General features: G+C 41.0%; 6 protein-coding genes and 1 long non-coding RNA gene across 11 annotated transcripts; 3 read left to right on the forward strand and 4 right to left on the reverse strand.

Annotated features, from left to right (window-relative positions):
- Positions 1–54,759: 54,759 nt before the first annotated feature.
- Positions 54,760–72,359, reverse strand: samd4b (sterile alpha motif domain containing 4B). Of its 3 annotated transcripts, XM_071927310.2 has the most exons (13): positions 71,751–72,359; positions 70,056–70,578; positions 69,432–69,908; positions 68,938–69,180; positions 68,664–68,773; positions 68,254–68,340; positions 67,562–67,832; positions 66,911–66,996; positions 66,479–66,594; positions 65,987–66,185; positions 65,018–65,144; positions 62,612–62,695; positions 59,423–61,587 (listed from the first exon to the last, which is right to left on the reverse strand). In XM_071927310.2, the coding sequence occupies exons 2-13, from the start codon at positions 70,249–70,251 to the stop codon at positions 61,559–61,561; spliced, it is 2,025 nt and encodes a 674-aa protein (XP_071783411.1). In that variant the 5' UTR covers positions 70,252–70,578; positions 71,751–72,359; the 3' UTR covers positions 59,423–61,558. The 3 variants fall into 3 exon arrangements, with proteins under 3 accessions (XP_071783413.1, XP_071783412.1, XP_071783411.1); XM_071927311.2 differs by lacking the exons at positions 59,423–61,587; positions 62,612–62,695 and adding an exon at positions 56,697–56,878; XM_071927312.1 differs by lacking the exons at positions 59,423–61,587; positions 62,612–62,695; positions 65,018–65,144; ... (8 more) ...; positions 70,056–70,578; positions 71,751–72,359 and adding exons at positions 54,760–56,878; positions 57,991–58,067.
- Positions 72,360–72,891: 532 nt separating this feature from the next.
- gmfg (glia maturation factor, gamma) lies at positions 72,892–75,118 on the forward strand. The gene is made up of 7 exons (XM_071927316.2): positions 72,892–73,012; positions 73,423–73,519; positions 73,698–73,747; positions 73,827–73,876; positions 74,030–74,112; positions 74,376–74,449; positions 74,916–75,118. The coding sequence occupies exons 1-7, from the start codon at positions 73,010–73,012 to the stop codon at positions 74,985–74,987; spliced, it is 429 nt and encodes a 142-aa protein (XP_071783417.1). The 5' UTR covers positions 72,892–73,009; the 3' UTR covers positions 74,988–75,118.
- A 41-nt stretch (positions 75,119–75,159) lies between these two features.
- paf1 (PAF1 homolog, Paf1/RNA polymerase II complex component) lies at positions 75,160–81,781 on the reverse strand. Its single transcript, XM_071927313.2, has 14 exons — positions 81,570–81,781; positions 80,461–80,493; positions 80,246–80,338; positions 80,024–80,145; positions 79,854–79,920; positions 79,660–79,761; positions 79,443–79,548; positions 78,600–78,668; positions 78,102–78,205; positions 77,883–77,999; positions 77,606–77,734; positions 77,244–77,349; positions 76,455–76,539; positions 75,160–76,289 (listed from the first exon to the last, which is right to left on the reverse strand). The coding sequence occupies exons 1-14, from the start codon at positions 81,614–81,616 to the stop codon at positions 75,844–75,846; spliced, it is 1,626 nt and encodes a 541-aa protein (XP_071783414.1). The 5' UTR covers positions 81,617–81,781; the 3' UTR covers positions 75,160–75,843.
- A 141-nt stretch (positions 81,782–81,922) lies between these two features.
- Positions 81,923–84,707, reverse strand: LOC139933253 (uncharacterized). Its single transcript, XR_011785585.2, has 4 exons — positions 84,626–84,707; positions 83,932–84,068; positions 83,181–83,225; positions 81,923–83,032 (listed from the first exon to the last, which is right to left on the reverse strand). It is a non-coding gene; the product is annotated as an uncharacterized LOC139933253 (long non-coding RNA).
- A 974-nt stretch (positions 84,708–85,681) lies between these two features.
- On the reverse strand, positions 85,682–103,620 carry taok1a (TAO kinase 1a). Of its 2 annotated transcripts, none has more exons than XM_078284056.1 (20): positions 103,350–103,620; positions 100,123–100,367; positions 98,521–98,592; positions 98,300–98,401; positions 98,131–98,176; positions 97,897–97,993; positions 97,677–97,790; positions 97,473–97,564; positions 97,144–97,237; positions 96,965–97,046; positions 96,656–96,823; positions 96,307–96,507; positions 95,950–96,078; positions 95,158–95,394; positions 94,933–95,061; positions 94,601–94,804; positions 91,760–91,999; positions 90,745–90,957; positions 90,398–90,580; positions 85,682–89,120 (listed from the first exon to the last, which is right to left on the reverse strand). In XM_078284056.1, the coding sequence occupies exons 2-20, from the start codon at positions 100,252–100,254 to the stop codon at positions 88,584–88,586; spliced, it is 3,072 nt and encodes a 1,023-aa protein (XP_078140182.1). In that variant the 5' UTR covers positions 100,255–100,367; positions 103,350–103,620; the 3' UTR covers positions 85,682–88,583. The 2 variants fall into 2 exon arrangements, with proteins under 2 accessions (XP_078140182.1, XP_071783409.1); XM_071927308.2 differs by having other exon boundaries at positions 103,159–103,620.
- Positions 103,621–106,036: 2,416 nt separating this feature from the next.
- On the forward strand, positions 106,037–115,568 carry tsr1 (TSR1 ribosome maturation factor). Its single transcript, XM_071927317.2, has 15 exons — positions 106,037–106,187; positions 107,866–107,969; positions 108,065–108,293; positions 108,855–108,989; positions 109,164–109,618; positions 110,066–110,210; positions 110,804–110,985; positions 113,049–113,269; positions 113,423–113,582; positions 113,752–113,862; positions 113,997–114,129; positions 114,463–114,579; positions 114,766–114,906; positions 115,030–115,104; positions 115,223–115,568. Exons 1-15 carry the CDS (start codon positions 106,061–106,063, stop codon positions 115,399–115,401), a joined length of 2,514 nt encoding a protein of 837 aa, XP_071783418.1. The 5' UTR covers positions 106,037–106,060; the 3' UTR covers positions 115,402–115,568.
- Positions 115,569–125,048: 9,480 nt separating this feature from the next.
- Positions 125,049–135,236, forward strand: hic1 (hypermethylated in cancer 1). Of its 2 annotated transcripts, none has more exons than XM_071897148.2 (2): positions 125,049–125,106; positions 132,303–135,236. In XM_071897148.2, the coding sequence occupies exon 2, from the start codon at positions 132,320–132,322 to the stop codon at positions 134,537–134,539; it is 2,220 nt and encodes a 739-aa protein (XP_071753249.1). In that variant the 5' UTR covers positions 125,049–125,106; positions 132,303–132,319; the 3' UTR covers positions 134,540–135,236. The 2 variants fall into 2 exon arrangements, with proteins under 2 accessions (XP_071753249.1, XP_071753248.1); XM_071897147.2 differs by lacking the exon at positions 125,049–125,106 and adding an exon at positions 126,870–127,017.
- The last annotated feature ends 8,943 nt before the right edge of the window (positions 135,237–144,179 follow it).

The raw sequence follows: 144,179 nt of genomic DNA on the forward strand, positions 1-144,179 counted from the left end.
GTAGTTTTCTAATGTTGCTCTCTCCTACGGTAAATTCGTTGACTTCAGGCTCTACACTCATATCTCTGCCTGTGTCCTCTTGTTTGACCTCAGCTGAGAAATAAAATTGTAAATACAAAGTGGCTTTCTTCCACCTGGCACTTAGAGTTGATCTGGGACTTGCGATAATTGAGACTATGCAGGATTCCATTAGTACAGCTGTCCAACAGGGAGGCAGCCTGTTCTAGCCTTCTCTGCCCCGTTCCTGCGATGGAAACTGTATTCTCCATTAAGGAATGCCCTCAACATGAGAATCTTTGTCTAATATGTAGAATTAGAATTATTCTGGGTTTGAAAATCTCTCTATTTTCTCAGAGGGCTTCTCTAATGTTTTAGATCTTGCAAGTTATGCAAAGTACCAGTCTGAGCAGCTGCTCAGGTTCCAAACTTGTCATTTCACATTGGAGTAGTGCATTCAGCGCGTTCACAGACTGACTGCAACAGCCCTCTCACTGTGCTGCATTGACAGTCCTTTATTCATAAATCCCCCAGTTGGACAATAGTGCTTCAGGTCAAACAGCTGTTGTTGCTCTTTCCACAGAGCCGTCAAGTGTGTACACAGGAAGAGAGAGAGGCGGAGTCAACCCTTGGGCACCTGCAGCTCGGCAACTTCAATAGATGACACAAAGTATGCTCAGCATTTTGGCCCATGGTCCCTGTTTCTTTTCCGCCACTGCCATTTTAACCAGAGCTGTGATAGAGCCCCTCTGCTGTGCTGCCCCATTAATTTCCCCAGGCGCCCATCATTCAATATTCAATAGCTACTGTTATGCAGCACCAACTTTGGATCAAGCTATTGAGGTTGCTTTCCCCAACCAATATCATCAATGTTCAAAACAATCTCTGCACAGGGCTCACGAGACTCAGATTGAGACATGAAAAATAACCATGTTCTGAAAAAAAAGCAATGATTCTTCTATCTTCAAGCTGTCAGTTGGCTGTATGATTTAGGTTCTGTTACACCCAAAATGTGTTCTGTCTATTTTAATATACAGGGAGATGATCCAAAATTATTGCATTACCGAGTAAAACATCGAGGGGTTATAATAAATATTTAATTGTGTTGATTTTTCTGTATGGATATGCTTAGCTAAGAGATATCTTAATGATGTACTAAATGTTCTTTTGAACTGATCAGCATGCCATGGGAAATATGAGCAGACATTAATAAACCTATCACTTTAAATACCTTGTCCAAGTTGTTCATCCTCTGAAATTTAGTCGTCATAAAAGTGGTTTAGCTGTCAACATCTGAGACTTAGAGGGAATATCCACAGCTAACACTCCTCATCTATTTTTATTAAGACGCAGCAGTAACTTGTGTTTCAGCCCTGATTGGGCTCTGTTCAGAAAGCACATTAGCCAAACTCTGCAATGCTTTATAAGAGATTGGAAGTTGTGGTAAGGACTCACCTCTGTTAGTGCTTTTACAGTGTAAATTCATTGGTAAGGGATGTCAGTGTACGGCATGAGGAGGAGGATCTATTTGTGTTTAATCCTGTTTGGGTTGAGGGTGACTGCATAGGGGCTCTTTTTAGCAATTAAGTTTGACAATTATGATTGAGACAGTGTGAAATCTCTTCACACGCCATGACAGTGTTGAAACTGGCGTCATATGGCTAGAAACACATTCAGATGAAATCAAATGGAAGCGATACGTGATTTGATAGCCCATAACATTCCAATGACTTCTTGAAGGGAGGGAGGCATGTAGGAGCGAGACACAACAGCAAGATAAAAGTCTTCATAGTTTATTCTGATTGTTTCAAGCATATACAGTAAGTGGCCCTGTAGTAATCTGCAAGTTAAACACATTGAAATCTTGTCACAATGCTGTATGTGCTCAAAGGGCTTTGAATGTACTTAACACCATTTATTTATAGATTGCCTCAAATGTCATTTTTTTTTAGGAAACTAATGGAATATAGTGCGGCTTACATCACAGCGCAGTTACACAATGTCACACTTTGTTCTCTTTATGCTACGATTCAATTGATGTTCCTCCCAGTCCGCAGATCTGCAGGGGAGAGCTTCATATATTGCAAAATTACTGGCTGAAGGTCTGGCTCATGCTGCGAGATCATCAATTCCACATCTTATCTTGAAGAACTATAGGATTCTTTCTGAACCCTTACAATGGGTGGAATATTGCAGACACAAAAGGTGTTTACTTTGAGCAACAAAAGAGAGCTCATACTCTGAGATGGGAAAATCATAAGGAGGCCACTGGAGGTATGCGGCACACTGTCAAATATGCCTGTTGTGTGTCTGTGTGAGAGAGAGAGTGAGAGAGAGAGAGAGAGAGAGAGATGAAGAGAGAGAGAGTTTTACCACTCACAGGCTGACCTCATATATACTATAAATAAAAAAAGAAATTTGCACTACCTTGGAGTTTTGAGATTAAGCTTAATTTTCTTGACAATGTTCTTGTCACATCAAGGTGAAAAACTTTCCGCAATGGTACTGCAGTTGAGTGCAAAACAGCTTGTTATCATTATTAGCGTTCCTCAATCAAACTAATTGGCAGCACTAACTGCTAGTTAATTCTTTTTTAAGTGGAGTTACGTTTGCCCACTCTATGCACAAAGCTATAAGCTAAAACACTGACATTTTATCAAGAATTAATGAATAGATGGTAATGCAGCTAATTTTCTTTTGTAGGTTAGTGGAAAAACTACACATGTATGTGTGTCTTCAGTCAAACAATAGAATGCTTCAATGGAATTGGATTGTTGGAGTTTATTATATCAAAATATCTCAGATATACTGTATGTATTTATGCTTATGGTATCAATATTAGGTGCTGAAATGAATGTTTTAAATCAACAAATTACAATATCAGAGCTCATGACATGTTGCTCTGATGAAAAGGGAAAATGGGTGGGAGTTGTGCCACACAGTGTGTGCATTGTGCTGGTGAAAATGTTAGCCTAATGTGCACTGGCAGCAACTGTTTACACGGTATTTGAGGAGGTGGCAATAAAAAGATATACAGGCAGTGGTGAAATATGACTAAAAATGTCATTTTTCACTTAATGGACCTTTAAGTGCAAAATTCGACTCATTCTGTTTCTTGCAACTGTCATAGAATGAATACAAATTTGGACACTGGAAGCAGCAATGCTTCCAGAGACAATGCTGACTGAAGAAAAGCAAGAGGCAAGAGAAACATGAGTTAGTAGGCTATAGTGCTGTATGACTACAAACAATGTAAGAGTTACTTGGACGGGTTTTTCGTCTGCTTTGACAGCCAATTGTTCAGTTCAAGCAATTCAGTTGGTATGGGCGGCCTGAGTGAAACAGTGTTCGATCTGATTCTGCAACAATTGCTAACTCATTCACTCACAAACCAATTTGTTCAGACAGTCATAGAAACGCGGAAGTCTCCTGGCAGGTTGAAGCACTTTGAGTGTTCGACACCGAACAAGTTGGAGAATTTCTGAGTTAGTGAATGATTAGGACCAGTTGCTGGAAAGCAGCCAGGATCAGAGTCATTGGCAAGGCAGGTAGGGTGCAAATTGTCTTTGTCTGGAAGTTCGATTCAGACTACTCATCATTCTCTACCCTCCTAGTTAAGTGATTTTTCGATTCGTTCGGTGCAGTGATTCAGTAGTTATGGGCAGCTTGAATGAAACAATGTCAGATCCAATACAGCAGTTGAACTGCTATCTCATTTACTCACTGACCAGTCTGTACTCAGAGATTGGAGTGCTTTGAGTATTCAAAAATGAACAAGTATGAGAACTTGAGAGTGATTAGGACCAGTTGCTGCAGAGGGAGTAGCATGGGCATTTGTGTCTGACGCTGCTGTTAGACACAAATGTCTGTGATCATGCTTATGAATCAATTAAATTACTCACTTTGCCAAATCACAATGGCAAGGCATATACGTTTTGTTTTGTGTTTTTATAACTGGGCCAGTGGTTTCCAAGATATCACATATGACTAACCCATGGAAAGAGCCAGTCCTTAGGCCCAGGACTTTGTCAACATGGCAGGCAGTGAGACTCATTAAAACAAAGTACCTTAATAGCCTGAAATCCAAATGGAAAAAAACCTTTTAATTAAGGCTTGTAGACAGGAGGAGTAGACAATCCTGGAAAGTGCATGTGAGACAAGAATGATTCAAGGCTTCTTCCAGAGATCTCATCACTACATTAAAACTCTTTATTGAAAACAGTTTATCTCAAAAACCGATGTGGCCTACATGCTTACCAGTTACAATCAAAATGGGTTTGAGGTATGCAGCGTGAGAATCAGAGAGAGGATGCACAGCTGAGCCTGTTTCAGTTGGTAGGAAACAGCTGTTGTTGTGACTACTTGTCCTTGCAAACCGATATTTTGCTGCAGGATAGAATTGTTTTTAAACTGTCTGTGAGGCCACTGGAGAGGGGCTTCAAGGTAGTCAAACAAATCAAGGGATAAAGTATGGAAATGTATAATAACGTACAAGAAGATAGCTTAACATGACTCAATGACCTAAAAGTAGGGTAAAGTGATCAAATATGTATTCCCCATGACTCCTTGATATGTAAAGATGACAAATTTTTAACCAAAAGGAAATCATTTTTAAACCAAGAAACCAAAAAATCAGCTTAATCCAGTCTTGCGATGAGGGTGAGCAAACAATATTGTGAAATTTGTAAATTAAACCAAAATTGTTTAGGCTGTAAAACAAATAAGTCAAGACAGTTGGAATTGACTGTGTGCAAATGAACAAAATGAGGCTGTGAACCTACAAGCTGGGTAGGATGATGGGAAATTCATTCTAGGTGCGGCTTCTCCGCGAGACCAAATCCCAAAGTAAATGAAAGCCATTAAAATAAAATCGAATGTCAAATGTGAGTGAAAATAACTGCTCAATCAATGTTAACATATTTGTGAGGGAAACCAAACAATTTTCAGCAAAGGAAATTACACTAAGCTGCAAAACACAAAAAGCAAAAATAAAACTTTCTGAAAGACTAGTAGGCTCCTCAGAAAGATGTTGACAAATAAATAAAATATGAACATGTGTGATCTATGTTCAGTTCCTCTTTTCCCTTAACACCTAATTTGGGATTTTGTTTTATGCATATATATATATGGATCAATTCTTGAAAGGTAGGCTTGCATATAGAAAATAAGGTTTTCTCATCCTTCAGATCACACATCTTAACTCAAAAAACCAGACTTGTATGCATGAAGCCTCTGGGAGTACTGACCATATGAATGTCAATTTCAAGCTTAAAAGTCAAACTCGGCTCAACACCTCTATAGAACAGAATGTGTGATGAAAATATCATTATTCTGTTTTTACCTCACATTTAGCTGGCATATAATTCAAAAATCAGTTCCCATATCTGCTCTGCACATCACTTTAAGGATGAACAAGCGATTGTTTTGGTTTGGCTACTCGTTTATAGATATAGATAAATTATAGATTGGAATTTAAAGGGTAACTTCGGTATTTTTCAACCTGGACCCTATTTTCCCATCTTTTTGTGTCAAACAGGCTCAGATTGTTATTATAAGTGTGTGACAACATTATGGAAAGGACCCTACAGAGAAACGAAATGTTTTTCTTTACCTTTCACTTGATCCGGTCTGTGTGTAACTTCCTGCAACAACTCAACTCTCGCGAGACTTGGTTACACACAGACCGGATCAAGTGAAAGGTAAAGAAAAACGTTTCATTTCTCTGTAGGGTCCTTTCCATAATGTTGTCAGACATTTATAATAACAATCTGAGCCTGTCAGTGGCAAAAACAAGCACTTTTAGTGGACGTACATTGACGGTGCGATTTGCCCCGTCGGATTACATTGCAGCCCGTTTCGCAGCTGCCGGCTGAAGCGATCTCGCTCAATACTAGACCAATTTCAAAAATTGTTGTCCCCTTCAGTCACTTAGACACAAAAACATGGGAAAATAGGGTCCAGGTTGAAAAATACCGAAGTTACCCTTTAAGTTAAGAATTATTCTGAGGTATGACAATACTGTCTCAGAAATTCACAAAATCATTAAAAACATGCAGAGAAATGCGCTGTTTAATTATCTTATTCAATGAACCATAGTAGCACCAAGTCTACCAATAATATGACTCTATTAAGTATAAGAACATCTATTGGTTCCAGTCTCCTGTGCAGTTAAAAAAGTTAAAAAGCTTATTTTTGATAATCCCAGCTATGTTCAAATCCAATTCTGAGCAACTGCAATTCAGTCAAGGTCAGTAATTAAAATGGTGGATTTTCATTCTGTGGTGCAAAGAGGTAAACTCATTTTGTTGTGCACAGATTGTTCTGCAATGGCACTGCCAAGATCCTTTGGAATCTGGCTCTATATCACTCCTAAAAGGATTCCCATAGAGGGACAAGCCCAAAAACCTTAGAGGTACAAAGGTTTTTCTGTTTTTTAATTTATTTATATTTTTGTATTTACAGTTTAACCTTAGCTATTTATCTGTAGCACAGCAGAAAGAGATCAGGATGCATCTCTCATTAAAGGTATCCAGTGGGTAAGATGTTATGATTTTTTTTTTGGCCAAAAATATATATTGGAACAGTGCTCGACATCTAATGAGATAATTATATGAAAAGGAATGAAAAGAAATTACTTACTGCATTACTGTCTTACGATGTTATTCAAACATTTTAGCTTTTGAGTGGCTTCGGAGAGGTTATTCTGTGGCAAGTGGAGCATAATTACTTCCAATTTGCAGCTTATAATTTTATGAACTGAGCATGATTCAGATGAGTACACAGTGAGCTCACACACTGCTGTGCGCCTCTGTCAGTTTTCATACCTCAGGATAAAACGCTCCCTAAAAAAAATGTTTGTTAATGTCAGTGCAGCTCAGTGACAGTGATGGTATGTCCATTAACCATGATTATTATAACTTCTTTCATTTTTGTTCAATTTCACGATATCTCTCTTCATTAGAAAAACGACATAATAAATGCATCGTTAATTTTTCTTGCAATAATTAATGCTACACCAAATGGAGAAGGAATACATATCGGTACATTTATTTAACACGCTAAAAACTGTTCTGTGAGTCGTGTGTTGAAATGTTCTTTTTAGAGTCATCTAGTGATTATACATGTGATTTTAATTGTCGCTCTGCAGTGTAAATCTCTCTGCATCTGCAGCTCATTACCCGAATTAAATTAGTTTCACTGCAACAAAGAGACAAAAGTTCTAACTCGGATGAAACTGCCAAAGAGCAAACTAAAGCCCAAGGGACGGTCTGCTTTCTACCCCTGAATACCATCACCACATGGACCAATTTACCTACAGCAGAATACACTCATAGAAAAGGCTTGGGATCGCATTAAGACTTTTCAAATCAAACATGAAATCTTAATTTGTTTGGAGGGAAATTATGTGTATGTGATTCAGATCATCATGAGTTCATCCTTTGGAATCATCTCATCAGTGAATGTACAGACAGATTTAGATTCTAGGCTTAGTCTAGACTTGATTTAGACTTAGTTTTTAGGTGTGACAGCTGGTCTTCAGTATTTTCCAGCCAGCATAATGACAGTTTATACATAGTTTTACATGAAATTTGATTACAGAGAAACAATAGCTGGTGGGATCCTTATTTGCCAAACAATGAATTTGGGATACCTGGGACACAGCATTTAGAGCAACACTGTTTATTTCAGATTTTTATATGGGTTTGATTAGATTCAACCTATTGATACAAATAATCAGTTTTTAATGGACCAGTAGTCCTCTCTGAGAGCTTGTACCTAAATATTTCTTGGCCAGATGAACATCTACCGCTGCTGGATGTTCGAGTTCCTACTTGAAAGAAGTGGCCTTAAGTTGGGTATGTTACATGAACAGAAAAGGCTTGTATATGCAAATTTAAAAGCTTTCCCCTCAAACTGTGGAGCAGACGGAGCAAAGGAGTGAAAAACATGTCAAGTTAAAGATTTTCGATTCAACTGCCTATCCAGTTGAAGAAGTCTTCGGAGAATGGCATGCTGACATTTGTTAGCTGTCTCTCTGTGAAACTGGCACTGCTCTGCACATGACCTTCAAAGCATTATTTTTGTCAGGCAATGGCAAAAAACTTCTGTGCTCGTCGCGTTTAGATCCAGGCCTTTGGACAACAACAGCAGCGTGGCGCAGGACTGAGTGAATCCGACCAGCATCCATGGAGTAGCTGATGGATTGTCAGGTTTCCCACATTCTTGTGAGAGGAGGTGGAGGTGCCGCCCTATCAGAGTGTGCTTCAGCGCCTCCAGCTCCCTCTTGATGGCCTGGCATTCTTTATCAAGTCAAGTATTTCTGTTCCCTTGGCAACAGTTTCCTGCTGATACAAAGAATCAGGTATCACCTTGAAAGTTTAAGAGTGTGGCTGGCAGCCTCACTGTTTTCATTTGCGTGCAGCTGCACCATCATTTTCAGCAGGTAACTGGGGTTCGGTTGTCAGGATTGAGCCTATATTTTAGTCCCCGCCCTGCACCGGCCTACATTCAGGTCATGACATTCTTCTGTTCACGCCTGTTTACTACCTTTAGTTGGTCATTGCTACGATGCGACACAATTTCTACACAGGTATTTCTATACAGGTATTTTTAGCTGTTTTTATGATAGCAGATTAAGGTCTCTGCATGCTTCACTCCAAAGCATCAATTACGCTCAAAGTTCATGGAGGGGAAATAATCCAACTGTAATTGAATTTATATAGTATATGAATTAGGCTACAGAGGAATTAGGACCCTCCAAAGGTGTCTGGGTGTAAGATTTTTGCATCACTTTTTGTTCCCTTTCTGAACTGTGGGGAATGTGCTGGGCTTCTCAAAATTGAATTCAAATCATGTTATTAATTACCAGACTGGTACTGACATGCATTACCCTGTAATTAAACAAAACAATGTTGTATCCACCTGGGCTGCACATCAGCACAGTGCTAGCATACCAACCTTCACGCAACACTTCATTTCACTTATATTTTCTCTGGAGCTGGAGAACACCGGGTCTCCTGTTAGGAAAGGCATATTTTATGTACATTGTCAGAGTCTTTATTCATAACAGAAAGGGCTTCTACTAACTAGAATAATGAGATTATCTTGCAACCACAGGTAGCGTTTTCTCCCAAAAACTCAAAATACTGTTTGCAGCTATTTAAGTTACATTTTTAATTGACTACAGTGAAAAGCTATCTCATTACTTAATGTCAACTCACTGTTGTGAAATGTCACCTCAGTTAAAAACTGCAATTTGACACATTTAGACATTAGTTTGGCTTTTCTGCATAATTACACAGTACATAATTATACAACAAAAGTCCAGCTTGTATCAGGCTTCCTCTTGTTGCACATAGCCAATAAACAGTGAGGCTAAATTGGCTGTTCTCGCCATTATACTTGTAATCTGTTTTAAGTCTCTCACCATCTTTTTCACCAGAGCGGCCGGCAGACATTCCAGTTGAGCTTATTTAAAAATACATGCAGCATGTGCACCCAGCTCTCTCAGCAGCATTATGGAGTCGGGAGAATGGGTTAAACACTCCTGTGGTAGAAATTACTGGCTATTTCTGGAATGTGCTTTTGCTAGCCTATTAGCTTTATTGGTAGAATGGTAACATGAATTCTTCTATATGTTTTTTCTTTCTTCTTTGCTGAAGTTATATTTTTAGCTGAATGAAATGTCAGAGCAGAGGGCATCCCGCTGTGCTGTATTTGACAGTGCTTGGGGAATAAGGGAGCTAGGTGAATGACTGATTTTGCCCTCAATGCCTCAGAGTTCCTGCATGTATCCTATGCTTCCAGCTGGCATCTGAGTTATTCGCGTGTCAAAGGTTAGCATGTGTCAAATATTATCTGGGGAGGCGGCCTCACTATCGGCCAGAGAAGATTTGAACCTCGGAGGTGGCTCACAGAGCTGGCTGATCATCTGGGTCAAAAGCTTTATAGCATGCACTTAAACACAGCTATGTTCGTCCGCACTTCAGCTGCACTCATGTGCACAGAGTCAGCGGTGAGATGAGCATTTTATGTTAAGTCTCTAAGAACTGTCATAATTTAGGAAATGCGTGGAGACATTTGGACATATTTTTAAAGTCTCTAAGCTCGTGAAATGGCTTAGGCTAAATGTGGATGTTTATGTTCATTTGTAAAAATATCCAAAAGAAAATGGGAAGGGGAAGATTTCTGTTCTTTGTCCACTGGTTTGCAAATAATTCCCCCCAAAGGCAGTGGCTTCCTCATGACTAAACATGAGCTATTCTAAATGACTGTAGTTGACTCAACTATAACCCCAAACTTGCACTATTGTTTTCCAGGAGCCCCTCACTGGCATATTGGTGTTTTTCTGATCAGTGTTAGTCTACAAATTCTATGAAATAAATGTTGTTGATATATACATTTGGATTGCTGTGGAGTGGAAAATAGTTAAAATATCACATAATTCACATTTTAACTTGGATATATTATTGTATATTGGAATTGCAAGTTTGTTTTTTCATAAAACACACAAGTCGAAAGATATGTCATTGTTCCACCTCACTTTTACTTGTTAAATCAAATTTTGAATTTTTCTATTTTCATTATCTTTAGGATTTCACTATGCACTGCTTATTTGAATGGGAAAATTACACGACACATATTTATATTGAGGACAGAAAAGACAATGAGTCAGAGTTGAGAGTTTAAACTCTATTGCCATCTGTCATCATTTAATAGATGAAGGCTATAATATAACATGCACCATGTCATAGCAATAATCTACACAACCATGGCGGAACATTTAAAAATGTTTGTGAATAATGCTTGGCTATTCATATCCAATGCTAAATTTTACCTTAATATTAGAAGTATATTATGGGCGATTAGTAAAATGCACCACAGATGGAGTAGAGAATGGAGATGCATGAAGTCCCATGCAGTCAGTCTTTGAATACAGAGTGGATTGTGTTTGTCATGTGATGTGTTGGGGTTGTGGATGTGAATAAAGCTCCTGGGCTGCCGGAGCCGGGTCACTCTGAGGGCCAGGGTGAGCAAATGCCCTTCAACCACTTTAAAATATGATTCCCACTCCTGGAGAGATTTGTCAAGGCAACATTGATCGGGGCTGCGGTGGGAAGGCTGACATGCAAAACATGCTGAAACAAGCATCTTCACAGCCCAGAGCAGCAATGCCAATATTTCATCCTGATCTCTTTCCAATAGGTAGTCACAACCACAAACATGGACACACCTGATTTACTGCCGCTTAAAAATGTAATTATAAGTCTCGACAAATAAAATCTCTCATCTGATCCTTTGGTCCAGCCAGTGTGTTGTGTGTGAAGATCTCTCTTATAAATTTTTCATTTTCATGTTTTTTTGTTTCAGGATGTTACACGGATTATTGTGAATCAGTAATCTTGGTGGTGTGTTTTGTAAAGGCAAACATAAACGCTTGGCTGCAACAGCGTCTTAATATTGTTTCTGCATGTTATTGACAAAAGAAATCCTCATGATGGCGATCCCAAAAACAAAACAAGTCCGCGCGTATGAATTTTCTCATGCGGTTTAGTTTATCAAATGATGTAATTGCGGTATTATCACAGCTACAGCCCCAGTGGATCCTAGAAATAAACCACTGTTCCTAGCCAAGTGTTTCCCCAACAAACTGTTCTATTTCTTGTGCGGTCGCAGGAATAGAGAGGCATTCCCAGTCACAAATGAACAATCGCATATGAAAATCATGAATATGACAGGTTAGCTTTTAAACTTCAGTTTACACTGGACAGGGAGAGGGATACAAATAAGGGGTGTGAAGTATTATTTAAAGCAGGAGGTATATTTTCCTGGAATGGTAAATGCCAATAAATACAAATCCATTCTGAGAGATCGTCTTTCATCCTGTGGTGAAGAATCTCTATCCCGATCGGAGCGGTCACTCACAGGATGGAAATGTCCCTATCCACATGGGACACACAAAATGGTTAAATTTCTTGTGGGAGAATGGTGTCGTATTCTGACAATACATCTCAAAACCTGCAAAATGTATGTCCAGATGCACTGGCAGACGATTATTTCAGTACTTTACATAGTTACCAGGACCTTCTTTTTGCTATATGCAGACAATCATGCATTAGGTTCACAAAGAGTTAATGCAAGAACAGCTTCATTTCAATTAAGTTTTCCTGTGACTGAGCGAAAAATCTTTCCCACATGACAACCCGGTGCAAACAAATATTTTTGTACAGCGGAAGAGTAATTCAGCTTTCTAAAGTGACAGTTATTATGGAAAATGTAATGCAGTGTCATCACCATCAATTTGCACAAGGCTCAAGTGACATTCACAGTTAGTATACATATTCACTTCCTTAGACCCCCATGGACTGATATGCATGAGGAGGGCAATTAAATCGGAATACGTGGACAATTAAATTAAATGGCACTAATTGCTTCAATTATCAATCCTCCTTTCATTTTTTACACAGCACCATAGCTATGAATTTATTGCTCTGTTCCGTTTAAGGGCCAATGGCAGCATGAAAATTCCATTAGCAGTGTCTCTGAGCTACGAAATCAGCATTTTCAATGCTGACTGTTTGACTATTTGTTTTTCTTTTCTTGCACAGACTCTTTTCCAATGTCTGCTAAATGTGAAGTTCATCTTCATGCCATGCTCTCACCCCCCCACCCCCACCCCCCGCCTGAGCCCTGTCTCTTTTACTGCTACAAAAACTAATAAACCACTTGAGGAGGATGGACTGCCCACTCCATGTATAAAATGTAGCTATCCTGTGGCAATAATGTTATAATGTAAATGATGTAGTGAATTTGCTGTAACATTACATAAATATGCTAAATTCTTTAGGTGTTAAATGGAACTTATTTGCTTGCGGTCTAATTCTGAAGTCACACAGCTGAAATGTGAGTGAGGTGAGTAAACTCTGCTGCCAGCAAGGCAGGTATTTCCTCTTCAAACTCCAGTGAATCAGCCAGGCAGTGGAGAACTTCAGCACTCTGGACAGCGACCAGGACACAAATAGCCGGCTCGCTGCGGCTGAGGATGACAACCTAAGGAAACCCACCAGGCGCCGATGAAGGCAGCCTGAACCCCTGCTTGATGAATCAAGTGTCTCAGCTCTTGCAGAGAGGATCAGGTTAGTACACCATGTTGGATGCACTCACATTATTTTTACTTGCTGTGGCAGAAAATACATTGCAACACCTTTATGGTCGAAAACCTACTCGGTCAGCATTTAAAATTATGTTGAATGTTTTTATTCATCTCCTTTTCATTTATCATTTATTTGATTCAGTTATTTCCTCTTTTTTATTTCCTTATATATAAATGAAATACTTGGCAAGGGCGTCATGCTCCAGTAGTCCTGTGGATTTCAGCTCTAAGTCCAATGGCACATCCTGTCTGTTATCACAGCAGACATTAATCCCCTGAATTTCAGGGTCTCAAACCTCGCCTTGGACAAATGAAAGAATGGATGATAAGGATGTCCTGGGAGAATCCTGCTTATTTTGAGTCCTGCTTCACTCAGTGCCATTTTAACTCCACTAAATCAAATGTTGGCCTCAACCGTCGGGGAAAATATGGTTATGTGTGTCACCTAACTGTAGGTGGGTCTCTTTCCTGAGGTACCACTGAACTGCCTGTCTCAGTCAACTTTAGCCTGGAGACTTCTCTTTTCCAGCACTAATGTGTGACTGCAGTTAGAGAAATGGGCTTCCCAACCACGGACCGCTAGCTTTTGTCTCCATATGATGTCCTTCAGTCGTGACGTGGGTTTCAAAACATTTCAGCAGCCACTGCTAGCGCTGACTTCTTCTTTTACAGTCGGTGATCGAAATTGCCGTGTGCATATCAAGATCTATCACAGCTGATAACAGCAAAGGCACATGCGCTGTGGTGCAGCAGGCAGACCTGTGTGCAGCTCTAGTGACAGCAGAGTTCTCCCTTAAGTGTTCTGCTCTGTTCTCTATCCGAGCAAAAGAAGATTCTGGAAATGCTATAAGCTCCCCGCTGGAAAATAGGTTAAAGCTGCACTAGGAAACTTCACACATTGGCGGCTCCAAACGACAGAGAGAAGTCACTGTTTGAAAACTGTTTGAATTTCAGCACCCAGAACTCATCTGATGTGACAGCGAATCGCACACCGCACACTCATGTTTACCAACCCGGCCAGAAAGAGTGGAAGTAACTAATTACAATTATTCTTGTTACTCTAATTGAGTAGCTTTTTTTTTTGACAATCAGTCATTTTACTTTCACTTAAGTATGTTTTGACTGAAGTATTGTAGCCTACTCTGCTACATTTTAAATGACATCCATTACAGAGTACAAATTTTGTAAGCTCTCCATAAGAATTGCATCAGATCTTAAAATGTGGAGCCATTCACACTGGACAGTCAGTCTGACTTTTCTAAAGGTTTTTTTTTTTTTTTTTCAATAAAAAGTATCTAGTTTGAACTCAGTCCTCTTGGCCTTTTTGAATTGCATGAAAAATATCATGTTCTCTTTACTCCAAGTGCATTTTAAATGATGAACTTTTAACTTTTACTTCAGTAGATTTTTACACCAGTAATTGACTTACTGTAAGTAAAATTTCAGCAAAGTAATACTTCAACAATGCTTCTACTTGAGTAGGAGATTTTGGTACTTTACTTTTTCCATCCCTGCCGGTCGGTCTGGGATGGCTTTATACCCAAGGATACCAAAGGGATGAGAGAGGCAAAATATCTAATGTTGGCGAGCACTCTTAAAGGGGAATTAAGTAATGTAGGGCTATTATCGACCTCTATCAGCGACCAAGGAACTGCAACAACACTGACAGGTTTCTGGCACAGCTTACAGTGGTCTGTAATTGACATAAATAATAAAGTTGCATTAGCACAATAGAGACAAGTAAGCCAGATAATTAGAGCAGAGATCCATCAGAAACGTCTAGTGAAGAGGTAATATGTCATGATGCAAAACACTAATAATGTTGTTTTGTCATTTGCCTTTTTGGCTTGAGAGCGAAATTGTAGAACTGTCCTCCATCATTGAGCAGTCGAAAATGCAAGTAGGTTTGTGTGTGTGTGTGTGTGTGTGTGTTTCTGTGAATTTTTGTTCCCAAAAGAGTACAGAACAGAAAGCGAGTTTTGAAAGCCAGAAATCTCAGCATCTGGCAAAGTAATCGTTGAGTCATTGGTATTGATCCACTAACCTATTAAATCCCAGCAGATATATTATGGTCATTTTGTGCTATATGGGACAGTAAAAATCTTATTTATTGCACCTATAAGTTTTGATTCGTCTCCTCCTGTTGGGGGAGAAGTTTTCCTGCCAGTGTCCATAACACCAGAATTTCATTTGGGCAAAGAGGGCGAATCTACAGCGTCTCAATTAGGGGGGCGGGGCGCTCTTCTCTGTTGCAGCCCACCTTTGTGATTTAGGCTGATAGGAGAGGTGTATTTTTAAATAAAAATCTTAGTGCAGCGTTAATGGTCAGGTTAAAACAAATGTACAAACTGCACTGCAATCCCCAACCTGGCATTATGTTTGCATTTATCGTTTAGCTTCCTATTCAAACTTGAGCTCTTGATTGTTTTTAATATTTGACTTCAAGCTTTGGAACTTTATTGAGAAAGTAGTGAATATACATTATGTTACTATTTCATGTGTCATTGTGCAAAAAGCATTTGTTTACAAGATAATCACTGAAATTGGATCAGCTTTTTTATAATTTACTTAAATATTACAGATGTAATATTTGATGTTACTCTGTTTAAAAATTGAACAATCTTATAGAGCTTCAGTTGTTACAATAGCTTTGTATCAACACCTCTCTAATTCACAATTTAAAAAATGCCATAAATACCATATAATGGAGTTCACTTGTGCGTTTACCCTTTTTACATTTGGATTATATATTGGGATTTAAAATATATATTACTTGTTAGGCAGCATAATAATCATAATGTGACACTTGATTTTTGAAGTTCTCTTTTTGCTTGCTCCCCTCTGATAACAGGATCAGTAGGATTTTATTTTCTTGCTCAAGGACACTTCAGCATGGCAGATGCTCGCCAACACGGGGCTTAAACTGCATTCTCCAACTGAAGGACGGGCTGCCTTTCTCACTACACCACCCTGCTGCCCATGAGGCAAATGTGTCATACGCTGGGTGTACTGGCTGTAATTACTGTACGCGCACATGATCTCAATTGTGAGTTTTCCCTGATTCGCAATGAGCTGTCATAGTCAATTACCGTACTGCCGTGTATCAGTTAAATGTTGGCTCCCCAGACCTCATATTCCCTGGCAGCGCTCTGATGTCAATTTGTGAAAAAAAAAAATTTGGCAGGTCTAGAAGAGTTCCTTGACTCACAACGATCCTAATCCTGGGCCTGGGGGGAGGAAGGGCAGAAATGAAGCAGAGAGAGGGGACACTGAATGGATGTTAAAGTGGACTTCAGTGTGGGGTCACAAAAACTGTTAACAGTCCAGGCACTTGGTTCACTGCAGCATGTCATAGCTCTGTACCCACCACTGCATTTTTATTTCCCAGTGGCCTCAATTTGTCAAAAGGGATTCTGTGCGTGTCAGGACTTCCCCTCATAACTAAGGACAGTCTAGTTGTGAGAGAGAAGCCCGGATAAACAGCTGCAATGAAACTGTTCTAATGCTTACCCCTCTACTTAAGGGGGAATAATCACTGTCAAACAACTGCGTTCCCCCTGCCCCCTCCCTCACCCACTCTAAGTTGCTTCGGGGGGTTGGTGTGTCATGCCCAGCATAAATAGAAAACAGCATTTCCATCTGTCTGGTAAACAAGCTGGCTAAGCTGTCACCTCAGTTCACCCGCATTGGATTTTTCCCATGGATGAGGTTATTCAGATGCTGTATTATGCTATGCACACACATTCATCACATCAAGTTGTATCTTTAATTTAATCGAAACAAAATTACAATATTTAAATATATTTAAAAAACGGAGTGCCGTGGAGTGCCAGGTTTCATTAAAGCACAGAGAGTATTAATTCTACTTAAATTGAAATGGGAATCATTCATGTTTGAGAGAAATAAAAATTCAGAGGCAATATCAATAGTGTACCTCAACACTCAGAACTAGAAAAATAACTTTTAGGTGCTGGTTGTTTATCCTAAAAAGTCTTTGAAGGATTTTGCTTTGATGCACAAAGTGCTGATGTACAAATGAAGTGGTAGTGGCAACAGTCTAATCTGATAAATGGCACTGAATTAATTAATGCAATTAATTTGAAATGAGAAATATCCCGATAGAGCTTACAAAATTAATACTTGATATTAATGATATGCTATGACCATGAAACTCAACTTAGCTTGCTTGTCATCACTCTATTAAGCGAGATACACATGTATCTCTGCATGTCTACATCAGTTTAGGAAACTTCTGTTTTCAATTTATGTTTGATAGCCTAAACCTTATGAACACAAGATACTGGCACTATAAAGTTTTACACACCTACTCTAAGCCTGTCTGCCTACACGCTTAGAATGAACAATAGATATTTGTCAGAAAAACTGAAAACCTAAAACGTCCTGGTGTAAACTTTGTGATAAACAATAGGGATGTGAACCTGTGATCCAGTGACCAGTGAGGACTCATACATAATTCTGCACGCTGCTTGCACACACACACACACACACACAGAGAGAGAGAGAGTGAGAGAGAGAGAAAGAAAGAGAGAGAGAGAGAGAGAGAAAGAGATGCATATTTTACCTCCTGTCAGATCAGTTTACAGCTTCATAGCAAAGGTGCAAATAAGCAGTGATACCAGCAACAAGAGCTGTAAAAGAGACAGCAATGCCGATATATCCATCAGAAGGGATAGAGATGACTGCAATGCAGATATGACAGGCTTCTCTTTACAGAACTTATTAGCCAAAGTAATCACCCACCCCTGCTGCAGGTAATCAATGCAGACAGGATCATATGGCCACCCATTTCATTTTTCTGTTGGGGTATGACCTGCATCGCAAAACTACCACCACCAGTGCTTCACATATTCCTTCCACACAGCGCAGTATAACACAACACAACATAACACAACTGTTTGCTTTTGGGATAGCAAACGTGTAGTGACAACAAGGAATTGATTTAATTTTGTTTGTCGGGAAAAAGTGGCAAGTTAGGCATGCATTTCCTCTCAACAACAGAGAGGTAATTCTTGCCTTGTGGAATCAAATCTATTTCTCATTACAGAGGCAGTGTTTGAAAGGAGCATTGTTGCATATCCATGGGACAATGTCGGTGGAGTGTTTTGAATAAGTCATTGATTGATATTTGTTGTCTAAAATAAACTCACTTTATCATATTGGATCCCATGCTGTATGTGAAGGCCTTAGCCCATATTCCTTGCATTGCATCATTACAAAACTATAAAAACTATAACTGTAAAATGATTTTAAAAAAAATACAAAAACACTATAAAAATTAGAAAACTATAAAAAACTATATATATATATGTATATGTATAACAATAGAGTCTTAGATATGTAAGTTATGAAATGTGTTTGTATGGTATCTTAGTTTAAACTGAAATGCAATGGGCTTCAATCCTAGAATGCAAAAATAACATCAATCTGCCATAATATACTTCCATGTAATCAGCTTGATGACTTTGAGGATCTCTCAGAAATTCTCCCCCAGTGGAACTGATTCATGGCGAAATTAATTCAGGATTTAAATGGGTCAGAGGAATATTGGTATCCTGTCTTTTTTTTGATCAAAGACATTATATCCAGTCCAGACAGGAAAAGCACACTCCGATGCCCTGTGCTGGATAGGGAGGGAGGAAACCTGTGCAGAGAGAGCCCTCCACTCCTCCCGAAATAGAAGATTTGTGGTTACTCCAGAGAAGTTGTCACCCACTGAAAACAAAGCACTCAATTTTGTCTGCATGCTGGCCCTGAATCTTGTGAGAGAAACAATTTAGAGCCACTTCTGTTAACATCACATTTATTTATCCATTGACCTTTCTTAAGGCAAGGATAACTTCTCGATTGTAGCTTGTTGTTCCACTTCCAAATGCTCCCAGATGCTGCGCTGTATTAGCCATTAACAGCATCCAGGTAGTCAAGCCAAATAAACACCTTAGATCAGCCCCCCCACACCCAACACCCACTCCCCCACCCCAACCCCCAACCCCTCCCACCCCAAAACCTGAAATGAACCCTATGGCCTTGTCTCATATGCTGACTCCAACGTTAAATTGAAGACACAGATACATCTGTTTGCAGCCCCCCCCCCCCCCTTTATTTTAAACAATTCCAAAAAGAAAATAGCTTTTAGGTCATCTCTCTGTGAATGCAGAATGAGGTGACAGAATTTTATGAAGCCATGTGCTTTGATCTTGGTATGTTGTCCTCATTTTACAGAAAACACCTGCCTGAAACACATTTGGGGAGATTAGGAGTGAGCTTGTTATCTTTCCTCTCCACGTTTGCGTCTTTTACAGGACTGGAATTTCAATGCAGGACCAGACACTGTGAAACTGTTTCCACTGCTAGCAGAACACAGATGTCGTTCATTTGTTGCTGAAACGTTGTTCATCCACATCAAGGACCCCCTTAACGCTGACACAGGAGCGAGCAGAAATTCTTTAGTTCTGCTGCTGTGATGAGGTGAAGTGGCGCCGATTCTTGGCACTCCAAAAGTGGTCAGCAGAAATTAAAATGCAATTAAAAACAATTACAATTGCAGTAATCTAATTTCAGTAAACGGTATTAAGAGGGATTTTTAAATAAGGTAATTGATTAGCATTATGTGATATAATTTTTTTAATTACACTATTAGGAGTAATGTTTTTGCCGATGTTAGGGTTAGAATCTCATGTTTCACCTAAAATCCTCAAAAAATAAAAAGCGTGTATCATCAGAGATCAGATTCCTTGAAAGCCCAAGGTATCAAGAAAAAAGAGCATTTCTCCCTCACCGCCGTAAAGTTGGCGCTGAATAAATATTTCAAGTTTGCAACGTTGTGTTATTGATGTAGAGAACATACACGGGTAGGCGGCAAATCCCAAGCCAAACTTGAGCGAGACGGAATGTGATCTCATCATCAAGAAAAGGCGATGGCTGGTTGGATGGATTGTGCTGCATCTTCCACAAAAGAATTAATTCTCTTGGCATCCCACATTGTGGATTTCTCAATGGAAAACCAGTGTTTGCTTTGGAAATAATACATGTGCGGCTGTGTACATATGATGTAGGCTGGTGTGTGTCAACCAACACAATGAATCTTTAAGTATATGGTGATGTTATGTTTTGACAGTGATCCTAATGTGGTTAGACTTGTTGCCCTATAAAGGTACACTGCTTGTTTATTCGTTGGGCAATTACTTCCCATTCGGAAAAAAATACACACACCCTGCTATTGTTACCGTGCTGGATTTACGCTGGTTAAAAAAAGACAGAATAAAAGGCCGAGTAACAGAAGGACATAAACAATCAGCTATCTCGTTTCCGCAGCCTATCTGCCAGTCTTATCTGTCTCTTCCCACTACACTGATGTTAATGATATCTCACTGGCCCCTGCCAATAGTTACAGCACATCAGCCGAACTGAGCCCATGCTTTGTAGATCTCATTTGATTTTCACTGCTGATAGTGGATGCGGCAATTTATGCCAGTGCTCATTCAAGTAGTTGGAGATCAAAGAAGCTTGTCCAACCCCTCCTTTCCCCCCCATCTCTGGTTTCATCAGATCTGCAACAGGACTCCTTAAAGAGCCTTTCTGATTCACCAAGTGAATCACGAGGGTCAAACTCCATTCCTGCAGAGCACAGTGTGCTACAAATTTTAACTTCAACAGCTGCACATGAGAAATTAGCATTTCTGTGTACATGTTTATCAAGCATAGTAAAAAATGTTTCCTTCCAAACGCACCTGAACAGATCAGATTTTACTGATAGAAGAATGCAGTCCTACAGGTCAAGAGAGGAGTCGTTATCAGTATCAACTAGACCTGAGCCGTGTGAATGGCTGCATCGCATGATAGTTTATGGAGACATCAATCGCTATCCACAGAGTAACTGTGGACAGGGTTATTGAGACCAAAACCTCAGTTTTATTAAACACTCAATGCAACACGAAGCACCAAGGGAAGAAAAAGCTCTCAAACACTGTTTAATTGTTTTTACATTTCATTTATGATTTGCTGCTACCTGTAATGCATTGAGCACTAATTGGTATCCCCGATAAAACATCAGCCAATTTGTTTTGCATCATCCCCGACAGTCTTTTCATTAGTGAGGTTTTTTTTTTCTATACAGCTACACTATAAGAAAATTAGAACATTGGCACAAACAGGTTTTCACTAATTAGGAACAAGACTACTCCAGCCAAATAAAGTGACACACATCTAGTTTATTTTAACTTTGGTCTATTACTTTTGACTGTAAACTAATCTTTTTGTAATAAACAGTAATGCAACATTAGCGCTGTGCTAATTTTTGGAGTTTGGACTGAACGGAGTTCAGAGTTTTGTTTCGTTTTTTTGTCTCAGAAGCTATCTTTGACCATGTTTTTTGGCCAAAATTTTGGCTTGTGGCCATTTTGATGCTTAATTAGTTCAAGAAATCATGTAGTGTGCATGAAACTCTCAGGAGATGAAACCACCTGCAGAAATATTATATCACTTCTATGTACAAAATGTTGCATGTCCTACACCAGCTATCCTTATCAACTGTTGCAATTTCAGTCATGTCAATAAATGATTGATGGATGATGTAGAACTTAAATTTTGGCCTATATGCAGTAGGCCAGAAAACTAGATTGTTGCTCTGAGTCTAGCAAGCTAGCAATCTGTCATTCTAACAGGAGCTCATTACAACTTCACAATGATAACACTTGTTCCCTGAAGAAAAAGGAAATAAGGTACAATAAAAAGCAATGAGGAACTGTTCCCATGAGACCTTGTGCTAAAAACCTTGCAGTCCTCCCTAGCTGTGTTGTGCCGGGAGTACCAGCTGAAAAAGTCCACTGGAGATGTTAAACTACATTAGATAAATTGTTTTTTCGTGAATAGTTTTTACAGTGCAGCAGATAAAAAATGAGACCTCTTTGTATCTGTTTGTATAAAAGTAGCATTGAGAGATGAAGAGTAATGTCCTTGCACTGGCACGATGTTGATTTTATGCAACCAAGGAACAAAACAAATGGTTGACTATGACAACAAATTTTCGTAGACGTATCATTAAATCTAAGCCACATTCAGTTTAACAAAAACAAGGGCAAAGAAGCAGAGAAAGGATTGTTCAACATTAGCCTAATTACTGAAAATAACACTTATGGTGACTGTTGGGGTAATTTATTAATAACAGTGTAAAAATATGCAAATGAATATTCATTAATGCCTTTGTGATGAAGCACTAATAACATCTGTGGAGAAATTTCCAATCAGGCTGTGTTCTTCTTAGAGCAGATGCCCCAGTACTTTTGTCAACAAAACACACCTCAGACAAGAAAAAACAAATGTGTCCAAGGCTTTAATATCTGATATTCACTCTGAGTGCTTATAACACAGATGATGCAGTGATGACACTTGACAATGTGCAGCCAGAGAGTCTTATCCGACAATGGAAAAGCTGTTCTCAAACTACCATGCTTTGAGGTAATTCACAGTGCAGTGAGGAAGACAAGGCACCGTGATTTAGCTTCCCATTAGCACACATTCACCCCCACCCACCCACATAGGCACACACACACTCACACTGACACACACAGCCATTTTTCAGGATAACTCTGTTGGAGAAATTGCACCCCAAGAAGAAGTCAGATGATAGGAGGTCCTTATTAAGCAGATGGTGCAAAATGTGCACTTTTCGATCTCTGTAAATACGATCATTATGAGAGGTAATAGTGGTGTTATTTGATTCTTTGCCAACGCTAAATGGAGCAACTATCAAAAATTCCTTGATTTATAAAAAACACAATGCACTCATATCAGACGAAATAAAATTGGTATGAGCAATATCAACAGTAAACTGATAACCTTACCTGTAATAACTGAATAGTGTAGGAAGAGAGCTACTCTGTTGTTTTCCCCATTTTCGTCAATGCCTCAGACTTCATTTTTTACCAGACACGAGCCTTTACATCTTGCAACAATTCCAACCACAAGCGCATCAGAATGAAGATAGGAGAGAAAATTTGCTTTAAGCTGTCTGAAATGATGGGAACAACACAAAAACAATGAAGAGGGGCGCGGGGGGGGGTTATATTTTTTGGGACTGTGCAAAAAAGCCTGTCTTTGACTTTCAGGTCTTACTTTCTTTTTCTCGACTTGTTCTAAGGTGTCATATACAGCTCAACCTTTTCAAATGTCAGGTGGATCCTGCAGGCCACTGTAAAATAAGAAGTCAGTGGCGGTGCTGTTGTACTCATACACGATGAGCATTTTCCCTCCATTTGGCTCATCCTGAATAAACCACAGGTTCTCATGATTAAAATTACACACAACATTTATTACAAGCCCATTTTTTACTCTTAGATGTTGATGTGTATTTTCAGTAGCTATTCAACAACGGTACATATTAATTGGCTTGTCTCTTCATGGTAAGGTCTGGGTTAATTGTGGGATAAAACATAAGACTAAGACAACAATACACAATGCTAAGACAAAAACATATTTTTATTTGATTTTGATTTACAAGGTCAGTTCGCTTTTTGACATTTGACACTATTTTCTGTTGTTATTTTTATGTTTCTGACTGGAAACACTGATGCTATAATGTTAAATGATGCTAGCGTACAAGAGTACATAAAACAGGAAACAACTGTAAACAACTGTAACAAAGGTATCGATCCATTTCAATACAAAACATCCCTCCTTTGATAGCACTTTCGCCCCCAAAACCTCATCACTCACGATTTTGCACTGGTGCAGTACTCTGTCCTAAGGTATCAAGCGTTTCATAGTTAGTCACAAACAGAAAGCAGTTCGCTTTTGAGCTTGAGCCCACGGCTGAACTTGTTAGACCCCTTTACACAACCCCTCGTCATGTAGTCAACAAACTACTGGTTGAGGTCTTTGAAACTCCTGTATTTCACTGTCCTATCATCACACATAGCCGAGGGCATGCCGCAGCATCTGAACCGATGATTGCTTGCCACATTTTGAAGCAGGAAACAAAGCAGCTGGAGGAGCGGGGATGGAGGGGGGAGGGGTTTGCGGTTCCACCGTCAGGGTGTGATGGCCCGCAGAACATGTATCATAACTGACTTTATTTATCCCTCTTGGCCATCCTTTCCTGAATTGTGTAAATGATCTATGGGCCAGAGCTTATCCAGACTCACATCTAGGAACAGGTCACTGCAACAGGGCTTATGGAGATAGTCAAGTGTCTCGATTCACTAACTCTAGCGACCAGAGGCTTATCAGACTCTGCAGATGCTGCTGCGAACAGCTATCATTCTTCCTTTTGGTACTCTATCCATAGAAGATTTTGAGGATGATGTGCTATTGAAAAAACACACAGAAATGGTTCATTTCACAGCCCAGGTTAAGCTGGTATTTACCAGACAGGTACGCAGAATAATACTAACCTCAGTGAATTTCAATACACTAGATAAGTAAACAGGAGTGTGTGTGTTGGTATAAAATACTGCATCGGGATGTCTATTATGAAACAAACAAAATGGTAAAGACATTATAGAGATTACACATTCTATCCACAATAACATATTGTACAGGTATATTTACATGCAGTGTCCCAGACAGATAATTGATTATATTACAGCATGTCCAATTAACTGTATCTGATATGGTCAAAACCCTATGCTAAAGGCAGAATTCTTAATGAGTATACAGTATATACATTTATCTAAATCTCTCTGTCAGTTTGTTTCCACATGGGATTTAGAGCATGTGAATAGTTAATGGATAATTATAATTTCATTTATTTCATTCATTGATGACATTGTTAATAATTTACCAGCGATTATAATGAAATGGATTCATGCGTAAAAAAAATGTGCTGTCGACATGCACGGTAATGAGCCTATTGCATTTATGTAGAATAATTGATAATAGTTGCTTTTGCAAATGTTCAGAGGCAACAGTACAAAGACATTATAAGTGATTACGGCATGGCATGATTCAAATAACAAACTTGTTACTTCGAATCTTTTTTTTGCCAAATGCAAAAGCCAAAGGCTATTCTTTACAATGAATGCAATTATGGTCCATTAGTGTCCCGTCAGGCACTACTTTCTTGTTCTTTGGCCATCAAGTTGATGTAAATAGTGTGATTATTTCCATAAAAGTTTGCTGTGAAGCTTCACAGAGGGAACAAGACATTGAATTAGGGCATCAAAGTGCTACCTGTAGGACAGATTATGAGGTAGCTACCTCCTGTTTTGAAGTGATTGCCATCAAAGCAGAGACATGCAGCATGTTGACAGGCAGTTGAGTGGTACTTGAGATCCTTGAGATTGGTGATTTCTGGTTTTTGAACTCTGTAATCCCTTAAGGATTTGAAGAAAAGGGGTATGCCTCTCTGCTATTTCTAGTGACATCGATCCTGCATATGCATGGTTGCTGCTCAGGAATACGACCAGGTTCAAGTGTTGGAAAATAAATGTGCTTTCTGTGATGTCAGTCTCTGAACTGCAAAAATCTGTTTAATTAGTTCCTGAGCTAATTAAAACGCCAGTTGCAAAAGGGGACCCAAACACTAAATGTTATAAATCATGAATAATGTTGGCTTAAACTTCATTTCAGGCATCGCTGGTGAAAGCACACAATAAATGGGAGAACAATATTCCCCAGGGAGAGAAATAGATTCTTCTGCCAAGTTAAATCACACACTTGCAACATCACACAGGGCAAAGAAGAGATTGAGGCCAAAACTACTGTTACTGTAGCCTCCTAAAAGTCTCCAAAGTAGCGATTATAAAGATCATATTACAGAGTTTCTCTGTGTCTCAGAACTTCCCTGTTGACTTGACTGGTCCCAAATCAGAACACAGCATTTGATCTTCCAGCCGAAGACAAGCCTTGAGCATTAGCAGTAGGTTGTGCAGTGAAATGAAGACAGAATACAGAAGGAAGCAGCGGAAGCACACCGCAGAGCCCTGCATGCAGTATTGTTTTACTATTTAAGCACCACTCGAGCATTAAAAATGGTTTATTCTATTTCAGGATGGTGGTGTCCTGATGAAAAGAAATATCTCCCAAGTTGGAGATTTATCTTTATCACCCCACAGGTCAACGTCACTCAGTTAATTCCTTCAGGGCACAAAGTTAAATTTGCTACAACAATGACAAGAGTTTTAAAAAGGGGTCTGAGTGTAATCACTTTAATGAAAGTATTAAATGGGAGTGACAAGAGGTCTAAGACTGGAGGCTCTGTTGCCTCTGACTCACCGATGCAGACCGGGGCTCGGACTCCCTGCAGCTGTTTTGGTTCTCTAGGAGAACAAAGTTTGAGGATCAAACACTGGTTGACTCTTTAAAATTCCAAATCTTCCAAGCATCTCACATGCATTAAAAATAATAGGTTTGACTTGTTTCAGTAAAATCTTTGCAGAAATGTACCATTTCATTGAAACTCAGAAAATAAAGGGCTACATTAGAAGTTTGAATAAAAGTACTTTGTCGCTGAAGTTACTGTGTAATACACTACCAGTCAAAAGTTTGGACACTCCTGATTGAATGCACTATGTTTTTCATTATCCTAAAGCCATTTTGATCTAAAGGATTATGCTTAAATGCTTGAAATTTGTTTCTTAGACAAATATAAATAGTGACGTTTATGCCTATGTATGAATTTCTTTCCAAAGTCTTTGCCTTTCCATCAAGGCAAAGGGCGGCTACTTTACAGAATCTAAAATATAAGCTAGTTTTAATTTTTTTGGTCACTGCACAATTCCATTTGTGTTATATCTTCCTTTTTGATGTCTTTACTATTATTCTAAAATGTGGAAAATAGTAAAAAATAAATAAAAATGCATGTGTCCAAACTTTTGACTGGTACTGTATATTAACTCTATTTGGTGCTTCATTTATACAGGCTACAGTGGACCTGCGTGTTTAAAACCAAATAACAGAATCTGTCACTGCAACCTTATTAAAGAGCAACATGTTAAAGAGCAACAAGTATGCTGATTTTCAGGAAGAGAACACATTATTTCACTTAAATGGCATCTGAGGAATCTCTGTCACATCCTGACATTATTGTGCAAGTAATATTAAAGGTCTGACACAGAAATTCCTCATATAGCTCATAATTGACTCCACTAAAGAAGCAGTGGGATATTTAGTCAAGTGATAATTAATCCTGCAGTCAGCAGGTGACATTTGCACAGGACTGAAATAAAGAAACATGAAAAGTCCTCTTATGCAGAAGGCTTCTGGTGGCTCTGCACTGGTGTGAGGTGCTTTTTGAGCCTGGCACAGTTATGAATTTAAATCACTTCAAGAGATTCACTCACTGGGGCGTCCTGGTGGCTTAGTGGTCTAAGGCGTGTGCCATGTAAACGGGACATCTTGCATTCAAATCCAACCTTTGTCATCTTTCCTGTCTCTCTCTATTTTGAACTGTATCATTAATGCAAAGATGCCAAAAAAAAAAGGGGGAGTAATCACTACAAATGCTCTGATTCTGAGGGATCACCAGCATTCCTTCAAGTGCTATTTCCCATGCCAGCAATGTCTATGATTGAAATAACAAGAATACAAAGTCATCTTACTCAGAAAGAGTCTGGTGGCTCTGCACCGGTGTGGTGTGCCTTTTTGAACCTGTCGTAGAATGAATTAAAATCCTATGAATATTCACTTCCAGAAATAATCACTACAAACACGCTCATTCTGAGCAATCAACAGCATTCCTATTATTTCCCCCTGGTGACACTGTCTTCCAGGATGACAATGCCCCTATTCACAAGGCACAAGTTCACACAGTGGACAGCATGATAAAAATGGTAATTATGCAAATGACTTGTCTATAACCAGTTGTGATCCCAACTGGAATGTAAAGTCTGAAATGCCTTCTAGATGTTTTCATCCACACAAATGATCTAACAGAATCAATACGCTAACGGAGATAACGATTGACCTTCCAGGAGATGACTAGACCAAATTCATTCTAGTCAAAAAGTCACACTGGGGAAACCTTCATATAAGTCTGTCCAATATTCTACTATACCTACTATACCTACTCTACTATACCTACTATACCTTGTAGATAGGCAATATGCAACCTAGTTTTAGAGTTTAGTTTTTGTCTGAGCGGCCCTCAGATTTCTGTGATTTCATCTCTGCTCTCTGCAGAACACAATGGAAATGCTGAGACAAGGATGAATGACCTAATCTCATTTTATTTTAAAAGGTTAGCCTTTTTCCTATCTCTTGGGCCCCTGGCCAGCTCTGGACCACCAGGTGTCCCATCTCCCCTTTCAAAGCCCGGCACTGTGCCCTATTTTACAAGACATTTAGAAATGTCACAGTCATTAACAGTCAAAAATTCAACCTATCTTCTATTTAAAAAAAGGAAAGTGTAGCGCACGTGGTATTATAGATTTTACATTATTTAACATTCTCTTAATCCGGAATCTCCTAATTCATTTATAATAGCCATTATTAGCCATCTTTACACAACTAAGCCATATCAAATCCAGCTTGGATGCCATTGTAATTTCGTCCAAGCACAATTTACTTAGTGTTTTGGCAGAGAGCCAGCTTAAACCTGTTTTTGCTGAAGAATTCAATTTGGCATTTTGCCATATGTGAACAAAGCCTTTGATTCGCTATGTCCTTCCCTTAGGCTTATGCATGAACACCATCATTTATACCTGCAAATGGCTTGTTGGTGGTATATTTAAATCTGACCATGAAATTGCACCCTGATGCTGATTGTTTAATTCTGGGCTATTGTCAGGGAAGCAAAAAGGGCTAACCACCATTCACTCTCCTGCTGGTGCAATCAACCATCAGAGTCCCTGCCATTTCCTGATTCCCCTCACCATGACAATGCCATGCTGAAACTTCTAAAGGACAAATTAATACCTTGCTTAGGGTTGGATGGGAATATCGTTTCATGCTAGAGTATACCGGACTAATGTGTGGTGTGACACTTGTAGGTATTCCAGTCCCAGCCAAGACAAACATGGAAAGAAGTGACAACAGATCCATTAAGTCTGCGTGAGGGGAGGAAGTGACCTTTTGAAACTCATTGTGCTCTTGCACACTTGACAGATTAGAATAGGAAGCATGGATTCCCTCTCTTATCACTCAAATGTCCTCTGCATTAGTGAGGTCTCACTCACCTGAGTAATGGGACCAGAGGATTAATGCTACATTGCAACAGCAATAAAATCCATGTAGGTTTTAACAAACGTTATGACTCAAACCTGAACGGCCTAATATCTAAGTGATTGATTCTAAAACCCATCTTCATAAGCCTCAAATAACGGATCTGACAGCTAATCATTTCCAAATTCAGAGGGCCATGCAGTTGTCTAAATCATATTCTATGTGTATTGGGGTTACTATCGAGAGCTATGCTGAGGCCAGATAGATATAGACTTAATTTGCATGCCAAAATGAATAAAACTGAATGAAAGTGAAATAGTGAAATTCCTGCATGAGGCTGCAATTTAGATTTGCTATCTCAAAAGAATGAAATGCCCTGCCCTAAGTGCAGAGTTAATCATTTTTATTTGCAATAGCCTTCCAAGATTCACTATTTAACTGAAATATACTTATAGATAAATGAGGTCCCTGGTCAACAGGTTGCATTGCACACATGGGAATGGGAATCCCAAGAATGATATTTTGAGCGTGAACTTGGTGGATTTTTCACCATCAATTACAGAAAATCAGCCGATGTAGGGATTGTGCTGCATTTAATCAGCTGACTTGAAGGGCTGGTTGTTTTGAGTCTCAGTGGCAAGGCCAAGAGGTAATTTGACTAGACACACATAGGGCATGCTAATGACTATCCCCGCTTCATTACCCCAGTCTGGTATAGCACTGATGAAAGAGTATTATTGAACACTACCTTTTTTTTCCTGACTTAAGCTCCCTCCTAGATCAACCTTATCTTGAGCTCGATGCATTATATTGTTTGTGCATCTGAAGTCATGCAAATTTGATTCCCAATTCAACTCTGAGATTGCTATTGCAGTGTGAATACTGCCTTCCTACTTCCTTTACCAAGCCCTGACTCGACAGTGACATGTTGGAATGAAAGTCCCTGCTGCTGAAGAGATGGAGATAACAGGATGATTCATAGTCTTTCAAAAGAGGTCACAGCTTCCTGTGCTTTTACGACAGGAATTTGGGATTCCCTCTGTGCATGCAGTGAAGGGCAGTAAGCCAAGCGTCCCAGTTGGCATGCAGAATTAGCTGTGGATGAGGAGCAAACACCTCACATCTCATAATCCTGATCTCCAATTGCAATTTCCCCTTTTTGTCACAAGTGCATTATTTTTGATAAGCATAAGGGAATAAATCTTATTTCAGAAATAAATCTTACACTCCCAAATCCCAACCTGTAAATGTTTTTTCCCATATTGTCTAAAGAACATGGACAAAAGAATTAAAAACTAGCTTGCTTTCAAGACTCAAGGGATCTTGGTGCAATAACAGCAAGTACTGTACATTAGCACTGAAATGCCAAATCAAGTGGCAATATGCCTGTGTCCTGTGCTCCTCTCTCACTAACTATACAGTATGCAGAGTGTTAAGAAATACAATTATTGTCACAGCACAAAAAAATGACAAAACAAATTATGACAGCAAACACATCGCCATATACATAATGGAGAGGACCTTGACCGCACAGGGAAAATGCATTAAGCAAGATATTAACATTAACATCACATTGTGCAGGATTACCCAAATAGGACGTGGAGATTCAGTGCTAATAAAACAAGGGGACGTGAAGGTTAAATACAAGCTCTTCCCTCCATCTTCCCTGTTTCTAATTACTGGGCAAGAGCGTGAGAGAGCAGTGCTCCTGATTGCAGCTGCCTGGTGACTGCAGCAGAAACCAAATCTTCTCTGTTGTCTATTATAATGAAAGTGACCAGACCCTCAGGCACTCTGTCAGTATTTCTGTGGGGGAATTGGGCTCTGCGGCAGATTCTAAGTTTAACCTTCCCTTTCTTGATGAATTAAACAGCTGATTCCTACATCGTGGCACCAGATAGCCATCAGGGTGTATTGTCATGATGACAATGTGTGAATGTGCAGGGGCTACACACATGCACATCATGACACTTGTAATATATAGACAAGATCATTAATTAAAGTTCCGTTTTAATGAGACTGTCAATGCCTCCTGGCTAACAGCCTATGCAATGATGGACTGCAGAGTGGATACATATCATCAGCATTGGGAACTGTTGACCAATAAAACATCATGTTTTTCTTCAGTCACAGCGGAGTGTTGGTGTCTCATTCGAAAATACTGCAGTTACTTTTTACTCCACTGTTTTCGGTATTGATAGACAATTGGTATCGGCCGACTTGGGCTTTGAAAAGCACATTGGAATCAGTCTGTTTTTACAGCAGATTGTTGGAACCAATTGTTTATAGGCGGCCTGGAAGTGCCGCTTGTGTGTGTGTGTGTGTGTGTGTGTGTGTGTGTGTGTGTGTGTGTTTGTGTGTATGTGTGGAAATTCTGCTTGATTCACTGAGCCAATTACTTCCAAGTGGGGGCGGCCTTTTATCTAGCCTGGGGGAGTGTGTTGAATTTGCGCAAAAGCCTAGAAAATGGCTATGGTGTGGGATTTCTACAAACTACAGACAAAAAAACAACTAATTTAATTTCACCTTTAATTTACACGGTTGAGCCATTACTTGTTACGGGAGTGTTACTTCCAACATTAATGAGAACACTTGATTATTTGATGATAGGTATGTCTGAAAAGCTTAACCTGTTTTGTACATGTAGCTATTTGTATTAAATCCTTACAACAAGCAGTACTGGTATCAGACAGTCTGAGTGGGGACATCAGATATTGTTATCGGTCTCAAAAAAACATTACAGACGCTTTTGTCCAAAGCGACTTACAATAAGTGCATTTTGTCAACATATTGGTGCATCCCTAGATTTCACATCTTCTAACACAATAACAGCTGTCCACTGGCAGCAGTAAATAGACTGGTTTTTGGCTTGATATGAGAAATATGAGTCTCTATCTTGGTATTTTCTAAAATACCAAAAACAGTTCACCAACACGGCAATGTATTTTCAAATGTTATTATAGCAGTTGTAGTATTAGTTGTTTCCTTGTCCTGAATACAGCCTATACGGACAAGGCAAAAGTGTTATTCAAGGATGGATTTCAAAGGCATATGCAAAGCAAAGGCCTGCAGATACACAAATTATAACTCTGCATTAAAATTTCATCTTATCAGTCAAATTGAGTATTGGGGCGATGCTTCACAAAGTTTTTCAATTCATGTAATCAGTTTGTTGCTATCCTCTTAGAACTTTGACAATATCACTCAACCACACTTGACCTCACATGGGGGAATTGGGGGACATTGCCCCGCCAACGGACCACACACACATGAAAAAGTAAGATGTATAAAAAAATAATCATGTAAAACATTTTAAATGTATTTTTGGGGCCACAATGGGTAAAGTGTAATCCTTTCTGAATGCATTTGGATGAGAAAGGGGATTGGTTTAAACAGTGTTGGTTCTGAGCATAGGTGATGAATTCACCTGATTCCTGTATACTGTGGTGCCTCGCATGAAAATACTTACCTTTGAACTATTAATAAAATACAGTATTTCTCTTGTCAAAGCTCCCTACCTAAAGAAAACATGTGCCCATAGTGTACTGAAGTGGCTATTTATAACAAACATTACATATACCACCTACTGTTTCACTGATTGACTTCACTTTAAAGAAAAATAATTTGCACTTTCACCAAGGTGAAAGCTCCGAAAGGTGCACTGTGTAAGATTTTTTACTGGGGGTTATAGGGTTGTTGACAAAGTAGTATTAGTTTGCATCGTGATATATTACCTTCTCACTAGATGTTCCTGTCAGATCTCTGCGCTAATTAGCTCGCTTACTTGTTTTATTGTGAAAATGCCACTTTTATATTTCTGTCCATTACAGCTTACCATAAGCTGTGCCTGAGACCTGTTGATGTTGTTGCAATTCTTTGATCACTGATAGAGGTTGATAAAAGTCTTAAATTACTTAATGCCCCTTTAGCTCAAAGACCCTTTCAACAGTTAACAGATTCCAGCATCAGCCAACAGTGTTCCTTGGCACAGTTTGCACAGCAATGAAAAAGTAACAATAGCAATCCTAGCATCTTGGTTAATCCCACAGTGAGGGGTCATTTCTTATATGTACATTTACTTATTATTACATAGTGCTGTAGGTTATAGTACAGTTCTGTAGTGTTTTTCATGTAGGCTAGTGCACTCATATGATGGGTTGTGAGTTCACCTGTTATCCTAACTAACTATTCACACTATAGTAGTTTACGTGTGTATCATATAATGAAATCAAAACATTTAGATAGGAGATAACATATCTGACTGGAGCGGGGTCATTGTGATGAGCTCACCTTCATGGTGAGTGAATGCATTGAGAGCAAAGCACAAACACACGTCTCACAATCCTTGTTGTTACAAAACCTCTCACTTGAGAAATACGCCTTCTTTGAAGGTGCTGCAGCATTGCAGATTGCCTTTGCACCCAGGCGTAATTGGTGCTCATTGTGAAAAGAATTATGGCACCGAATAAACAAAAACAGAATTGGGAATGCCAAGCACCAGCTTTCTTACAAGCACAAGTGACAAAAAGTGACAATTGATGGCGTTATGCAAATGCACTGTGGTTTGGAAGAGTTTTCATGTGTGTGAAAGCAAACCTAAAAGGGTGGAGAAACACCCCCAAAACGATCAAATAATCGACCAATCCACCTGATTACCGTGTCTTTGGACTGTGGGAGGAAATCCACACAAACACATTGGGGAGAACATGCAAATCCCACACAGAGAGGGCTGGGGCCAGGGATCAAACTAGAGTCCGTCTTGCTCTGAGGCAACAGTGCTACCACTGAGTCACCATGCTGCTATCCCACAAGTGTTACCTTTTAATCTGAAACAATGCACTCCCTAAGCGCTTGTAAATTGGAGCCTAACATTGGTGTACATAACCTGCATCGCATCCACTGTCAGCAAACAAAACTCAATTGGACAGGTAAGGATTCCATTGCTAGTGCTAGCCCAGTTAGCTAATAAGCTAACCAAATGCAGTTGTTTTACTCATGGGCACAAACCTGCCGTCCACAGCGTCTGTGGTTCAGGACAGACATCATTGAAGAACTTAGCCTACTAATGATTCTTGATAAAAATTGATAAAAACTCACAAATGCCAGATAGATGCACTAACAAAAACTGCAAAAACTCAGTCTCTGTTTTTTCTCTCTCTCCCACATTCGCGCACTCCAGTCACCACACTGGGCCTCTTTTCACTCTATTTGATTGAGACATCTCAGGCCAACCTCATGGTCTCATAAAATTTTGTGAAATGAGCACAAAGTCTGAAACGCAGACTACGCAGACTTGTTGAGGTCACAAATTATGATGTTTCTACACCACAAATTGAATTATGTGACAATAGCATTTCACCATTTTCACCTGTTCGTCACATGAAAAGGTTATGTTTAGTCAAAACAACTTTGGAGATTTAATACTACTCTCAAAAGAGGAATTTACAGCTTATATTACTGTAACACTAATTTAGAAACCTTTATTGCGGCACACCAAAATAGCTCAGGATGCCCGTTGATAACATTGGACACACTTAAGGCCTGTATTAGAGAATGTGTAATAGCTTTTTCCTCATCTTTGAAAAAGAAAACAAAGAATGAGCTGAAATGTATTGAACAAGACATAATTAGCCTGGAGAGACAACATTGTTTATCTAATGACCCTCATATTTTATTGCAGATGGATGATCTTAAGATGAAATATAACTATTAATACGTATGCTAGTGAACTTGCACTGATAAAATCAAAACTATCTTACGTAGAACAAGGTGAAATGGCAAATTATTAGCCTGGCAGATAAAAAAGGAATCAGAAGACAGAACAATTCTTAAGGTTAAAAAGAAAGATGGATGCATCCTCTTCAAATTAATGATGCATTTAAATCTTATTACATTGAACTCTATACATTTACTTTACAATATGAGCTGGATAGGTGTAAATCTCTTTCAGAAAACATTTCATTACCAACTTTAACACAAGAGAATAAAGTACATTTAGAACAAGATGTATCTTCAGAAGAACTCCTGTCTGCTATGGCTACGCTTCAAAATGGTAAAGCTCGAGTCGAGTTCTATAGACACTCATTTACTTTTTAATTTTGGAACTCTGGAATAAATATGAAAACAGGTATATAGATCTTGCCTTTTGGCAGCTAGGAAGTCCATAGCTTTAACTTTGAAATGATCCAAACCCCATATCCCATTGGTGGAATGAACTCTCAAGCTACCTTACATTGGATAAAATGTGTTACAAGAGTAAAGGCAGATCTTCAGACTTTTTAAAAATATCTCATACAGAATTTGACTGAACCACTTACACCAATGTCAGTGACAATGACGACAGCCGGATCTGAGTGCAATAGTTTTTTGTTTGTTTGTTTGTTTGTTTATAACTTGAGGATGTGATATGTGGGAGTGGGCAGTGTGTGCTCGACCCCCATTACTCCATTGGCTAGCCCTTTACTGTTCCTCCCATGTGGTCACATGATTGTTGTATTTCATCAGGTTATGCTTTCTTGTTTTGTTTGGTTTGTTTTTGTGAGGGGTGGATTGGAGATATGGGGAATGGGTTATGTATACTCCTTGTGCTGTTTTCAAAAAGATAAAAAAAATTAAAAAAATACTTTGGTTAAGGTTAAGATTTGGGTTAAAGGAATAGTTCACCCATAAATGAAAATTCAGTCATTATCTACTCACCCCCATGCCAGTAGAAAATTGGGTAAAGTTTCTTAGTCCCACAGTCACAGTCCCGGAGATCCCTGGAAGAAGCACAATGCAGCTTTCTCCAAAACAACTGCAGTTAACAGAGACCTGTCTTCAGACCATGCTTCAGACTTTGGCCGCTTAGCCTTCAAAATAAAAGCGCATAGGTAGAAATAGCCTACTGTTTTAAACCAATTACTTTGTATTTAATTGTCAAACTCAATAAGTCAACATCTATATTAATGTTTGATGTCATAATAATAATGAAAAATCCCATAAAATGTGCTATTTTTAACTATAAACTCTGCATGTATTACACTGTGCAGAATACATACAGAACGGAGACTAAAGTGGACATCAAACATTAATATGGGTGCTGACTTATTGAATTTGACGATCAAATACAAAGTAATTGGCTTAAAACAGTATTTCTACCTATTTTAAAATCTCACGCTTTTATTTTGAAGGCTAAACGGCCAAACTGGAAGTCTTGTTTCTGCTAATTCGAGCTAGTCTTACCTATCGAGGCTGGGGTGCGCGCACATGTGACGTATTTGTAAATAATAGCTAGAGTGACGATTTCAGCTAGATAATGGTGTAAATGTGGTCTTTTCAAGTCAATTTGGGATCTGCTGGCTTCAAGAGACTTGGATTATTTTGGGAGAGATTTTTCATTATTATTATGACATCAAACATTAATATGGGTGTTGACTTATTGAGTTTGACAATTAAATACAAAGTAATTGGTTTAAAACAGTAGGCTATTTCTACCTATGCGCTTTTATTTTGAAGGCTAAGCGGCCAAAGTCTGAAGCATGGTCTGAAGACATGTCTCCAGCAACTGCAGTTGTTTTGGAGAAAGAAACAAAGGCATTTCCCCTTGATTTTTACAACCAGAACAGAAAGTTAACCCTGGTAAGAGTTTTAGAATACTGGCACAATTGTCACAGAAATGTTGAGGCTTACAACACCATGTATGATACCAAACAACAGGTTCTAGCTTTAGGGAACAAATGTGGTTATACTAAGGGAGGCAACATCTTTTTGGGCTTGCATTTCATCTTGCCTAGGCTCTCTCTCTTATTGGATTGTGGTAGTGGTCTCCTTAGTGGTAGTGGTCTCATTACCAGAATTATCCTTTGAAGGGACTTCTTCAACAGGGCTATTTAATGTCTGGCCATCAAATGAAGTCTTTCAAGGGATCATGTCAGTGTTCTCATTATTCTACAGGCATATGCATGACTATCCCCTTTAGAATAACAACTTTGATTCAGTTCCAATGAAGCTTTTAACTCCCATTGTGAACATGGAACTGGCTCCCACTCTGTGGTCCCTGCATGTGGCATGCACTCAGTGCTTCCCAGTTCATTGTTCAGGGACATCAGTCTGTCCACATAAAATTCACTGTCTGAAATTTGAGTCTAATTTTTATCCTGTTGTGTTGAGGTGAAGACAAAGAGTATCAGATCTGAGTTTGGGGCTTTGTTCTCCCCTTTCACTTGCCATGGTCGCTATTCTGGTGCATGGCAGAGGAGGCATTGCCATTTCAGACTCAAGGCTCACTTGTTGATCCAGAGGAAGGACATGATCTTTGGTTCTCCCCATCAACTGAGCGCTGGCAATAAGCCAGCAAAGCCAATAGGCTACTTGTTTTTGCACTATGTAAGGAGTGGTACCTCATCTGTTGGTGAGCTTGTGTTTGCCTAGCCCCGTTGGGACTGACACAGCACGGCGTGGGGTGTCAGTCCCGGGTCCCTGCATTAAAAACCTAGCATGTAGATGTAACAGAACATTTCAGGCGTACCGGGCAAGGTTTACAAATCGAATTTTGCCAATCTGACAAGCTTTCTGGATTCCTTGAACCCTTATCTGTTAAGCGGGTGGATCATATTGTGTGAAAGTATTTGCAATAAAGTATAAAATCTCACCTTTGTGTGGCTTGTCCTAGTTGTTTTCAAATGGATATCTTAAAAATGGCTGCCACTTTTCTTCTACGCCTCTTCCCTGTGCGGAGAGCTGGAAGACGTCCTTTGCTGCCCCCTCTGGCTGCTGAAAAAAAAACACCCGTTGCATCCTGTTTCATCAGAGCTAACCTGTTGTTTAGGGGCCAGAGGGGGCAGCAATGAGCACGTTTTCCAGCTCCCCGCACATCCACAGGTCTATAGTCTACAGTACACAGATGGTCGAAACAGCTGGGAAAATGAACACCTGTGCATCTTAATTGATCGCATGTGCAACATCAAGCACATAGTCCATCTCAAACCGTAAGGAAACGTCTCTGTATTGAGAGACGTATTAAGTATTAAGTATTGACTTGGCATGGTTTTGATAATCATCCCTTGTTCCCTTGGTTTTGGCAGTTGTGGTTTATATTTGTTGATAGGTAGTTTGTAACTCTTCCTTTGCGAGAGATACTTAAGATAAAAGGTGGTAGATGTCCCGTCCCCCAATATAGTGTTGATATCAAGCGGCCAAAACCACAGGTGAATTTTGAAGCCAATAAGGAAGTGGCGGCAGGCGCCAATTCCTCTAACGTCCGCTAGAGGCTGGCTCCAAAAAGACTCCAAACCGGCCCCACTCCATGCAAGTCAATGGGACCACAACCCAACTTCTTGCTCAAAATATAAAGTCAGTCAATTTTTTCGTGAAGAGGTTATGGTCTCAGTAGCTAATTTCACTCCTTCTAATGGGTGTCCTTATGGCGATTCTCAAAATAATTGTGTCATTAACAGGATATAACGGATATAAAACAGGGTTGTTTTCTTGGTGATTGGCAGGTCGGCTGTCGAGTGATCAACAGGTTGCCAATTATGGGCCAATTGTAAGCGGCGCTGCAGCTCTGCAGACAACCCGCGGCCTCGCTTTAGCTGTGCATGGCTCCAACAAATGTCAGCATGGCGGCAATTGTAAACCCAATCTTTAGGCTTCAAAACGGCCCTTCAGAAACCTATGGGTGACGTGACGTCACACTCAGTACGTCCATCTTTTTTAACAGTCTATGGTTGATATACCAAAATACAAGTCTACCAGGTAAGATATGTGTTGACTGACTCAACTTTTATTTCTGTCTGGTGTAGGGCGCCCAACATGTACAGCAGTGTGCAATTAAATGTTTCAGGTTCGGGGTCTCCCTGTGGTTGATAGAAAAAAAAAAAAAAAAAAAAAAAATCACATCCTTGGTCAGTATAAATTCTCAGAGGTAGACTGTAGACCCGTCTTCTCTCAACATGGCACAGAACTAGAGGACGCCAATTGCAATAGCTCCTGCACTCTTTTCCACTAATCTTCCGTTTTTCTTAGCACCAAAACTGTGCTTAAATGCACTATCACTTTCTCATTCTCTCTTTTTTCTTCTTCAGTACTTTTAGTTGTTTTAATTACATTTTTTTTCACTTTTTTGACCCCAAAACAACACTGGTAAGCAGGATGTCCTACGTTAGGGCACAGCTGATCGCCTAAAGGAAAAAAACGTCTGCAACATTTCTGTTGCTTTTAGAAAGAAAGGCACATCAACATGCAAAATACAATGGCAATGATGAAGTCATACACTCCAAAATATAACTATCCACAAAACAATCAGTTTTCATAAAATATATATATCCCTCTGGTTTGCACATGCTGGTATGACAGGGCCCCACTCCAAATTGTGCGTCCTCTCCTTTTTGTAATGTGTTTAAAACAATTTGACTTTACCTATTTACCTATTTTATTTTTTTAGATAAAAGATGAAATCACATGCTACTCAACAAATACATGTTCTACATAGTTCCACACGCTAAAATGTTCATGTAGAACAACAGAACATCGACAAACCCTTTGAACCAGAGTTCAAAAGATTTCTGCAGCCGTGCATTTGCCAGCTCTGGCTCAGGTTAGTTTACGAATGCCATGAGGTGCAGGACCTAAATGCTAACTAGCATTGGCTGGAGTTTGCTCATCAACCAGATGCTGGGCTGCCACCACATTGTTGTTTTCTGCATGCTTTAGCAACTCTCGCTGTCTTGCAACTCAGTCTCGCCACCTGGAAAGATCTTGAACACATACAGAAACCAACAGCACTTTTGCAGTGGCTCCTGCTGCTACGCTAACAACTTGTCCATATGTTATCTACACTGATGTAGCTACACCCAATATTCCCACTGCTAATAATGGCTAAATGGCTAATAGAATTTTTTTTTTACCTGGCCCTTAAAAATGAAGCCATCTGCTGTTCTGATGTCTTGCCACTCCGGTCTTTCCATTAAGTAAAGACCATGCTGATATTTATTCTTGCAGACTTTCCAAAGATCCAATTCTTTTTTCTGGATGGCTGAAGGTGGAGGCACGGTGAGGCCAATCCTTGTGGAGCTGCATGTGCCATGCTACACTGCACCCAAAAAAGCCCATTGGAAACAGCACAGTTCTCTTCTTTGATCACTTCCTGTGTGGCCGGAACATTTCCCGCCACTGGTAAAATCAATTAAAGAAAGAAGACGTGTAGCGTACGATGGGGACCAGGCGCGAACCAGACGTCATGTTCCCCAAGCATCGAAGCGGTATTCACAATATAGGCTGGTTCATTACTTAAAATGTAATTTCCCCTGATATGTTGGTTGTTCACAACACATTGATTTACTTTGACAGTATATACACTATAGGGACACATTCAAGCCATAAGACCAAGATCAAGCGCAATGACCTTGCACCAGCGAAGTGGCAATTTTGTTAGGTGTAATTGAATTTTTTCCTATCTGCGTCTGTTCAATAATTTTGTGACTGGCCATGACATTGCTTGTTCCGAAATTAGTGGGGAAGCGCACTAGAGGGGAGTGTCAATATAAATTGGGTGGTACAGTACAATTTTTATATCAGAAATTATGCTTGCACCTCTGCCTACTTAAACTACGTCTTAACACAAGTGCTGGCATTCTGTGCTATTTTTATGGCCTTAGTTGGCAAAGACTTACTGAATGCAACATGCAACAAATTAATAGAATGTGGTTATTGTGTGAATCATTTTCTTCCGACATAAAACAGTTGACAGGGATTTCGATATCTCCAGGAATGTGATGTGGGACATCATCTACCCATGGCAGCATATTTGGTGTGTCATATATCCACACCTTGCGACTCTGCACCTGAAGGACAAGGACATAGTTGGCTTTTGGGAAGCCAAGGTGGGGATGCCAGCCCCGACCACATCCACTAATAATTTATTCCTCCTAATACAACCCCTTTTACCTCATGTGTCGCAGGTGCACCACCACTGCTCTAGCACCTCTGGTCACAAAATTACCAAAAATATGTCGGTCACGCTCAAGTGCACTAGCACCATGAACTTGCACCTGCGCCTGCACAGTGATTCGTGAAAATAGAGCCTAGAGTGTGATTCACTTAAAATTTGATGCATGCTAGATCACCGTGAAAACCCAAACCCTAATGGGAGCAAGCAGAGTTGTGCAATCAAGTGAGTGATATAGATTTTTATGCTGATAACTTTAACGCATTGTATTCTGTCCTAACCATCACGCAAAAATTATCTATTATTTTGATTTATTAACCTCTCTGGAAAGACTTTGCTAGATTTTGCTTTGGGGCATTTGCTGTAGGGCATCTTTGCCCCACAACTGGGTCTGTGGCATGTGCTCATAAGCATCATAACCTTTAGTGCTGCCAGTGATGCCTTCTGATACTGTTAACCACCAGAATCTCCTGAATATATTTCAGGATAATGTTGGCCTCTGTGCCTCAGCATTTGCCCGTTTTAGATCATACCTATCCAATAGATTTTACATTTTACATTTACATTTTAGGCATTTAGCTGACAGTCGGAACCAGAGTAACTTACAATGACTTCATTTTGTCCAACTAAATGATGGTTACTCAGAATACTCAAGTCAAGTACAGAGTCCCTCAGTTCACTGCTTGAGTCACTTTTATTCATACTGCACATGCACCCACTTGGCAAAATTTGTAATTACAATGTAGGTTTTCACTGTTATGCAGATGATACTCTGTTATCATACCTGTGAATCCCAAAGACACATCACAACTCTCCTGCCCTTTAAAGCATGTGCTTAAGACATAAAGCTTTACATGACAAATAATTTGTTCTTCTTGAATGCCAGTAAGAGTGAAGTCATGATTTTAGGACCCAAGCATAGAAACACCATGGCTTCATTACTGTTCTAAGTAGCTAAGGTAAAAGCCTTTCTGATTCTGACCTGTCTCTCAGTACAGGTTGAGCTAGTGTTCTGGCACAACTTCACCCACTAGCAAGGTGCATGGAAAGGGCAGGAAAACTGAGAATCAAAGGATTCCAGTCAAACTTTCAGCACTGAGAAGAACAATTTATTCATAAAACCGACGCCCTGACGAAAGCCATGTGCTGAAACGTGTCAGTTTTAAGAATAAATTGTTTTCTCAGTACTGCAAGTGTGACTGGAATCCTTTGATTCTCAGTTTTCCTGTCTCAGTACACACATCAAAAGAATTTCCAAAACTGCGTCTTTTCACCTTAGAAATATAGCAAACTCAGGAACTTTCCCCCATTCCACAATTCTGAAAAGTCGATACATTCCATTACTACATTAATACTTTATTGCTGTACTCTACTTTTTGCTGTCAATGAATACTCAAAAATGTGCAATTGGTTGAAAATATGGCTGCCAGACTCCTGACTAGAACAAAGAAATGTAATCATATACTATAAATTAAATCCTATCATCTCTCTACACTGGTTTCCTGTTAAATATCACACAGACTACAAAGTACATCCCCTAACCTATAAATCACAGCATGGCCTTGCACAGGCATATATATGACATGCTACACCCCTACCAGCCTGCTTGTACTCTAAGGTCACATAATACTGACCTATTAGTCATTCCAAGATAAAAAGAAAAAAAAAAGAAAAGAAAGAAAGCTGGTGCCAGGGCTTTTTCCCCACACAGCTCCTCTTTAAACTCCCCTATTCAGCACAAAACCATCTCCTCTCCAAATATCCTGTTTCTCTCCTGTATGTTATGCTGCAGTCCTGATGTCCCCAAACTGTCTCACAGTCTTTTTCTTGTTGGTCCCCTACACACACACACACACACACACACACGCACGCACGCACGCACACACACACACACACACACACACACACACACACTTCCACTATACTGTTGTCATGTTTTGTCTGGATGCTGTGTTGTGATTGTGATACTGCTGGTATATACTGCTTTTAACTTGCACTTGTGTAAAATGCTCCCCCTGATAAGCTTCAGTTTGTATAGAGGCAAATGTACAGTAGTCTACTTAATGAGAAAGAAAAAAGAAACAAGTGAAATTGTTCTGATCAGTTTTTGAGAAGTGCTATTACTGCATGGTAATGTGCTTTTGAGTTTGGGGATACAACAAAATCCCATAAGTGGTTTTTATATCAAGTGACAAATCAGTAACATAATTGGGATCTAAGTTCCCAAGACAAATAGTGCAAACAGGTTAATGATGTTGTGTGTTTGTCAAGTATTCTCAATTCAAAATGAAGGAACTCAACCATAACAGAATACTGTCAATACAAAACATGATTAGAGCTGGTTGAATGCAAGACACGCCATTAAAAACTGTGTATAATGTCTTAGTGTATGTATGTGTGTATATATACAAAAATATCCCTATAAAGCCTACAGAACATAAAAGCTAAAGCACTAATTAGTGAATGGGTGAGATCTGGGTTAAGATGGAGTGATTAGAATAGAAGCAGAGACAGGGGCAGTTCCAGTGCTGGAGGAAAGCCTGCCCTCCATGAAGTGCAGCTGAGATGATGATGAAAGCTTTGCAACCAAGTAGGGAAGTAACAGCAGAGAGAGGTCACATAGGCAAGGTGCCAGCACAAAGCACTGCCAGCTAACACAACATCGGCTACCTAACTGTTAACGTGAGGAACACTCTGCAACAATTTCCCAGCCACAGTGCTGGGTGTTGGTTGACAAAGTAGAGCTGCAGCTACTGCTTATGCCATTTGCTGTAAATGCAAATGGAGTAGATTTAGGTAAATTGAATTTGTACGAGATTAAACCTGCAATAAGCAATATCAGACCGTATAACCAATCCTGAAACTAACGTGTGCTATGTGGACATTTCATTGCGACATAATGATATAAAACAATATTCACACACATGGGCCAGCTGTGTTGCTGTTTTCACCTCTTTTCGAAAGCTTGCTGTCAAATTCTGGTCCAGAACGAAGCTCCTCCTGGTCCATTCAGTAGCTTTCCAAGTTTTTTTAAAAACTATTGGCACCTCCCTCGCTGTCTAAAAGCAGCCCTCACCCCCTACCATTCCTGAAAAATTTGTCATAATGGCAGAAATGATGAAGCGAGCTAGTAAACTTAGCAAACTTGCTACCTACCTCTTCACTTGTCATTGTGGGATATGTAACCTTCAGCAGGAGAAAGATCTGTCAAAGCACGACTAGTAACCACCGAGACTTCTACGCAGGTACCTTTAGCTTAGCTGTTAGCCTTTATGCACGGTGCTTTCCAATGTTTGTCCTTCGTAGGCCACTGTAGTGCAGCGGCTTTGCTGTGGGTTATTTACAAATGTTTTGCGGTTTCTGTCATCCTTTAGTGGTCAGAAAATGTTACTTATTGCAGCTTTGTTGTCAAATTTACAGGTCAGAAATTTGCTCATCCAATTAGCCCAACATAATCTCATAAAATGTTGTGAAATGAGCACAAAGTCTGAAATGCAGAGTACATGCTATGGACACAAATTATGTGAAGATTACGTTCAGTATGTAATCCGAAATTCCCATGGAAAATATGAATGGATTTGCAAGAAACGCCAAAAACAAAGTCTGTGCTTTATCTCATGGATATCCATTCAACACGGCCCTTATTTTTTGCATTTTTCAAAAACCAATTTATGTATTCCATAGGGATTTTGGACTGAGAAGCTAATGGCATACGAAATGACTATAGGGAGGTTAATTTGGCACAGGTGTGCCTTGGCCAGCTGGGCCACTCCTGGCTGTCTCCGCCTCCCGACTGGTGTTTGATCCCTGCCACGCTTGCCACAATGTTATGCCCTTTCCCAATTGGTTCCTTTCCGCCTACCACTTCATCACTTCAGTGTCACTTCAAATGAAGTCACACTTGCAGCTGTGAAGGGCTGTCTTTATTAAGGGGTAGGGTGTAAATGAACTGGTAACCTCAGCGACACTATCCAATGAAACCAGTAAAGCATCCGTCACTATGGCTACCGATGGATGGATGCCTTACTTGCCCAGCTGTTGTTATCAATTGCCTTGTCTTGTTAACTGTCCCTGCAAATGCATGATATCAACAAAATAACCAAAGGTTGTAAAATGATAAGTGTTCTTTCAACTGATGCCTGCCGCTGTCCCATGAGAACCTTGTATCTCCAAAATGTTAACTTATCAGAACTAAGAAAAAGAAAAACAGCCTCGTTTTCAGCTTGACCACCAAGCATTTTTGAGTTTATCCAGTTAAAACACCAAAATCACCAAGATTGGAGTTACAAGACAATATATACAGTATATATATATATGGGCATAAGTCATTACTTAAGGGTCACATTGCTTCCTTTAGACACTTCTAACTTGAAAATTGTGATGATGATGATGATGATGATGATGATGATGATGATGGTCAACCACACATTCTGTGATTTTGTTTAAAGTCACTTTAAGTATGAGAAAAAGGCTACGAAGTCTGGTTACCTATGTGCAATAAAAAGGTAATACTTGGTAAAATCACAGTCAACAGCGAACTTACATTTGTAAGATGTTTCCTCCATGTTTCTTCGGTGTTGTTCTTCTGTCGGCGTAGTGGTAGTGGCGTGTCACAAGTCAGCATCGATGCACACTGTTGGACGGTTACAGTCCACTTCCCCTCCCCGCTAATTGGTTTGGGATGCTCTTCAACATGGCACATGCTTCACAGGAACATGCAAATGGAGGTGTAGTGGATGGGGTGAGGGCGTAGGGAATGGACTAAGATGGAGCTTTAGTGTGTGTCTGACCATAAGACCAATGTTTTTAATTTCCTTTTGCCCTACCCTTCTCCCAGTCCCCGTGAACCTGTCTGCTCCTGCATTTTTAACTCTGTTTCTGCCAGAAAATTCTCAGAGGCCTTTTGACAACGTCTTCCAACATTATTCCAGTGCCTCTGCTCAATACCAAGGAGCTTTTTGATCATTTTAACAGTACTTGAGTATGATTGATGCCATTGCTCCTTTTAAGAACTTAACATCAAGAACAAGACTTGTGCCACGGCTACACGAAATCACTTGGGCCATTATGAGAGAATGTAGAAAAGCCAAACGCAAATAGAAGGCTGATAAGCTGCAAGTTCTACAATATTATGAAGGACTTCATGCTGAAATGGCAGAAAGTGGTTAAGGATTCAAGAGTGGCTTATTTCTCTGACCTTATTTCGAAGAAACGTCATAAATACGGTCATTTTTAGTGTTATTGATTGTTGGTAACCCCTGTTCTAGTTGTGTATTGCCCTGAAAAGTGTGAAGATTTTTTAATAAAGGTAAATATAAGACTCCAGATCTCTCCCTCTGATAGGGACCTACCTGTCACTGTTGATAATTCTGCTGTGATGAGCTGCTTTGAAGCCATTTCTCCTCTGGCCCTGGAGAAGACATGATGTCCTCTACATGTCTCACAAGAAGTCCTCTACCTGTTCCCTTAAGGATTTCCCTAATACGTTTCTTAAAAAAGTGTTTGATGCAGTCAGTGCGGACATTTTGCCTATAGCTCTCTGCCCACTGGTATTTTCCTTCTAGTTTTAAACAGACAATGGTTGATCCTTTCCTTAAGAAACATGGTTTTGACCCCTTGTCTCCTGCTAACTACAGACCCATCTACTGCCCTTTTTATCAAAGGTTTTAAGCAGTTGTTTCAACCCAACTGGTATCTTTTATGACTCAAAATAAAATCTTTGAAAGATTCCAATCTGGTTTTAGAGGACTTTGTAGCACAGAGACCACTCTCCTCAGAGTGATCAATGACCTTCTTTGAGTGGTAGATGCCAGGGAATGTTACATTTTTATTATTTTAGATCTATGTGCAGCCTTTCATACCACAGACCATCCTATTTTATTAGATCACTTGAGAAACTGGGCTGATGGGCTCAGGGATGTTGATCCTCATTAGTTCCACTCCTACTTTTCTTGTAGAACATTTTCAGCCACCACAGGCAACTCATCCTCCTTCTAAACAGATCCTTCGTATGGGTTTCCACAGGATTCAGGTTTGGGTCCCATCTTATTCCTCATTTATATGCTCCCATTGGATATGTTATCAAGCAAGCGAGCATGACTTTGGTATGCCAATGACACACAGCTGTATCTGCCAGTGTTGTAGGTGAGTCACCAAATCTTTGTGAAATAAATTGTCATGGCCCAGTCTTCATGTAGGCCTATATTGTTAACCAACCAGATAGTGAAGTACAAATTTAGGGTAACGCTGAAAAGGCATGTAGCCTATGTCTAAGGTGATCAAGTCCCAAGTTTATGTTCAAGCACAAGTCCGAGTCAAAGTTCGACTCATTAATATTCAAGTCCGAGTCGAGTCATGAGTCATCAAAATTGGGACTCGAGTTGGACTTCAGTCCGAGTCCAGGACTTGAGTACTACAATACTGGTATTTTATGGCTGTTATATAGGCAACTACATTAATAGTCTAGCCACTGTTATGAATGCCAATAATGGTTTACTCTGGATTCATTTTCTACAACTTAATGAATCCAAATACGAAATAGACCTTTTTGGCTCACCCAACTCCATTACATTGATTCATCATGAATTAGGTACTCTGTCTGCCAGTGCAAAGCCAGTAGCACGGTTGCCACGCCAACATGTGTTTTTCACTGCAAAGAAATTTCCCTATGGGGGCAATAAAGTCAGTTAGTAAGTAAGAAACATAATTGTAATTTTTGATTCAAATTTAAGATTTGATGAACGGGTTAAAAAAAAGACTTCTTGGAACTAAGGAATAGTTCCAAAATTAAGTAATTTTTATCCTTCAGTGATCTGGAAAACGTCCTCAAGCTTTTATCTGCTATAGCAAAAAAGTCAAGATCGAATCACCCCAATTTTAGCATCTTGACAATGGTTACCTTTTAGTTTCAGAATTGATTTTCAGATAAGATATTACTATATCACACATCTTTTAACCCCAGCCAGATTGCAGTCCGAGGTCCAATTGGGTTTTCCAGTGTCTAGATTAAAACAAGAGGTGATTGGGTCTTTGTCATCAGGGCTCCTAGAGTTGGAACGACCTGCCGGAAGAGGCTGGCTAAATCAATATCATGTTTTGTATCACCCATTAAAACTCACATTTATAGACTTGCTTTTATGTAATGATCTTTTCTTAATTGTCTTTGACCTCCATTTCATTTAGTTTTATGTTCTTGCCTTGCGTTTATATTTCTCTTGCTTTCCTTGTTTTAGCTTTCGATTTGATGTTTTTTTAATGCTATTCCTTTGTGGAGCGCATTGTAAGTGCAATATAAATAAAGATTATTATTATTACAAGAATTATTATTGTTATTATTATTATATACTTATTGTTTATTATGTGAACTATATAAGAAAATGCACAGGGTGCACTTTCTCCTGTCCAACTTCCCCATAGGCTTCCATGGTAAAAGTAGCAAAGTACAATGCCACTAAAATGCACTACTAGGTTTATATGTGTTTCCACAGGGTGCTTTTCTCTTTGAAACCTCAACAAGTGGATTCCAGAGTCATAATGAAGTTGACCACACATTACACACTATGCTCATGTTTTTTACAGTTCATCCATCCTAAAATTCGATGTATTAAAGGGACCAGCTATGTTCGCAAAAATAGCAGATTAAGAACAATTCAATGGAAAATACTGTTCAGAACCCATCACTCCAAGCTAAGGTTGGAATAACATGACAATGTCACAATGTTAGCTCAAATGAAACACAAGGTGTTTTTATACAATAGATTTTTCTTTAATTTGAATTTTATACACACAAATTTCTAGAATTTTTCATACTTACTGCGGATCTCACATGAAAATCCAAAAACTTCTTGCACATTACTGTACATTTAAAGCTCCAATATGCAACTTTTAACATTAAAATAACAACTGTATTACATTATCAGTATGCATGTGCATGTCTAAATCCCCCCGGTTGCTTTACAGTGATGTTCGGGGTGTTTTGGGGCATAAACCTTTTGCTGTGGATGTGGCCTGTGGTGAGCTGCGTTGTGGCTATTAAGTGCAGCGAAGTCATAGCAACAACAACAATGGTGGAAAGCAGTCAGAAACTAAAGTACAGTGAAGCTAAATGCAGCAGACAAGACCGGTTCAAAAATATGAACATAAGAACATAAGCATTGCTTCTTTTTATTACAGTTACAGATTGCCTGTGTTCACCATCTTGTTCTTCAACGCCTGTGGCGGCTTTACAGATGCCGGTTATCTCAGCCTCAGCCTAGATTCCATTAGACAGCTCATCGAGATGAGTGACAGGTGTTGGGGCGTGAACTTGACCAACTGAGGGGGAGGAGGGTGGGACTGACAACGCACTTCCTGCCTCAAGGCGAAAAGTTTCATACTGCGGCTTTAACCACATTGCAGCCCAACCACTGACAAGTCTCGCATATGAAATTGTTGTTTTTCTGTGATTGATTAATTTTTGCATCGCTCATGTCACACAGCTTTATGGATAGTTTTTTACTCCTCTATTTTCCAGTTCATGTAATTCAGAAGTCTACTCAATCAAACCCAGAAAACAGTATAACATCTGGCATGTTCAGTATACTGATGTTGGAGACAAATTTGCCAACCAAACTACTTTCAAATTCAGTAAACTGAAAAACTCTTCTGATGTACAGGCACAATACGGTTCAGTAGACTTTTCAGATGGACAACAGATGGCTTCATCATCGCCCGGCTTGGAACTTTCTTTTTTTTTTTCTTGACTTCTTAAACCCTTTTTATACTGAAATTGCTCCAGTACGCTTACACAGCCAATGGAGATGTTCTCTATTTCAACAAATATTGAAACAACAAAAAATATAAACACAGCAAAATGGGTTAGCCTACCCAAACAGATTTCCTCTGTCAATACGACGACATGGATGTGTGGAGAAGATTTATTCCATTTAAAAGCCGATTTTGCAAATGTGTACACTAGATTTGAAGCCTCGGGCATCTTTGAGTTTATTTAAGGTTCCTCTTCCCTTTTTAGTTTTATTTCATGGATAGCCAATAGACTTTGATGAGGACAGAGAAAAATGTTTGTAATGACTAGCTGGCTAGGTCTACACATTCTTTTTTCATTTCTATACCTTGGCTGTAACAAATTTGAATGAATTATTTTGCAACAGCATAATTAGTCACAGGGAGTCTGAGTTATGCAATTAAATTAATAATTTGTGCATTCATAAAAGTCCTTTTTGCTGACCTTTTTTTTCTACCTAATGCATGCTATTTTAGCAGTAAATGATGTGAAAGCGCAGTCACTAATCATCCCTCTCCAAACAAACAAAGCTAATCTAAAATCACATCTGTATTATCTGTAGCTCCATTACTGAGTCTGCCTGTCGAAATACATTATGATACAGTTTGCCACTACATTTTCAAGTCAAATAAATGCCATGTGAATTTGCAAAGCTCTGTATACAAACAGACAACATCATCCTTCCAAATCCCCTTGCTGATAAATATATTTCCAGGCCATTGGTTAATAACTGTATGGGTTATGCACATACAGTAGGCATATTGGGCTGTGTGTCACTTACACAGCGGTTCCATCAATCTGTACACTATCCATTGGCTTGGTGGTTGCATGCCCAACACCCCATTATTCCATCAACAACCTGTCACTGCAGAGGAGAGTGAGAAGCATAGTGGCAGGAAGCTCTAGCGTGAAGATATGGTGCAGAAAGAAACCGGGATAAAACAAGCAGCTGAGAATAAAGCACTGTCGCTTTTCTGTAGCAAAGGTCTTATGTGAGTTCCTACATGCCTGAGAGAATGGGATTGCATTTGGATTTTAAATAGGAGGCAAAGGAAATACTGTGTTGTCAAAGGCTTGCTTCCAGGGAAACAAACATCAAACGTAAATGTGTCACTGTGTGACAATGTAGCTCCTAGGGGGGAATTGCGGGACTTTTAAGAACTGAAACTTTAATAACTCAGGAATGACTTATTTGTTTTTGAGAAGAAGTACTTTGTTTGAAAAGGTATGACTCAAGATACACAAGAATGTTTCCATTCATGTTCAAGGTTGAAATTCAGCGGGATTCATTTACTGACCAAAAATAACTCAATCTCAGCTGCAGTGTCTCCTCCGCCGGAGAAATGTATTCCTCCTCTCTGGGTGGATAAGAAGAATCATGTCTAGCCATATGCATCCGGCAAGAATTTGAAATCAGTTTGATACACCCTCCCCTGAATTAATGGCCTAGATACAGAGTGCATCTGATAGTACTTGAGCTCAGGAAGCTATATAGGTCTACATACAGAAGCAGAAATCACAGCACCACAAAGAGACCCACTCGCTGTACACTTTTTCACTCTCAAATGAGCAGAGTCTGTGCCAAAGACGAGCGCTTTCGGGGCATTTGTTCGATTATGACCGACAGATTATTTGGGAAACTATTGTCCCCAGGTGTTATGAACATTTTCAAGCTTATTCTCCACCCCCATGATGTTCCATTCTAGAGATTAGGCTCAGAGGAAAATCTCTTCCCTCAATGGGAGGAAGGGAAAAAAGAGGACCAAACAGGCACAAACACTCTAAGTATGTGTAGCCAATCAGCTTTCTGCTTTGCTTGAGCATGATGTCCCTCCGGGCCTGTTGATCCAGGCAAGGAAAAGTCCTCCTTTTTCCCCCAGCGCCTGTAATACCTGCATGATGAGTGCCACGGCGCAGCCAGCTGCAGCAGCCGCACTCAATCCAGCCACCTCAACCCACCACACACAGAGCACACAGGCCTGCATAGGCAGCAGGCTGAAACACTGAAGCTCTTTACAGCCACCTACTGTGCTCCACGCAATATAGCATTCTGTGCTCTGACTTGAGCACTCAGAGTATTGAGAAAATTACTTTACTAGTATTATTCTTATGCTTTTAAAAATGTATGGTTTTCTGAATATACACTACCAGTCAAAAGTGTGGACACACCTGATTGAATGCACCATGTTTTTCATTCTCTTAAAGCCATTTTGATCTAAAGGCTAAAGCTTAAATGTTTGAAATGTGTTTCTTAGACAAATATAAATAGTGAAGTTGATGCCTATGTGTGAATTTCTTTCCAAAGCCTTTGCCTTTCCATCAAGGCAAAGGGCGGCTACTTTAAAGAATCTAAAATAAAAGATAGTTTTGATTTGTTTAACACTTTTTTGGTCACTGCATAATTCCATTTGTGTTATTTCACAGTTTTGATGTCTTTACTATTATTCTAACTTGTATCACACTGTTCTGCATTATTATGGGACTTACAAGGCAAAAGCGTAATGTTGTCAAGAGCCTAAAATCCTTTGTGTAAAGGGTTTAAAGTGTAACTTAACCCCACACTCAATCTCACAGTTGTGTATGAATGATTGGTCAAATGTCTTCCATCACAGAAAATCTGGTTTTGTTTTATTTTATTTTTTATTTTTTTACAGTGACTTAATGAAGAACAGGCAGGTCAAAGTACCTGCCACTGCATGTGGAATGCAGACTTTACTGCCGTCATGGAAAGGCTCTTAAATAATAGTGGCTTCATTAGTGAATGAGTGCTTGCCATGTGTGATTTGCATACTGCATATCAAATCGCCCATCTCAAGGAGAAAACATACTGTAGCATCGCAATGATTCAAAAGATGATCACAAATCCATTCTCCATGCTCCCTCATTAAAACTGGGATGGTTGTCTTCTGTGATTATTACTTAGTGCATACAACAATTAGTACTGTGGTCTCTCTTTGTGTGTTTTCATTAATACAAAATGCTGTTCACACACAGCAGTAAATCACTTCACCGCATAGGTAAATTATGCAATTAATCTTTGAATAAGTCCCAGATAACCAGTTAAATGGAAGTCCTTCTAGCATGAAATGCTTTTTGCTCTCTTTGTCTTGTTTTGGAAAGTTTATGCCATATTCATTCATTTTATTTACTATGAGACAAAATTTCTATTTGAATATGCAAATGTCTCTCATTTAAGAGGATCACTTTTCAGACTTGCTCCAGATGCAGTGCCAAGACAAAGTATATTATTCTACAAGTCTGTTGATTTTGGTTTAGATTTTTTAATCTGAATATAAGGCACATTTGATCATTTCTACACAAAAGATAAAGAATGACTCAAGAAATGATACGGAAAGTGAAACTGTTTCATTATCTACTGTCTATGAAAACTTTAAGCATTGGATACATTTTGAAGAGAAAGTGAACTCTACAGACTTAACAAATGTAAAGATAATTTTTGGTAATTCTAGAAATCTACTATCTTTGAGTGTTGGTTTGTGTTGTACAATTCCCTGTGGGTATACTGGACTGAAAGCATTTCAACTATGACTTTAATTCATGTACAGTTCACATCAGCTCTCTACAATGCATCTCAATTTAGCTGAGGACCGATTCTTCTTTTCAGAACTTTTCAGAGCTTATCGATTTTTGACTCTGTGATTGACTTTATGTCAAGACCCTGAGAAAGCTCAAAACGATTTTCCTACTCCCACCATTCTTCATGTTAATTATGAGTGATTCATCAGTGCTAATTCGCTATGCTAATTATGTCATTGAACTCTGCAGGAAGATTAGTGTGTAGACATCCCCCCACAAAGAAATGCACAGCAGGCAGCGCAGGGGAAAGATGATAGCTAATTTCCTTGCTCAGGTTCTGGACATCAAATCAGTTGATGGGCAAAACAAAAACAAAAAAGCCAGACAACACCTAACTTCTTTGCTAAAAAGCTCAAAGGTGTAGCTGTTTTACCTGTGACTGATTTAGCCTTTCACTTACTGTCTTCACAAAGGCTACATGTTTGCCCATTTTCTAATTATGAATCAATGCATCTTTCCGTATTTTCGTATCACATCATCCTTTACCTTTATTAGCACTCACATAATTAATTGATAATTAAAAAAATAATAAAATACACCAATTACAGGCATTTTTTCTTGCCATTATAGTAAATATTAACCTCATCAGAGAAACCAAGAGTGCATGGTGTGTCTTAGGATGAAAACATCAAGAGGCCGATGTAAATATAACATTAACAAAGTATTACTGATGGCGGGAAATGGAAAGCAATGCAGATAATGAATGATACAGAATTTCAGCACAAAAGCCATCTGTTTGCTTGACAATTGTGCATCAGCATTCCTTATCTGTTAATTGGTGTCTGTGCCTCACTTTATCTCAGAGCACTGAAAACGAATGCCAACATTTAATCACCACTTCGTCACATGATGGAAATCTATTTCTATATCCTTTTTTAATAAGAACAGGTAGCATATGCACCTAACTCTCTTTCCCTTTTATTCAACCCTAGGCTCAACGCTAGGATCTGATGATTAATACACCAAAAGAGCTACACTTCAGCACCTCGGTAACAAACTGAAACCCTTGTCAGTGTGTGTTCCACCTTCTCAGCACCTGACTGATGAGCACCTCTATTATAATCATCTCCACTCGCACTAGGAAACCTTTCCCAATCGTCAGACAATTAAGCTGATTTTGTCACACTTGAAAACACAGAGGATGTGATGACAAATCTCTGAACACCACAGGTCTACTGTTAAAATGAGTTTGTTTAATGTGAGCATAAAGAATTTTTGAGTGTGCAAGGTAACTGAATTAACATACTGTATTATCCATATAGTTTAATACAATTGTAAAACATATACAGCAGAAAAAAATAAATAAGTACAGTGCAGTGTAGATTAATATAGCCAAATGGAGTGAGGAACAAGCCAACTCATTGTTCAGTAGGGCGGGGATTTGCATCAAAAATGTGTTTTAGTAGTTTCTTTTAGTCAATACTTTTCATCAGCGATTGTTCATTCCCACCAGGTATCCATTCTCCGTACGCGCACTCTCTGCTTATAGTGGTATTCTTTCAGGTGCTTTTTCAAAGCATTTGGAATGGGAAGCATGTTGATACCGTCGTAGGTGGTGCGGCTGCTGATGACCGCTCGGCAGATGTGCTGCAGGCTGAAGGGCTGTGTGCGGTGGATCGGGTTCGACAGCAGGGGCTCGAAGAACATGCAGGAGTTGGGGTCCTTGTAATGTTCCAGCAAGCCCGTGACCGTGGGAGCGTGGAACACACTGGGGTCGTGCACGTCGAAGCTGAAATTGTGGTTCCACTGTTCAATGCGAGCATGTAGCGAGCGGCCGTAGCGCCGGAAGCTGACGGAGAAGAGGTAGTCTTCCTGGGCAGAGTCGCGGAGGAGGAAGGTTCCTTCGGGCTTTCCCTCCAACAGCGTCTCCGCCTCGTAGCGGTCCATTACACCCCAGTAACAGGGGAGGTTAGTGATCTGCAGCAGGTCTGGAACTAAACAGTGAATGTAATCAATCTGAGTGTGAATGCGGTAGCCGTCGTGAGGTTTGTGATGCTCAGTCTGAGGGGCTATGGCTCTAGAGGGGGGCACGTTGGTCACTATAACCTCTGGGTCGACCACAGGGTCAGGGAGTGGATCGCAGGTGGGGACAGAGGCGGTGGAGGTGGAGGAGGAGGAGGCGGAGGCTGAAGCTGAAGCCGAGGCCGAGGCAGAGGCAGAAGCCACCACCTCATCCAGAGTGTCCAGACAGCTCTGCAGCAGGAGCTGGTGCTGCTGCTGCCTTTGGAGAAGCAGCTGTTGTTGCTGATGAATAGTGGCTCTATCATCGCCTGCCAACTCATTCATACCATGAGCCAGTTTTGGGCCCAGCTTGTAGAGAGGGTTAATTTGGGCCGTCACCTCAAACGTGTGGATCTCTGCGTTAGGCGGCGGCTCAACACCTTGCTCGATGCTTATACGCCTGCGTTCTCGCAACCGGTCGTCTACGTCCTCCACCACGGTAGCCATGGTTGAAGTCGAGGCGCTGCTCACTACCATGGTATCCAGCAGGGGAGGCTGGGTAATGGGGGCTGTGTGCTGCTTGATGAGGTACCACTTCTGAGCCAACTCCGAGCCTACAGGGAAAGGGCAGTCATCCAGCATCAGCTCACTCAGATGGATTTTGCGCCTTGAGGAGGCACAGGCAGTCGATGACGCCAGAGCCTGTGGAGTCGGTGGTGGAGCCACACTGTGTGTCTTTATGGGGAAACACTGCCCCATGGCATCTTGGATTTTCTGTCGGAGAGTGCGGCTGCCACTTGACCCTCTGCCCTCAACATCACTGGTTGGAGGTAACTCCCCTGTGGCAGAGCTGCTAACTGTTCCCTGTCCTGGCCGAGCTGCCCGTTCTTGCCCTATTAACGAGGCAGCAACTTCCACACCCTGCCATCTCCTGTTTTCCTTTAGAGGAGAGGAGGAGGAACACTGGTCCCTGGACTCTAAATCACTTAACAGCTCACCATACTCAAAGCCATCACTGACAGGCCGCTCAGCAGCTGCTTCATGGGAGGTAAGGCCTTTCTTCTTCCCCTTTCCACCTTTACGTCCGCCGCCTGTGTCTCTTCTCTCCTCCGACCGGCTCTGCCTCACCTTGGGACGAGCTCCCCGCTCTCTATCTTTCCCTCGATTCCCTGACTCCTTTGGTAATGACATGACAGTTGAATTATGTGGTGAAATAGTAACAGTTGCACGAGATGACTCCACTCCAGGGAGATGCCAACAGATGACTTGTGACTGCAGTTAGCTTTCAGCAGCAAGTCTCCAATCCAGATCCCTTGCTTGAGACGTCATTATCATGGTCCATGCATCGCTGTCACAGACTTCAGGCAATCTGCAAAACAAAATGACAGCTCCTGTTAAAGGCAGCAATTAAGGTGTTGGGATGATTCTGGCTAACGTGCTGTCATATTACATGGTAAGAAATTGTCTTTTTTAAAGTGATAATGAGCGTCTGTAAGATTAAGTGTGATCATGCATAGGCATAGTTTAAATTCAAGGCATATTATACCAGTGACCGACAGAAAGCAGCCGGCACAGGCAGCCACAGACCTACAGTTTGATGAAATCAAACATTAGTCTTGGTTCTGTGGCCTCTAGATCTGGGAGAAAGCTGTCCGTGTTGCCAAGTTATCCTGGCTAGCATGTTAGCTTAGCTTGCAATAGCATCTTTGACGAGCTCTAGCCATCTACTTGGCTTGGTATAACTTATTTATTACAAACACAACTGACAACCGGCCAGCAGTAGCACAAGACTAATGAGCCAGCCAGTTCCTAAGATGAGAAACAATAGCTGTGATGCCTTTCGCTCTGATTGCTTGAGTCCTGGATCTGAAGCGTCTAATTAATGGACCGTCCGTGGCAAACTTGAAAAGACTTGACAGGTACCTAACGTTAGCAGTAGCAGTTAGAACTGGGATCTAAAAAAGTACGGTATAACTTCAGGTCCTAACAGCTGCAGCTATTAGCTTTCCTGTAATTCAGCTGTTGATGTCTCAACCTTTCATCCTCCGTACTTTGCAAAGTAACGTTACACACTAATCTTCGTGAACACTTAATATCAGTGATCAGACCCCGACTCTCTGCTCTCTCCCATCAGACAAAACTCCAAAAATTGACAAACAGTGGATGGGTTACACTAGGCAGCAAGAACTTGAATGTGGTAACTTTTCCAGTGCAACTTGAACTTAATAGTTGCAAGATTTCAGATGCTTCAAGGTAAATCCGTGCCACCTAACAGAAACACATCAAGTAGTACCAAGAGGCTAACGTCTTTAGCAAGGCAGCTGTTTTTGTTCAGTAGGCTAGCTGGCTAGCTAACTTGCTAGACACTTTTCACTCTGAAAGGAAAGGTCTAACGTTATATATATTTATATATCTGGATCGTTGGTTTTATCATATATGACACGCATTCCCAACATACCTAAGTAGTTAATATCAAATTACCTGCTGAATGAGCTTCTTTTTACTCTCTTTAGCTAAACTAATAACGTTAAGATAAAGGCGGCTAGCTAACGTTAGCTTGATAAATGAACTCCTGAAACCATGCAACCCGGAAGTGAAAAAATAATAAATAAATAAATAATATTTTTATTCAGGCTAAATGGTCTAGAGGTCTACATGCAATTATATATTTACATAAATATATAGTTGCACGTAGACCTCTAGACCACTTAGCCTGAATAAAAATATTTTTTATTTATTTATTATTTTTTCACTTCCGGGTCATATATATATGAGCTAAATTCCAATAACCTGGTTAAAAGAAGAAAAAAAAAGTAAAAATAAGTAAGTAAGTTTGACTCGGGCTTGTACAGATGTTAGGATTGTGTGTGTGTGGAGGGGGGACTTGATGAATCTATATTCTGCATTGTGGAATGGACTTTCTTTACAACTGTGAAAATGCATACCACTAACTTTTGTCTGCAAGTAAAAGGCGTGATTTATGCATAGACCGTAAAAAATGAGTAAGTAAACAGACAGAATGACAAGCCATGAGTCAAGTAGCAAAAGAACTGAACTCCTTTATTTGGACTGTCAATCCGATGAATGCTGCAGTTCAGACCATTCAAACATACGAGTGACAGTAAAAAAGTAGAGTGTGTAAGCATGGGATGCAAAATGTTCATTCATAAAATATTAGAAAATGTCTGGGGAGTCATTAGAATTAAATATAAATTGTACAAGACAAAGATGCAATATAGCCTACAACTGACTGCTTTATTCATTAAGCCAGGCAGGGACATTGACAATATCTGACGGACCACTTGGTAGGAGTCTTCATATGACATAGGTTTTGTACCTCATAGTGGCTGCTTGGTGTGTGAAAATATACCCAAGGCTGAACTTATGAAGTGCATTTTCTAACCCATTTCGCGCATCACTGGAATGTAAACATGGAGTAAACATATTCCTTGGCCTGTTATTAGTGTTCAGTTATACACATAATCACATCAGTTATGGCTCAGATAAGCATTGTCATCCCCTACTGCATCTCCATTATGCACATGCATCTGCAGAAATCTGCTGCATCATGCGCCATGTCACTTTCTATCTGCACTAGTATGTGTAGGAGGTCTCAAACTTCACAGAGAGGTTATGAAAAGGATAATCTGAGCCATATAACATAAGAGTATCAATATACAGTATAGTTAATAGTTTAAAATAAGATAACTGAATCTTAAAGTTGTCAACATCATTAACCCATTGAACTCTTTGTGGGCATGAATCTGATGCATTCACTAAGTCAGATCTATCCAAGAGCCTGCTCTGAAAAAATCCATGACTACAATACTATTCAGGACCATTATCCAAATCAACAGATAGAGGAAGCTGGAGCTGTGCGTTTCAGGCACCACATGAACAGTTTATCAGCACGTGACAACTAACAGTTTAATCACAAGGCCAGGAAAACTATTCTCTCTTGTCACTCCACAACCAGAAAGGCAGGCGGTACATGCCTCACACAAGTATCACTTGAGATATCTACCGAGACTCGCACAGAGTCGATGGGTAAGGGGGTAGAAGGCATCTGTTGTCAAGCTCTACCCAGCCAGCTCATTTGCGAGAAGGCTTCAGTACTTTAATGTGTTACATAGTGAGACAATGGAATATTCATGACATCACATAACATGAAATGGGCATTATCCCAGAGAGATGTAAACAGTGACATTTAGGCGGTATCAACATAGAACATTAGTTGCAACATTTCTGCTCTCTAGCTTTTGGTGACACTGGGCACCATCAACCACCATGACTATTCTGTCCTCTATCTACAACAGTGCTGAATTAGTGTGGCAAAACATGCAATTATAGAAAAAAAGCATAAGTTATCCATATCAAGGGAGAGTAAAAAATACAATTGGAAAAGATATCTGTAAATAACCATGTTTACTAGACAGACCTCCTATGGCTCTGCAGAAATAAAATGTGAATGGTTATCCCTGCCTTATGATGCAACCAAAGGTGATCCAAAAGTTAAGACCATATTACACATACATGCACCTCCGCTCTGCCACATTCAAAGACAGAGGCTGTATAAGACAGTTTTTGATTCAACACTGATACCACATGATAATGTTAGGGGTTTTTTTTGAGACTGAAACATGTTGAGACACAAATGGAAAAAATGGACATCTTCAAGCACCTTGAAAAGTATGATTCATCAAATCACCACACTGGCCATTTTGAGGAGAGGGCAGTGCGAGGGTGAGGAGGTGGGTACTGGAGCATTCATTACAAGATCGAGCTTCATTTTCCAGAGCCAATCATAAGGGGGCCAGAGGGTTGAGATGGGTTTCATTAAGTTTCCTCACCCAGCATTAAAGTGTAAATTGAAAACACTCTACCCTCCCCGCTTATATCAATTCGATATCAAATCAGCTCTTAGACAGTACAAACCTCACCAGCCCTTATTCAACCCTGTGGGGATTCCTCGGCGCAAAATGAGATTCATCATCATTTATGTACTAGGGCATAAAATATCAACAGAGACAAATTGCAGCTGGCATAAATTCTTCAAACTGCTATTGTTTAAAAAAAAAAAAAAAAAAATTATACCATTCTGTTGCATCTCTCTACAAATATCTTTCTCAAATTAACAATCACACAGCCCTTCTCTTTGGCTTTGTAGAAGTTTGAGAGTCGGACAGTCATTTCTAATGTGACTATGTGTTTGAGGGAAAATAACCAAGACAAAGGGTATGCCTGTGGTTGAATTACAAGCTGCTCCTCAATACTTTTGGTCCTCGTTTCCTGCCACTGTCACCAAAAAAAAAAAAGAAGACATTCTCTTCTAATGCGTTTGGGAGTGTGGCAGAAAGAGAGGACATGAAGAACTAAGGAAAGACTTCTAAGCTTCAACCAACACAAGCCCTCATTAGCACTGGTTACAGAACAAGGGGTGTGGCTAGGGAAGTGCGGTTGTGTTTGTGGATCAAGCCCCGGCTACAAGCTGAGCCTCTGAGTGAGTGTATCGGTGTGTCAATTACAGCTTAGTGCCCAATTTCAAAGATTATTTATGCATGTGTGTGGAGGGTAAAAGTGCCTTACTCCTGGTTGGGAAACTTTTGAATCTACACGTTATATGGGGCAGGAGCTGTGGCTGTCAGTGTGTTCTGGAAAGAAGCCTTGCTCCAAGGCAGGAGGAAAAGAAGAGAAACTCATAGGGCAGAACCCCTTTAAGACAGCACCAATCAACCAGTTTCCTCTCACACCGCGGCAAACTGAGCCTCTGCACATCATGTCACAGTCCTGCAGACGACATGGAGCAGTTTGCACAATTAACCTTTTCTCTCTCCTGCAATATAATAATCATCTGTATTCCATTTATAATAAACTTAGTTGTATATAATAAAGTACAAAAATATCAGAGAACATATACACAGTTTTTGTCATTTTGTAGTGACCGCTTTGCCTGGTTTTCTTAAGCATATATCTTTGTGCTGGGCGATGAGGAACTGAACAGGCCTCAACTGAAGTGAAGTGTGTTTGTCTTGCTTCTTTCCACTGCTTTTCATATTGTTGATGTTCGGTCTATTCCATCTGAGGGGGGAGATTGGAGAGAAATATGTTTCAGCGCATTTATAATCATCACATGTACTGCACCATCCACATTTCACCCTCCGGTGCTCTGTTCATCAAAAATGCATGGAACAGCGACGCCATTCTAAGAGAATACTAGGAAAGGCCAGGCACACTAAGATGGCACAGAGCAACTGAGGCCCCAGATTCACTTGACACTTTGATGCAAATTTTGTCATCCAATTACACTAGGATACAAGTGACAGGTGTAGACGCACAGAAGTGGCTTCAATTGGTTTTCTATGCCCTCACCTTGTAGAGAAGAAATTCTACATTGGATTGACTAACCAATTGTGTCTAATCCCTTTTCTCTCTCGGTCTCTCTTTCTGTCTGTAAGGGGAACCTGAGTGTGACCAGACTAATAATACTGTATTATTAATAGATTATATATTATTAATAACTATTACTAGTAGAATATGACAAATTCAAATATGAATTAAAAATAAATCAATGGACTCTCTTGTCTTTATATCTCTCTGTTCGGATGGGGAACTTGTGTATGGCAAATAATTTTGTATTGTTTTACTTGTCAGTGGTTGTGTTGCGCATTGTTCATTAAAAATGCAGTGACTTTCTCTCATTGTCTAGGTGCAATACAGCCACAATAGGAACATAAACACTGTGGGGCAAAAGTAATGAAGACACAATTTTAAATAAATATAGCCTCAAGATACATAAAACAGACATTTTCAGGCCAAGTATGGACACAGAGCAATGTCTTTACATAATCTTAGATCATTAAAGATCACCACAGCTCAAAAAAAATGCTCATTCTCAAAAATCATGCTCATTAGACACTTAGAGGTTTATAATTCTTTAACCAAGCTTATGTAGAAGTGTTACAGTGACTTCAAATCTGTTTATTACACCAACACATTACACACAGAATAAATCTGAACATGTGTTGTTGTGCAGTCTGTAGTTCTGTGAGGTTTGCCTGCGGGGCGTTAGCCTATTTAGTGTTGGGCTGCTGAGGACACTCACCCCCTAAGGCATGCTCTGTCATACTGAGGCACAGTGACTCCAGCGTGGGGTTGATCTCCAGGTCGGCACCTGGAACTTGGCATTCTAAGGGAAAGAGGAAAAAACAAAGTACTCAGTCCACAGAAGGAGGAAGGATTATATTACCATTGTGATTGCCCTGAAGTCATTTTTACTTGCACCACTAAAGGTTTCCAAAAGCAATTCAGTATTTTGTTTTTTACAATAGATTATGTCCAAAATTGAGGAACTCACCAATTTTCCTCTTAAATGAACAGTTTTGCTTATTAATTATACTTTATTTTAGGGAAAAATACCCAGCCTTATGTACCTTCAAGGATAACTTATTATTTTAATGTGAAGTTCAGATGGTTCTTTGCCCTAAGAGTAGTCTAACAACCAGGTGATTGATACTGTGTGGATTGGTTCTGTTCTAGTAGCCACACAAACATCAGCAAAAATTAACCACCCCCAACATTAAATGAATAGGAGTCACAGGGGCAACCATGACATGTTACATTCTTGGTCAAATCACCATAAATCATCTTAAAGCAACATGTTATTTTATGTTAAATGATGATGATTTAGCCCAAAATTTGCTGATGTTTGTGTAGGTACTACCAGAGAACCAAACCTTGCATACCGGTTTCACTTGGTTTTTAGACTAATATCAGGCCAACCATCTGAACATCACATGAAAATAACAGGAATTATCCTTTAAGTGCAAAGTAAATTAACTTGGAAACTATGCAAGATATAGAAATTATGTTCGGCATTATTTGGCATCACACTACTTTTCATCATGAAATCTTAGCCTACAAAATTTACCAACGCTGTTTACTATGTCACTCAAAATAAATTAAGTGTCAGAAACACTTCAGTTGGATTTGCATCTTTAGAGGCCTTGGCCCTAAACTACTGCTGAAACATTATGTCAGCTAATTAACCACCTGACAATCTATTTGACTAAACACAAGCAAAAGGAAACAAAATCAGATATAAATCTGTTTTATCAAAGGTAATATTATTTACAAATTCCAAACCCAGTAGGCCTATTTATTTATTAAGGAATTGTAGGCCATAGAGAGGGTTTAACAGTTTGCATGCACTATGTGATAGTGTGTGTGTGTGTGTGTTAGAGAGAGAGAGAGAGAGAGAGAGAGAGAGAGAGAGAGAGAGAGAGAGAGAGAGAGAGAGAGAGAGAGAGAGAGAGAGAGAGAGAGAGAGAGAGAGAGAGGGAGAGAGAGAGAGTGTGAGTGAGTGAGTAGGGGAGACAGAGACGGAGAGCGACAGAGACAGATAGCTAGAAAGTGAAACTATGTAGGCCACTAATGGGCAATCGGGGGCTTAATTCGACCCATGTCACCTTTAGATTCAGCTCCAGGATTGGCTTTATGTGCAGTGATTGGCAAGGAAGCCTAAACTGATTTTAATTGTGATCCTTTTTGAATATCCATGAGAATGAATTCTAAAAATAAATCTATTGACACTTAATGCATCTTTGTTGAATAGAGAGGTTGCTGAAGCTCTTCCAAGTACATATGGTATGTTTGTTGGTGCCAGGCATGTCGGTTCTAGCCACTGAAACATGGTTTACTGAGAATGATGCAATAAACAAAACAACATCCTGTCACAGGCAGCCCTGTTGGTGAAAACACACCCCACCATTATTTGGCATTGCATTGACGAGAAAGGTCTAAGGAGCATGGCAAGAATTGTACAAGCTAACAGGCAGACTGTCAGGGCAAGTAACAGTGCAGTGGCATGCAGCTCAGCTGTCCTTGTCACAGATGACATGTAGCAGCACACCGGCCACAGAGTGTAATCACCTGACACATAATGATTGAGTGAACATTGTCCACAGTCCTCTGAAGGTCTTAAGGATTCATTTTGAGAACGAACAATTGCATTTACAGTATTTATGCTGTTTTTCCTTCTAGTCTATATAAAATCCCACATTTTGTACATCTTTTGGAATCAAATTGGTGCATGTTGTCCCAGCAGTATGAAGTAGCAAATACTCTGTTTATTGCAGGTTTCTTACACCATGTGCATTGATATCATCATATTTGTTTTTGCATCCTCATACACAGGTCTTCAGGCTTCAGAATTTTCTGGCCTCCATCGCCATCAAAGTTGCCCATCTCTGATTTAGGTTAGAAAATATTGACAGTAATTTTAGGCTTAAAATGAAAGGACTTCTAGATAAGGAACATGTAGATAACAATATGAAAACGTACACAGGAGGTCGAGGGAGGTGTGAATGATGGCTGTAGCTACATGTGGGTAGAATATATATATATGAACATGTAAATGGGGACAGTGGTGGACAGTGGATGTGATGTTTGAGGAGGGCTGTGTATATCCATGTTAATGAGGGATTAAAGAGGCTTTGACATCATACAGTACCTTGCTGCTGGAACAGGAGCATGGTTTGCGGGGAAGTGTGGACAGGGAGTGAGTGGGTCCGCTGCACAGAGCTGCGACTCTGACTTGGCATGCTGTTACTGCCCCCAGGGTTGGCAAACCATAGGTTCTACAAGGAAAACACAAGTACTCATTACACAAATGCCACTCATCCTAGGGGGTTGATAATTTTTTGCTTATCTTTTCAGCCAAGTGATTAAATAGAAACCCTTCAAGCTATGATAATGAATCAATTCATATCAACGTGTGATGCCTAACCCCTTGTATTGCCTCATGTACATTGATAAACTGCCACGACCTCCTGTTATTTGACTTGTTTTCCTTTCAGAACAAATGTTCACTAATGAGGATCATCACTCCTTGGGCATATCATCATGTAGGTCAACACCTTAAGACACTGAACGGAGATAGCGAAGAGAAACTCTTTGCAATGAGTATGAACCCAGGGGCAATTATATTAAATGTCTACTTCAAGCCGTCTAGTGAGTGTTTGGCAAAGAACATGAATACCTTTGATATTTCAAAAATCACCACAAAGAAAAAAACAAGAACTTCCACATTTGACTCTAATTATCTCTCTGAACTCGTGATGTAAAATATTTTGTAAAAAAACTGATCCATTTTGTCTAAGAGTCTCCCTCCACTTTTGATGCTGGATTACTGTATTACTATGCAATGTTTCAGAGAAAAAGTGACATTGCTGTGCTTGGTGTGTGATTTTAATCATATGTGGTGATTCTTGTAGATTTTCAAGCTGTTTGTGTAACACTACATCAAGAAGTAAACTAGAAGCTTATGGTAGAGTTAAAACAGCACAAAATGGCCACCAAATATCTCAATAATGGAAAAACAGTAATCTGGGATTTTTAGCTGCTGTCAAGGCAAGATTAGCATGCCACAAACTGGTGGTATTGTCCATTAAAATGTCTATCCAACAACAGGACTACTCACTTGTCTACCCTGGCCCGCCAGCGCAGGATTAGTGAGGGTGTGGCGTGGAGATGCTCCGCCGATCCCGCCTGGACTGAGAAGACCCATGCGCCCGGCTGGGAGTCCCCGAGGAGCCATCTGGAACTGCCTTTGGCCCCGCCGCCCTAGTCCTCCACTCACAGAGCCTGCTGTGGGGAGGGAGTTGGACCCATACGCCCAGCTAGAGTAAGAACAGAAGGAAAAGAGAAGTACATCAGACTTATAAAGAGCAGTCAATGAGAAGGGCTAAAGAGAACTGGATGTTCAACTAGTACAGTTACTTCATATAAAATGAGGTTCATTATCTGAGTGAGGAAGAGAGAGTGAGAGAGAAAAGGGAAGGGAAAGAGAACAGAAGCAGGAAAAGTCAGACAGCAGGGATAAGTGGAGGGAGAGTGTTACATTCAGCCGGTGTGACATCTCCCCTGCTAAAAGAGGGAGATCAAAGGTAAGAGGGAGCCAACAGTGTCTCACCCTTTCTGTCGGTACACAGGCATGTCCAGCATAGCTTTCCGAGGGAACAGGCGGAGCAGTTTGAGGACCTGCTGCTTCCAGGAGACCAGCCTTTTCCTGTGAGTTTCTGAGAAAGCCTGACACAGAGGGAAAGACAGCGGCACAGAAAGGCATCAGCATTTCAAACAGCACTGCAGGCTTTCGACGGACGCTTCTGGAATTTGTGAATTTCTTTGACAAGTTTTATTTTTCATTCTAAGAAAAAACTTTAAATCCTATCCTATCGGTACAATATTTTCCATGAATAAACATTCAATACATTTTCCTATAAGGCTTCTTATGTTGTACTGTACTACTGACATTAGGTGCAGTTACAACAATACACAAACGCACGCACACAAATCACTTAAATATGTGAGTTAGTGAATGAAAAACTTGGACTCAGATTCTCACCTCATGTGTCAGACACTTCTCAATGAGCTGAAGGTAACAGCTGATATTCTCCTCATCTGGCCTTGACACCAGCAGCTGGGTGCATACTGAAACACAGAATGGGGTTTACATAATGGACATAGAGTAAATCACACTTTTTCCATACCAAGTACAGTAGCCCATCCAATCAAGGTGTGGAATTACACTATACTGTATGTCAATATGTGGTTAGGTGGATATGGATGTGTGAAATATCTTTCTGTGCTGTGTTTCTATGTGTTGTATATGTGGGAGGACATAGAATTTCTATCGCTTGCTCTGCCAAATGTGGATTTGTATGGGCAGAGCAAGGAAGAGGAGGGTAAATGTAGCGTGTTTTTGTGTTGTTTTTTTCCCCCATCAGCTTTGCTGTGTCGTGTTTGTAGTGTTTTGTTATGTTGTGTATTGTGTCTCAAGTGTGTGCTACTGCAATTGACACAAGAGAATTTCCCACCGGGACAAATCAATTATCTATCTACGCATCTCTACCTGCCTTACAGGGACCCAAGGGGAAATCTCACGTGTAAATCTCACGTGTAAATCTCACATGTAGAGTGCAGGATCTACGTGTATTCAGTTTCAATCTAGAAAAAAAGAACAAAACAAAACAACAAAACACCTTCTCAGTCTCACCTTTACCCATGACACGGGTGAACTGTCCAGCAATGTCGCCGTCTGAAATGGGTGTGGCTGAGGACTCTCCATCACAGGGGGGCGGGTTGTGGGACTGGAAGCCCTCTGAGGCCAGCTCTTTATCTGCCCCTGTCTTGGGGGCTTCTGAAGGGGAGGCGGGGTCCGAGGCTGTCTGCACTGCGCTGGGTGGGCTGTAGGCCTTGATGGGTGTGATGATGATCTGTTGCAGCTCCTGGAGGGCGTTACGCAGGTTCCCCCCTTCCAAAATGTCCTGCCAAAAGATGACTACATTAGTACCATATACAAGCTCTTCTCAGATAAGCCACTTTTGGGCAGCAGGGTGATGTTTTGAGCACAGAGGCAGACGTTCAACCACAGGACCTGGATTCAAGCCACAGTGTCAGCAAGCATCTGCCCTACTGAAATGTCCTAAAGCAAGACACTGAATCCCTGCCAGCTCCTGAGGCGCTGCTCTGTGGCTGACCCTGCTCCCTAACCTCCTTGTGGAGGAGGGAAAGCAAAATGATTATTTCCCTATGGGGATCAATAAAGTGTCACATTGCTATTGTTATTCAGTAAATAAAAGCATGAATGAGTAAATATTGAAGGACATTTTTGATCAGCATGACTAAATATTCAACACAACACACATTTTCAGTATGAGAAAAACATCTTGATTCCATCTGAATTACCTTCTCTAAAGACTTGAGCACACTCTGCCTCTCTCGCAGTTTCTGGATACTCAAGGCAATCTTATGCCGCGCCCCCTTAGTGACATTCTAGAAGGAGACAGATAGAAAATAACAAGAGGGCATGAAAAGCAGGCGAGTCATTTCTCGTGGGAACACTGGCCAATTTATACAGTTACTAAATAACAAACCTAATCACCATCTGTTTCATTAAAGCCAAGGGGCAAAGGCAAAATCGCACCATTTATATGTGTGAGTGGCTCTATATAACTGTAGGGTGCATTACTTAATTTCATGCCTCATTGAGAGTTGATGTATCATCAGGTTTGAGGACAGTAATGTTCACAATTGATGGGGAGGGGTGAAATAATCACAGCCCGGCCCCAGTGTATGTGAAGGGAAGGCGTATAAACCTGTGACTCCAGGTGCTGCTCTGTGAGAATCATCATCTCCTCATAGGTCATCTGGGAGAAAAGTGATGCATATTTATGAAGACGGAGACTCTTCAACCATGTGGGGACATCTTGAGCAAACACACAAACACAAACACACCAAGGGACAAAAAAAAAAACCATACAGTTACATTTCGGCTTATATCACCACAGCTGTTGGCAGTGCGTGGCTTTTACCAAAGTAAAATACCATCTATGTGACCGCCTTTGGCTTGTGCAGGTGATGAACTCTGACCTTTCATTCCACTGCCATCCTCCTGGAAGGTGTTGCGTGTGGAACCTTGTTCTTCTGTCTGCTCACTGCCTGAGGAGGCCACACTGCTCTGGGGGGACAGGGGTGCGTGGTCTGTCGGAACGAAGGCCTGCCGGCCCCCCAGGTCGTCCTGGCTGACCCACTCAGAGCCACAAGCCTGGGGACTGTTAGGGATTAGGGACATGGACTTCTTCAGAGGGCTAGGCTGCATCTGCCCACCCAGACCTGGCAAGGGGAGCAATTCAGGTAGGTAGATTGTTAGAAAATGCATAGAATACTTTGGAAAGGGAACATGGATAATATTCTAGATTCTCAGATGAGAGATGAAGACAAATTATATTAGTACCAAAAACTACAATTAACACCTTAACAAAATGCTCATTCACATGTACAATGGTTTCACTTCTCCCAACACACTATATCCTTCCTACGTTTTCTCCACAGCTAAAAATGATAGGAAATGGGGAAATAGTTGCCTGTGTTATTGCTGTTGATGGGAGAGGACATCCCGCCTGGGAACGGCATGTGTCCGTTCTGGCCTGCTGGAGATGTGCTGGACGAGGGGGACTTGTCGTGCCAGGCGTGACCAGGGTCCAGGGCCTCAGCAGAGCTGGGCCATTCATCTGAGCCCTGGCGCGGGTGGTACGGGCTGGATGGGGCCCGGGAGGAGGGTGCATAGCCACTGGAGAGGTGCTCCTCTAGGTGGTTCAGCCACATGGCCAGAGAGGTGCGGTCGTCCAGGGTGGTGGCAGGGTGGATGAGAGCATAAGATAGCAGCTGTCTGCTCTCTTCCACAAACAGGCTGCTCTCAATAGTGTGACTCAACACCTTCTGCAGCAGCTTCATGTACTCACATTTGGCCTCGCTGTTGCGCGGCTGCAGCAGAGGCAGGTGGGACAGCAGCAGAGATACCACCTTCTCCTTTGGCTCCTGGTGCCACTGGCTGACAATAGCTGATGACAAGGGAGACAGAGATGACTTGGATCAATAATTTAATAAGTGACTGATTTTGGTTTTGGTAAAATACAAGGCTTTTTCAACATCAGAAAAAGACAGAACCAACAATGTATCCAACAGATAATCAGATATCGCTCAGCTACCTGCATTGTTGGCTTCAGCTTCTAGGATGTGGATCTCTGTGCAGTCTGCCAGCCAGTGCTCAAGGCAGATGTGTAAGAAGCGAGCCTGGGTGCGGGACACCCTCTTCAGGAGGGACAACAGTGCCACCGTCTGTTCACACTCATTCCAGCCCTTGAACCAATCCGTCAAGATGCCCACCTGGTCTCGGAACATCATGGCGTGTCTCCTCGGGAAGGAGAACAGGAATGTGTGGGTGGGGAGGGGGGTACTGGAAACACTGCTTTCTCACACACAGGGTCACTCTAGCCCCGCACAGCGGGGTCGTATTTGGAACAGTCCTGGGATCCCCTCAGATTGGACCGAGGGGCCCTCACATGGTTCAGGTGCAGGAGTGACTGCAGATAGGGGTGGCGTGTGGATTACTTGGAAGAGGTCTTATGTAGTGAGGGTGGGAAAATGTGTCAATTCTAGTTGGTAGTAACACAGAAGGCAGAAAGAGGGGTTGTCTCACTCTGGCATGTCCAGGATCACATCATCCGTGTCCTATCAAATCAACAAACATGGAGAGAGAATAAGTCTTCCATTACTCATTCGTTGTGTTTCTTCAATATTCAGCTGATGTCTAAATTTCAAAATCCTAGCCAACCCAATATCATGACTTAAGTACATTAAAAATAAATATATCAAGTGAATATGAGTGATTTGACAGATAAGGTCAAATTCACAAAATGTGAAAGGGAATATCCATCCCTCAGAATTAACATATGTTATTCCTATGATCTTAGACAGTTTTGTTAGTATTTGTGAACATAAACTGTTCTCCCACAAAGCTGCAAACAAGAGACGCAAGAAGACTTTCTTGGATGATGGCATTGGCATCAAATGACAAATCTTTGAGCTGACAGTGAATGACAAATGTTGAAACTGACAATCAGTGGGAGACTGCCTTTGTGGACATAGCAACAGTACAAGGGATAATATATTTATACAATATGAGTTTAGGGCCCAACAAATACAGAACATTCAAACACACTGATCAGCTTTGGCAAACCTTTTGTTCATGATATGCAAAAAACAACAGTAACAAGGTAATGTAACTGCATACTGGAGTCCTGGACCTTGTTGATTTCAGTTACAAATGAGCTGTCCGTGTATTAGTCATTCTCGTCACATCAACATCTTACAGGTTTGACTTTAAACACCGTGAGATATCTCTAGACAAATCTTGCGAAACATTTCCCGAAAATCTTAGTCACAATTGTGACTTTTAGGGTGCTGTTGTTTGTGGTAAGCACATAACATTATGCTGTATCTATTAGTTCAAAGAGATTCTTGCCAACGTTGCTCACGCTGCTTGAGTCATGTCATGGTAATAAAGGCGCAAGTCATTCACATAAAGGCAGGTGCGCAAAATACACGTTAACCAAGAGGTAACAGTTGGTAAGTAACGCCAAGAGTAATGGCTAATGCATAACGCTAATGCAGAAGTTTGCATAAACATAAAAAAGGGCACTACTGGCCACAGCAAAAAGGCTGTCATCCGTGCCCTGTATTTAGAACAGCTAATCATAATACAGAGATTATCTGCTACTGGGCAGAAGTAGAACACATATAGTCACTAACCAGCTAGCTATATGTCAAAAGCATCAATTGCCAACACCGCAAACAGTGATACACATATTAGTTATTGCTTTGAGTAACAGTAATGAACAAACCTGACAGAGTGACGTTAAGTTCTGGTCACCAGACTGTTGTTTTAGTTATTCCTGCACGATTTAATGAATCAAATCTTGTTACACTCGGCTGCTTGCTTCAGTCTAGCATTAGGTAGCGGTTAGCTAGAGTTAGCTTGATCGGCCTAGTCAGTGATGAGGGATTCAGGATTTGTATTGTTTTTCGTTGACGATGTTGCTGCTGGTATGCCCCTTTTCCCCGTTTCGTACTTCAATCTCCACGGTGCAAATAGGGTCGTCAAACCGCAAATTGTCCTCAACAAAACGTTATAGGTAGTTTGATTAAGTTAAATGGCTAGCAATTTCCAATCAGCGGACTCAAAAGGTTGGTTGTTTACCTTTGTCAATTGTCACTTGTTAGCGAGCTAGGCTACAGTGCTAGTGGATAGCTAGCTCGACGGTAAGGGTAGCTAAATGCTAGCGCTAGCTTCTTAGCTAGCAAGTTTGCTTATAAATGCAATAACGTTAGCTTAGCTGAGAGAAGCGTCGATTTCGATCCCGTGCGTGGCATTCGATAAACATATTCCTTTACAGCGACGAGCTCCCGTGATTTCAAATATATAATGTAAAAGAATATATGTACAAAATGTTTATTACAATACAGAAATAAAGAGAGTACGCCTGGAGAAATCTACTTCGATTTAGAGTTGACGTAAGACGTAGGCATAACGTCATACGTTGGGACGGTACGCAATGTTTTGTTCCACCCACAATTTAGAGCGTTCAGGCTATGGTTCCGCCAGTGCAAAAGGAAAGGCTGGCCCACCCTGCCAAGTCAGCCAGGGAAACACTGTACACTAATGCAGGCACCATGTGGTGGTTGAATTACTTCAACTTCAAATAATATGGATCTATTCAAGGTGGACAATTAAATCTGTTGTGTCAGACTGGAATGTATAATTTTGGTCCAAATATTGTTTAATTTTTTGTGGGAGACAATTATTGTCATTTGCAATAACAGATGCCCACACTGTTGAATACAACACATTATCTGAGTGCAGAACAAACTTGTGAAACTACCTGACATCAGAGGGAGTTTGCACAGTAATGTCATCTTGTTCTGGAGAAAAAGGGGAGGCGGCACTGATGGCACTGTAGCTGTGTGTCTGCCCTCCCCTTTGCACTAAAGGAGGATCTTGACAGTCTGAGAGTAGCTGTCAGCTTGTCACTAGCTGGTGTAAGGAACTTCAAGCAAGGCAGTGTCACTGAAGACAGGAAGGCAGACGCGGACCCCTTTGAGAATGGTATGAAAGTCTGTTGCAATTGCTTGAAAGATGATGCTTTTCTGTAGAAATGTACTGGATTTGATGATTTGACTCAGTTTAGTTGGTTTCTGATTACTTTATTGAGACCCAAGTCTACCATCCCCCTCACTCTCTTCACACAGGAAACTACATTCTGCCATGCTGCAACGACAACATTTCCTGCCCTCAATATGTCACTATATTATTTTGAATGTTTAATGCATCCATGCATGGTGGATGGAGAGCTGAACGTCTGAAATTATTTAAGCTGATGTCCCCAACCCTCTTTCTGTTTCTGTTTTGGGGCTCTAGACTATTTGCAATGTAATCCACATCATTTTATTTAAATATTTTGATATTTCTTAGTCTGCCTTCTTAGTCTTTTACTGATTTTCTATTCCACGTTGCAGTCAAGCTCCCTGGTTGTGTGTGAAGTGGATGAGAGTCTGAAAGAAAAACTGAGGAAGTTTAGATTTCGAAAAGAAACCAACAATGCTGCCATATTGAGTGAGTATCACATGTTGGTGGAGAATGTTAGTTACTTACATATCTCCACTCTAATTATTCCATTTAATCCTTTTAAATAACACAGTTGTAATTTGTTCAACCAAATCCCAAATTTCAACATGAGTGTGTCAACACAGGCAAAACCAGAGAGACCAATAATCATTCTTCTTTCTCACAGTGAAAATAGACATGGAGAGACAGCTTGTAATCCTTGAGGAGGAATATGAGGCAAGTAACTGATTGAACTTTGTCTTTTGCAGATGTTACAGTCTGAGTTAAAAGTCACCAAGAAAACTCTGTCTTTCAGGATATTTCCCTGGATGACTTGAGAGATGAACTTCCAGAGCGGCAGCCCAGATATCCTCACTGAATGTCACAAGCACATTCTTGCATAGTTTTCTTCTTAAAGTCTGCACATTTACACACAACAGTATTTAGGAATTCTGTACTAATATGGCAACTATGTTATCAGAACATCATTCAGTTTTATGTTCCTTGACAACAGTGCACATTCATTGTCTACAGCTACAAATACGTCCATGCTGATGGCAGAGTGTCTTATCCTCTGTGCTTCATATTCTCCAGTCCGATGGGTAAGTAATCATCCTGGCTGTCACAGGCCAAAAGCAATCTCTTTCCCCTTCATTGGACAGAAAGATTCTTGTTTGGTTTGCGGAGCAAAACGAAAAAACTTGGCTGCCAAATTAACAGGGATCTTCACTGCTCTGATATACAGTTTATGAATATTTATAATGGTAAGGGGTGTGACATCGCTTGGATATGTTGATGTTCTTTAACCTAGTCAAATTAAGGAATCTCTGGGGAAAAAATGAACTTTTATCACACAATTCAACAGGGTGCAAGCCTGAACAACAGATGATGTACGCAGGCAGCAAGAACCAACTGGTCCAAGCTGCAGAGCTCACAAAGGTGATTATCCCAAATACTGACCTACATTTTATTATAAGATGTCCAGTGGTTTACTGTACTTTTTTTTTTTTTTAAATAACACTACTTTCTAAGCTTGATTAGTGAATCCTTTCATTGATGCTTGACTATATTTTATTTTCTGTCAAGAGTGGTGACTACAATAGTAAATGTGCCATCTATAGTAAATCTGTCATTTAAGCAACTATGTTTGATGTGATGAAAATCTATCCATTTTTCAAATGCTGATAATTACTGAAAAATCTGCTTATGAACTACAAAATCTATATATTTCTGGGAGACTATTAAATGGATCTAGACAAAATATTTTTTTATTTTTAACTGACTAGCATTAGTTCGGCAAATTATTTATACTTTTAACTGGCTAAAATATTTCAGCGCACGTTCCACACAAGATATCACAAGTATTCACATTTGACTCTGATCTTCTCTGCCTTTACTTTGTGAGGTCTTTGAAACAAGAAACACTGACGACTTGTCAGAGCAGTGGCTGAAGGACCACCTGGCATTTTTCCGCTGAACATGCATCTTCCTACATCTTATAACTACCAAGTTTAATTGTTTATAAAAACTAGTATCTGTAATATTCCATTTCACTCGTTTTATTCATACTTATGCATCTCATTGCTATTAAATGATTTATTCACTCAAGTTTGAATGTTTTATTTTTTCAGTTTTGCCTTGGAATCTTATTAATTTTGGACAGCAAATACACAGATCAATTTCATATTGTATTACAACCAAATTCCTCTCAAATTTGGGTCTGAACTAAACCTCATAAAATATTGACTTATTTACAGTAAAATGGTGCACAGACACTGCTGCAATGCGTGGACTGATGGTAAAATCAGCTGCTAAATTCACAGGATTATTTAGAGGTTCAGTGTGAGAAAAACATAACAAAAAAAAACTTTGACCATTGACTTTTCTTACAAAACATTACCTGCATTTTATTATCAGTTTCAAAGCCATAATGCAATGACCTGTCAAAAGCTGAGAAAACAAAAACATTTTTACATGATCCTGCATTGAATATCTGACAGACAATAGTTTGCTCTTCTGATGCCGAGTAAAACAAATGTAGAGGAATGGTGTACAAATCACTACTGGTAGGTGTCAGCTAAATCTACAAATCAAAACTTTGAACAGAATTGAGTAACTGATGTCCCCAAGGTGCCCAAAAACCACATGGATCTCCCTCACAAATTGCATTTATTATTTTCAACCATCAAGAGACTCCAGCCCAGGACTGAGTTAGTATTACGGACAGCAGAACATTTCCACGAGGCAGCCTGGGCTCTTTTAGAACCAGCTGACTGGAGCTAAACATACAGATAAGATAAGTGGCCTTCACCACACTGTCTGGACAGGGGATCTTATTCGCTGTCACTGGCGTCGCTGGAATCCGAGCCTTGTTCACTCCCGCTTCCGCTCTGAGCGTGGGCCTCTGAACGGTCGCTGCTGCGGTCGCTGTGTGCCGGAGAGGCGCTGCCGCTCCTCCTGCCTCCTCGGTGCCCTCCCTCGTCCTCGCTCCCGCTGCCCTCCTCCCCGCTGCTCCTGGCAGAGTTCTTGGGCTCGTTCTCGTTGTCGTCGTTGTCGTCACTGTCGTCGTCGCTGCCGAAGATCTCTTCCTCGTCTCGCATCTCCCTGGTCCTCTCCTCGCCGCTCTCGCTCCCGCTGCCGCTGGCTTTCCTCCTTCGCTTCCCAACCTCCTCGTCCTCTTCTTCGTCTTCTGCCCGTTGCTCCCGGTCTTCGTCCTCCCTCTCGGATTCACTGTCGGAGTTCTCTGCCTCGCTCCCGCTGCCCTTATCTTTCTCGTCGCCTGGAAAACACGGTAAAAACATCAGAGAAACAGCAGATGGTGAACGATTTAGTGGGCACATGCTGACTGTTACTGTGGTGCAGCAGGTAGCAAATTCAGTGCAAATTAAGTGAAGAGAAAATCCACTGGCTAAGTGCCACTGGATAAAAGAAACAGACAACTGACCAGAGTCCTGCAGGTCTTTATCCAGGTCCATGTCTTCCTCTTCATCTTCCGGCTCATGGTTCTCCAGCTGAGCCTTACGTGCTTCCTGCAGACAATAAAGGGGAATGACATCACTACACTACTACTGACTGAGGAATGAAGAAGAATCCAAGCTTACAGGTATCATTACAAAACGGATAGTTCCAGTCCTCAGTTCTGATTGGCTGTCATGTTTGAAGTCATTGTAAAATACGCAAGTGCACACAGTGAGCACATAGCAATTCATTTAAATATTAACATGCTTATCAAAAATCACCACTCATACTGGTACTTCTGTGTTGCTTTGTGATTACTTTGTTTAGCTACTGTTCAAGAATGATATTGTGTGGTGGAAGAATAACATTTAATCATTATATTTTGAATCTGATAAGATTTACTGAACCGTTGCATTCTTTTTTAGTAAGTATGCTAAGTGTTGTGCTCAATAACATCTCTTAGCTGTCTAAACAAAAAAGAAACAAAAAACAGCAACACTAAAGCACTGTGTTGAGTGCTTTTCATAAGATGGCGGCAACACACTATTGTATTTAAGGACAAAGAATGTGAATGTTCAATAAAACTTAATTTTAATCAGTAATAAATAATAAATGAATGTTATTCTTCCATCAAACAAACTGTCTAATAATTGGCACAGAGTCCAAGCTTATATGTATGATGACATGTTCAGTACAAAGACTTGAAAAATAATTTAAAAACCTTTTAAAATAATATAAACAAAACCAGTAGTTCTCTGAGAGCAGCTAGACTCACCTGGGCTTCCAGCTCCTTCTCGTTCATGTCTCTGTGCTTACACACCAGCACAGCGTTTGTGGTGGACTGAGCTCCGGCCTTGGCTCTCCTCTTGCTCAGACGCACTCTGCAATGCACAGCAGTGTGTCAGAAGACAAGGCCAAACACAGTTTCTCATGAAAGCCCCCCATGCCAGTGTGGGTGGTATTGATCTGCAGGTTTGTTTTGTACCTTAACAACTGGCATCAAAGATACTAAACCAAAACAAGATATACTTATGATCTATAACACATTTGCTATGAATATGAATGTAAAAATTTACTTTCCTCTTCTTCATAGTGAGGCGAAACAAAAAACAAGCCTCTTGTCTGCACATTAGTTACCTGGTCTCAAGCTCATTGTAGTAAACACCATCTCCATCTCTGAAGATGAAGAAGTAGTTCTCCTCATAACCCTTGCTGGCTTTGTTCTTCACATTCCAGTTGTACTCCCTGGCTATCTTGTAGTCATACCTGAAACACACAGACAACAAAAAGCATGTTAATAAATACTTATTGTAACTAAGGTTGACATGAACAGGCAAAGCAAAGTAACAGAGGTCATGATTATAATGTGCAGCAAAAAAAAACATGTTTCTGCTGATGTCATAGCTTTACTTACAGCTCCTCTGGCATGTAATCCAACTCCTCGTCCACGTCTCTCTTGCGCTTGCGAAGTGTTTCCTCATTTGGCAGGAAGTAGGCCACAAACTGATTTCCTTCCTCATCCATCATACCTCTGTATTGTAGAGTAACAGACCATGTAAATCAGTGGTCATAGAAAAGATCTACTGTATATACACGCACACATATCCACAAAACCGATGCTTTATCTACACACCGGATCATGGCCTGAGACATCATTTCCACTCCTGCAGGTCCCGACATGTCTTTAGGTGCAGGATCAGAGTCAAAGATGACCTGAGCACATGGGTTGATCCACATCTGGGGAAACAAGGTACAGATAATATCAATATCCAAAACCACAATGTGCATGTAATAACTATGATTGCTCAAGAATGCTCACGAAACTAACAATACATATTTAAAAGAAAGAAATGGAGTAAACATGTAGTATGCCTTCTGTATAGTGTATTAAGACAATAAAATAAATGCTTGAATGTAAAAACACAAATAAGAGACAAATAAAAAAAAAAAGAGGGAAATAGAACAAAAAAAACATGATGGGGGGAGGGAGGGGAATAAATTAAAGAAAATGCCTGCCTTATTCATGTAGTTCTCCCACTACAGTGCTCATGGCATGCAATTTGAAATCATCACTGACTCTAAAAGCCACTAAGTGGAGTGAAATGTTATGCATGTTAAAAAGCTTGCTCACCTTGAAGTCAGGGAACACAGGCAGTACCTCCACAGGAGTAACTCTGGGTTTACTGTAGTGCTGCGCAATCTGGAGAGAAAAAAAAAGCATGTTTACAGCCCATAAAAGTCAAAAAGTTTTTCCCATTTATTAAACTAGGCAGGTTGACCATGAATACATTCATATTTACAGCCTGGGGGAATAATTACAGAGGGAGCAGAGGGTTACAAGCATGCACACATTCACATCTGGTAGCTGCCCGTTACAAACACAGTCCTCTACAGCTGGCCACAGAGCAGCTACACAGGGGCTGGAGGTTAAGTGCCTTGTTCAAGGGCTCCCCAGCAGCGGTTTCTGACAGAGGGGAGAGTGTGTCTCATTCTGTTCGGCAGCCCACTTCTCTAACTATTAGACTACTGCCACCCTAAGCCAATTTAGTAAGGCATTAATGTGAAAGTCATAACCTTTATTTAAAAGAGAAATCATACTAAGAGCAAGATTCTCCTCTTCAGGTGGGCACTAAAATAATAGATCAATCAAGAACAAAGGGAACAAAGAAGCACAGTACACAAGGAAGACAATAGGCTCTCAGGGGGAGAAACAATTCTTTACAATTGTAAAAAAAAAAAATACAATGTGCAGAAATATGTACGCATGTGCAACACACATGCAGTGACCTTTGTGACTAAAGGATTTTGCCTTTTCAGGCTGTTTTCCTTAATTAATTATTGGAGGATATATTCTATGAAGCTGTATTGAAACTGCAGGACAAGGCTGGCAGCCTATATGGTGCATTTTAGTTTCTTGTAATATGCAGGTTGTAAACAACAAGGATTTGGTCAGCCTGGTAATATGCTCCCTCACCGATTTATGTGCATCCTCAAATGTCTTCTCAATGGCAGCAATCTGGCTGTCTCTGTCCTTGTAAATCTCCTCCTCTGTGAACTGCTGTTTGACAGACACACCGATTCTAACAAAAGAAGACAGTTTGATTACTGAAAGTCACATACTTTAACATTTCAATAACAGCAGGTAATGTAAAAGGTAGGGGCATCACGCCTGCTAGGTCTTAGTGACTTACTTGACTTCCACTTTCTCATTGGAGACGCCATATCTGTTAAACTCTGTAGAAATATATTCTGTTTTCCTCATCCATGGGACCACCTTGGCATGCTGCTGCGATCTTCAGAAAGAGGAACAAAAGGTTCAAACTGAACGCTCCACACAATTCTTAAACAGTGGTTCAACATGATGCCGCACATTTGGTGACCTTACCTCTTAGAGCTGGATGGAGCCTGGATGTCTTCTTCCAATAGCTTTTCATCAGCCGGATCCAAGAGAACTGAAAAAATGAAGATTTAAATCAACCAGCATAATCTCTGACATTGGTGGACATTTGGTCATGAAAGGATGTGGCAAGCAACTGTCCGCAATTGAAGACTTACTGCTAGGATCTATGCGGTAGGTGTCTGGGTTGATGAGATCAATGGTGACCCCGAGGTCTGGCTCGGTCAGGAGCTCATGCTTGTGCTGCTTCTCTAGGGAGGTGGCTTTGTACTGTACAAACCTGTCACAACACAATAAGAGATATCAGGCCTTGTCCGTGTTCGCCCATGTCAATTCTAGTGACAGTGAATGGGGAGGAAAAAAGCAATGAGGGCATTCACCTGTGCTGGTCAAATGGATATGTGATGAATTTGGGGTCAAAGGGGATGTCAGGCAGGCTGTTGCAGTATTTCACTCGACAGACCACTCCTGACCTGTCACAGGAACAAACACAGCCCGAGTTAGATGGACACATTTTTACACAACTACTACTACTTTTAAAGAGAGACATTCCAAAATACATGATAACAAACTTCACATTGTTAAATTCTCTTACCTCTCTGGGACCGTTCTGTGAGAGGAGTTCCTACTGTAAAAGAAAACAGATGTATGTCATACTTCTCACCATCTCTCTTAACTTACTGCTAGACATATCAAAGCTACATATGTTGTTTAGGTATTGAGTCAATACTGTACTACTGTGTTTTTTCACTGTCCTCTCTGTGCAACATTAAGTGAGATCCTCTTTGCAGACAATCTCTTGTACCATGCTTGTCCCAGGTAAATACTGTTTATGTTTGTTATGTTAAGAGTCTCAGGGGAGAACCACTGCTTTTTACAATTTTTAGGCTCCTAAAAACTACACCTTTATTTCCCTGTTGCTTCTGCCCTGCAAAAATGTCTATCTTAACAAGTCATTTAGTCTCATAATCAGTCTTATGATCTTATTCTTGTCTAAAAAAAACAAGTGGAAATTATGGATGAGATAATGGCACTACTTTCCAATGCAGCTTCACTTGTTTCAGGAGTTTACTAGGTCATATCTTGGAACAACACAGAATAAGGCACTCCACTGGTGTCAAAACAATGAACCTTGGAAAAGTATTTAAAGATGCTGATATGCATTGCAAAGAAGAAATGATCCCACCCCACTGGAAATAAGGTTTTCAGATTAAATACTAAAATAATCCAGACGTCCAAATTCTTTGAGTGACTAGCTGTAAAAATGTGACTCAAAATAATCAGTTTCTCTCTCCTGTCAGTACCTGCAACTGTTACCTGTGCAGTATTCCAGTGTCACTAACGTAAAGTTGCACCAACCAAATACATGTGATGTACAAATTAAAAGAGGTTATTTGATTTGCCTCGGCTTTACTTAACTAACACGATCGCCTGATAAGACCTAACTATCTAATGTTACGAGCTGTAATGTTAGGTTAGGTTAGCACTTCAGTTATTAGGTTAGCATTAGGTAGCTAACTTAGCCTTGAGCTTGCTTGTTGTCGTTAGGTTTCCTCGTAGATAACGTTAGCTAGGCACCGACAATGAACGATCATATAAATTAATGACCTGTGGGTGCGTTAACATTAGCTAACAAACCTTAGTACAATCTGTTTTATGTAGAAAGCTAACTAACTTGTGGAAAGCTTAATGTTTTTTTTTTACCTGTGGCCGTCTTCTCGCTGGGCTTGTGTCTGAATAGTTGGAGCCATGTTCAACACAAATCGCTCACAACTCGCAGCACAGTTTCTTATTTGTACAATTGATCAACAAAATCACCCCTGATGAAAACGATCGCCTAAATAAAACCACAACATATAAAGTACACTTTCCGCCACAATGTGCACTTTTGTTTTTCCGTCCGACTAGCTGGTGACCCCGGTCTTGATTTGCAGTTGTCTCCCGGTGAGGCTTAACTTTATAGTGAGCGCCCCCTGCTGCCCCGGCATGGGAGGTGGAGACACTGGACGCCATTCCCTTCAGTGCAGCTTCTAGTTTATTTAGGCAAAGACGTGCACTTTCAAAAATACTTGCATTTATTCAGCATGACAATGAATACAAAAAACAGCATACACATAGTTCCTCTCAGATACAAAAGCTGCCCGATACTATCCGTTTGTTTTGTTTAAAAGCAGTTTAACTCGTGGGGAGCAAGCACAAACACACAGAAGTCTGGGCAGGCCACCATTCCCACTGCTTCCCAAAGTGTTACATCTTTTTAGTATAAGTTAACTATTATTTCTGGCTAGAACAGTGACATATTGCATTGACAGAGTAGTCTTATCATAGGGTACACTCTCCTCGTATTATTCGCTGATCTCTAGACAGTATTATTCTATGTTGTGATCAACAAAATAAAAAAAGATATTTTTTCAGATGACCATCCCTGGCCACAGTGTATCTACGTCAGGGTTTTGTGTGTGAAAAAGTAAACTTGTTGTAAACTCTTGATCAATCCCATACACTTCCATGTAAACCCAAGAACATGGCTCCCCCAAACCCCAACATTCAAAATTGGCTCCTTGTTAAAGCAAACATTCACCAAAAAAAATCTGTTTGATAATTGGTTAGAACATTCATAAGCCTAACTAATAACAAATTTACTGCAATTCAATTTAAAAACAAAACAAAACACAAATGTAGCTGCAAGCTGCAACAATTGCGGTTGCACAGAATGACAAAACGATGAAAATGCTGTCTATGTGCAAGTCTCACCATGGAGTTCAAAAAAATAAAACGATGCATTGAACCCATCCTTTGCTACCCAAGCATTTTCTGTCAAACTCATCTTGCTTCACCAGTATCTGAGTGAAAGATAAGTGTTTAATGTTACATGGTTGGGTGTGATACACTTATCATTCATTAAGAACCTCCTCCTTAATTGCTCCTTCACTGGTACTGCAAATCTCCACCCACCTATCATTAAACGTGGGCCTACGGTTAGTTATGTTGAGAAGGACCATGCACTACAGTGTGCTAGGCAGTCAGTGCAAAGGAAAAATAGCTACTGATTTTCATCATCATTAGACACATAACTCCAATAACCATCTATGGAGAGTCCTTTCTGTGGAGTCCAGAGTCTTCTTCTGTCTCAGGTCTGCATCTGTCTTTGTATGCTGGTGTCGACTCTGTTGGGAGAGACAAGAGATTAGGCCTTACACATAGACACACGCATCTTATATTTTGACACAGAATTATATAATCTCAATTTGCTTTTTAGTATTATGCTCAAGAAAACTACCCAAACGTACACCAGGGTCAAGACAAAGCTCTCACCTGCTCAACATGTATAGCATCTGACCAGGATCATCTGCAAATACCCTGCAACATCAAAATAATGGTTACAATGGTTACAAAACAAAAACACACACATTGACCCATGGACCATGTTCACAAAGCATTTAATCTTATATCATTCAATACTTCAAGTCCACAGTGCAATACGCCCATAAAGTATCAAATGAAGTCTTGTTTGTTCATTTGTAATTTGTAAATCTGACAATCTATTTTAAAACAGAGAATACACAGATTCCATTATGGACATTTCCCATTAGGCCTTGTGTGTATTTCCCCAAATCCTTCCTCCCCTCAGTTCAGGACACAGGGCCGAAGGACACTGAAGGCCCTAAGTTTGAGCCTTTAATGAATAAAATGACGTCTAGAATGATACAGTTTCACAGTAATATTTACCTTCAAGATTCAACAACTTAAGTGTAGACAATTTCTATTTCAATACATATTGAAGCAATTGCACATTTAATTTAATCTAATTAAAAACACTTAACAGGATGTTAAACAGCATGAGTCAACATTAAGTGATGTCATGTAAGATGCTGAGATGGAGATGATGTCCTAATTTCCACCTCATCTCATCCTGCCTTCCCTTCTCCCACTACTTCCAGGTTACCTCCTGGTGAGAGAGGAGTGTTGGTGAGGGAGCAGAGGAACAAATCAGATGGGGGAAGTTTGGGGTAAGCACCCCAGCCACTGCATAGATTATATGGAGAACCCAGAGAACGTCTCTTACCCATCTCCCCAGTGGTAGAACGCCCGGTCCTGGTAGAATATACACAGAAACAGCCACACACTTATTGTCTCGACCCAGAAGATGACAAACAGGAACCATAGTGATGAGAGTAGGACTTCACACAACATGCTGGAGTTCTGCGGACAGTATAGGAGAATGGAAGGGAGAATAAATCACATCTGACCACTGTGCAACATCAGTAGCTACAGAGATCATATTACTTCTACGTCAAAAACTCAACGTCAAACGTTTAAAATGACAGTAATTTAGGACGTACCTATTCAGTGACTGAAATAACCAAGTTAGAAAACTGGCTAACGTTAGTTGGTGCTACAGTAATAGTTGGTAGCTAGCAAATCAAGGTCCAAACAGTTCTATCATATTAGCTAACGTTAACTGTGCTAAACTATATAGCTAGCTAGTTAACTTCAACTCCGACGTTACGCTTGATCAGAGACACAGTGGTGTTGGTCAATGAATTTGGTGTAAATATTTATTGTTCTAACGTTAGCTGAGCTAGCTAGCTTGGCAAAACTAATGTGAACGTCAGCTAAGCTCGAGCTGGAAATCGCTGTTGTAGCTAATCGTTTTTTACAGTCTACTTTGACATATTCTATAGCACTTTATCATGCACCTTTAACGCTGCCTTTGTGCCGCACATCTTTAAATTTATATTGTAAAGCCATTTACTCACTCAAGTCAAAGACTTCTGAGACGGCATTCCTTTTTCAAAGCTAGCCAAACATTCACTTTTGTTTACAACGGTCTCACGTTTCACGTTGCATGTGTTTCCGGTTTGGGATCAGTTAGAGCAGTGGTTCCCAAACTGGGGTCCAGGGACCTCCAGGAGGTCTTAAGAAGAGTTTCAGGGGTCCCCGGCAAAATGAGGAAGTTAACGTATTTTGAAAAAGAAAAAAACGACAGGGCAAGTTATACTAAAATTACTTTATTACAGCTGATTTCTGTTCAATATCCCTCTGCCAACACAATAGTAATTATAATACAAACAAAATAGTACATTTGATCCTAGGTTTTTTTTTATTCTTCTGTTTTATGAATCTTTTTACACAATTTAAATCCACTTTTAGTACTTTTCCATCTCTTATGTAGTATCTTCATAATCTCTCAGACATTCAATAACATGTTTCACCATCTATACATTTTAATACAGGTTATATGAGTTGTAGTGGTAATGTTGTGCCAAAGAAGAATACTGACATCTTCAAAGAAATGCAATCTCTCTTTTCATAATTTGCCTGTCACCGCTTCATCTTTTCAAGCCTCTTTATATTGGCCACTAGACCAGAACCAACTGGTTTATATGTTTCATACATTTCGTGCCATTGGCCCAACGATAGGTATAATCATGGAGATGAAACAATGCAGTGGTGTCTGGGCTTGGCAACTCAGGTATGGCACAGTGTTTGACCAGAGGAAAGATCTCCATTTTCTGTTGCCGTCTCTCATTCAGTATCCCATATGCTTTCAGTCAGTAGGACAAAATTTGACATCAATGTTAAAGTAAAAAATAAAATAAAATCCAGGTTGGTGGAGAGGTCTTATGAATGACAATTATCAACAACAATATCAGACTCCCTCACACAGAACATTGACATAAAAGTGAACAAAAAGTGTGCATAAAACTTAAGGTTGGCATTATATAAGTGAGGTTTGATTGGCCTGACATTCAAACTATTGGCCTTGGCTTTGACTTAAGGTAAGATCCCAATAATCTTAAATACATTCCCACTTTTCTTTTTTTTACTGAATATTAATAAATCAGAAAAGACTTGAATACAACCTGCTGTGTTACAATAGCTGGAGCTATTCACTTGGTGTTATAACGAAAACAAAGAAGGAAAGTGTTTGAGAGTTTTGGGACAAAACCTACGGTATGCAACATGATATAATGCATGCTTTCTAAAGTAGGGCAGGGTATATACAAGTGGAAAATAAAAATCCCACCTATTGAAGAAAAGATCCCAGCATTTGTGTGCCCTTAAATCTGATAAGAATTTATCACAGCATGACATTCAAAAAGAGCCAACATTTAAATGGTTATAAATCTAGTGGCTGTGAATGAGAGTGGAATGGGGAGAAATGATCAACAAATAAGCAGAGGAACAATCGAGTCTGCAATGATAATTCTCACAAATGGCCAGTTGACAAAATGAGTGGCATTTAAAGAAAATGACAGCACATGCATGCACATGAAGCATTTTGAGTCTGTGTACACGAACCATAAGCTTTTTTTTTTTTTCCAGACAACTCAACACCATTTCTGCTTTGAGAGCGAAAGGTTTTCTAATATCAGTGTAGTCTGTCAGTTAAATAATGTTAGTTTTAGAAATTCTTTTCTTGTAATGCAAGTTTAGTTTTTAAATGTTTTACCTCATAAAAATATGCACAATATGAACATTTAACTCCAGCTTAGTGATTCGTGGGAGGATATATCGTAATCATCTCTGGATCATTTTCCTTATAGGCCTATTAAATGTTTAAGTGTTTCAAATTCTCTTGAAAGCCCACTTGAAAGAAAGAAAAAAAGAACAGGAGAAAGAAATGGTTCAGGGAAGTTTTCTGGTCTGTAACAGGAGGAGAAACTGCTAGGGGTATCAAAGGACTACTTAAGTGCTTTTGCCACATTTATTCATTTTGAAATCTGCTGTTCTTACCGAGTGTCCGCCTTTTCCATGTTATATTTACATGCTACAAAGCCATAATGAGCACATGTGCTTGATTCACTCACCATTGTTCTTAGGTACTGATGAGATGGTTTAACATTGATTACTTAGCACCTTTTGTGTTCATAGTGTTGCTCAACTGGGCCCCAACATATTTTTAAACAGTGTTGTAGCTTTCAGTTCTCATATTCTTAGTATTGCCAAGCCTGCTGTCATGGTCAAGACAATTACCTTAAACAGTAACCTTAAACAGCCTGCACATTACGGTCTCTCTTCAGTTTAGTCAATTTCTTTGATGGAAATTATGGTCAAAACAGGAAAAAAAAAAAAAGCTAAAAAAGCTTTATATACCCATCATAAAATGCCTGCAGCATCCTCACATCCTGTAATCTACTGATTCACAATTATGCATAAAAGACATAAGAGATACCAACTACAGCTATGTTTCCAGGACACAGTAAAAGCTGCAAGAAAGTAAAAGCTGCAAGGAAGCAAAAGCAAACAAAAAATAATCAAATGGAGATTCTCTGTTTGGATACATATCGGCTGCCTCATACTAGGCCTTGTCTGCGCTTGGGAAATTGTTCCTAAAAATCACAACACACGTTAGCTAGACTATTTCTTGACCATTTCCTCCACTCAGCTACATACCAACAAAACACTCATCCTCCGGGTGCTTTGCTAAAAAAAAAAAAAAAAAAAAAAGTAAAATATCCATTTTAACATTATACATATTTAGCTGTATAAAGTGCTTTGAAAAGGCAGCAGTTTTAAAAGGCACTAATAAAAAATCAACAGATTAATTCTAGGGTCCTTTTTAAAGGCAAAGGAGTCTACTCTTTCCTCACAATTCATGTGGTGTTACACATCTACATTCTCCTTAAAGCAGCTGTTCCCAAGTTCACCTCCAGAGTACCACCACTCTAAATCTGTTTGTCAGACCTATAAATATAGTTACTGATATGAGCAAATAACTTTCTATTTTTCACAATTTATAAGACTTCATAACACCAACATTACTGCATACATACATACAGTGAATATAACAAATTTGAGAAAAGACTTTGGGACCTTTTATGTCAACTAAAAATGCCAGTGTATAACATTAAAATTTAAAGTTAAGAAAACAATGAACTAAAAATACACTGGCATTTATCTCAAATTGCTGATTTGAGATTTAAAACATTAAAATATAAACATCTGACTGAGACTTAATTCTATTATCAAAGGTTAAAAAGGCACAATATTAGAGTTGTAGCATAACTATTAAGCCTGAAACAGTTAAGATTAGTTTATTTGGCTCTGGATTTGTAAAGTCTCATTTTGGCTGATGACCAGGAAACCAAGTGAAATATAACTACTGAAAAAAGAAGGCATCTAATTTATCACAATGACCATTACAGCAGGCTGGCATCAGAACAGCAAAGCATCTTCCGTTAGAACTGCTGGGTTTTTAACCACCATGTGAGACTAGGCCAGTGTATAAATGAATATGAATCAGGGGGGTTTCCTAAACAAAATTAGCTTACTGTGATTGCTTGACACTACATAAGGACATAGTTAACACATGTCAAAGGCTTTTTAACAGTGTTTCATGTGCAAAATGAGAGCAATGGCTGTGAATAGCACAAAATATATATTTATAAAAATGATTTCCATAGGAGAGCTGTAAATAAAAAAAGGTGGGAGTATTACGTGTTGATACTCAAATTGTTTATGTATAAACAAATTAAAGGATCTGTATGTGTGCTGATAAACTGCTGTGAGGAGGGGCCGTGCCTCTTCCAGCCCTTTTGACCTGAGCAACATTTATTTCATCACACATCCACATCTGTACATGGGAGAAACGGAGGGGAAATGTAGCAGAGAGAGAGAGAGTTGTAGAGCTCAGCTAATACTCTGTCCCGCTGTGTGTACTGGATTCTACATCCCCATGCTCAGACTCTGACTCCAGGGCTGATAGGGGATCTATGTGTAGGAAAGGTGCGACCCGTTTGATATTTGAGAGGTGACACTGGTACTCCTGCTCATGCTCTGCTCACTGCGCCCTCCTGAGGGTGTCCTCCTCATTGCCTGGGGGCTGTTCTGCACACCTCCGCTGCTTCGGGAGAGGTTTCCTGCTGATGGATGACCCCATGGCTGGGGACCTCCACCTCCCTGCATGCCTTGCCCCCAGCCTTGCTGCATAGGTGCCCCGCCCTGACTGGAGTGATAGTGGTGATGGCCGCCTTGGTGGCTCGCCCCTGCACCTGAACCACCGCTGCCCCAGTGTGGCCCTTGAGAGCCCCCAGACTGGTGCTGTTGTTGATGGTGACTCCAACTTCCTGGAGCCCCTGGAAAGCTATTGCTGAGGGCCTCTGGGGAGAGGTTAGACAGCACCATGTTGCTGAAGCCCAGGCGCATGCTCTCCGAGTCAAAAGCCTCAATCTCTCGGGCTTGACGCTCCAGCAGGCTCCGGATTCGCTCCAAGCGTTCGTTCTGCAGGGACAACATCTCCTCCTCAATCTAGAAACAGAAATAAACAGTAAATGTCAGGGTTCATACACATTTTCAAAATCTATACAATACTTTTAAAAAGGCGGAGGGGGGCACACAAAGCAACTAAATAATTTACGATGAACTACAGTTTTTCAATAAACAATCTACAGGTTTGACAACTGCTAGCAAATAATGGGGTTGGTGAGCAAGTTTAGTTGTTGGCTATAGAAACATTTTTCCTAAAATCTGTAGTCAACATGTGGAATGCATTTAAAATTTCATGTTAACAAGGGGCTGCCATCCACTCTTCTCTGATGAAAATTATTTCCTGTATATTCCATGTCAAAGAAGAATGAATGATGTAGAACTTTAATGTCAGTGTTAGATATAATAAATGACTGTAGGACAAAGAGGACAGGTGAAGGCTTATGAGACATAATTGGCTATTTATAATTAATGATTTCTTATGTTATATTTATTCCAAGGAGTGAAGCCTATGGCGATAAGTTTTTCAAAGGAGACCAAGAACCACAAAAGCCACAATATTAGGGGCAGAGCAGAAAATGGTTCATGCTTGCAGATCCTGACAATGAATTCAGCTCTGCTGCATCCTTTTAAGTTATATCTGGGCAAGACCCAAAGGATATCAAAGCCTTTTACTTAGACCCAAAATGAGCTGGGGAATTAGGGGATATTCAGTACACTTAGGATCAATGCTTTCACACATATCAACAGAGGCTGGGGCATTACTTATTTACACAAACTGTTATCAGGGCCACCACCATCCAAACACTCTCAAATAATGGACTGTAGGCAAGAGAGATAATGGCAGTGAGCTGCCACAATGCACATTTCAGTGCAGAGCTACTGAACACCGTCTCTCAAAAAGCACAAGCACTGTCTCCTGTCTAATGTGAATCTCCAATATCAGGCAGTCCTGCTAGTCCCATGAATTTGTTAATATTTGGATACATCTTGTAACTGACAGTAACTGACAGGATCATTTCTAGAGATGATGATTTTCTAGATTTACATGAACAACATTTTCAAATTTAACTGTATATCTCATAAAACAGGTAAACTTCAAGGTGCCCCCTTCATTCTCTTTAAATAAATCAGAGAAAATATAGCAAGACTGAATGTTTGCTCAATCTTCTTGCCAATATTCAAACAACTCTTAAGAAAATTTTGCCCTACCTCAATAGGCCACTGTGCAGGTTCAGAATTTGAAATTACAATGAAAGCATACTATGCTGAGCAGAGCGATGTAAATCTCTACATGTAAATAATTTATAGAGGAGAACCTTCTGTTCCAGTAGGGCCCTCCTGAGAGACACCCTCTGCTCCAGGTCCTTCCTCTCACGGTCATGCTGGGCATCTGTCTGCATCTTGATCTTGCTCTGGTAGGCGTTGAGAAGCTCCAGCTCCTGCTGAAGCTGCATGCGTAGAACCTGGCACTGGGCCTCCTGAGCCTCATCCAGACGCAGCTGAGGACAGAGAGAGAGGATCAGGGGCCAAGAGGTCAACACCATACGCAATCATAACTGGATAGGACACATTCTCTTAAGTTAGCTAATTAATGTAGTCTGGCACCTTCATGTCTGTACGTCACAACTCTGAGATTCTGCATTCCTGAGATTCCCAGACTTACCGCCTGAGTGGAGAGCATCTCATTGATGGAGTGATCATACTGCTCTGCCAAGATGGCGAGTTTGCGGTGCTGCTCCTGCTTCAGACGCTTCAGGACAGCCTTGTGGTCTGACTTTGGTGTGCTCTCCAGCAGATGGTTCCTCAGGGCCTTGTACTGCCGGGTCTGGATCTTACAGGTGTCCTGGAACTGCTTCTTGATCTGTAGCTCTTTGGACTGTCATATGGTGGGGTGTGGGGGGATAAAATGTAGCGTGACAAATTTCTTCACATTTAAAAGCAAACATAATTTTCTGATAACCAGTATAACTGCCTATATATCCAGTGCAGCTCCAAAAGTATTCAGACAGCAACAGATTGTTTTAATATTTTGGCTCTAAACTCTTGAATGTGCAAAAACACAACTTGTAGACATAATACTATTCAAATCAACAATTAAATTTTTTTGATATGTTAACTGGAATTTTTCTCTTTTTGTCTGACTTCTTTATCATTACATTTGTCAACATGTCCATTCTATCTTTACCACTGAGCAATCTTGCTTCTGAATGGCTTCCCAATATTAGCTTGCTAGTTGCTAGTCTACCTTACTGGCATGCTAATAAGCCATGCTAGTCATTTTTGGCTTGATGTTACAAAAAAACAGTAAAACTCATTTAAAAGAAAGAAAAAAGGTCAGTCACACATACTTTCCAGCCTTGTATTGCACAAACTGGCAAACTACTAACTGCATTGTACTGCACATGGAATTGAAAGTGTTTTTATCTATTGGCCTAGAGACTGTAGTAGGCATGTTAATAGGTCTGCTACACAAATTCTGAATTTGCTAATTGCACAAATGCCACAGCTGCATTTCACTATTATAAAAAAAAAATGTTATCAGGAAAATGTCATTGTTGGCTGAGAGTTACTACTCCTGACTACTACATCTTAAAATGTATGTACATGCACACACATGCCCACAAGTATTCAGTTGCGCATTCAGTGCTAGTCATCAGAAAGTTAAGATGAGTTCTCACCTTGAGGCTCTTGGGCTGCTGGCGAACCTCCATGACGTGTTTGCGTCTGAGTTCCCTCTCCCTCCTCTTGTTGTACTCCTGCTGGTTGGTGAGCTCGGTCTGGTGCTGCAGGCGGATCAGCTCGGCCCTCATCTTTTGGATGGTGTTGAGCTGGCGGAACTCCAGCTCCTGCATGGACTCATGGTGTCGCAAAAGCATGGCATGTTCCAAGTCCTTCTGGGTCTGACGCTTGTTTAGCTCCTAATTAAGCACACACACGGGGACAAAGACGAGATTGTAATAAACCGAAAATAATACAGGATCTTAATCTTAAGGGAGGAATGCCAGTTAGTGAATTAAATGAGAACTATGAATATAACTTTTGGACAAAGAGCAGAACTTGATATACTCCTGTGGTATTACAGTCAGTAAATTATTAAGGCAATGGTGTGAAATTGGTTCTTTTTTGCAGATTCTAGTCACAAAATAAATGTTCAGCAAAAGTAGATACAGTCTACCTCAGCTATGAATATTAATTTTTAATAGATGTTAGACAAATAGTAGTTGTTGTGGTCAGTCCCCTTAGGTTATTCAGTATTGAGACAAAGTAATTTCAAGCTGAATAAAGTCACATTTGGTCACATACCTTATACTTAGAGGTCACCTGAATAAGGATTTCAAAGTCTGATACCAATTTTTAGGATTAAAAACAAGCCGATTAACTGGCCATTTAAAAAGAAAAATAAAGGTAGGACGCACTCCAATTACAAGAAATCCAGTTACGATGCCTGGCTTGCTCCAATATTAAACAGGTTGCTGTGACATGTAAACATCTTCCATCAACCCGCCATCTGCATAGTACTTTTGTTTGTGACATTCTATCTGACAGAGTGCATGATAGTTGCATGGTCGCTCTGGGTTCATTAGCATGGTTGCTGGTACATTGACTCTTTAGAATGTTATGGAAATCAATGATTATCCATTTTATGATTAAAACAGAAGTTATACATCATATGATAGTATACAAATGGTAGCCGGAGGGAGTAGTGATACACTGTTCTCAGCTCTTGGTATAATTGTTTGCTGATACAAATCGGTTTGTGATCTGCTGAGTGGGCCGTTCCAAGCCAGCAGTGTCAGCAGTCCCATTAGCTTATTGTTGTTGAAATCAATAGCGAGTTTAGAAATTATTGAGCAATGTTGGGATTTAGGGATAAGCCCAAGCGTAGGTACAGGGTAGTGTTGCAGACTTTAGCTGTATTTGGCATGGAGAGCGGGTGTGGAGGGGGGTTCTGGGACACCGCTGTTGAGACTGAAATCACTGTTGAGCCTTCTAGAGGGTCATGGGCCGAATTCAATGAAACATCTGTGATGGGAGGTGTCTAATTGATAACCCCAGTGACCCACACTCACACACTCAACCCTGTAACATTTAGATTAGCTGGCTGGTGAATGGGCTGCCTGTCTGATGGTCTGTAGATTTATGACAGCATAGCCTGATGTCCTCTATAGCTACCTTTTGTGGGTTAGTACATCATTCTTTTGACTTATGAATTGGGCTTCTGTATGAATGCTCACCCTCGATTACGGCACAAAGGATTGCAACATCAAGTCCTGTGTATTGGTCAACAGTCAGCATTGCAAGATAAAATTCTTCCAAAATATTCTCTAGGCCCCCAAAGTGACACGTCAGACCATCTTGGTGAATAGCCATTCCAAGAGCATTGCTGTGTCCTCTCGGTGATCTTGGTTGTCATGACAGCTGGAGACACTCACTAAAAGGTCAAGGCTTTTATGCAGAAGGTCCGGGGATTTTATACATACCAATTGTTGATTAAAATAAACTTCTAGTCTTAGTTTGGACCAGCAAAACTGCGCCAGGAGGACCCAATAGTCTGTATATATATATATCAAACCATGACTTCAAGTGGAGTAGTACCAGAGGGAATACTATTTAAAAAAGATGCTTTAAGTAAATACAGAAATATGCCCAAAATAATATAATTATGACTGAGAAGCTATAATTAGTAATACATTTACTAGAATGTCGACAGAATAATTGCAATTTGGTCTGACTTCTTAATAAATGTCATGTCACCAAAATAAATACAGAGCATCTTAGTGTTTGTACAGTAGCCAGCTTGACTTCTTCAAGGTAACCTTTCCATGCAGAACCGACACTGTAAACGCGTCCCAAGCAAATACTGGGAAAAAGCTCCAATGAACAGCAACAGTAAACACTATTTCTTATTCATCACCAAACAGCGTAACTGGCCATAATCTGTGTCAACATCCTGCAGTTTCTGAATGTTTGTGGAAGCCTTTATTGGCCAAATTGATAAATTGGTCAACACCTATGTCTGCCTTTGTAACATTTAAGACCATCAGGACAACCAGACTTTGTTGATATCTTCCTTTGAGATACTCTGCAGATTCTTAACTGCAGCCTCTTACATCCAACTAGAATTTCAGAGGTATAATGAATTCAGTCCTATAGAGGGTAATACATATATGACTAACTCTAGCCTCCAGGCCTTGAGCTCATGTACACACCAAAACACATTGCCCTTTAATCACCATTCCTGAAGTCATGCAGGGACAGGTTAATTTGTTCCAATACTTATGCCCTACAGAAACTGAGGGGACTAGATAGAAAACCAAGCATCAATTTTCGAACATGTTTTAACATGTAGCCAAATAAATGGTAAGAATCAATAACTGACAGTCTATGCTGTGGCCTGAGATACAGTTCTGATCAGAAATATAAGATTTGACGAGTTTCCAGTAAAAAGAAAACAAAAACTACTGGCAAAATACTTTGCCACAAACACCATAGCAGACTGTGGAGGAGAGAGAGCTTACCTCGCGCACTAAGTCTTGTTCAATGTTGTGGCGAGCAATCAGGATCCTCCTTTTGAACCTGCGGCACTCCAGTTCTAGGTACTGCCTCTGTCTGCGCATCAGGTTGGCCTCCTCCTCTGCCTGGAAGTGCTGGAAGTTCTCCTTCTGCTTGGACAGCCACTCCTGCTTCTCCTTCTTAGGTGTTGACTGATTTTCATTCAACTCCTAAAGGGAGGACAAAACGGCAGGCCATTAGAAGAATTTACTTCTTAATACTGATGATATGATGATATGTCACTGTCAAAATACCTTTGGAGCTTGCTGTATGGAGCAAGAATGAAACTGAATCCTACCTCTTTGAGTTGTTCCTTGCGAAGTTTGTACTCCCGTTTCTGTGATTCTAAGAAGCTGTTGAGCTCTTTCTTCTGCTGGCTCTGGATGTGCTGTTGGAACTTCTTTTCATCATTGGTAAACGTTTTTGCCTGATGGAGAAAAGCACATTGTAAATCAGCGTGCTCTAGGCGAAATAGTAGCCTCTAAATCTTAAGTGAACATGAATAAGTAAGGTGAAAACATACATCTTTGTCCATGGATGCCAGGTGCTTCTTGATGAGTTTCTCCATCTCCTGGGCAAAGCTATTCCTCTGGTTCTCCAGCTCCTTGTCCAGGCGAAGTCTGTGCTCATCCATCTCAGCCTTCAGCTTGTTTTCCAGAGCCATCAGCTGTTTCTGGTGCTGCCGCCGCATGCGCTTGTAGCCTGACATCTGCTCCCGTAACTCAGAATCCTGCTCATGCTCCTTCATCTGGCGGGTGACCTGGCAAATGCAACACACAGATTCTCATTATACTGCTGCTGGGTGGGTGTGGGGGGGCTAATAGACGAGTCTCATTGTATGCCAAAAGACAGGAGAGAAGTTTTTGGTTACATTTTAGGCATTTCACTGGCTTATCCAGAGCTATTTCCAGAGCTTACAATGAGTGTAACAGTAGAATAAGCTTCAATTCCTAGATCACCAACTATATAAGCAACAAATTATAAGGATCAGAGCCATAGTGCCCAGACAACATTTCTGTGACCATAGTATGCATCTTTTGGGAGAGAGGTGATTCAGAAAATAGAAGAAAGGATTTTTTAGATAATTATCTCCACCTGTATAAATGGTTCAAGCTGGACCTTGTCATGGCATCAGCGCCACATTTTGACATACAAAATCATCACATTCTGGGATTCACTGATCTTAAGGGCAATATGTCAATAGAAAATAGTGCCTACTGACTTTTACAAAAACACTGATGTGGAAGATTTCCAGGAGAAACACAAGCAGGTCCCTTATTCAAATGATCTGTTTGTACAATAACTGTGGTCTTACCAGAGAGGCTGTGCGTATAGTGGCAAAGTGTTCGCGGTTGCGTTTTGGCCGTGGAGTGTGTGCAGGGGGAGACTGTGGCTCAGTTGGCCGGGTGTGAGGTTCAGAGTCTTCAGGGTATGTCTCTTCCTCCTGAGGGTATGCAAAAAATGCATAGCAAAACATGTTAACAGCAGAACAAAATACTGCACAGGAATCAGACAAACCAGTGGCTTATATTGTATTATGAATTAATCTAATGCATCATATTTTAAAAACAGAGAATAATGTATTTCAAATACCCTATAATAATAAGATATAATATAATAAGACATGGCTGCAGAGCAGATTGGAACCTCAACTCCTTCCAATGTAACTCACCGGTTTGAGGTGTATGACAGAGCTGTTGGACATGACAGTGTGGTCTCCCTCCATGTCCAGCTCACTCTTGTCGTCGCCAGCGTCCGTTAGACTGTTGACAGAGCTGCTCTGGGAGCTGGCGCTGATTGACATACTGGGGATGGACTGGTTGCTTCCCACGCTGTTCACTGTGCCCGTCCTGCCCACACTGTGCTCGGGCTCCTGAGGACAACATGCACGGCAGGAACAAGGTGAAAACAATGCCATACTTTTGCACAGAACTAATGCACAACCTCAACAAACAGGAGAAGACATGGAAATGGAGAAAGAGAGGGGAGCAAGATAGCAGCAGCTGAAACAGATGACAGACCTCCTCTTCATCTTGTGCCTCGGTTGTGGGGCCATTGTGGGCCTCCTGAAACAGAATCTTCTTCATTTTGCGATACTGCAGATTGTCCAGCTCCCGCACTGCATCCTTAGTTCGCAAGATCAGGTCCATTAGAACAGATTCTGGTCGCTCACGCTGTACAAATGCATGCTGGAAGAGGGAGACAAAAAAGATCTGTCACAACACAATCCAAAATTCTGATAAATCCTTGACTATAAGTATTAATATCTGTTCTTTGGTTAGAGCCAAAAGTAACATATGTTTGCCACCGTCAACCTTTTTAATTCTTACCTTTAACAGCTCCTCTGAGTTGGGTCTGTCTTGGGGAAATTTCTGAAGGCAAGAATCTACAAAGTTTCGGAAATAATCCGTCCTAAAATGTGGAAATAGGGTAGAAATGTTTAGGTATTTTAAGGAAACCATTTTATTTACAATACACAACCCCTTTAAGATTTAACTATACAACTCACCATTCACTAGACTGCAGTGTTGGGCTCTCATTCTGCGCTATATGGTATAAGGCACTCATCGCATTCATGTTGAACAGTGGAGGCTTCCTCTCAGCTGTAAACCAAGTGGCAGGTCACATGGGAGTCAGATTTACTTGCAATGTTCAAAAGAACAGTGAAATTGAAGAGGAAGGAAGAGCATCAATAAATGTCACTGACTGAATTAGTGAACACAAATCAAATTCTTGGATGCTGGCTATGAGACATTGTCAAACAAGATGTCTGAATGTAAGCAGTGAAACAACAGGCAGGCTAGATCTGAGACAGGCCATATGGAACAGTGAACTTACCTAATTCGATGCAGGTTATTCCCAAAGACCAAATGTCCACTTTTCCATCATACTGACCCTCGTCCATAGCCAATATCACTTCTGGGGCCATCCTAAGAAAACAAACATATTTAGTACAATAACGCAGATGCAAGGTGCTATTAAAATAAATATTTGTAAAAATGCAACAAGAGGGAACAGTAATATACAAATTTTGCAACATACCAATATGGCGTCCCCACAAAGGAGTTGGCAGGAGAGGCAATGGAGGCAGAACCAAAATCTGCCAGTTTCACCTGCCCTGGCTCTGTCAGCAAGACGTTCCCCGCCTTGATATCTCTGTTGAACACATAGCGGAAGAGGTTACAGCTCCACTCAGTGGTCACATTGCCTGAGGGTGTAAGTACTTGATGCCCAGCATGCTCCCAAACACTAACACACTCACCGGTGAATCATGTTGTGGGAGTGAAGATAAGCTAACCCTTGAAGAGCACCGTGGGTAATTGCAGCAATTTCCACTTCTTGTAGAGGTTTTTTGTGAACTGGAAGGGACACATTCACCAAGCAGATTGCAAAAGCATTACAAATCATGAGGATGTCACAAGGACAAACTTCAAAAGAGACTACTTGCTTTGAATTAGTCACAATGATCATAAGTTCAAAAAGAATTTCAACTCACCTTCCAACAAATCTGAGGCGGAGCCTAGACAATACTCCATCACCAGCTACAATGGAAAAGGACATTCTTTGTGAATTTGTTTATCTCCTCTTTATCAATCAATCAATGGCACTACATTGTTGTCATACAGTATCACCATCACCATTGACGCTCTCATGTATAATCTTACCCAGGCAGTGTGCTCTCGCAGATAACATCCTTTGTACTCTATGCTGTTTGGATGTTGTATTCTCTGCAGGAATTTAACCTCCTTGATTATGTCTTGCCATTTCTAAGAACATGTCAAAAAGAAGACAAATTAAACCATCGACAAACGACAAACAAAACAAAAAAAAAAAAGGTACAGATATGAGCCACAAACTATATCAACAAGAATATTAACTATCATACCTCGGTGGATTGCTTTCCACTATAGGACATCTTCTTGATGGCCACCACCTCATTTGTCCGCACATCCCGTGCCTGAATGATAAGCACACCAAACATTAGTGTGATTTCTCATGCCTCTGTTCACAGCTTTACTAACACCACAAGTTATTTTTGGTCAGTGACTTAAGCTAACTGGGCTACACAGTAGTTGTAGCAGCACCAGTTTTTAGTAATTCATATTTTGTAAGATTTCTGGACAACAGTGATAATTGTTTGTTTACCCCACCTAGTATTTACTTTGTCCATCCTCTTAAGCCCTATTTGGACAGGATTAGTTTCTCTATGAGAGGTCAGGTAATTTCATTTTTTACAGTGCTACTCAGTAATGTTAATCCCATCCGGATCGGCCATGTCTGTGTTTTTCACCTTTTACCCATGAGAAAATTCCAGGCCAGAAACCCTACTGTGTTTCGATGAACTCTGAGTGATCTGATCATTTTAGTCCCATCCGGATAGACATCTTGGTGATATTACAGATTCTTAAAACAATATTTTGGCTCTTGCATGTTGGAAAACGTTTCTGATCACTGCTACCGTGTTTTGCGATGACAAGGCTATCTAGCACGCATATCTCAAACTATTTCGAGGGTCTGTAGACCATCTTTCATTGATCAGTGCTCTAGACTAACGTATTTAACACAGAAGCAGTTGAGGAGCCTTTCGTTAACTTTACTGGTATGTGTCGCATCACATGATGATCATCTTCCCTTGTCCAATGCCTCATTTTCTTTCCCTTTATCAATGCTATGTTTGCTACAGGCTCCACTGTTTGCCATCAACGAATATGGCCTTAGCCTGTAAATCAGGGGGAAGGCCATGGAGTGTCGAGAGTATGCAGGTTTTCAGTTCAACCAAAGGTTGAAGGTGTGCCAATCAGTGAAATCACCTGGTGTAGTCTTTTGGCTGGAATGAAAACCTGCATACTACATGGCACACCTATGCCTACCCCTGCTGTAAATCTGTAGGCTAAATCATTCAGGAGTAAAATAATTGCCTAAACCCATGTTACACCCATTTTACACATGGAAAAAATTGTCACTGCCAGATTCCAAAACAGTAACAGGAGATTTTGGCTAATAAAAAAGCAGCATGTCACAACATTTTACCTTTTAGATTCTTGAATAAAAGTTTAGAAACATCACCATTAAATATTGAATTTACCAAGTGTGAAAATATATATTATATGTTTCAGCCTTGGAAAGTTTGTGCTTGCTCAATTATTTATTTGAAGTTATTTTTACAAAGTTTTAGGCTGACAGACCAAAGATTTTCAGGCAGGCAAAAAAGCCAATAATCATTCTGATTATTATTATTATTCTAAAGGCCTCCAGGATTTATAGAAAAATGGTCTCCGATTGACCAAATCCTAAACAAAGAATGACTCATCGAGATCATCTGGATGACCTTCAAATGTCTAAAAAGCCTACTCATCATGATGTGAAATCTAGTCACCAGTGTCAAATGGGCAAGTTAAACTTCTATCCATGATTATATATGCTAAAAAAAAAGATATTTCTTGCAACCTTGGGATTAGGCCACAGCCTGATATTGTGAAATACTCACGAAATAGACAGCACCAAAGCTGCCATGTCCGATCTCACGCAGATCTGAGAAGAGCTTTTCTGGATCCTCCTTGAAGAAGAGCTCAGCAATGTCGGGGTCCTTCAGGCTCCCCGCCCGACTGGTGTTGGGCATAATGAGGGGGGGCAATGCCGCTGCCGCCAGGAACTATCTGGATCTGCGACAGCGACTTGATAGCCCCCACCGATGGCTCATCTGCAGGACAGTGGCCTCATACGTGTCCAAAGCTGAGGGTACAAGGAAAGAGAAGATTGAGTACAACAAAAAAAAACAACAGCGGGGTGATGAGACAAAACATATGAAAAATAGCCTAATGTATCTGTGTGCCTCCAGTGTAAATTAGATGGGGCTTATATATTAATGCAGAATATTGTTACAATTTTTCTGGTTTTGTTTCTCTCAGCCAGCTGTCATGCCAAGTATGATAGAGAATAGAGAGGCATTTAAGTGCACCTCAAAACATCAACATGCAATAGGATTTTATAATGTCACATGAAATACTGTATATTACATTATAGTAAACAGTTGTCCTCTGCTTTATTAACAAGTTATATTATACTTTTTTCATTTAACAATTTGAGGCAGTGTGAAACAATGGGTAATTGAAAGCTCATTCTCTAAAATCACAGCCCTCTGACAGTCCCTTATAACAGGAGTGAGAGAAGGCTGAGCAAGACATTAACTGAGCAGTGATGTCAGGTGGAGATGTGAAGAATGGCCAGTTGGAAATCCTGAGGTAGGAAGAGATAAGTCTCCTGTTTCCATAGTAACAGCAACTACAGTAAGAAAATCAGTGGGCTGTGTCCTGACAGTCTCCCCTCCCTCACACCCTCGGTGACTGGTATGTAGACACACAGATGTAAGGAGGATACAAAGAATTGTCTTGCAGTTGACAACCTCCTGCTCGAACAAAGAAACCGACTTCACAACACACTGAGTGACAATGAGATGACACGAGTTATGCCTAGAAACAAAGCATTCCAGTGATAGGACTACTTGTTTAACCTGTAAGGACTTGGAACAGACACTCAAACCTACCAAATACAACATCCTTATAGCCTCACTACAAGTGATTAAAATTACCAAGAAAAACAGACAGAAAATAACACAGGCCTATCACTGTCAAGATCAAAGGTTCAACTATTTGCTACCTCTTGAATATTAAATGAATATTATGTCATATTGGACTTTATTAGTGTAATGGAGAGATCACTGAGGGAAGTTTACTGAGCCCATGCAGCTCAGATGATCAGCTGCAAACAGATGCAGAGCTGACGCCAGAGTCACAAGACTTCTCCTCTCCCAGCCTGGGAGGAACAGCCCCCAGTCCCAGCAGACATCTTTTGTCCCACAACAACACTGGACAACTCACTACTCCACACAGATGCAGCCACAGCCCTGAAATAAAGCCTCATTACCATGTGGCACTGTGCCTCTTTATTGCCATTGTTCTTTACTACATTGTTGGCCATGAATGAGCTTTGTTGTCATATCTCATGATGGCATTTTCAACTGCAAGCACGTGAGCGTAAAAGTGAGTGACGATGATAACCCTCACCTTCATAAAACACTCTTGCATGCCAACCAGCGCACACACACACACGCACACGCACAAGAATGCAGCCGGACAGGACAACAAAGCTGGAGGGCTGGAATTCCCAATGTATGCTCTCACTGCACTGCATTTCTCAGCATTTCCTGTTCGCACAGCTATAGGGAGGTAGGAATGGGGCCTGATGAGCAATTAGAGTACTGATCATCTGTCTTCTTGACATGACAGCCATGGCACAACATTTTGAATATGCTCCCAGACAGGCATATCTAACCACAGTTAAAGAAAACGCATTTCAAAGCCTGTTCAAAGCCTGACAAAATGTAACTTTGGGACTACAAACAAACATAACAATTAAGTGTATTAAAATAACAAATTTAGGGCTGGTTTCACGGACAGGGATTAAGCCTAGTCCTAGACTAAATTTAAAATTCAATGGAGATATCCATTGAAAAAGTCCTTAGTCTAGGACTAGGCTTACTCCCTGTCCTCGAAACCAGCCCTTAATGTATATGTAGGGCTACATTATTTTTTACAAAAATGCAACATCCAGCTATCACTTTATGTTGATTTTGTAATTAGTATGTAATATGAACCCATAAAGTTCAGGTGTTAAGTAATTTCCTTTGACACTCCAATCCATACCAGATAAAATAGAATCACCAACAGTGTCAACCAACAGTGAGTCTATTGATCTCTCTTTGCCACCCATGTAAAAGGACAAAAAACAATGATTCAAAATTCTTTGCCAAGGTATGTTGAACTAGTTCTGGGCTAGATGACACAAATAAAGTAAACTGACAGTTAGGCCTAGTCAGTCATGGGTTGTCTGTAGTGATAGGCAGACTCTCATAAAAATGTATCACTGGTAAACGGTAAAAGCATGATATTATGACGAAGATTTGTCTAAAATAGAATGTAAATATCATATATGGGGTAAAGCATTGTGATACAGTGTGTACAGTGTGATAAATTCTTAGGCTTTCAGCATTCCTCTAACTAGCTAATGTTAGTACCCGTGGCTAGGCATCACCTCACTAGAGTTGCTACTCAACTAGAGAGAGCACTTGGTAGAATTGGCTCAAAGTTACCAGTTTCCAACAGCTGTTGCAGCTGTCTCGCAAGAAAGTCAAACTAGCCAAGTCTGAAGTGTAATTCCACCACAATCTAACACACACGCGCTTGCACGCACACACACACAAACAAGTCAAAGGTTCTGGCAGCTCCTAACTAGCTAACGCTGACTGTATGGGTTAGCTACATAGCAAACTTAACGTTAGCTAGGCTATATGTCATACGGGAATGTAGCAAAATTCAAGTATATACGTCATGTTTACTTCGTCAGTAGTAAAGTATCGAAATTAATAAGGCGTGATTTTACCAGTATTACTAGCCACCCTGCGAAAGACTGCTAGCAAGCTAACCTATCTGCTGTTAGCTAGCTTAGCTAGTTAGCTGAAACTCACCCTTCTCTGACAGGCCAGGTTTCAGCGGAGCAGAGAATGTCGTGTAATTCAAACAATTTGGGATAAGAAAAGTATCCGTCCTGTATCTTGCCCGGTGTAAGACTTAACTATACTAAATCCTCATGATTCTCGATGTTGTCAATCGATTATATGGTACAGATTTCCAAATTATTACAGGTTAAAATCCCCACCCTTGAAGTAACGGTGGTGCCAGAATTGTCGAATCCCACTCCCAGGCAGGTCCAAAGATGGCTGCCGAGCGTTCCACCGCCTCCCTTCGTGAAAACACGTCGGGGAGAATGTGAGGGAAGTTCAAACACCCTCAAAACACCCATAAACAAACTACGCCACTATCCGTGATGTCGTTAGAAAAAACGGAGGTACCTCTACTTTAGCCTCGCACACTACCGTTTTAATACTTCACTATATGTTTATGTTGTAGCTCTGATTTGCTGTCCGTCTTCCTTCGGTAGACTGCAAACGCCAGTTCCGCCCTAGCCTGTCGCAGTAAACTCCCTCTGACCCAAAAACTTCCAGAGGCGGAGACACTGTAGCCTCCCCGACGAAAAATCACTACTATTATCAGGGATGTAGTGGAGGATAAGAAGACATAGACTCACTTTACTCACCTTTTCATTTGCCGTATAGAGTTTACTCATAGTTTTAGGCTACCATAAATCCTTATCACTTAAATTCATAGCATAGGCCTATATCATAGTAAGTATCAAACTGATGTAACATTAGGTTATATGAAGATAGCATTTCAAGTGGAAAAAAACATTTTCCCCTTTTTTTTTTGAAACATTGTATTGATTTCTGTTTATGTTGTTTACCTTGAACACAGACTAGTTTCACTCCGTATTTTATTTACCACCACATCACTGCCTATAATATTCCTATAGGGACTTATTAATGGAAAATATTCATGGATAAAATAGGTGGGCTATCCAACCCAAAGGTCACTTTGGCCCCTGAGCAGTGAAACAGATTGTATTTTTTGTTGTCCGAGCAGTACACAGATTGGGTCCAGCCAGTGTTTGAGCACCTCCCCAGTTAAAGAAAGAAAGAAAAAAAAAGCAACAGTTTATTGCCAATTAGCCCACGTTTCAACTGGTCACTATCGCACCAGCTTAATTTCTACACTACTTTCATTGTACTAGCTTGGACATGACTGGATGTCTTTTTCCATTGCAATCACTTATTTTTACACTATTGCAAAACACATATAAATGAAAACATGTGAGCGCACATGCCCAGGCCTAACTTAATAGAAACTGTCCAGCATTTGAAAAAGAAAATCTCACTCATTTTGTGATTCCTATTAAACCGTGTCTTAAAACACCCTTGCTTCCTGATTGAGCTATTTAGAAAATATGATTGCATAAAAATGCCATGTTGCATGAATGTAGAAGGCATAGGGATTTTTACACATTCACATTCACATCTGGAAGCTTCCCAGTAGACCAGTCTTCTGCTGTTGGCCACTGAGCAGCTCACTGGAGCAGTCCGGGGTTACGTGCCTTGCTCAAGGGCACACCGGCAGTAGTTTCTGAGGGTGTGGTGCTATTTTAAGTAGTGAAATCTTGAAAGTTTAAAAATGTTCACATCTTAAATTTAAATTTCCTCGCTGATGGTCAGTTATCTCACATCAAGAAGCAAGGAATATGAATTTGGGCAAGATTTCTTACTTGAGGAAGCTATGTTGGATGTGAGCTAGATCTGATTAGATAGATTAGGGAAAATTGGGTTGTTGCAGCAGCAAATAATGGGATATAGGCTAATTAGGAGGAGAACAAGTAGTCTAGAATTTAGTGAAGGTAATTCAGCAAATAATTACACCAAAAAGAACGCACTCAAGGTATAGCCTAAACCAAACAGATAAAGATGCAGCGTCATCATGTTGAAACATAACTATTGGCTTGAGAGAATTCTCTCTTTGTTGACTATTGACAGATTTACTGGCTAGCAGATGTTTACAGTTTACAGATCTATGAAATTACATCATAGGTCTGTAGATAGTTACCTATAAGAAGCCTCCAGGGTCAACGGGTATCCTAATTGATATTAAATTTTGGGGGTAGGTCGATAGGCCAATGTGGGGTGCCCTTAGTTTGTCTGTCAGCAGTCCGAACAAAACATGGACTGACAATTTTTGCAATGTCAGAAAATGTTGACTTTAAAAAACAAAGGGTTTTCCTAAAATTGAGTTATTTGCCATAGTTCATGTAACTATGTAACTTGCCAACAAGTAGGCCCTTTAACGTGGGCCGTTATTCATCTTCAATCGGGCAGACACTGCCAAATTCTCTTTATGTATGAAATTATATATGAAAATATTGCATTTGCAGCACAACTTGCAGGATCTTTATGTCAGTCGAGCAAAGGTTCCAAAAATATAATTTCTGGTATAGCATTTTATTACATAATATCAGGAAAACTTTAACCTTTGTGTTTAAAAATATTAAGAGTATTTTTAAAAGAGAAGTCCTTAATCAAAACATGTAAAAAAAAAAAAAAAAAAAAGGTGCAATATTATTTTTTCTGTCAGACCTTTGGTCGTGAATTTGACTTGTCTTTCTAATTACAATGTTTGTATAATTTATGTAGTTATATAGAACTCAAAGGTTTGAGCATGGCACAAACACATGTTTAGATTAGGGTTTCGTTTCCCACCTTGCCCACCCAAGCTAACCAAATATATATATTATATATATACACACCACTCAAGGTAATGTAAAGTGCTTTGGATAAGATATTCAAATATTGTTACAGGGACTTTTATTTTGAAGAGAAACACCCAGCCAGGAACGTCTGAAGACCCGCCTCTCACGCTCACGCCGTGACACCGGTGCGAATGCGGAAGTAGATTCAGAGTGGGTAATGTTGCAGCTTGGCTTTCCACATGGTGAAAATGGCTGCGGGTGAGGAGAAACAACAAGGCCATAGAGCCGGTATTTATAAACAGAAAAACAAAGGCCACAAACATGGCAAGCATCGGACGAAAGGCGAAGTCGAGAGAGAGAATAAAGGTAAACCTTGTTAAGTTATGAAGTGGTCAGACTCGCCAACAGCTGGTGGTGTCTGGCATGACTTTCATGTGTGGCACGGCTCTGCCAAAACACGTGTTCAGTTTGTCCAGTCTGAAGGAGCAGAGTGATAGTGGTACTGTACGCAAATCAAGTCTTTCCATTATTTCTGTCAGTTCTGATGATTGTTGTGTTGGAAACGGAGTCACCCCAAATCAGCTGATGACGAGTGTAGCTTGGTGTTTTCCTTGAACGCTACTTATTTAAAAGGAGTGGGTTGAGGAGCAATCACACCAGGACATAAAGTTAAAGGGTGGAGTGTTCATCAGACACCTAAAAGAAACAAACAACCTAAGTTCTCTAAAAGCTAAAATGGGCTAAAATAGCCTTTTAGCTAGTCCAGAACAATGTATCTTGCACTGTATTCAATGGGGCGTATCCAACCCATATACTTATGTGACATTGCAGGTTTATAATCCCCAGGTTTTTAATATTTTACTTAAAAATGTTCAGCTCTGTTGACCTTAAGATTCTCCTTATAATCACAATATGAATGTAATATATCATCCATTTATTTAGCCAATGTTCAAGCATAACCTGATTTAAAAAAAAGAGCTGCTAAGGAGATTGCAGACCTCGGTCATAACTTAATAATAGCCAGTAGACTACTGTGAATATCCTGTTCACATATCTATAGAATATTTATTGAGTTGTTTATAGTTACTTTCTGTTTATGCCTTATGGACATGCACTAACCAAACACCCATTAATGCACACAACTATAAAAACTGTTTATGTGCAAAATTAGAAGTTATTGCAGGTATTCATACAAGCAGAATGCATGCAAACAAGAGCTGTGTGTATTTGTATGCACCAAGAAGTTGGGTCAGTGTGCGTGAAGCAGGACTGTAGCAGGCAGGTGCCAATACAATCATCTTTCTAAAAAATGAGGCAGATGTGTTTATGATCGGCAGATAGAGTAACTAGATTCGCCTCAGTGATCCACTAGATGTGGCTATTGTGCATGTTTTTGCACACCTATTTAATGGCTATAATGTCTATTATTGATGGTTTGGTGCTATCTGTTTTTTGTTGTGTTTGTTATAGCCTGTCCTGTCAAGCTGGATTGACACCTCCCCCTCTATTGCAGATAGGCTATACAAAACATTTGAGTAAAGACCCATAGACATGCATACTCACTGAACTAGATGGCCTTTTTCTAAGCTGTAAGGTTGTCTCGCTGGCCAGACTGTCATTCCTTCCAGGTGTTATTACAAACTAAATGGGGCATGCAAATGGTAGGCACACAGGAAAAGGTGAGGTTTATATTGGCACCATACCAAATGGCACCATACCATCAATAATAGACTGGTAAGCATTGCACAACAGCAACATGTAGCAGTTACTATGGTCCATGGGCAGGTGAAGTGAGGTATTTGGTGCAATTTTACGCCCACCATGTGTACTTTAAAGGGTTCAGGCTTTCGGCTGCATTCTAGGCTGCCTACAATGCAGTGATGCGTCTTAATATTTTGAGGTGTAACTAATGAAGCAGCTGAATGCACCCTTCAAAGTGTGCACCCACACCTGGATTTACCATGGAGAGGCACTTGCCTTTGGACTCAATCTTGCATGGTGTAGTAATATTTGTAATATTTCTCTGTGCTGGTCTATCTCACAGGTAGAGTGTCGGTGACGGCCCTCACCAAAAAACAGAGGAAAGAGCACAAGAAGATGGACAGAAGACACAAAGCCAACCAACTACGCAGGAATAAGAAGGATATGGTAACTTTTTAATTTGACTGAAAGAATAACCCTCCTTTTATTAATTTGTGCTGATGACTGATGCTGAGGAGTTTCCATGTCTCCTGCCCATTCAGGTCCTGACAGAGAAGCGTCGTCTTGGCAGCAGGGACGGCCCCCCTCACTTGGTGGCTGTGGTGGCCCTTCATGCTGGAGTTGATGCCGGGGCGGTCACCAAGCTGCTGCGGGGCGAGGGAGCTGGGGGTCTGGTTCATCAGGAGCAGTGCATCAGTGGTGTCAGTGACAGTTTTGGGCTGATTCTGCCTCGTTTTAAACAAAGGTTCACCTTTCTACGCCCCAGTATGAGTAAGTAGTGAATGATGGCAGCAGTTCCTGCATCATGAAAATGAACATATACTGTACAACTGTTAAGTCAAAGTGTTTTTTTGTTTGTTTTTATGATTGTTGTAGAATTTGTCGATTTATTTTAAGTTGTTGATTAAGAATTTCTGTACTAAGATAGTGCTATAACATAACTTCCTGCATGTTTTGCATGAATAGTGTTGCAGGCCTCAGTGATCTGGCTGACAACTTGGATGTCAGTAATGAGGAAAATGATTTTGCTTTTGATTTGAGCAACAAATCTCCAAACAAGAAGACTGGGCACCAGCTGCCACTGATCAATTCAAACTGTCAGCTAATAGTTATACCACTCTGGCTTGGATTAGAGTATGACTGGTGCAACCAAAGATCAAAAACTTCCTTTTTTTAATGAAACCCTACCATTGGCTATAAGAAATGTGTTTTTTTCAATTCAATGAAAAATGTCCTATATCAAAATGTATCACATGGCTTTGTTGTACAATTTTGACAGCAACACTGGTTGTCATGAGCATTATGTTTATGTTTTCTCGTCACTTTGTACAGCTGACTTGCACTCCCTGCTGGATGTGACAAAGATTGCAGACAGCCTTGTATTTGTGCTGGACTCCACTGAAGGCTGGGACAGCTATGGAGACTACTGCCTCTCCTGTCTCTTTGCCCAGGGTCTCCCCAGCCACGGTGAGTACGAACCTGAACACACTGCAGGAGCTTCATCATTCAGACTGGGATAGACTGCTATTAGATTTTCTATTTGATACATTTTAAGTGATTTCTGATTTTATTGATTTCTGTTTTTGCCTGCTTCTTTTTTCTAACCCCTTGTTTTTCCATCCTTCAATCCATCCCCTGTAGCACTGGTGTGTCAGGGTGTGTCTGACCTAGCTGTGAAGAAGAGGGTTGAGTCCAGGCGAGCTCTGTCCAAGATCACCGAGGCCCGGTTCCCCGACGCTCGTCTCTTCCCTCTGGACTCGGAGCAGGATGCCACCCTGCTTCTCAGACACCTGGGCACTCAGAGACAGAGGAAGCTGGGTTTTCGCTCCAGACGCTCTCACGTCTTGGCTCAGCATGTCACTTACATCCCCAACCCCTCTGGTGAGGGGATGGGCGGTGCACCCACCGGCTTAGGGACCCTCTGTGTGTCTGGGTATGTGCGTGGCTGCCCTCTGCAGGTCGACAGACTGGTGCACATCAGTGGACACGGAGACTTTCAGCTCAGTCAGATCGATGCTCCGGCAGACCCTCTTCCCCTCATCATAACAACGCCCAGACCGGCAAAACCTGGCAAAGGAGGAGACGTTGACATGCTGGTGGGTGTTTTGGGATGGAAAGCAATTGCTTTGTTTTTATTTATCACATCTCTGAAAATTCAAAAGGTTTTTGGATTTTTAGGATGAAAAAGGTTTCCTCACATCTATCTTATTCTAGAGATATTGTAAGGGCATGATGCTCTCATGGCAGACTGTTTTTATATTTGTATATCAAATTTCAGCACTACTATAAAGGCTAATGTATATTTCATAATCTACAAGGACAAATATGTGTTACATATTTATGATAAGTACATACCAACACAGATAATAGATGGTTAAAGAAAAACTTAATGAATATTGGTGTATATATCAGGCACTGATTTGATCTGGTGGTCCTTAATGCTTAGTGCTGTCCACTGAGAACAACAGTTCCTCTTGGATTTTGTATGCACTGAGTTATAGGAATGCATTTCCCATTCTTACAGTCTTCTGTATTTTTCACAGGATGGTGTTGAGGCGGAGGCTCCAGTGCGGGTGCTGATGAAGGCAGACCCGTCCCTCAGGGAGAGCCTGCAGGCAGAGGCTGAGGTGGACCCCATGGACGGAGAGCAGACCTGGCCCACAGACACAGAGCTGCTGGAGGCTGAAGGTGCAGAAACCTATAAATAAATAAACTTCTATAATATGAAGTAGTGAAAATTAAATTAGAATATAAATATAACTTATAATATAAAATATAAATTAATAAACGTATAAATAACTGCAATTTGAAATGTTACAATGAGTTAGATGGAGATACCTGGCAACCTACCTGAGACAGATATTGTTCAGCTTAGTGGCTGTTGTCTCACTTGTATTAGGGAACTGTCACACCTCCTTTGTTGTGATAGCTTGATCAAACCTTGAAGCCTTTTTGATTTGATCACAGCCTGTGAATTGGAAAGCCTAAAATATTGTAATTTTGGCCATCAGTCAGCTTAAAGCAAAGTGAGTGTGAACATGACAATATTTTGTTTGTCCACATCTGCCTGTCAGGACTAGTCAGGAAATGTCTATGGCAACTATGGCTGATGTGCGCAATCACATGGCTTTCTTGATAAAATATGGTTTGTTTTTTCAGTTGGCTATATGAAATCAAAAACAACAACTGCAACAATTTCTTCTTATTCTGACCAAGCTACACAAATTATAGGCAAGAAAGTAACCTCAAATGTCTCTCTGATCTTCCTTCCTGCTGTTCAGAGGCCAGAAAGAACAGACGTGTGATGAAGGTCCCCAAAGGAACATCAGACTACCAGGCCACATGGATTGTGGATGACGATGAAGAGGAGAATGACGAGGAGGATGAAGAAAGCTGTGACGATGACGACGATGGAATGATGGACGAGGCCATGGATGGAGAGGATGAGGAGAATGGCTCACAGGTGCGTGATTAGCAAAGGAAACTATATTTTCCCTTGACATTTATCTGTAAAATAGAACAAATTACAACTTTTATGCTGGCTTCTTGCTGTAGGGCAACAGCTGCATAGGAATGTTAGGGTTACTTTGTTTACCTCCTGCTTGTTGTCATGGCAACAGTGGGGCCACAACCAGACAGGGTAAGCCTAAAGAGGATGATAAGGACAGTAATCTGCGGAGAAAGTATGGAGTTTGAGTGTCTGTGGTTGCGGGGCCGGAACAGTGCATACGTGACCCACGGTTAGTGCACCTCGCAACTGAGAGGCACTGTTTGTTTTCTCAGTGTCTGTCTCTGGCCTGTAGTGCCAGGCTACTCACCGCAACAATAGTGTTTGGAGCAGGGGTCCCGAGAGAAGCCTCCTGTCTTCCTGTTCTGTGAACAGAACTTCCTGTCTCGACAAGGGGAGGGGACGAACATTTATTTATTTCCAGCTCTGCTTGAAAGAAGGGGGGGAAACTCTTCATGTGCAAAGGGTTCATTACGATCTGTAATTGTTATTAGCATGTGTTTGATGTCAAGGTTAGCACACAGGAATATTTAGGAGATGTTAACAATGGGGGAAATGGTACTTCAAATAATAATGATTATTATTATTATTGCAGCTGGGATTGTTGCAAAGGTTGTGAATGAACCTCATGCTGAGCGGATTCCCCCCATGTCTGACTCGTACTGTAATTCGCCAGTCTAGGGAATACCGTTCTGCGCGGTTTATTTGATGATTCACTTCCTTATACAAATATATAGCCTGTGGAAGTTAGATTTAAAAATAAGACTGGATGCCTAGAGGTGCTGGAAAGAGTAGTTTCTAGACTACACTGGGAATCGCGCTAAAAGTACATGCAAATCGGGGTTACCCCAATGTTTTTTTTCATATCCCCCCCCAGGCTTCTCATAGCACTGTTCTTTTTGTGGCTGGGCTTGTCTTGTTTATGTTTGGGTATTATACAATTCCAATTTCTATATATTTCTAATATTATGTATGCAGGTATGTGCACAGTACGTACAGTTCTCTGCAGATTCTGACAACATATAAAAAAAAATTGTCATTCTGCTAAATTGTTTTGAATCGCTTTCTTTATGTTATTAAACCTTTCAGTTTGAACAAATGTAACACCAAAATCTGATCAGGAAAAAAATGATGTTACACTTATTCAAACTGAAAGGTTTAAAGTATAACAGAGACTCACTGATTTTGGGGTTATATCATGACCAGGAAGCTTCACAACCCAAGGAACTGCCAACGTTCAACATCACTTTAAGATAGTTTTACTGCTCACACAACATCCGGCCTCACCTCACCTCACCTATCCAGGAACTGTCATGTTATGTTTTAACCTAACGTATTCTATCTGCACAGAAACGTTATGCATAGTAGCTAAAGGTGTCAACAGGGGAAACCACAAACATCACCACAGCGATCTTACAGGTTGTAGGTGTGAAAGGGGCTTATGTGAGCACATGTAACAGAATTGCTTAATTTAACGTGAAATCAAAATAAGCAAAATAGAATCAATGGAGAATAGATTTTTTTAAATTTTATTTTAAATGTGTACTCAGTGTCATGGCCCCGTCCTGGCTAGAGAATAGTATGGGAAACTGGTTCATATATTGCTATTAAGGCTGAGGACAAATCAATCAGCCTGGTGCTGTTCCACTGTTTCTATTATGGACAATACAAGCATCCTTATTTGCTAGTGTTATCACTTAAAAACCAGAAACTATAGCCAGAAAATCATTCTGGACACTGTCAAAGTCACCGGCAACTTTTCAAATGTATTCTCTATGGATTTGTAAATTTGGGGGATAGTCACAGACAAGGGGCAGGGCAAACTCAAACTGCTTTTATGTAGGACTCTTGTATCCGGACGACAACAGTGAATGTTCACTAATACACATCAAACTGTACAAGGGCATTTTCATGCTGAAATTCAGTGGCATTCCCTTTAAGACTGATTTTCAAGCTTGTTTTATTAAAAGGGTTCAGTGCTGTATTGAAGCAGACTATACTGTATCCTCTCTGCCCAGGACCCTGGTTCAGGCTGTGCCTCAGAAGAGGAGGAGGAGGAGGAGGAGGAGGAGGAGGAAGAGGTGTGCTCCACACAGCGAACTGGAGCAGACCAGCGCTATGATGAGCACATGGATGAGGCTGAGGAGGGAGAGGGTCTAAAACGCTATCGTGAGGCTCGGGCCAATGAAATGTTCCCTGATGAGGTGGACACACCCCTCGACGCACCAGCTAAAGTCAGGTATGGTAGGACTATAGATAGATGCAAAATGTAACAAATTGCATTTTCCTTATACAACTTGTTACATTTTATAGGTGTTTTCACCTTCAAATTTGTTTTACTGCTGTTGAACTGATCGTAGTGATCCATCACTGGCACACTCTCTGCTCCCAGGTTCCAGCGCTACAGGGGTCTAAAGAGTTTCCGCTCCTCCCCCTGGGACCCCATGGAGAACCTGCCTCTCAACTACTCACGCATCTTCCAGTTCCAGAGCTTCGAACGCACCCGCCGCCGCATACTGGCCGAGGCTGCGCAGGAGGAAGAGGGAGCCATGGTAAAAAAAGACTGTGGTTGTGTTTCTATGTATCAAGCCCTTTGAGACTTAACTGTGTAAAGGGTTATATAAATAAACAAGATTAGACGAGACCAGGCTATGTAATTGTGTTCTTATTAGATCTTACTGATTTGTGGCTTCACTGACCCTGCTGTCCCTCCGGTTGCAGGTGGGCTGGTATGTTACCCTGCACATCACTGATGTGCCCTTCTCTGTGATGGAGAGCGTCCAGTCACGCAGACCTCTGGTGTTGGTGTCCCTCTTGCCCCATGAACAGAAGGTATGTCCCGTGGTTTTGACATCCTAAAGCTGTTGTGTCTGAATTTACAATGACCGATTTTAAAGAGTAGTTACACTGACTGTACGGTATTATTACTGACATTTCTGCCCGGATCATTCGTCTTCTGCGCACAGATGTCAGTGATGCACCTCTTGGTGAGGAGGCACCCCAGCAATACAGAGCCTATCAAGTCTAAAGAGGAGCTGGTGTTCCACTGTGGATTTCGGAGGTTCAGGGCCTCTCCTATCTTCTCACAGCACACCTCAGGTAGGACCCCAAATCCCAGAGTAGCCTGGCATGATAGACATATTTACATTGTAGGCATTTTGTAGGCATCTGTTAGCTGATGCTCTTAGAGAAGTGTTCAATGAGTAAGCAGGTTAGGGGTTCAGTGTCTTACTCAAGGACACTTTGACAGGGAATGTGTCTGTTTTGAGGACTGAACCTTTGACTTTCTGTTTATGGGACAGTCTCTCTACCTGCTAGGTCACCCTGCCATGTAATCATACGATAACACTGAATCTGCTTTTAGTTATAGTCAAGTATATATTGGTGGAACTGGACTTGTTCAGTGTTGAACTCAGATCTGCTCCTCTCTAGCTGACAAGCACAAGATGGAGCGCTTCCTTCGGCCAGATGCCCCCACTGTGGTGTCAGTGTACGCTCCCATCACCTTCCCCACTGCGGGAGTGCTGCTCTTCAAAGAAAGGGGCGATGGTAAGACAAAAGAGTCCTGTATTATACTTGAAAAGAAGTAGATTTAATTAGTGGTCTGGCTCCCTTGATTGTAAACTTTTGACCGGCTATTCAGTTGTCTATTTAATTGTTTTATTCGGTTATCCAGTTAAGTTGCTGCTAAACTGGTATTTGAGCTTGTGTTCTTGTTATGTCCTCACCTTCTAGGCATGCAGGACCTGGTGGCCACAGGCAGTCTGCTGAGTTGTGACCCCCAGCGTGTCGTGCTGAAGAGGATTGTGCTGAGCGGACACCCCTTCAAAATTAACCGCCGCTCTGCTGTTGTCCGTTATATGTTCTTCAACAGGGGTGAGAGCACCGTAGCTGTTGACATGTTAACATCTTTATTACTCTGACTATTTTCATAGTTCATAGAGTATATAGCTTTAATTCTACTCCATGGTCAGCTGCTTTCCTTTCTCTCTGTGACAGATGATATCATGTGGTTCAAGCCAGTCGAGCTGCGAACCAAGTGGGGTCGGAGAGGTCACATCAAGGAGGCTTTAGGTGAGGAAACTTAAAAACGAAATTTTGTCTCAGCGACTTCTTGAAACTGTATGTTTTTACTTATGGCATTACTCCTGTGATATCTGACATGGCAGATCTTGTATTTTGTGTTTTTCAGGAACTCATGGTCACATGAAGTGTGTATTTGATAACCAGCTGCGCTCCCAAGATACTGTCCTGATGAATCTGTACAAGAGAGTGTTTCCTCGCTGGACGTATGACCCTTATGTGCCCTTGCCCTTACCCTGGCTCAAGAGAGAGGGCGCTGAGGAGATGGACGACTTGGACATGGAGTAGCAGAGGGACAGCGTAGCAGTGCAAGCAAGACACAGCACACGTATGAACAGAAGTGCTTTCCGTGTATGTGCGCACATGACATTTTCACAAACTGTAATGTGTATTAAATAAAACTATTTTGATCCAAAGTACCTACTTTCTAACTGTTCATCTCAAACCATTATTAAAGCCATTAATACATTTTGCTTTACAACTTTGTCATGCTGCTAGATCAATTTGGAGCCACTAGATGGCAGTGATGAATAAGGGTTACTAGCCAAAGCTTCTCTAAAACTGCTGTGTTGAGCAACTGTGACATTTGTTTGAACTGGGTCAAAAAATTATGTGAGTGACTACCATTAAACAAATAGCTGTATGTGGAGAGGACTTGGCTGATTAAACAAATAATGAGGCTTGTGACCGCAACAGTTGCCAGGTCACTGATACTTTTTGCAAGCTTAGAGCAGGATAGATTATTGAAGCGTCAAACCCATGAAACCCTTTCTGAATGCATACAGATGGGGTGTATTGCCTGCAGCAAAATGAAATCTAGTAACTGGGACAGATTATGTTGATCTTTGAGGAACATATTAATCATGAAAAAATACTCCATGTAATTGTGCTTTAAGCATTATTTTCCCCGTTACCCGCTGATTTAATTTATAAGTTGTGTGTATCTAATCATAGATGCATTGATCTGAATTAAGAAATACTGATAGTAATTTGTGCATGTAATTACTACAAGCCAATTGCTTAGTACATACCCCCCCATCCACACACACAAACACACACACACACACACACACACACACTGCTCTCTCTCTCTCCCTGGTGGTCTTGCCCTGACCTGAAGCCTCCTTTTCATCACCAGTCAGACACACACACAGATCACGACCTCGCTCTTGTTTTCAAACTGGATCTGAAATGCTCAACAGTTTTATGTCCTTCCCTGTCCCATGCTCCTTTTTTTTCTTTTGCTTAGGAAAACAATGATTTATGAATTGTAATATTTATCATAAAACTGAGCTCTTGCATGCTTGCAGCAACATGATTCATCCCCGGGCTCTGTTGGGACTGCACCACAGAGGCATGCCAATATGTCTGGGAAACCAGAAGGTGAAGACTTGGGGATGGAGAGGAGAACACGATCCAAGAAATGAAGGGGAGCAAAAGTTCACTCTGTGCATTTTTTCATACTGTGAATTTGATTACAGTGGAAAAAGTTGAAAAATAAAGATAATACAATCGAGAAAGACTAATGTCTCTATTGCCCTTGGGGGGCAAGCAGGGAGCCCTGGACAGTTTTGCGGTAACACTCCATTTATTTCCTACTTCATTTTTTTTTTACATGTATCAAGGCAAGGGCACTGTAACAGTGATGTGTTGAACACATCTTGTTAAAGCTGAAGGGAGGGGTGTTGTGTGCTTTGCTGGCTAGCAGTTCATGATGAGGGGAGGGGGAATTCAATACCCCCGCTATGGATGAACGTTCTTAAAGTAACATGTTGAAAAATGGTACTGAATTTAGACGCGTACACAACATTTTTCCCTGACACTATCAATTTGAAACAGATAAACATTTAGCTGTTTGGGGACCAACTGCGACGTGGTAAGGCAGAATCCAGCCCATAAGTGAAGTGTGTGTTTGGCACAGGCCACCGTCAGAAGAAGTGAACGCTGGTGGCTTAGTGCTGTTTGGATCAGGAATGTCTTGTGGTTCCCAGTTCACTGCCACCACACTTAGTTGGCTCCCACTGAAGATATAATGGGTGAGAGATTTTTCCGTTGGATGAGGATAAAGAAACGGAAGGAGAGAAAGGGGCAGTGAGGGAGTGAGAGATAAGGGAAGAGCCAGTTGATGTTCAGAATGAATAAAACCAGAAGTGGAGGGGAGGAAGCTGCCAAAGGAATGCAAAGGGGATAGAATAGAATCTGGAAATTAAAATAAAAAGTTAGATAGTGTGTGTGTGAGAGAGAGAGAGAGTAAGAGAGTGAGTGAGTGAAATGGAGGAGTGTGAGAGTCTGAGGCGGTGTGGGCGAGGGAGAAGGAGAGAGAGAGTGGCTGGCGTTTATGGATTGCAGATGTGGCGCTATGGGGTTTTGGCAGGGGCCATGCGCGCCTGAATCCTGCACCGGCTGGGTGGCACCGGGGTGAGAGGGAGGTCACTGCACCGCAGCACACAGCCCATAAAACACTGAGAGTGGGGGAGAGCAGCGAGAGTATAGGCCTCAAACACACACTAGCTTGGGACTGCAGGGCAGTGGGGGTGAGCAAATCACACCCTGAGGTTCATGCAGGCACACACACACATGCACACACACGCATACACAAACATTCTGTATAGTTAGGCTGAGACAGAGGCTACCAATACAGCCAAGTTAGCCTGAGAAAAAGTTGATAGCTGATAAGCTTATCTCAAATTTAATAAGGAGAACCCTCACTGGAAACGTCTCCATACGATGAAAAATCCCTCCATCTTCTCTGTTGAAAGGAAATTTTCCAACTCCATGGAGGTGGAAAGCATTAATGCATATATGCATTAATGCTGAATCTATTACAAGTCTTTGTGACACGAATGCAAAAGAGAAGCGAACCAGCCACATGTGGCGTAAGGGTATTCATCCACTGTCTCTTTTCTTACCAAGTTCATCCACCCACCCATCTATACGTTCTGCAAGTTCTCTTTCCATCCTCATCATTCCATATCAATCCACTTTACATCTTTCTGATGAAATAAGAGTGGATTGAATAAAAAAAGTAGTCAAAGCTGGTCTTGGCCACCTTGCCAGAATAAGAGTAAGGGATCTCAACTTCTTTTAATTTTTCTTCTTCCTAAGATTTCCATTTCCTTCCCAGTTTATTCTTCCTGGTAACCACAGTGTTGTGCTTTTGGTGGGTGAGCACTCTGCTGCAGTGATGCGGGGTCAAGTGCTTTGCTCAAGGGCAACTATAGTGGTTGTTGAGAGAGGTGAGAGTGTTGCTCATTCCCCTTCCCCCACTCACACAGAGATTCGAATTGCCAACCTTCTGGTTACAAGTCAGTTGTCTTACCTTTAAGCTACTGCTGACCCTACTTGGCATCTTGAAATAACCTACATTCACATTCACAAATTCACATTATGCTCTGAAAATGACAATCCTTCAGAATACAAAGTAGTGGTTCTTTTGCACATAATCATTAGAGAACGGATTTTGATGCAATATAAAACCATGTGAGAACACACAGCATAATTTAAAACGGTCCTACTATTTTTAGCATACAGACTCCACACTGGACTGAAGGAGGTTTTTGAAGAAGTCATCAGTGTTTAAGGCAGATGCCTACACCTTCTCTAACATACCGGGCAACTTTGATTGGTCTTTGTTTTGGTCAGTTTTAAGACCTTTTAAAGAACTACTTAGCAACCACGAGAAGTGAAGGAGTGTTTTATGGGACCACTGGTGAACCTCTTGGTGTGATGGAGCAGCCTGGTGCTACATGAAACCACTGATGTTTTTGCCTCTGCCAGCGAAGTTGGATGGGGCTTATGTTTTTGCCCCATTCCATCTGTTTGTCTGTGCGACTGTTAGCAGGATATCTCAAAACATTAGTAATGGATTTGCACAAAACTTTGTGGAGAAGTTGGTCATAAGGAAAGGAAGAACGGATTAACTTTTCATACTGATTGGCCAAAGGGGGCATGGCTTCTCACAAAAAGGCATAATAACTTCCGAATGGAATCACGTAACACCATCAAACTTTGTGTGCCTATCAGCAGACAGAAGAAGAGGCAAACCCTCCATTATCAATCAATCAAAAAATAGGAGAGCTCATTTCTGGTTTAGACATTTTTTCCAAGACTTGGTCCAGTGGTAGAAGGGCAGCCCTAATGGCCGCTGAACAAACATAGTGAGTGACATACTGATTGTACATGTGGCGCTCAGCTAAAATGCTTAAAAGTGGTTTGAATCAGAACAGGCATATCTCATGTCCCATTTCAGGTCCAGTCATGAAAATGTGAGCATCTCCTGATGTGAAACAAGTTGGTAATGTGGCATGGAAGAAATTAACTTTTGGAGAAAATCCGACATGTGGAACTGGCATGTCATGACAATTGCATGGCGTTGGCAGAGGTATGCGTTCTACTGAGTGCCATCTAGTTTTTTTTTTTCAAATCAAATAGCAGTGAAAAAAACATTTACAGGCTCAAGTGCTTTTTTAAATATGATGGTTTGTAGTTTTAAGCACCATTTTGCCCATAAAAACACACACACACACACACACATCTTGCACTCTCCTATTTATGTAGGTGCTGCTTGACAGTACATTGCTATTGGGTCAGCTTTATTTTTCTCTTTCTTTTGTGATATCCTTCCTTCCCTCTCTTGTTCCCCTTTTTCTCCCCCTTAGCCTGGTCCTGACTCCCTGGTTCCTGGGGCCTGGCCAAGGCGTGTGTCCCTGGAGGAGCCAGAGAGGAGATGGAGAGAGGGGGCAGCAAGGGGGTGCAGAGACAGGCTCCAAAACCACAGCTGCAGCAGCCTTTCCTTCTCCTCTCCTCTCCTCTCCTCTCCTCTCCTCTCCTCTCCTCTCCTCTCCTCTCCTCTCCTCTCCACTCCTCTCCTCTCTCCTCCCCTTCTCTCCTCTCCTCTCCTCTCCACTCCTCTCCTCTCTCCTCCCCTTCTCTCCTCTCCTCTCCCCTCGTCCTTTGCCTTCACTCTGTAAGGAACTCGCCTGGCACACTCCCCAGCTCTGCCATTAATCAGAGGGAAGGGTATTTTAGTGCATGTGTGTGTGTGTTTATGTGTGTGTGTGTGTGTGTGTGTGTGTGTGTGTGTGAGAGAGAAGCTGACTGTGTGAGTGACTAACTGAGTGCGTGCATGAGTGTTTATGTGTATCTTTGTGTGTGCTGATAGAGAGCTGGATGGAATGGGGGTGATGGTATGGAGACCAGGACCTCACAACAAAGCCGAAGAGTTCACCCAGAGAGCGAAAGGAGGTGGGAGGGAGGTTGACAGACGAAAAGCCTGGTGAGCAGATTGGGACTGCCAGTGACTAAAAGGAAGAGATAGATAGATGATCTGCAGACGTTTTTAGTATCACAGGAAGAGACCAAGATATGTAAAGATGGCCCAGACCTTGCCTACGCCTAACTGACTGAAATGCCTCTGACGGAGTTTCCTAGCAATCGCCGTGGAGCCACTTTATCAGCAAGACCGTTTTCGGAGAAGTGTTTCGCGGCAACACCTGCCCGCAAATGTAAATCAGGCACAATATGCGGACATGTCGCGGTGTCACCAGCAAGAAAGTGCAAACGTTATTTTAAAGGGACAGCTGCCTGAAGAAAAGGCCACACAAACTCCTTAAGTCCCCTTTGTCCGCACCTCTCCCTTCATGCTGTACTCCACCGCTCTTCTCTCTCCCCCCTTATCCCCTGATTATCCAGGTGGGAGTGAAATCTGAAAGAAGAAAAAAAAAAAAAAAAAAAAAAGAAAATTTCCAACCTGCTCCCCTCTCACCCCCCAACGGGCCTCCCAGAGTGCTTTTCTGCTGACATCACTGCACAGAGACCTGGCAAGCCAATCTCTCCCCTGCTCTCCCCTTCCCTCTCCCTGCTTCCTGCCCTCATGATGTCACACACCATATGGTTTTCAGCAGTATCAAGCCGGAAAAGAGATTTAGTCAGCCGAGAGGAGAGGAGAGAAAAGGAGGAGGGCTGGAATGGGGTGCAAGTCGGACACAGAAAACAAAAGGTTTTGCTCTTCCCCCCATGTGTACTGTGAGTGGAAGGTAGGAGGGGAGGAGGGGAGGAGGGGAGGAGGGGGGGGAAGGTGAGGGGGCGAGAGGGGAAGGGCTGCACTGTGTGAGGCTAATGAGGAGAGACCAGGGAGCAGAGACCATGCATCGGACAGCCATGTGCGCCACAGACGCCTATTGGACTGGCCTACACACTCACACACGCTTACACACACACACACACACACACACACACACACACACATACACAAACAAACAGAGGGGTCGATACCCACACTGGCTGCCTCTGTCAGGAGTGCAGGGGATGGCAGGGAGACAGCTGACAAGGCAGCGCTTGTGAATGAGATTGCCATGTGCATTGCATGAGCTGCTCTCATTCAAAAGCAACTATGTGATCAAACAAGTTATTTTGTTGTGAAAATTATTTTGGGTACTCGGATTTCATGTAAATGCATTTATTTCAGCTGTGAATTTAGATGCCACAAACTTAGATTTAATAAGCGATTCAAGTCTTTTTTCACTTATACTGCAGCCTGAAGTGTGAATCATTTTTTCAAACCTACCCATCTCCCTCTATTATGAAAATTTTTCCTTTTTCATTTATACTTTAGCCTAAAATATGACCCTATTTTGCATCCATACACATTTCCCTCTATTATGAAAACTCAACCAGAAGTATTTCTGATCTGGCTCTAATCATGGCCAGATAATTGCTCATCACCAGCGGAGGGGTGAACTAGAATAGCGACCGAATGCACACAACAGCTCGGCTCATTCAAATGACATGCCTTGCACGCCTAGCCCCTAAAGCTGTCGCAAAACTGCTCATTACAATGAATTAAGAGAGTCCTGTGTGTAAATGTTGAGCCTACCATTCAATTTTTGGTGGTAAAGGGATGCCTCTGAAGGGGGTGTGCCTGGTGCGGTGGGGCGGTGACAGTAAGCATCTGGAGATGTCTGTGGCCCTGTCCGCTGAAATGGAGGAAAGGGGAAAGGGATGATGATGAGAAAGAAACAAGAGAGAGAGAAAGAGACAGAGAGATACACTGCAAAAAACGTCCATCTTAACGAATAATTTAGTCTCATATTCAGCCTTCAAATCTTATTTTTCTTAAACCAAGAGAAAAATTCTGTCAATGAGGCGAGATAACTCCACTTGTTTCCAATGCAGTTTCACTTCTTTCAGGGATTTTCTAGAGATTAGTGTCAATATCTTGAAACAGAATCAGAATAAGACAGATCACTGCACTACTATCAAGAAAATGACACTTGACTCTACCAAATTCATGCAACAAATTGATTTGCATTGGAAACAAGTGAAATTTTAGGAGTCAATAATAGACTAAATGACTTGTTAAGATGGAGTTTTTTTGTAGTGTACAGAGAGAGAGCAAAATACCTTCTGTGAGTATAGGAAAAGTGTGGGACTTTGGGCTCAGACGGTTATGGTGTCTGGTCCAAGGTGTTAAGATCACTTTTAGACTTTTCCTCTCTATTGTCCGGTGCTGCTCTGTGCTGGCTTTACCGCTGCAGCCCACCTGGCAGACAGTGACAGAGCAATAATAACGCGATTGGAATATTAGTCACTCTGAACGCAAATTGAAACGAGGTGCTTTGAGCCTCACAGAGCTGGCGACCCTACAGTACATTTACTCACAAATGTCTGAAATAAAAAAGAGTGGGTTACAGTCAGTCAGAGAATTCACTCCCTCACTATGCTTCCATATCCAACCCACCAAGCCTCTGCAAGACATGTGTCACATGTAAAACCTGCAGCGCTTACGCTTGGAGAAATGGTGGAGAAGGTGTGTGATTTAGAGGGTGACAGCAGACTGTTAAGGGATTTAGCTGTTCAGCTGCACCCAGCCTGCCTTATCTCCAGGTCTGGTTCCTCAGTGTGCTGGTCCTAGAGGAAGCAGACATGCACAGCTCAGCTCTGCAGCTCTGCAGCTCTGCAGCTCTGCGATGTGTTCTAGCTCTGCTCTCACAGCTTTAATTGAATCATTGCTTACAACCAGCAATTTGGAGGCTTTTTCAGTTCATTAAAAGTTCAGCGTTTCAGGTTTGTTGCACTCCAGATTATGTTAAATTGTGTTTTGACAAACTGAAGTTTAATGTCCAGCGCAGGCCTCTGGAGGCAGATTGATTAGTGAGATAAAGTCTGTCTGGGAAGACAACAGCTGTACCCAGAGACACACGGCAAAAGGTTTACTAACTAGCATTAGTTCCTATCTACAGTATCCTTGCTCTTTCCTCTTGTATCACAGGCTCTAAGATAGCTTTACACTCCTTGACGTCAATTTGTAAATATAATTGATAAATTGTACCATATCAAATGCAGTCACTTTTCTTTTTTTTTGCCTTTTTCTCTAATCAACATTTGCCACAAACCAGCATTATGTTTTTAAAAGTATGTAACTTAAAAGAGAAAAAAAGTCAAGGTATCTATAGGCTAATGCGTGAGCCTCCTTTCAAGCATCATATGACATCGCTATGTATTTCCCTGGTCGCAGTTTTTGGAACATGAATTGAAACACGCTGCCACATCCTAGATACACATATCTATTCTCCTGCACAGTTCTGCCTGCCCCTGTCAGTGAGGTTATCAACAGTTCATCATGGGAAACTGGAAGTGAGAGACAATACCTTCCCCCCCTCCACCAGGGTCTGGAGATGGCTTGAAACACTTTAATGAAACACCAGCATCTTGAACTCGGATAATTTCAAGAGGAAGACCCTGCTTCATGAGATTGTCAGCTGCTGCTGTGATCAAAAGACTATACAGCAACAGATATGAATAGGCCTCAGTCTGGTAAGTGCGGCACTAGATCACATCTTTTGTCTCTTAACGACCACAATGATGGTAAAATAATTACTTACATCAATTTCAATCTGCAGTCTAACACCTCTGGGATTGCTAGACAATGGGAGGACTTGACGTTGGAAAGAGAAATAACAACACACAACTGACACACTTCATACAAACTAAGACCTGCAGATGGCTTCATTTTGAGTTACAATTAGGGATTATTGAGAGTTAAAAAATTCTGATAAGTGTACAAAAGTAATCAAAGTAATACTGAGGCCAAATAGACCCAACATTTTTTGGAAATATTTCTGCAATTTTCTTTTTTTGTGAAAATAACATATGCAATGCTTGTAATCTGTTTTGTAAGCATAGCCAGTAGGTCTACCTATTGAAATGATCAAGCAGACATCAATCTAAAGTGCTGGTGGTGACATATAGCCTAATTAACAGACTGTAGGCCTGAAAGGGCTGATTGCTGTGAAAATTGGTATATCAAATTGAATAAAATTTTGCATAGTAGGTTGCAGTTTTATATGCATTTTATTAGGCTACAATATTGTTTGACGTGTTTTTGTAAACATAAAGCACATTCTATGTTTATTTAGGTTACCTATTACCCTCAGGGATGCACTTGAGGGTAAACCCATCTAAAGTCAGTTTACTCACATTTTATTTACAAAATAGAATTTATCCACCTTTTCAGACTGACATAGGCTAAACCTTTATAAAGCAGTTTGTGTAGGCCTATAAATAGTATAGGCATTATTTATTTTTGTTTATATTGATGTATGTTTGTAGGCTATGTTTGATGGCCACAAACTGGAGGTCATAGTTTACCCACCTTTTTATTTGCCACCAATCACTGTATGTCCTCTGTAACGACTAGGACTGGTTGCCGCTGAGTGCGCCGTTGGGTGTCGCTGTGTGCGTATCGTCTCCGCAGGCAAGTTTGGTCCGACCGGACCCCAACACAGTCTGAAGTGTCAGATAGTCCTGTTAACACGTGAGAAATTGAGTGTATGGAAGAGAGGGAAAGAGGGGAAAACCGGGATAAAGGGTTGCAAAATTACGCGGAAGAGTGTTTTGATAGAAGGGGATTTTGGTGAGAGCGCAGAGGTTTTGATGAGGGAATCCCGAAAAGGAGACCAGACATACGGCCAGAGCACCAGACATGAGTCCGAGGTAAGTTTCTGATACTGGAGAAGGAGTGAGATGCCATCCACGCAGGCATGTGAATACACACCGTCCGGAGCAGCGGCTTTTCGTAGGCTATGGTGCCGAGATTATCCAGCCTAATTATTTATGTGTATAGCTTTCGTTTTGAAAACTGCCATGTGGCTACAGTAGCCTATACGGTTTGAGCGTCCTGGTCTGATACACTATTAGATCTATAGCTTATCTTATATCACTTAGGTTATATTCTTATTTTCATTTGTGAACGCATTTCTAATGTCGATGTAGGCATATGCAAATCACACAAGACAACTCGAGTCCTGCGAAAATGTTTTTTTCAGCGTAAGATAAAAGGGAATAAACCTGCCATGGCAGCAGTCATCTAAAATCTTTTATTTTAATACAGAATAGGATGTGGACCTGCTGCATCCTGAATATATTAAAGGAAAATATTAGGGTTATAATCCCATCCATAAAATAAACCTTTAGACAGGACAGTGTTTATAGGGGGGGGGGGGGGGGGGGGGGGTATTTTGTGGTATAATTTAACATATGCGTTAACTTTTATTATTTCTTACTTATAAGAATGTTTTGTCTTCAACATTCACTCATGAAAATATATAAATAACTTTCAGCAGTTTCAGATGAACATGTAGGCAGACATGTTACTCAGTGTGAATAGGCCCTGTTGGCCTTGCATTTCCAGTCTATTATCTGCCCATCTGCAGTTTAATGCTAACAACAATCTCCATCTGCAGGTGATGGGTGACGGCCTTTTACTTCATAACAGGTGTTGTTACCTGAGGGAGGGAGGGAGAGAGAGAGAGAGAGAGAGAGAGAGAGAGAAGATAAGAGGGTGAGACATGTTGCAAAGTGAAGTTTATGTTACCTTCTCTTAGTTATCTCTTAGTTATCCCCCTTATCTAATTCGATGTGGTCCCCCCTTAGGCTCCAAATGTCCCGGGTGGGTCGGTGGGAGTTTCATTTCACTATTACTTTTATTTCACTCAATAAAAATGAGTACAATTACACAATGTAGGCCTACAATAATGGCTGTTTTGATCACAGGGTTTCACCGTTATCCTCACAGCTATAATATCAACAGTTGTGCAATTCTTTACGAAATCATATCTAACAACAAAAAAACGTCTGTGATACACGGGGTTCCTCGGGGACAAAATCAGATCAAAAGGGTTCAGTGGGGGTCTAACTCGTATCTGTTTAAAGGTCCTGGACATGAAATGGTTTGGGAACCCTTGATGTAACCCGTCATTAAACCCGTTATTAAACTTTTCTCAAATGTCTAAGTGGGCTTTGTGGTTACATATATACAACAACTATACAATATATAAATACAATAACTGCCTGTCTCTTTAAGACGATGTGTTGTGAAGTTCAAGTCGGGGTCACTTGAAGTTCCTGCCCTCGATTTTACCTTTTAGTTTTATTATAGACTGACATCACACGGGGCGCTAAAACACTTAAGGCGCATAGAGGCTCCATTATCATCCCGGTGCGCGTTATTGCTCCGACTCAAAAATAGCCAAGGAAATTACTAGAATAAAAAAAAAAAATAGGAGGAAACTGATGCTGGTCTAAGCACGTATTTTTTTTTTTTTATAGGAGGGGATGAGAAAGAGGGGAGAGGAGGGGCAGAGAGAGAGAGAGAGAGAGAGAGAGAGTGAGAGAGGGAGAGAGAGAGAGAGAGAAGTGGGTGGGAGGACGGACGTAAGGAGCGACAAGAAATTCATATCAATTAATAATAATAAAAAAAGAGTTGGCAGACGTGCTTGGAAAACTGGCATGGTTTTTTGGAGGCTGGCAGTTCAAAGTTGAGACGTCAGATATGACTCCTAGAGACTGCTGAGATGATCATTAAGGGAGACTTAGATCGGATGGCAGAAGACATCGGGCATGCAGGTAAGCTCAAATGCTCCACACACCCAGACAAGAACAGGGAAAGAAGGATATAAATTTTTTTTTTAGTCAGTAACTTGTTCAGTGTAGGCAATGACTTTCCTTTTTGTCAGGTTTTTCTTGAAACATTGAAATAACGGTAGAGCGTGTTTTATAGCCTGCAATGTTTTGCCTCCCTAAATATCAGAGTAAAGTTTAGTTTTCATACCGACAAGGAAGGATGTGCTTATTTATTTTTGAAAGCTACTTTTTCCATTCAAGTCAACTGTGAACGGCTCTTTTTTTTAATATATATATATATATATTTTATCATACATGAATCACTGAGCTATTCTGTAAAACTCCTGTGCCTATGATTAGTCGTGTTGTGTAGGCGACCTAAATGTTGGATAATTGACATCACATATGATGTTGCCCAAAACCAGTAAAAATGATCTCTACTAAATAAGCTCATGGTACAAAACAAGACAGCTTGTTTCACTTTACAAAATGTGATGCAGCTTATGCAGCGCCTTTTTTTGCTCTCAGGTCACACCTTGAACTTTTAGGAAATGTTTGGGCTATGTTTCTTAAACTCAGTTTTATGTTAAAGGGAAAGGGAGCAACGAGCTCTAACGAAAAAGAACTATACCCAGGAGTCCTATAATAAATTTTAGAAAGATACTATACATTTATAACAGAAAAACCCTGAAGTCCCTATGAGATAAAAATAAATTACCATTATGTACGATAAGGTCACGATAAACTCACTATTTAGTACCACAGACACACTAAAAGCCCCTACAGGAATATTATAGGAATATTTTAGTGTTTTTTTTCTTTTTTAATTGCTGGTTTCCTTTTACCTTAACACGCAAGCGAAGATTTTATATGGTGCATGAAAGAGATGCTTCTCAATATTGTTGACAGGTCTATAGACGGCAGAGCTGGTGCTGTTTAAAAGAAACAGCTGTGTGATACACCTTGCTTTAAGCACAGTGAGCTCTGAGGGCCTGTTTCTGGTGATGATTTAGGGGGCTTTGTCCGAGATAAAGAGAGGTAAAAAGGATGAGGCGCTGCAGGTCAGGGAGATGGTTTCACTCGTGATTTGCTTTATGTGAAGACAAGAGTAAAATAGATTAGGGACAGAGAGGACGAGTCCCTTCAGCAACAGGCAGAGTTCATGCTTTGTTTGGAAAAAGCGGCGTCTGAACATGTAAAGACAACTAGGTAGTGACAATAACACGATTCTTAAATATCAAAATATCACTAACATCTTAAATCTCGTTTCTCACACTTGCAGGTAAAATTCGTTTAATTTTTTTGGGAAAAAAAAGTGTCATCACTCGACTACGTTGGAGTAGACGCATGGTTATAAAATGTATTGAAAAAAAGTGATACATATATGTATAAATAAAATATAATTTATATGATAATTATATAGGCTAAAACTCGGTGCTTTGGAATAATTTGCCTTAAAAACTACACTAGATTAATTGACTTTACCCCTATTAGGTAGACCGCTAGGAAATACTTCAATATTTGGCAACGGGATAAATGCTGGCTGATCATAATATTATGTTAATATGATAGCTGATAGGCGACGGTTTAAAATGAGCTCAGCCAACTTGATTCCCAGCGAGATTTCTGAATGAAAAAGCTGTCTATTCCACATGCTGAAGTGAACAGAAAGTCCAACGGTATTTTATAAAAGTATGACGATATTCCATGGGAAACTGACTCACTCTGATGTGCTGATCTGACTAAACTCTGCTATCTTGTTTGGAATTACTCGCTCTCCGCTTCAGGCTACAGTTTAAGTAAAACACACAGTGTGTTTTTTCATGCATGTGGAACTTTTTTATTTTTATTTTTTTAAACAAGCTTCTCAAACCTGTGTTTACCCCCCCCCCCCTGTTAGAGCCCCCCCCAAAAAAATACCACTGGGTAAATTAGGCAGAATAAAACATTAATGGTAAACATATTTTTGTTATAAATCTCATTTTGGCCGACTTTGTACCGCAGTGTTGCCTCATAAATTGAACATGGTCTATGGTCATGGTCAAATGGGTTCTTAAAATAAACAAGGCTACATGGGCAACAAATTGAAATCAAGCAAAATAAAATGTCAGCAGAACGTTTTAAGCAGATGTCAGTGTTTATGTGAGTGAAGCAGAAGGCAGAGAGATAGGAAGTCTGGTCCCCTGCCTCACCTAAACCACAAAAAGTGACAACGCAGACAAAACAGGAATGAATGAATTTTAATCTAATGCAACATGACTGACTGTCATTGCTATAAACTATGTCACCGCCATCATACCATAGCAGTCATCTAAGTATCCTCAGCTTATTGATGGGCTGTTAAGAAGAGAAGGCTATCAGATGAAAACAACCACCCAGCCCAATGGGACCAGAGCAGCTTTCTTCAGGCGGCTGCATACTGTAGAGGCAATGTAGACAAATTATTACATTTTGCATGTTCAACATAACAGACCATCCTTTCTCAGCAAACAAGCCTACTGTAAAGTCAAAAGCATAATGTAGTCCAGGCTATGTAAGTGTGTACAGGAACATTATGTATAGGCAACAGGCTGACAGAAGAGATGCGTGCTCAGACTAAATGTCACTGCAAGCGTAAATGGCTTCCTGGCTTCCTCCTATGCATGATTTTTAGATTAAGGGCTTTATAAATATGGATTACCATGGTCTGTGACTTTATTCAGTAGCTTACATCAACAAGTGAGCTCAGATATTTTAAAAAGGTTAGTGTTTGCTTTAGAAGTTTTTTTTATTTTTTATTGTCAGTAGCCCAAGAAATCCCCAAGATAGGCTAAATCATTCTGATAGCAATGAGATAAAGGTGATTCTTTCTGTTATGATGAGTAACACACAGCAGCCAGGCTATACTGCTTTTTTAACACAAGATAATTCAGTCAAACAGGTGCTTTGTCCACTGAGTTTTTCTCGTGTATCACAAAAGCTTTCATAAAATTTAGTGAGAGATTTAGTTAAACATGTGCAGTCAGATGTCTTGGATGTGAGCAGGATTGAAAAAATGCTGCCTTCATGAATAAGGAATATAGCCTTAATTTTTTGTAATGATTTGTCATGTAATTGAACTGTGTGTGTCACATAGTACAGCGCTGTAGACCGTCTGCAGGGAGGAATGTGCACTGTGTGTGTGTGTGTGTGTGTGTGTGTGTGCCCAGCGTGTCACCATGCACACTACAGTAACCTGCACGCCCCTCAATGCAAAAGTTTAGTATGCTATGGGAAGTACTTGGCCTACGTATTATGTTAATTTCCAAACACTTTTGATCCGACCCATAGTGAAATTCACAGCAAAAATATGACGATTGAGTAATCAAAGTCAGCAGACACCAGAAGAGAAAAACTTTAAATGACAACCATCGACGTAATGGAGGGTAAACCCACCTAAACTCAGTTTACCTGCCTTTTTGTTTGTACAATTGTATTTAACCACCTTTTTAGTTCTTTATCACATAATTTCATAGTGAGTATTATATACTATATATATAGTAGGATGTTAAGCAGAAAACATAAATTAATGCTTTTATGAAAATATAATAGATTTTTTTCATATTGATGTTTTTTTGTCTTATGATGATCACCGACTGAATGTCATAGTTTACCCAGTTTTTTAGTTGCCCATCACTGATGACAACTCTTGCCTGAAAAAAAAAAGTACACCACTGAATCTGATGTGTTAAGGCGTGACCTTCAGTTTTAGGAACACACAGTTTGAGCAGCGCTGCGTTGTACAACAAGAGACACATTCATAGCTGTTCGGGATTCTCCAGAACTCCTTTGTAATGCCTCCTATGCATTGGGTGGTTTGCAGTCTTACTTCCCTATTCTTTTTGCTGAGGGCATACACTGACTGAAATAAACAAGAAGTGGATGAACTTGTGTCAGGAAGACCACAATCAGATATATTTATTTAGTTGCTTGTTTCCCATCAGTGAGACGAAGCCCTTAGGGACAGTTTGAAACCTTTCATCTCATAAGTGAAGTATCCTCAGATACGACTGCTGGAACAATACATCATGTAAAATTTGAGTTGATATAGTTTACGTTAGACTTGTTGCACAATACACACATTAGTGTTTATACTTAAGTGTGTATAAGTGTGTCTGAGTGTGTGTGTGTGTGTGTGTGTGTGTGTGTGGGTGCGTGTCTGTGTGTACATTAGAATCCTAGAGCTCATCTCAAGCTGAACTATTGAACCGCCTAATTTTGCAGTGATATACGGCCCGTGCGCTCACTGTTCCTTATATGACTGGGCAGAATGGGAGCTGAAAGACCTATCTTTTTTTGGATGTGTCTTTTCCCCCACAGGTTTATACCTGCTGTTCATCATACTTGCAAAACATTCACCCTCGCTTTGTTTAAAACTCTGCACACCACTGCTGGAATACTTTATCAGGAAGCCAGCAGTTAGAAAACATATATCTGTGCTTCTCTAGAATTTTGTTCTTTCTCTGTGAGAATTGCTGCAGAGGAAGTGAACATGTAGACTTGAATTTCTGATAATGACAAAACCATTGCAACCACTCACCCTTAGCAAAAGTTCACTTTTATTGAGTGGCCTCCGTGTGCACTTCCCTCACATAAATTCTGTGCTCTGTACACTTTCCCTCTGGTGGAATCTACAGATTAAACATGATTACTTAAATGTTAGCTTAAAGCATCTATTACAAATTACTTAGAATGCAAGAAAGCAAGATGAAATAAGAATCATGTGATCATAGCAAGAATAATTCAAACATGTAATTGTGTATGAAATCTTGAAAGGTCATTGTACATAATCCTTTCTTGGAAAATGCATTCCACTGAAAATTAATGGTTTCATTCCATAAAGCTATGTATTCTCATCCTTATATTTCAGAGGAAAATTGTTAGTTGAGGTTTTATTACTCAATATTTCAAAAGCAGAGATCCTCATAAATCTAACTATTGTGCAAAGGCCTTTTGTTACCTAATAACTCCTATAATATTCTGTACTGAGTTTCACGTTTGTGTCAGCAATAATACAGTAGGAGCAGGTGTGATTTTTTTTTTTCAAATGATAGATATCTTCTTTTGCAATTAAAGCTCAAATATATTCTAAAGACATTTTCTTCAGGATACAAATGTAGTCTAAGGTATAAATTACAGCTTCTGATGCATTCCTTTGATCAGTGCATAGATGATCATTCTTGCAGTCAGAGAAAATATGAGAGTGATTATGCTTTTGTGGCTTGAAATGCTGACTGCTCCATGACGTTTACAGATATCTGTTGTTGCAGGTGGCGGACTAAAGACGATGCTGGATGCCATGGAAGTTCCAAGTCATGCTAGGCATCTCCTCCTGCAGCTCAACAGCCAGCGCACCAAGGGCTTCCTGTGTGATGTTATTATTGTGGTGCAGAACGCCCTCTTCAGAGCTCACAAGAACATTCTGGCTGCCAGCAGCCTCTACTTGAAATCTCTGGTGGTCCATGACAATCTCATCAACCTTGACCACGAGATGGTGAGTCCAGGGGTCTTCCGGGTCATTCTGGACTACATCTACACGGGCCGCCTGAGTGAAGGCGACCCCACCTCTCCCACTGAACCCAATCTAGGCGCTGTCTTGGCGGCAGCCAGCTACCTTCAGCTGCTCGACCTAGTGGCTCTGTGCAAGAAGAAGCTGAAAAGAAATGGCAAGTACCCTCCCCGCTCAGCTCCTGCATTTCTGCCCTATGCAAAGATGGGGCCCAATAATATGGGTTTAGGGAGTGGTGGCAGGTATAGGGTTTCTACTCCTGTCATTCAGTCCTGCCCTCCAGGAGGAATTGTGAATAGCCACACGGCCCGCGCACCACCACTAGAGGAGCTAGTTCCCCATCCACTAGCCATTCACGCCGGGGAGCTGTATGCTCCCACCTCCAACCCGGGCTCTCAGGTGTTCCCGTCAGCTCTGCCTGCCCAGCTCGGCCTGCGCTCAGCCCACTCTGACAGGAACTGCTCCCCCATCTACGGCCTCGACCTCTCCAAGAAAAGCCCCAACTCCCAGTCTCAGCACACGCCCTCCCAGTCCCATCTGGCACACACTCTGCCGCACAACGATGAGGAGCGAGAGGGGGCTCTGAGCGGCCGCACCAGTCCCATGACAGGGACTAACGGAAGGGCCTACCCCGGAGACAAGATGGACACATCTGACCAGGCAAGCTCTCTCCCTCCTCCCCCCTTCCCCCATCTCAACCAATCCCTTGGTCCTCACCTGCCCCACCTCCATCGCTCAAGCTCCCAGGGCACCGACCACTACCCATGCCCCCCCAGCCCCGACACCCCCACGGAGGCTGGAGAGGCAGGCAGAGAGATAGGCAACATCTACCGCTGGGTGAAACACGAGCCACTGTCATACACAGCCGAAGATGAAGAGGAGGATGAAGATGACGAGGAGGGGGGTGGAAATGGAGACCAGGAGGGCCACCACCAGCATCACAACCACCACAAGGCCGGGGAGGAGAGTGAAGGGGCGGACGACAAGAGCGGGTCAGGCAGTGAGGAGACAGGCAGTAGTGAAGGCCGCCCGTCCCCTCCTGGAGCCATGGGGAGATTCCACATGCCCTACGAGCCAGAGAGCTTTGGGGACAATCTATATGTCTGCATCCCCTGCGACAAGGGCTTCCCCAGCTCTGAGCAGCTCAACGCACATGTGGAGACACACACAGAGGAGGAGCTGTACGGCAACTCTGGTGGGGAGATGGGAAACAGCAATAACAGCAACACCAAAAACATCAGCAGCAATGCTAACGGTTATGGGAGCCTGAACAGCAGCAGCAGTTTGAACAATCTGTCCCACCTGGAGAATAAGTCCAACCAGGGCCTGAGTGCAGGGGGCATAGGGGAGATGATCCGGCCCTACCGCTGCTCCAGCTGCGAAAAGTCCTACAAAGACCCGGCCACACTGCGCCAGCATGAGAAGACCCACTGGCTGACACGGCCTTACCCCTGCAGCATCTGTGGCAAGAAGTTCACGCAGCGTGGCACCATGACACGCCACATGCGCAGCCACTTGGGCCTGAAGCCTTTTGCCTGTGACGCCTGTGGCATGCGCTTCACCCGCCAGTACCGTCTCACCGAGCACATGCGCATCCACTCCGGGGAGAAGCCCTACGAGTGCCAGGTGTGTGGGGGAAAGTTTGCCCAGCAGCGCAACCTCATTAGCCACATGAAGATGCACAGCAGCGGCGGGGCTGCAGGGGGCCTGACTACAGACGGGAAGCTGAAGCTGGACTTTGCAGAGGGCATCTATCCTCTGAGTAAATACACAGCAGAGCACCTGGGGCTGAAGCAGGAAAAGGCCAACGAGCTTCTAATCCAAGCCCAGCAGCAATTGGTGGCCGATGCCAAGGCCATGGAGAGCCTCTACCCGCTGTCCAAACTGGCCGCAGAGCACCTGGGCCTCACCCATGACAAGATGGATGTCCTGGGCCAGGCCCTGCCCCCGCAGTCCCTCTCTGAAGGCCGCACCATTGACCGCTACTCACCCAGCTAAGACCACATGACCTGTATACATGGCAACCAGCGATAGGTCTGTGTGCACACACAACTTGCAGTATTCTAATACCATTCACCTCAACTCAATATCTCTTCTGCACCTCAGACTCAGGCCAAAAGGTATTGGTCTTCTAATGCACACAAATGTGTAGACTTTAAGTGCCTTCCTTTGCATCCAATGTATTTTAAAGTCCTCCTTTAAAAGGGAGCACTGTGCTATTCCGTGACCAAGGAACACTCACTCAAAGCAGTGCAGTATTTATGTACAGTGTATGCAAACAAACATTTTTTTTTATTCCAGCCATTGAGCCAAAGCAACAAATTGAAAACCCAAATGAAATTGTTTTTATTTATTTTTGTATGTGGTGAAATCCAAAGAGAAACTGTTGCAAGGAAATGTTGCAATCTGACCCTAAACCTGTGTACTATTAAGTATTGTCTGTGTACAAAAATGAAAAAGCACATAAGGACAAGATTCAGGGTTTGTGTCCAGACCTGAGCGGAACTTTTACCAAAAGAATAAGCCAACTCTTCTGGACTTTAAAGTAATGGGAGGACTTTTTGTGTTCTGTTTTTGGGGTACTGGACAATTTGTGTATCTCATTCTCCAGCTTTTCCCCATCCTGCTCCTGCTTCCCTAGTCACAAGGAAACGACTAAACGACGAGAGCAATTGCTTCAGCATCTCGGTAAAGTCTTCTCCGCTTTATTTTCTCCCCAGTTGTTAGTAAGTAATCCACTCCCCCATATATTTGTGCAGATCAAGGCTCATATTATGTGACAGTAATGGTAGCTTAATCAGTCTTACACTCTGTGCGTAACCCTTTTTTAACCTAAAACTTCCTTTGCATTTTGACTAACATCCCATTGCTTTCAAATTGTTATTGAAAAGCAGCAAGCACAGCCCTGTGATCTCATAACTGGGACATGATTGCACATACCCAACTGATGACACACTAATCCCTGTTCATGAGTGTAGCTTCATGCCGCGGTGTAGACGAAGCATGGGTGTTGCCTCTGACATTGTGTAATATTTACAATCGCGGATGCAGCTGAAGAGCGCAGAGAGGCTATCCAAGGCAGGGTCCGGGTCAGAATTAATTACACAGAAATCTGTCATTCACTATCGACAGCAATTACTCCATTCACAGCGGTCTGATGATTTGTCATGACCGGCAGTAGTCACGCGCCGCGTTGGACACCGAGCCGTACGGCTGTCCGACCTCGCGTTTGACCTGCCCTCCCATGTAGTCTCTTGTCTGAGAGCCCCGCTACTGTTGACAGGCCAAAGTGAGTGCTATACACAGCCACTGCCTTAAAAGCTCTCCTCTACAGCCCCCCCTCCCCCCTCCACACACACCCACACACACACACACACACACACACACACACACACACACACACACTGTTAGTGAGCCGCTAATCTGTCAGTGATATGAACACAAGAATGGGTTTCTGGGTCCTCCTTGGAAGCCAGCGGGTGAACAGCACACCCCAGCTGCTGCGCTTCAGTAATCCCTGTGAAATCTCACTTTCTCCCGGACAATTCACACTGCTTGCCGGCCTGATGCCCCATTTCATGCCTGCCATCTTACCCCTCTGATCCACTTATTAACATCATACCCGAGCCTAGCAAATGTCTCCCAGCCTGGCCTCCTCCCTCCCCTGCTGGTATCAAACACGGAAACAAGAATGACATATTTCTGTGTTGGCTGACCAGCAGTTCCTCCAGCTTGAAAACAAAAGAGCACTTAAGGGTTGTGGGTTGAAGGCACATTTTTGTCTTTAAATGTTTATTCCAAAGAGCATGCTGGCCTTTTCTTTTTCCACTTTTATTGGTCCTTGTTTCAGATTAGAAGTTGCTGACCACTATAGTGCCAACGCCAACCTCAGTGGGTGAATGTGAAGACTAAAGCCATAAATGCACTGTGATAGACGTAGTGAATCTTAAAGGCTTAGACATAGCTTAAAAACAGAGACAATTTGCCTGACTTTTGGGATTGTTTTTAAATGTAACAATAATTTAAGGGCTTCATTTCTGTAGCATTTGATCATATCAAACATGTTGTTTTCTATCACATAATTTTCTTTACTTCATTTTGATTTTAACTGAAAGCAGCGCACGTGAAACTGGTGCTTACCTCAGGACTGAACCCAGCATGGGGACGCTAAGCTTTAGTAAACCAACAAACAACAGTGACAACGATAACACACACACACACACACACACACACACACACACACACACACACACACACACGCCCACACAAACACTTAATGTTTTTTGTTTGTTTTCTTTTTAATGGGGCAGTTGTCCTGTGTTAAACCTGTGGTTATTTCTGTGTTTATACAATTTTTTTCTTGTTACAGTTTTATGGTGGAGAGATGATAACATGTGATATTAACATTTTGTTTTGTCTTTATTTTACTATGTGGTATACATTTTCATTTGTATTGTCCTCAAAGAGGCTTGTGTGGGTCTGACCAATTCCATTGTTAAAATAAGGCAAAGTCATTTTGGTAATATCTTAACTGGCTGTTTGTGAATTTCTGAACCACACTTCAGTAAGCATGATGGTGTTCATCTTTTGTTCCAACCACACATAAAGTCTAGGTAATAAGCATACTGTTTAGTGATGTCTTTGTTTGCCCACAAGACATTATATATTATCAATAGCTCCCTAAACAGACAGACAGTGGCTTTGCTGGGCGAGGATTAAATTCAGCCTCAAGTTGTTTGACCCATTCCTCTCGGGGTTAGTGAACTTTTGACGATGAGATTCAGACTGAGGCTGTACATACACACAAACACAGAGGAAGCCAGCTTGTTTTGGACTGCAGATGCTTCAGCTTTTCCCAGTAGCGTACGCAGAAGACTGAAATCCAGAATAGGCCCAAAGGTTTTTGGGGTGTATTGTTAAGCTCTCTCACATAAATAGCTGAAATGAAATCTGAATTTTCAGCAGCAATACTGCGGCAGTTGTAGAAGCTCGGACCACAGGCATGTGAATGCTAATTGAAATGTAGTAACGGGCGGATGTCAATCGTGGGAATTTAAATCACTCTCCTCCCTCTCATTCTCTAAATGAAAATCTGTCTCCCTCTTTCCTTGCCTCACGTCGTTAAAACAACAGAAAACATTTCCACTGCCACTCCGAATCTGCGGAGGAAGAAAGAGAAAGATAGTGCCTTAACATTTCTTTAGGATGTGAATGGTTTTGAAATTCACCCAAGCCCCTCAATGTGTGTGTGTTAGAGAGAGAGATAGAGAGAGAGAGAGAGAGGGGGACAGGAGAGGGATTGTGTATCTATAGAGGGGGAAGCGTTTGGTTGTCTGTTTGTGTGTCCCTATGCTATTTGAGTGTATGAATGGCCGTTAATGCATGTCCTGGGAATAGCGCTGGTGTGAAGGAGAAGAGCCGAGGAGCAGGAAGTGAACTTTTCGCGAGTGTGTCATGTCGGGCAGGATGTGCCGTGTGTTTCTGCTCAGAGGCAGATAGAGAGACGGAGAATGGGGAGGGAGAGGAGCAGGGAGAGCGCAGCAGGGTGGACATGAACCATTGTCTCCGTATGAAAGCCTGTTCTTACTTCTGAAACTCTCCATTCAGAAAAAAAAAGAAAAAAACACAAGTAGACTGTATCTTCTCTTTTCCTTCCCCTTCTTCTCTTTGGGAATTAACCTCTGGTCAGTGTCATGGCGATACCGCGCCGTCGGCCTTCAGTGCTGTGTGGTGAGAAAGCCGTTCAGCTACAGCGAGCTATCATATTGTTTCATGGTTAAGAGGTTTTTTTTTTATTTCATTAATTTCTTTTTTGGCTTCCTTTTGGTCACTGGAATTCATTGGCAATATTTCCATGTCCATATTGCGAACATTTGGAAAATTGTGGCGTGGGACGAAACAGGGCTGAGAAACTCCAATGGGAATCATAATTAAAAACTAAAAAAAAGAATATTTCTATTTTTAGTTTTGCTGCTATGGTTGCTTCATTTAGCAAAATTAGAAGAGAGTCTTGTTTCAAAGAGTGTCTTGTTTAATTCACAGGATCAGCCACTCACCCTTGTGCCATAAGCCTTTGTTAATGTTATTTATAAGACCTATTTGACTATTTTATCATCCCTCACAGCCACTAAAGTGATTAGAATGAGGAAGTCTTCAAAGTAATAAAATGTGCTATTAATTATTAAATAGCATGTATTAATGGCACTAATTAATATAGTGTTAAAAATTAACACATATATGAAACACCAATAAACGAGCATAATATTGTATGACAAATGATCAACTATCAGATGTAGATGGATCTTTTTTATTTTTATTATGTTTAAATTTTCAGACCATTTCATTCCATTCGAAGTTTGCATGGCAAACCTCCCAGGCCCGTAACTTTCATAATACAAACAATATGGAAGTAAAAACTGGATGAGTTCCCATGATTCAATGTAAGCCAAAAAAATGGGTTTAGGTTTAATGTCAAAAAATCCAAACTATGCCTTTAAAGCTTTTAACCAGCCGCACCAGGCCGCTGTGACCTATGTGACTCAGACAGGTTGAATAGTTTATGTTCTAATCTGCAATGGTTTCCATCGTGCCTCTAGTACGTTTGTCATTTATTGTTTTCATGTTATGTGCCAAAACGACTTAAGCACTGAGCAGACATTGCAGATGCTCAAAAATAGGAAAGAAACAAAACTCAGTGACAATCTTTATAGTTTCAACAAGCTGCCTTATCGAACTAAGCTTCTTACCAACTTTGACTTTGCCTTATTGGAAAAAACATTATCTAAGTGGTTAATCATAAGAGCACAGTGCAGACGTGCCACTAGTTTGTCCAGTGTACATAGGATGTGTTATTTGTTATAATGAAGAATCATGTTTCGATGTAAGCTAGAGCCAAATATTATAATCTAGACTTCTTGGTGTTGAAACCAAAGTTTGACTATTAAGTCAACCATTACAAAGTGCCTGCAGTACATCAAGCATTGTCAGTGATTCTGCAATAGTATGTATATGTGTGTGTGTGTGTGTGTGTGTGTGTGTGTGTGTGTGTGTGTGTGTGTGTGTGTGTGTGCGTAGGTGGTCTGATGTGTCACCATAGTGCACCTGTCCATCTATGCGTCTGAATGCCTTTCCCACAGTGCAGCAGGGTGAAGTGGAAGGGAGAGATTTGACACTTTCAAGAGTCTTTATTACAAGCAGCTGCTTTAGATTTATTTCCCCAAACTGCACTTTTCTGGAGAAATCGTTGAATTATGATTTTTATTACCCTTGTGACCCCCTAAAAGTCCCCCAAATCGTCTTTCCTCTGGCACTTTGCTTCCTCGTTCTCCTCCTTTTCCTCCCTCCAATCCAACATTTGGCCACATTCATTCGCCTCCCTTGTTACCTCAGAGCGCAGCTCCCTCCTCACCTCTGCCTGTCCCGTCTCTCTTCTTGACACTCAACACAAACCACTGACCCACAGCGCCCACCGCCTCCCCCTCTCCCATGATCCACTTACTTCCAGCTGTTTTTCATGCAGAAGAAGACAGTTGTCTAAATGTTTATGTGAACAACTACTTTCTTTTTCTTAAAGCCCTGATCAATTTCCAAAATGAACTTTGTGGCATGTGTTAAAATACAGCAGAAGATGGGCCAAATAAAAAGTCTGACAACGTTATTGTATTCTGTTCTTCAAGCCAAGAAAGGGCTTACAAACGGAGATTAAAGACAGCATATCGTTGTAGAGGAAATGCAGAATAATGTGAGGGGAAATGTTCGGGGGAAAATATGCTCAGAAAGATGCCAGTAAAGTAAACATGTATGAAATTGCACAATTGAGCCGGGCCTCGGCTCCACCGGCCAAGTCATGCGCTGAGATGGAGGGAACAAGTAAGGGAGAAAGAGTGGAGAGGAAAAGAAACAGAAACAGAGAGAGAAAAATAGCTTGTCTTCGATCGTCATAAACTAAAAAAAAGAAACGGTAACTTTTCAGATGTGTTTTTCCACCTTGCCCTGCACCACATTTTCATAATACTATATTGTGTTTCCCTCTTATAGGAAATGCTCTTTTGAGGAAATGAAGCTTTTGTTTTTTTTTAACAGTTGATTGCTGCAGGTCAATGTCAGGTTTTCATGTTGATGTTCATGTCAGCCTGTCCTCAGAAATGGCGTCCTTTTTCAAGACCTAACAATTATCACCCAATCAGCACATGACCCACAGAAGGCTCTTTGTAGTTGAATGGGAAGGAGGTTGTGGCTGCCCATGTCCTCCCCCATCTGTTTAGCTTGGAGCTTGCACTCTTTTTCTTTCTCTACCACAGACCTGATGAACACAAAAGACAGACGAAGTGGACTTTGTGTAACCTTGAAATATCATGTTGCTAATTCACACAGGCTTGAATCTAGTGATTTTTTCGTTTACAGTATACAACTTCTGCTCCCGAAGTTCAAATTCAAAGAGAAACAAAGAACAAGGACAAAACAAACAGCATTCGGAACAGTGAAAGTTGGTAGGGAGAGGATCTGATTGTATCCCGTACACACACACACACACACACACACACACACACACACACACACACACACACACACACACACACACGCACAGCTGGATGGCAGACTGCTGTTCCAGATTAGGTCAGATTTAATTAGGCTGCCCTGCTCCTTTTGGAGTGTCGCTTCTCATAGAAAAAGTCATTATTAAAGAAAAGGCAATGTTACTGACGGCTTCCACCCAACACACACTGAAACCTGTGCCAGAATGTTATAGAGCCTCAGGGTCCTTACACACACACACACACACACACACACACACACACACACACACACACACACACACACACACACACAAAAGCAATTATATTGGTTTTGGAAAAAGGTTTTGTGTAGAAATGATGGATTATGATCTAATGAAGATCACTGTGATGTTCTGAGGTGGTCGTACCCTATTGGCTGTGGCTGAGGGGAAAGAAAGTTCAGCAGTAACATAGACTGCCACGCAGACAGTAGTAATTGTGGATGAATGGAAAAAACGTAAGACAGAAGAAATAAATTTACAATGGAAATCAGATTTATCAATGGAAAACAGAATCGTATTTCAGCAGGCATGAAGCACAAGAACATCAAACATCAATAATCTCCAGTCAGTGTTTCATTTTGTGGTTTTACAAGTGCTGTCTTGAAACACAAACAAGGGTTGAGTAAAGCAATTAAAAGCAATACATTAAACCAAACAGTATTTTTGCATTTCTGCATTTCATTGTCAATATTGATCTTACTTTGCTTTAGTGAAATGAATGTATTTATTGCATGTCAAAATGTTTTATAGGTAATTTTTGTGTAAATTTCAATTGTGGGTTTTTATAATTATTTTCTCTAATTCTGGTGTCTTAATAAATCATGTCGATAAGGCTTTTATTTTTTTAAAAGCCAATGTGAAAAATGTCATGTTTTGTTTGTTACTATACTCAAAATCAACTTGGCAATAAAATGAATTGCATAATGGATTCACAAGGCATGTGTCAAATTATTTTTGGAGTTTTAGTCTTGATGGTTTTTCAGCACTACGTGAGAAAAATAATGAAATATGAAATACACTTTATTTTAAACAAGTTGAATAGAATAGAAATAGAAATACATCCCAGAAATATTGATTCCTATTACATATCATCAATACAATTAGATTAAATTAAATTAATATTTTATTAAATATGGCAAAATCTTGCATACCAAAATTAAAAGTATTAAACCGTTAAGCTAATCTTTTTTTCTTTACTGCTAACACATTTATTTTACACATTCACATGAAAATACCATGAGACAAAAGAACACAATAAACCATTTAAAAAGCAATTACAATGGCAAAAATGAGCAACTTCTGTATTTTGCTAATACATTCGCCTCTCACTGTATATTCTCCCATATGGAGACATGTGAGTGCCTCATTTAAGACAGAGAATTTCAAATGAATCTCATACATCACACAAAGTCCACATGCAACAATGAACAGATCCATTACTCTGTCAGCAGGAGCAAAACCAGCCAGGCACACACACACACACACACACACACACACACACACACCTTTTTTCCAGTGTGTGAAAATCGCCTTATTATCACCAGCACATAAGAAATCACAGTGCCGTCCAGATGTTTGATATGAATCAAGCAACTTGCCACAAATTACCTCTCGACATTAAACAAATTAGCATTTCTTCTCTCAGGTGGTGTAAATCATCAGCATGCACGAACCAGAGGGGCTTCCTGAGAGATCATCATATACACCACGCTGCCAGGTGTAAGGAAAGACTTTGTCTGCTTTACGGCGTTTAAACAGCAGGTGAAAAGAAAAGGAACAGCGTGACATTCATCATGTGACTCATTCCGTTCCGTTCTGTTCCATTCCTGTAACTCGGGTTCATTCCTCTCTGATTTGATTGCAGCAGGTCATATCTTCCACTCAAAGCATTTGCAGGGGCAGTTGTTAGAGACATCAGTGCCCTGCTGGCAGCATGCCCCCCCCACCCCCCCCTACCCTGCCCCCTTGCCACTCGGCGGCATCCGAAATTAAATGGCAAAGGTCTCGGGTGTCTGGTGTCGGGCAGCGGTGCCCTGATCCAGCCTGGTAATGTCAAGAGGGGACAGAGGGCGGGTGCTAGCTCACCCCCAACCCCCACAGCCATCGTTCCCCTCTCTGCTGCAGATGTACACATGCACACACACCCACATATACATGCATGACCTCATGGGTGACCACATTCACATCCACAGGCACACTCGCATGAGCATAAACATGTGTAAAGATTATGGATATTAGATATCAGCAGTATGGTGACTCACGGTGGCTCGGTGGTTAGCACAATCGCACGTTCCCACGGAATTTGCATGTTGTTTTTGTGTGCGTGGGTTTCCTCTCACATTTTAAAGACATGCAAGTCAGGTGGATTGAAACAATAAATTGTCTATAGGTATGAATGCAAGTGTGAGCAATTGTCTATCTTTGTTAGCACTGTGATGTACTGGCGACCTGTCCAGGATGTCTCCCTGCCTTCTGACCAATGCATGCTGGGATAGGCTCCAGCCTCCTTAAATAGGAATAAGCGGATAAAACATGAATGAATAAGTATTGTTGAACTTATAAAGAGAACCAAAAAAAAGGGCTTGCTCAGTAGAAAAAGAAACAGCATAAAAAACGTGACGGCCATTTTGGCCATGATGGCCTTCATCAGATTGTTGTTATTGTTGAACTTATCTCATGATTTAGAATCCATCTCAGTCGTGTGTGACTGGACAGCATGCAGGCCTTGCTGTGTGTTTTTTGGCCGATGAACCTTGGAGAGGCGGTTGGGACGTTTGGGCAGCCTGGAGAGGAGAATGGCCGAAGGTGCTGTAGATTTTGATGGGGCATGAGGAGAACGGCAAAGGTGTTGACTGCTGGGTCAATTTAACTGAGAGGGAGCCTGAGGCCCTGCCAGAGTCACACATACACACTCCAGTGGCTCTGCTGTCAGTCAGCACATTTAAGAGGGAGGAGAGTGGGTAGTGTGTGTTCATGTATGTGTGTGTTTGTGTGTGTGTGTGAAGGGGTGGGGGGTGGGGGGTGGGGGTGGGGGGTGGGGGGACTGAGTGAAATTCAAGATTTATCTATGGCATCAAGTGG

This window comes from Centroberyx gerrardi, chromosome 6, assembly GCF_048128805.1.
Source record: "Centroberyx gerrardi isolate f3 chromosome 6, fCenGer3.hap1.cur.20231027, whole genome shotgun sequence".
Classification (NCBI taxonomy): domain Eukaryota; kingdom Metazoa; phylum Chordata; class Actinopteri; order Beryciformes; family Berycidae; genus Centroberyx; species Centroberyx gerrardi.

What these genes read in the sequence shown, in the direction of transcription:
- gmfg (XM_071927316.2), top strand. An exon ending in CAACAATGCTGCCATATTGA is followed by an intron (nt 73,520 to 73,697) that starts GTGAGTATCACA and finishes TCTTTCTCACAG; the next exon opens with TGAAAATAGACATGGAGAGA. An exon ending in CTTCCAGAGCGGCAGCCCAG is followed by an intron (nt 73,877 to 74,029) that starts ATATCCTCACTG and finishes ACAACAGTGCAC; the next exon opens with ATTCATTGTCTACAGCTACA.
- paf1 (XM_071927313.2), bottom strand. Translation starts at nt 81,616, where the DNA reads ATGGCTCCAACTATTCAGACACAAGCCCAGCGAGAAGACGGCCACAG. An exon ending in CAGCGAGAAGACGGCCACAG is followed by an intron (nt 80,494 to 81,569) that starts GTAAAAAAAAAA and finishes TTTCTTTTACAG; the next exon opens with TAGGAACTCCTCTCACAGAA. An exon ending in GCTCCATCCAGCTCTAAGAG is followed by an intron (nt 79,762 to 79,853) that starts GTAAGGTCACCA and finishes CTCTTTCTGAAG; the next exon opens with ATCGCAGCAGCATGCCAAGG.
- samd4b (XM_071927310.2), bottom strand. Translation starts at nt 70,251, where the DNA reads ATGATGTTCCGAGACCAGGTGGGCATCTTGACGGATTGGTTCAAGGGC. An exon ending in AGCTGAAGCCAACAATGCAG is followed by an intron (nt 69,909 to 70,055) that starts GTAGCTGAGCGA and finishes CCTTGTCATCAG; the next exon opens with CTATTGTCAGCCAGTGGCAC. An exon ending in GGATGGCAGTGGAATGAAAG is followed by an intron (nt 68,774 to 68,937) that starts GTCAGAGTTCAT and finishes TGTTTGCTCAAG; the next exon opens with ATGTCCCCACATGGTTGAAG.
- taok1a (XM_078284056.1), bottom strand. Translation starts at nt 100,254, where the DNA reads ATGCCCAACACCAGTCGGGCGGGGAGCCTGAAGGACCCCGACATTGCT. An exon ending in AGGCACAAGATGAAGAGGAG is followed by an intron (nt 96,508 to 96,655) that starts GTCTGTCATCTG and finishes TGTTGTCCTCAG; the next exon opens with GAGCCCGAGCACAGTGTGGG. An exon ending in AACAAGACTTAGTGCGCGAG is followed by an intron (nt 92,000 to 94,600) that starts GTAAGCTCTCTC and finishes GTGCTTAATTAG; the next exon opens with GAGCTAAACAAGCGTCAGAC.
- hic1 (XM_071897147.2), top strand. Translation starts at nt 126,966, where the DNA reads ATGATCATTAAGGGAGACTTAGATCGGATGGCAGAAGACATCGGGCAT. An exon ending in AGAAGACATCGGGCATGCAG is followed by an intron (nt 127,018 to 132,302) that starts GTAAGCTCAAAT and finishes CTGTTGTTGCAG; the next exon opens with GTGGCGGACTAAAGACGATG.
- tsr1 (XM_071927317.2), top strand. Translation starts at nt 106,061, where the DNA reads ATGGTGAAAATGGCTGCGGGTGAGGAGAAACAACAAGGCCATAGAGCC. An exon ending in AGAGCTGCTGGAGGCTGAAG is followed by an intron (nt 110,211 to 110,803) that starts GTGCAGAAACCT and finishes CCTGCTGTTCAG; the next exon opens with AGGCCAGAAAGAACAGACGT. An exon ending in TCTTGCCCCATGAACAGAAG is followed by an intron (nt 113,863 to 113,996) that starts GTATGTCCCGTG and finishes TTCTGCGCACAG; the next exon opens with ATGTCAGTGATGCACCTCTT.